Source organism: Eucyclogobius newberryi, unplaced genomic scaffold, assembly GCF_026437365.1.
Source record: "Eucyclogobius newberryi isolate DKJ021-1_F unplaced genomic scaffold, fEucNew1.0.hap1 SCAF_8, whole genome shotgun sequence".
Taxonomy (NCBI): Eukaryota; Metazoa; Chordata; class Actinopteri; order Gobiiformes; family Gobiidae; genus Eucyclogobius; species Eucyclogobius newberryi.
Window position 1 is genome coordinate 34,756,495 of NW_027316500.1, and position 144,179 is coordinate 34,900,673.

A 144,179-nucleotide genomic window follows, 5' to 3' on the forward strand; every position below is an offset into this window, starting at 1 on the left:
GCCTGAATAAAACTGATGTTAATTCTACTGCGTCGGGGCCCGGCCAGGCACAGCCCGAAGGAGCGACGTGGGGCCGCCCTCCCGTGGGCCCACCACCCGCAGGAGGATCCATAAGGGGCCGGTGCAGAGAGATCTGGGCGGCAGTCGACGGCAGGGGCCTCGGCGACCAGATCTCCAGACACAGAGACTAACTCTGGGGACATGGAATGTCACCTCACTGGGGGGCCTGAGCTTGTGCGGGAGGTTGAGCGATACCGACTAGATATAGTCGGTCTCACCTCCACGCACAGTTTCTCCTCGAGAGGGGCTGGACGCTCCACTTCTCTGGTATTGCCCGCGGAGAGAGGCGGCGGGCTGGTGTGGGCTTGCTTATAGCCCCTCAGCTCAGCCGCCAGGTGTTGGAGTTCACCCCAGTGAACGAGAGGGTCGCGTCCCTCCGTCTTCGGGTGGGGGACAGGTCTCTCACTGTTGTGGCGGCCTACGGGCCGAACAGCAGTGCAGAGGACCCGGCCTTCTTGGAGTCCTTGGGAGGAGTACTGGACAGTGCACCGACCGGGGACTCCGTTGTTCTACTGGGGGACTTCAACGCCCACGTGGGCAATGACAGTGACACCTGGAGAGGGGTGATCGGGAAGAACGGCTTCCCCGATCTGAACCCGAGCGGTGTTCAGTTATTGGACTTCTGTGCTAGCCACGGATTGTCCATAACGAACACCATGTTCAAGCACAAGGGTGTCCATCAGTGCACGTGGCACCGGAGGTCAATGATCGACTTTGTTGTCGTGTCATCTGACCACCGGCCGCGTGTCTTGGACACTCGGGTGAAGAGAGGGGCAGAGTTGTCAACCAATCACCACCTGGTGGTGAGTTGGATCCGCTGGCGGAGGAGGAAGCCGGACAGACTTGGCAGACCCAAGTGCATTGTGAGGGTCTGTTGGGAACGTCTTGAGGAGCCTCTGTCAGTAGGGTATTCAATTTGTATGTGAGAAGTAAGGGATGCCGTCAAACTGAAGAAGGAGGCCTATCAGGCCACTCTGGCTTGTAGGTCTCCAGAGGTCATCGACGGGTATCGGCAGGCCAAGCGAGCCGCGGCTCATGCTGTCGCAGAGGCAAAAACCCGGGCCTGGGAGGAGTTCGGGGAGGCCATGGAGGAGGACTATCGGTCGGCACCAAAGAAATTCTGGCAAACCGTCCGGCGCCTCAGGAGAGGGGAGCAGTGCCTCACCAACACCGTTTACGGTGCGGGTGGAGGCCTGCTGACCTCGACTGGGGATGTCGTCGGACGGTGGAAGGAATACTTTGAGGATCTCCTTAATCCCTCAGTCACGTCTTCCGAAGAGGAAGTAAAGACCGGGGACTCGGAGGCTGGCTCATCCATCACCCAAGCTGAAGTCACTGAGGTTGTTCGCAAACTCCTCGGTGGCAGGGCTCCGGGGTTGGATGAGATCCGCCTTGAGTACCTAAAGTATCTGGATGTTGTAGGACTGTCTTGGTTGACACGTCTCTGCAACATCGCGTGACGTTCGGGGACCGTGCCTCTGGACTGGCAGACCGGGGTGGTGGTCCCTCTGTTCAAGAAAGGGGACCGGAGGGTGTGTTCCAACTACAGAGGGATCACACTCCTCAGCCTCCCATAAGGTCTATTCCAAGGTACTGGAGAGGAGAATCCGACCGATAGTCGAACCTCGGCTTCAGGAGGAGCAGAGTGTTTTTTGTCCCGGTCGTGGAACACTGGACCAGCTCTATACCCTCCATCGGGTGCTCGAGGGTTCATGGGAGTTTGCCCAACCAGTCCACATGTGCTTTGTGGATCTGGAGAAGGCTTTCGACCGTGTCCCTCGGGGTGTCCTTTGGGGGGTGCTCCGGGGGCACGGGGTCCGGGGCCTTTTGCTCAGGGCTGTCCGGTCCCTGTATGACCGGAGCAGGAGCTGCGTTCGCATTGCCGGCAGTAAGTCAGACCTGTTCCCAGTGCATGTTGGACTCCGCCAGGGCTGCACTTTGTCACCGGTTCTGTTCATAATTTTTATGGACAGAATTTCTAGGCGCAGTCAGGGGTCGGAGGGTGTGGTCAGGGGTCGGAGGTCGTCCGGTTTGGGGACCACAGGATTCCATCTCTGCTGTTTGCAGACGATGTTGTCCTGATGGCTCCATCAAACCCGGACCTGCAGCTGCACTGGGACGGTATGAGCCGAGTGTGAAGCGGCTGGGATGAGAATCAGCTCCAAATCCCAGGTCATGGTTCTCGACCGGAAAAAGGTGGCTTGCCCTCTCCAGGTGGGTGGGGTGTCCTTGCCCCAAGTGGAGGAGTTCAAGTATCTCGGGGTCTTGTTCACGAGTGAGGGAAGGATGGAGCTTGAGATCGACAGTTGGATCGGTGCAGCAGCTGCAGTGATGCAGTCGCTGCATCGACTGTTGTGGTAAAGAAGGAGCTGAGTCCAAAGACAAAGCTCTCGATTTACAGGTCCCTCTACGTTCTGACCTCACCTATGGTCATGAGCTTTGGGTAGTGACCGAAAGAACAAGATCGCGGATACACGCGGTCGAAATGAGTTTCCTCCGCCGTGTGGCTGGGCGCTCCCTTAGAGATAAGGTGAGGAGCTCGGCCACACGGGGGGAGCTCGGAGTAGAGCCGCTGCTCCTCCACGTCGAGAGGAGCCAGCTGAGGTGGCTCGGGCATCTGTTCCAGATGCCTCCTGGGCGCCTCCCTCGGGAGGTGTTTCAGGCATGTCCCACCGGGAAGAGGCCCCGGGGAAGACCCAGGACACGCTGGAGAGACTATGTCTCTCGGCTGGCCTGGGAACGCCCCGGAGGAGTTAGAGGAAGTGTCTGGGGAGGAGGAAGTCTGGGAGTCCCTGCTCAGACTGCTGACCCCGCGACCCGGCCCTGGATAAAGCGGCAGAAAATGAATGGATGGATGTAATTCTACAGCGTGCGCGGAACACGATAGACTTGATGTATCCGGAGATCCAGCGCAGGCAGTGGTGGCGAGGCTGCACGCCCTGGGTTTACTCACTTGCACGCCCGGGGTTCACTCACTTGCACGGCCAGGGTTCGCTCACCTGCACGCCCAGGGTTAGCTCACCTGCACGCCCAGGGTTCGCTCACCTGCACGCCCGGGGTTCAGTCACCTGCACGCCAGGGGTTCACTCACTTGCACGCCCGGGGTTCGCTCACTTGCACGCCCGGGGTTCGCTCACCTGCACGCCCGGGGTTCGCTCACCTGCACGCCCAGGGTTCGCTCACCTGCACGCCCGGGGTTCGCTCACCTGCACGCCCGGGGTTCAGTCACCTGCACGCCCAGGGTTCGCTCACCTGCACGCCCGGGGTTCGCTCACCTGCACGCCCAGGGTTCGCTCACCTGCACGCCCGGGGTTCGCTCACCTGCACGCCCGGGGTTCGCTCACCTGCACGCCCGGGGTTCAGTCACCTGCACGCCCAGGGTTCGCTCACCTGCACGCCCAGGGTTCAGTCACCTGCACGCCCGGGGTTCAGTCACCTGCACGCCAGGGGTTCACTCACTTGCACGCCCGGGGTTCGCTCACCTGCACGCCCGGGGTTCGCTCACCTGCACGCCCGGGGTTCGCTCACCTGCACGCCCGGGGTTCGCTCACCTGCACGCCCGGGGTTCACTCACCTGCACGCCCGGGGTTCGCTCACCTGCACGCCCAGGGTTCGCTCACCTGCACGCCCGGGGTTCAGTCACCTGCACGCCAGGGGTTCACTCACTTGCACGCCCGGGGTTCGCTCACTTGCACGCCCGGGGTTCGCTCACCTGCACGCCCGGGGTTCGCTCACCTGCACGCCCAGGGTTCGCTCACCTGCACGCCCGGGGTTCACTCACTTGCACGCCCGGGGTTCGCTCACCTGCACGCCCGGGGTTCGCTCACCTGCACGCCCGGGGTTCAGTCACCTGCACGCCCAGGGTTCGCTCACCTGCACGCCCGGGGTTCAGTCACCTGCACGCCAGGGGTTCACTCACTTGCACGCCCGGGGTTCGCTCACCTGCACGCCCAGGGTTCACTCACCTGCACGCCCGGGGTTCACTCACCTGCACGCCCGGGGTTCAGTCACCTGCACGCCCGGGGTTCCAATAGAACTTCAGATCTCTCCGTTTATCTTCCCGGTGCTGCACCAACTCCCGCGCCATTGATTATAGTTAGAGTGCGATATCATTGATGAGGTTTTGGGCCTCATCGAACCGTGTTTGGTTGTAAATGGAAGAAGCAGACTGAGCTTCCAGTGGTAAACACCATCAGCAAACGGACAATATGGCGAAACAGGCCTGTGGGCGCACTGGGGGCGCTCTGTGGGCGCTCTGGGGGCGCTCTGTGGGCGCTCTGGAGGCGCTCTGTGGGCGCTCTGGAGGCGCTCTGTGGGCGCTCTGGGGGCGCTCTGTGGGCGCTCTGTGGGCGCTCTGGAGGCGCTCTGGGGGCGCTCTGGAGGCGCTCTGGAGGCGCTCTGGAGGCGCTCTGTGGGCGATCTGTGGGCGCTCTGGAGGCGCTCTGGAGGCGCTCTGGAGGCGCTCTGGAGGCGCTCTGGAGGCGCTCTGGGGGCGATCTGGAGGCGCTCTGTGGGCGCTCTGGGGGCGCTCTGTGGGCGCTCTGTGGGCGCTCTGGAGGCGCTCTGGAGGCGCTCTGGAGGCGCTCTGGGGGCGCTCTGGAGGCGCTCTGGGGGCGATCTGGAGGCGCTCTGGAGGCGCTCTGGAGGCGCTCTGGAGGCGCTCTGGAGGCGCTCTGGGGGCGATCTGGAGGCGCTCTGGAGGCGCTCTGGAGGCGCTCTGGAGGCGCTCTGGGGGTGCTCTCCCTCCATCGCTCGTGTTGATTCAGTTGATCTGGCTGGCGAGGCGGGTGTCCCCTTCCTCCTCCACCGGTCCATGTGTGTCCCTCCACCCGGCGCCGCACCACCTCCACCCGGCGCCGCACCACCTCCACCCGGCGCCGCACCACCTCCACCCGGCGCCGCACCACCTCCACCCGGCGCCGCACCACCTCCACCCGGCGCCGCACCACCTCCACCATGTAAAAGTCCAGTAAGTGGCCATGACCCCAAAGCCACATCGTTCTGTTAAGATCACGTTCTTGGATTTTACACAAAGAAAGCTCAGGAAAAAGTTCTCCATGGAAATCCTTGTCAATTTTGAGATGAAAGCGTTTCTTTGCGGTGTTATATATATGATTTGTTATTATTTATCTTTCACACGTGCACATGGGCCACGGGGTCAACGTCACGTGATGCCATTTGTACCAATCAGGTGCTCGCCGGTGGTCGCTCAGTATTACTACGCCATGTAAACAACCTCATGAAATTTCCCCATGTGGGACAATAAAGGAATATCTGCTCTTATCTTAGTGTGCGGCATGTCAATGGCGGATGGGGACAGCTCTGAAGACATAAGGCGATGTCCCGGTATAAAGTGTCTCCTCCGGTGTCGATACAGGAATTCCTTGTGAATCATTCACGGAAGAAGAACGGTGGGAAACCTCCCACAAATGTGCGGAAACATTGGTCCGAGCGCGGCATTCCTTGTGAACTTGGATTCCACTTGCTACAGACGGTTTATTGAGAAGAAAAGGATTCCCAGATCTGATTTGGGGAAGAACAGACTGAAAGTGAAAGAAAGAGGATGGATTGCTGCATTGATCTTTGTAAAAACGCTACGATCAAAATCTGCCAGACTTTCATCCTCATCAGAGCCGCACTCTTCAAAGTGCTGCTATGTGTTTATTACATTATTACAATTATTACAAGCAATTCATTAGAACATAAAAATGAATCATTTTTTGCACATGTCTGTCTCTTTTTTTCAAGTTCTGCTCTGCAAAGAGAAGAAATCTGATGAGAATATTCTCTGTAATATTAGAGACCATAAGCATTAGCATAAGTCATGCTACAGAGAATACACGAGATCAAGACCAAACATCACGGCTCTCAAAGACGAAGGTGCGTTTGACATCACCACGAAGCAACCGTTGTCCTGGAAAAGTATAAAAGTAAGTAAGTAAATAAGTAAATTTTATTTCTATAGCACCTTTCACAGACAGAGGTCACAAAGTGCTTCACAAAACACAGAATAAAACAATAAAAACACAAGAAACTTACAGTGAACAAAACATATACAACAATATACAGTCAAATCAGTCCCTAAAACAAGTGCATTTAAAAGGCTTGACTAAATAAAAAGGTTTTAAGCTGAGCCTTAAAAGCAGTAACTGAGTCCAGTGACCGTAGGGAGAACGGAAGATGGTTCCAGAGTCTAGAACAGTCTGGAAGGATCTGTCTCCTCTGGTCTGAAAACGAGTGCGAGGAACCAACAGCAGTTTGTGATCCAAGGACCTTAGTGAGCGAGAGGGAGCGTACGGTTTAATCAGATCGATAATGTACAAAGAGACCTGACAATGCAAAGCTCTAAAAGTTAAAACAAGAATTTTAAACTGTATCCATGGAGACCGGCAGCGGTGGTAAAAGGTGGTTTTATATTGAATGTGAGAAACTGTAGAATTCTGTGTATGATTTAAATGGCAATGCATCAACAAACTGGTGCTGTAATGGCAACAAAATGAAAAAGGCAAAGGGCCAGATTATATTTTTCCACCAAAGTTCCAACTAATAATATACGATTGTGAAAAAAATATATAGATTTTTTTTCTTCTCATAGAAATATTGTTGTACAGATTTGAAGAGTCAGGGACAGATTGACACATGTGGTGTTGTCTGAAGTGTTTCTGTGCAGCAGGACATCAAGTGTCATCACAGAGTTTGTGCGTTTGAAGAATTCTGCAAGACGGTTATTGATGAACGAATAATTGTTGGTCAAAAATTTGGGTGACAAAGTTGGTTCAGCTCTTCATCAAACTTTTTAAACGGAAAGAAAGACAAGACATCAGTGAATTCAGGTGCATTAATTAATAAGATGAGATAAGATGAGGCTTTATTAGTCCACACAACATGTGTGTCAGACACAGCTCTCACAAACTGATGAATTGTAGAGGTTAAGATTGATCAAATAAAAGTCCCACAATGAAGGATAAAGTCCAAAAGGAGAAGTGAAGATACTTCTTCCCTCACTGTGGGATTTCTGAAGCTCGGAGCTGCTGATATCACCGTTGGTATGTCTCTGTTTCCCATGTCTGTAAACTGACCCCGTCTTTTTAGTTGTATTTCAGGACTGACAACCTCAAGTATCATCTACAAAACGATTACCCACAGCTGCATTTCCATAGCCCATGACCCATGACCCATAACCCATGACCCATAACCCATGATCCATGACCCATAACCCATGACCCATAACCCATAACCCATAACCCATGACCCATGACCCATAGCCCATGACCCATAACCCATGACCCATAACCCATAACCCATGACCCATGACCCATAGCCCATGACCCATAGCCCATGACCCATGACCCATAACCCATGATCCATGACCCATAACCCATGACCCATAACCCATAACCCATGACCCATGACCCATAGCCCATGACCCATAACCCATGACCCATGATCCATAACCCATGACCCATAACCCATAACCCATGACCCATAACCCATAACCCATGACCCATGACCCATGACCCATAACCCATAACCCATGACCCATGACCCATAGCCCATGACCCATAGCCCATGACCCATGACCCATAACCCATGATCCATGACCCATAACCCATGACCCATAACCCATAACCCATGACCCATAACCCATAACCCATGACCCATGACCCATAGCCCATGACCCATAACCCATGACCCATAACCCATGATCCATAACCCATGACCCATAACCCATAACCCATGACCCATGACCCATGACCCATAGCCCATGACCCATAACCCATGACCCATAACCCATGATCCATAACCCATGACCCATAACCCATAACCCATGACCCATAACCCATAACCCATGACCCATGACCCATGACCCATAGCCCATGACCCATAACCCATGACCCATGACCCATAGCCCATGACCCATAACCCATGACCCATGACCCATAACCCATGATCCATAACCCATGACCCATGACCCATAACCCATGACCCATGACCCATAGCCCATGACCCATAACCCATGACCCATGACCCATAGCCCATGACCCATAGCCCATGACCCATAACCCATGACCCATAACCCATGACCCATAACCCATGACCCATGACCCATAACCCATGATCCATGACCCATGACCCATAGCCCATGACCCATAACCCATGACCCATGACCCATAACCCATAACCCATGACCCATAGCCCATGACCCATAGCCCATGACCCATAACCCATGACCCATGACCCATGACCCATGACCCATAACCCATAGCCCATGACCCATAACCCATGACCCATGACACATAACCCATGACCCATGACCCATAACCCATGACCCATGACCCATGACCCATAGCCCATGATCCATAACCCATGATCCATAACCCATGACCCATAACCCATAACCCATGACCCATAACCCATAACCCATGACCCATGACCCATGACCCATAGCCCATGACCCATAACCCATGACCCATGACCCATAGCCCATGACCCATAACCCATGACCCATAACCCATGATCCATAACCCATGACCCATGACCCATAACCCATGATCCATGACCCATGACCCATAGCCCATGACCCATGACCCATAACCCATGACCCATGACCCATAGCCCATGACCCATAGCCCATGACCCATAACCCATGACCCATAACCCATGACCCATAGCCCATGACCCATAACCCATGACCCATAACCCATGACCCATAACCCATGACCCATGACCCATAACCCATGACCCATAACCCATGACCCATAACCCACAGCCCATGACCCATAGCCCATGACCCATAGCCCATGACCCATAGCCTATGACCCATAACCCATGACCCATAACCCATGACCCATGACCCATGACCCATAACCCATAGCCCATGACCCATAACCCATGACCCATGACACATAACCCATGACCCATGACCCATGACCCATAACCCATGACCCATGACCCATAGCCCATGACCCATGACCCATGACCCATGACCCATGACCCATAACCCATGACCCATGACCCATGACCCATAGCCCATGACCCATAACCCATGACCCATGACCCATAACCCATGACCCATGACCCATGACCCATGACCCATAGCCCATGACCCATGACCCATAACCCATGACCCATAACCCATAACCCATGACCCATGACCCATAGCCCATGACCCATAACCCATGACCTATGACCCATAGCCCATGACCCATAACCCATGACCCATGACCCATAACCCATGATCCATAACCCATGACCCATGACCCATAACCCATAACCCATGACCCATAGCCCATGACCCATAGCCCATGACCCATGACCCATAGCCCATGACCCATAACCCATGACCCATAACCCATGACCCATAACCCATGACCCATGACCCATGACCCATAACCCATGACCCATAACCCATGACCCATAACCCATAGCCCATGACCCATAGCCCATGACCCATAGCCCATGACCCATAACCCATGACCCATAACCCATGACCCATGACCCATAACCCATAGCCCATGACCCATAACCCATGACCCATGACACATAACCCATGACCCATGACCCATAACCCATGACCCATGACCCATAGCCCATGATCCATAACCCATGATCCATAACCCATGACCCATAACCCATAACCCATGACCCATAACCCATAACCCATGACCCATGACCCATGACCCATAGCCCATGACCCATAACCCATGACCCATGACCCATAGCCCATGACCCATAACCCATGACCCATGACCCATAACCCATGATCCATAACCCATGACCCATGACCCATAACCCATGATCCATGACCCATGACCCATAGCCCATGACCCATAACCCATGACCCATAACCCATAACCCATGACCCATAGCCCATGACCCATAGCCCATGACCCATAACCCATGACCCATAACCCATGACCCATAGCCCATGACCCTTAACCCATGACCCATAACCCATGACCCATAACCCATGACCCATGACCCATAACCCATGACCCATAACCCATGACCCATAACCCACAGCCCATGACCCATAGCCCATGACCCATAGCCCATGACCCATAGCCCATGACCCATAACCCATAACCCATGACCCATAACCCATGACCCATGACCCATAACCCATAGCCCATGACCCATAACCCATGACCCATGACACATAACCCATGACCCATGACCCATGACCCATAACCCATGACCCAGGACCCATAGCCCATGACCCATGACCCATGACCCATGACCCATGACCCATAACCCATGACCCATGACCCATAGCCCATGACCCATAACCCATGACCCATGACCCATAACCCATGACCCATGACCCATGACCCATAGCCCATGACCCATGACCCATAACCCATGACCCATAACCCATAACCCATGACCCATGACCCATAGCCCATGACCCATAACCCATGACCTATGACCCATAGCCCATGACCCATAACCCATGACCCATGACCCATAACCCATGATCCATAACCCATGACCCATGACCCATAACCCATAACCCATGACCCATAGCCCATGACCCATAGCCCATGACCCATGACCCATAGCCCATGACCCATAACCCATGACCCATAACCCATAACCCATGACCCATAACCCATGACCCATGACCCATGACCCATAACCCATGACCCATAACCCATGACCCATAACCCATAGCCCATGACCCATAGCCCATGACCCATAACCCATGACCCATAACCCATGACCCATGACCCATAACCCATAGCCCATGACCCATAACCCATGACCCATGACACATAACCCATGACCCATGACCCATAACCCATGACCCATGACCCATAGCCCATGATCCATAACCCATGATCCATAACCCATAACCCATAACCCATAACCCATGACCCATAACCCATAACCCATGACCCATGACCCATGACCCATAGCCCATGACCCATAACCCATGACCCATGACCCATAGCCCATGACCCATAACCCATGACCCATGACCCATAACCCATGATCCATAACCCATGACCCATGACCCATAACCCATGATCCATGACCCATGACCCATAGCCCATGACCCATAACCCATGACCCATAACCCATAACCCATGACCCATAGCCCATGACCCATAGCCCATGACCCATAACCCATGACCCATAACCCATGACCCATAACCCATGACCCATAACCCATGACCCATAACCCACAGCCCATGACCCATAGCCCATGACCCATAGCCCATGACCCATAACCCATGACCCATAACCCATGACCCATAACCCATAGCCCATGACCCATAACCCATGACCCATAACACATAACCCATGACCCATGACCCATAACCCATGACCCATGACCCATAGCCCATGACCCATGACCCATGACCCATGACCCATGACCCATAACCCATGACCCATGACCCATAGCCCATGACCCATAACCCATGACCCATGACCCATAACCCATGACCCATGACCCATGACCCATGACCCATAGCCCATGACCCATGACCCATAACCCATGACCCATAACCCATAACCCATGACCCATGACCCATGACCCATAGCCCATGACCCATAACCCATGACCTATGACCCATAGCCCATGACCCATAACCCATGACCCATGACCCATAACCCATGATCCATAACCCATGACCCATGACCCATAACCCATAACCCATGACCCATAGCCCATGACCCATAGCCCATGACCCATAACCCATGACCCATAACCCATGACCCATAGCCCATGACCCATAACCCATGACCCATAACCCATGACCCATAACCCATAACCCATGACCCATGACCCATAACCCATGACCCATAACCCATGACCCATAACCCATAGCCCATGACCCATATCCCATGACCCATAGCCCATGACCCATAGCCCATGACCCATAACCCATGACCCATAACCCATGACCCATTACCCATAACCCATAGCCCATGACCCATAACCCATGACCCATGACACATAACCCATGAACCATGACCCATAACCCATGACCCATGACCCATGACCCATAGCCCATGACCCATAACCCATGACCCATGACCCATAGCCCATGACCCATAACCCATGACCCATAACCCATGACCCATGACCCATAACCCATAACCCATAGCCCATGACCCATAACCCATGATCCATGACCCATGACCCATAACCCATGACCCATAACCCATGACCCATAACCCATGACCCATGACCCATGACCCATGACCCATGACCCATAACCCATAGCCCATGACCCATAACCCATAACCCATGACCCATAACCCATAGCCCATGACCCATAGCCCATGACCCATGACCCATAACCCATAGCCCATGACCCATAGCCCATAACCCATGACCCATAACCCATAGCCCATGACCCATAACCCATAGCCCATGACCCATAGCCCATGACCCATAGCCCATGACCCATAACCCATGACCCATGACCCATAACCCATGATCCATAACCCATGACCCATGACCCATAACCCATGACCCATAACCCATAACCCATGACCCATAGCCCATGACCCATAACCCATGACCCATAACCCATGACCCATAGCCCATGACCCATAACCCATGACCCATAACCCATGACCCATAGCCCATGACCCATAGCCCATGACCCATAGCCCATGACCCATAGCCCATGACCCATAACCCATGACCCATAACCCATGACCCATGACCCATAACCCATAGCCCATGACCCATAACCCATGACCCATAACCCATGACCCATAGCCCATGACCCATAACCCATGACCCATGACCCATAACCCATAACCCATGACCCATAACCCATGACCCATGACCCATAACCCATGACCCATAACCCATGACCCATAACCCATAGCCCATGACCCATAGCCCATGACCCATAGCCCATGACCCATAACCCATGACCCATGACCCATAACCCATGATCCATAACCCATGACCCATGACCCATAACCCATGACCCATAACCCATAACCCATGACCCATAGCCCATGACCCATAACCCATGACCCATAGCCCATGACCCATAACCCATGACCCATAACCCATGACCCATAGCCCATGACCCATAACCCATGACCCATAACCCATGACCCACAGCCCATAACCCATAACCCATGACCCATGACCCATGACCCATAGCCCATGACCCATAACCCATGACCCATGACCCATAGCCCATGACCCATAACCCATGACCCATGACCCATAACCCATGATCCATAACCCATGACCCATGACCCATAACCCATGATCCATGACCCATGACCCATAGCCCATGACCCATAACCCATGACCCATAACCCATAACCCATGACCCATAGCCCATGACCCATAGCCCATGACCCATAACCCATGACCCATAACCCATGACCCATAGCCCATGACCCATAACCCATGACCCATAACCCATGACCCATAACCCATGACCCATGACCCATAACCCATGACCCATAACCCATGACCCATAACCCACAGCCCATGACCCATAGCCCATGACCCATAGCCCATGACCCATAGCCCATGACCCATAACCCATAACCCATGACCCATAACCCATGACCCATGACCCATAACCCATAGCCCATGACCCATAACCCATGACCCATGACACATAACCCATGACCCATGACCCATGACCCATAACCCATGACCCATGACCCATAGCCCATGACCCATGACCCATGACCCATGACCCATGACCCATAACCCATGACCCATGACCCATAGCCCATGACCCATAACCCATGACCCATGACCCATAACCCATGACCCATGACCCATGACCCATAGCCCATGACCCATGACCCATAACCCATGACCCATAACCCATAACCCATGACCCATGACCCATAGCCCATGACCCATAACCCATGACCTATGACCCATAGCCCATGACCCATAACCCATGACCCATGACCCATAACCCATGATCCATAACCCATGACCCATGACCCATAACCCATAACCCATGACCCATAGCCCATGACCCATAGCCCATGACCCATGACCCATAGCCCATGACCCATAACCCATGACCCATAACCCATAACCCATGACCCATAACCCATGACCCATGACCCATGACCCATGACCCATAACCCATGACCCATAACCCATGACCCATAACCCATAGCCCATGACCCATAGCCCATGACCCATAACCCATGACCCATAACCCATGACCCATGACCCATAACCCATAGCCCATGACCCATAACCCATGACCCATGACACATAACCCATGACCCATGACCCATAACCCATGACCCATGACCCATAGCCCATGATCCATAACCCATGATCCATAACCCATAACCCATAACCCATAACCCATGACCCATAACCCATAACCCATGACCCATGACCCATGACCCATAGCCCATGACCCATAACCCATGACCCATGACCCATAGCCCATGACCCATAACCCATGACCCATGACCCATAACCCATGATCCATAACCCATGACCCATGACCCATAACCCATGATCCATGACCCATGACCCATAGCCCATGACCCATAACCCATGACCCATAACCCATAACCCATGACCCATAGCCCATGACCCATAGCCCATGACCCATAACCCATGACCCATAACCCATGACCCATAGCCCATGACCCATAACCCATGACCCATAACCCATGACCCATAACCCATGACCCATGACCCATAACCCATGACCCATAACCCATGACCCATAACCCACAGCCCATGACCCATAGCCCATGACCCATAGCCCATGACCCATAACCCATGACCCATAACCCATGACCCATAACCCATAGCCCATGACCCATAACCCATGACCCATGACACATAACCCATGACCCATGACCCATAACCCATGACCCATGACCCATAGCCCATGACCCATGACCCATGACCCATGACCCATGACCCATAACCCATGACCCATGACCCATAGCCCATGACCCATAACCCATGACCCATGACCCATAACCCATGACCCATGACCCATGACCCATGACCCATAGCCCATGACCCATGACCCATAACCCATGACCCATAACCCATAACCCATGACCCATGACCCATGACCCATAGCCCATGACCCATAACCCATGACCTATGACCCATAGCCCATGACCCATAACCCATGACCCATGACCCATAACCCATGATCCATAACCCATGACCCATGACCCATAACCCATAACCCATGACCCATAGCCCATGACCCATAGCCCATGACCCATAACCCATGACCCATAACCCATGACCCATAGCCCATGACCCATAACCCATGACCCATAACCCATGACCCATAACCCATAACCCATGACCCATGACCCATAACCCATGACCCATAACCCATGACCCATAACCCATAGCCCATGACCCATATCCCATGACCCATAGCCCATGACCCATAGCCCATGACCCATAACCCATGACCCATAACCCATGACCCATTACCCATAACCCATAGCCCATGACCCATAACCCATGACCCATGACACATAACCCATGAACCATGACCCATAACCCATGACCCATGACCCATGACCCATAGCCCATGACCCATAACCCATGACCCATGACCCATAGCCCATGACCCATAACCCATGACCCATAACCCATGACCCATGACCCATAACCCATAACCCATAGCCCATGACCCATAACCCATGATCCATGACCCATGACCCATAACCCATGACCCATAACCCATGACCCATAACCCATGACCCATGACCCATAACCCATAGCCCATGACCCATAACCCATAACCCATGACCCATAACCCATAGCCCATGACCCATAGCCCATGACCCATGACCCATAACCCATAGCCCATGACCCATAGCCCATAACCCATGACCCATAACCCATAGCCCATGACCCATAACCCATAGCCCATGACCCATAGCCCATGACCCATAACCCATGACCCATGACCCATAACCCATGATCCATAACCCATGACCCATGACCCATAACCCATGACCCATAACCCATAACCCATGACCCATAGCCCATGACCCATAACCCATGACCCATAACCCATGACCCATAGCCCATGACCCATAACCCATGACCCATAACCCATGACCCATAGCCCATGACCCATAGCCCATGACCCATAGCCCATGACCCATAGCCCATGACCCATAACCCATGACCCATAACCCATGACCCATGACCCATAACCCATAGCCCATGACCCATAACCCATGACCCATGACCCATAACCCATGACCCATAGCCCATGACCCATAACCCATGACCCATGACCCATAACCCATAACCCATGACCCATAACCCATGACCCATGACCCATAACCCATGACCCATAACCCATGACCCATAACCCATAGCCCATGACCCATAGCCCATGACCCATAGCCCATGACCCATAACCCATGACCCATGACCCATAACCCATGATCCATAACCCATGACCCATGACCCATAACCCATGACCCATAACCCATAACCCATGACCCATAGCCCATGACCCATAACCCATGACCCATAACCCATGACCCATAGCCCATGACCCATAACCCATGACCCATAACCCATGACCCACAGCCCATGACCCATAGCCCATGACCCATAGCCCATGACCCATAGCCCATGACCCATAACCCATGACCCATAACCCATGACCCATGACCCATAACCCATAGCCCATGACCCATAACCCATGACCCATAACCCATGACCCATAGCCCATGACCCATAACCCATGACCCATAACCCATAACCCATGACCCATAACCCATGACCCATGACCCATAACCCATGACCCATAACCCATAGCCCATGACCCATAGCCCATGACCCATAACCCATGACCCATAACCCATAACCCATGACCCATGACCCATAACCCATAGCCCATGACCCATAACCCATGACCCATGACACATAACCCATGACCCATGACCCATAACCCATGACCCATGACCCATAGCCCATGACCCATAACCCATGACCCATGACCCATAGCCCATGACCCATAACCCATGACCCATAACCCATGACCCATAACCCATAGCCCATGACCCATAACCCATGATCCATGACCCATGACCCATAACCCATGACCCATGACCCATAACCCATAGCCCATGACCCATAACCCATGACCCATAACCCATGATCCATAACCCATGACCCATAACCCATGACCCATGACCCATGACCCATAACCCATAGCCCATGACCCATAACCCATAACCCATAACCCATGACCCATAACCCATAACCCATGACCCATAACCCATAGCCCATAGCCCATGACCCATGACCCATGACCCATAGCCCATGACCCATAACCCATGATCCATAACCCATGACCCATAACCCATGACCCATGACCCATGACCCATAACCCATAGCCCATGACCCATAGCCCATAACCCATGACCCATAACCTTCACCGCCGGGACAACAGTGAGCTGTTTGTGGACACTTTGGCATCTGGCCCTGGCCCTGGCCCTGGTCCTGGTCCTGGTCCTGGTCCTGGTCCTGGTCCTGGTCCTGGTCCTGGTCCTGGTCCTGGTCCTGGTCCTGGTCCTGGTCCTGGTCCTGGTCCTGGTCCTGGTCCACCTCAGGGATTGCTTATTTTTGTGTGTGATATAAATAAATCTTACATTTTTACCACACTTTCCTCTTATAAGTATCAAAGTGTAAGTGCTGAAAAAGTTTAAGCTGTTTATCTTTGATATTAATACAAGTATAATCATATGATCCGGTGACGTCATTTCCGGTGAGTGTGTCGCGTTTTCAGAGCTGTTCGTTCTTAGAGCCTTTTACCGATTAATCCACGAATTATACACACTATTTACGCATCATATACACAAAAGTGAGCGTTTGATTTCTCCGCAAACAATCCGGAGCCTCAAGCCGCTCGCTTTTCAGTATTTCGTGGATTAAAAGCCCTCCTCACTCTCTAGCTCCAGCCTGAACTAGCCTAGCGTAGCCTAGCCGCTAGCGTCATGGCTGGATCTACCTTTACCTGTTTGAGCTGTCATATGTCGAGTCAGAACCCTGGCTCCTTCTCTGATGACAGGTGTGTGAAGTGCAGTGTAGTGGTAGTTTTGGTTGCCAGGGTTACGGAGTTAGAAGCGCGGATCCGCTGTTTAGAGGAGCTAAAGTCCAGTTATAGTTCGGTTTTAGCGCGAGGGCTACCGGACCGCGCTGCAGGGCGTAGCATTAGCATTAGCAGTAGCAGTAAGGCCGAGCTCAGCCCCTCAGCGTCTCCCGTGCAGCCGGGACTAGACCAGGAACAGAATAGGGACCATTTTGTGACAGTTCGGAGGGGACAAGGCGCTAAACGCCGAACTTTAGAGCGCCGTGAGCTTCACGTCTATAATAGGTTTTCTCCCCTCAGCGATCACACGCCCGCTGAACACACGAGAGAAACTCTTGTAATCGGGAGTTCTATTGTTAGAGACGTGAAGCTGCCAGCTGCTAGCGTTAGGTGTTACCCGGGGGCCAGAATGGGTGACATCGAAGGAAACCTTAGGATCTTAAAGCGGAGTAGGACCCGTTTCCGGCGAGTCGTGATTTACGCAGGCGGTAACGACGCCCGGCGGAGACAATCAGAGGTGCTCAAAGTTCAAGTAGCCGCGGTGTGTGACCTAGCGAAGTCGATGTCAGACATTGTAATATTTTCTGGTCCCCTGCCCAATCGGATCAATGCTGAATTGTACAGCCGTCTCTCAGCATTCAACAGCTGGTTATCCAGATGGTGCCCTCAAAACAACGTAGTCTTTATTGATAACTGGAGTGCGTTTTGGGGAAAGCCCGGGCTCATACGCAGGGATGGCATCCATCCGACTTCGGAGGGTTCATCCCTATTAGTTCGGAATTTGACCGATAGTCTTAGTCGTGTTAAGTGACCATCTAGGGATGAGCCCCGGGCGCAGAGCAGCAGTTCAAGACGCTCCTCTGTCGCTGAACTCTCGCCCGTTCTGTTACATGTGAAGTGTTCAGATTCAAGACAGATAGAGACTGTGTGTGTCCCTCGTGTCCCTCGTGTCCCTCGTGTCCCTCGTGTCCCTCGTGTCCCTCGTGTCCCTCGTACAAATAATGCCAAAAAGTCACATCTCAGAAAAAATATTTCAGGCGTCAGACCAAATAACTTAAGGAAAATAACAATCACAAATGACACAAATATACAAATGAATAAACACGTAAAATGTGGACTGCTAAACATTAGAGCAATTTCCTCCAAATCGCTCTTAGTTAATGAATTAATTAGTGACTATAACATAGATCTTCAGCTCTAACTGAAACGTGGCTTCAACAAGACGACTACGTCAGACTAAATGAGTCCACCCCACCCAGCCATGTTAACCCCACCCACCCATGTTAACCCCACCCACCATGTTAACCCCACCCACCCATGTTAACCCCACCCACCCATGTTAACCCCACCCACCCATGTTAACCCCACCCACCCATGTTAACCCCACCCACCCATGTTAACTCCACCCACCCATGTTAACCCCACCCACCCATGTTAACTCCACCCACCCATGTTAACCCCACCCACCCATGTTAACTCCACCCACCCATGTTAACCCCACCCCACCCACCCATGTTAACCCCACCCACCCATGTTAACCCCACCCACCCATGTAACCCCACCCACCCATGTTAACCCCACCCACCCATGTTAACCCCACCCATGTTAACCCCACCCACCCATGTTAACCCCACCCACCCATGTTAACCCCACCCACCCATGTTAACCCCACCCACCCATGTTAACTTTCAGACCTCCAGGAGCACAGGCCGAGGTGGTGGTGTGGCAGTGATCTCACACTCAAGCGACTCATGAGCCCTAAAACTAACAATGCATTTCACTCATTTGAAAGCCTTATGCTGTCGATCACATGTCCAAATATGAAAAACCAAAAAGGAGTTTTGTTCATAGTTATCTACCGACCTCCTGGTCCCTACTCAGAGTTTTTAACTGAGTTTTCTGACTTTATATCAAACTTAGTGTTAGCCTGGGATAAAATAGTTATAGTTGGAGACTTTAATATCCACGTGAACATGAGTGATGACTCTCTCAGTAATGCCTTCAGCGCCTTGTTAGACAGCATTGGTTTCACTCAGAATGTAAATAAAGCGACTCACACTCACAAGAACACTCTGGATCTTGTCCTAACGTATGGAACAGAGATTAGTGACCTCATTGTCCTCCCTCAAAACCCTATATTGTCAGATCATTTCCTAATTACCTTTCAGTTTATTCTTAAAGATCATCCAGTCCCACAAAATAAAGTTATAATGAAAAGGACAATATCTGAAAAATCTATCTCAAAATTCAAAGAAATAATAGAGCCAATATTCAGTGACATGTCATGTGATCACGTCATGTGATCACGTCATGTGATCACGTCATGTGATCATGTCATGTGATCACGTCATGTGATCACGTCATGTGATCACGTCATATGATCATGTCATGTGATCATGTCATGTGATCACGTCATGTGATCATGTCATGTGATCACGTCATGTGATCATGTCATGTGATCATGTCATATGATCATGTCATGTGATCATGTCATGTGATCACGTCATGTGATCATGTCATGTGATCACGTCATGTGATCATGTCATATGATCATGTCATATGATCATGTCATGTGATCATGTCATGTGATCACGTCATGTGATCATGTCATGTGATCACGTCATGTGATCATGTCATGTGATCATGTCATGTGATCATGTCATGTGATCATGTCATGTGATCACGTCATGTGATCATGTCATGTGATCACGTCATGTGATCACGTCATGTGATCATGTCATGTGATCATGTCATATGATCATGTCATGTGATCATGTCATGTGATCACGTCATGTGATCATGTCATGTGATCACGTCATGTGATCATGTCATATGATCATGTCATATGATCATGTCATGTGATCATGTCATGTGATCACGTCATGTGATCATGTCATGTGATCACGTCATGTGATCATGTCATGTGATCATGTCATATGATCATGTCATGTGATCATGTCATGTGATCACGTCATGTGATCATGTCATGTGATCACGTCATGTGATCACGTCATGTGATCATGTCATGTGATCATGTCATGTGATCATGTCATGTGATCATGTCATGTGATCCTGCTGAGAACAGTTTTAGTCCCAGTTTAAGTGATCAATGTGTCGACTTGACCATGAATTCTCTGAAGTCTGCTCTTGACGTTGCAGCTCCGTTAAAACAGAAGGTCATTAGGCCAAAGCGCCTCCTCCTGGTACAACCAAGAACTGCGTTCACATAAACAAAGAGTTATAAAGTTAGAGGGATTATTCCGTCGCTCTCACACAGAAGAATCCCTAAAAGCAGGAAAAGTTGCTCCAGTCCTGTCAGAAGCTCTGTGTGAGGCCCAAACCAGATATTATTCAAATCTAATAGAAGTCAACAAAAGTAACACTAAATTCCTTTTCAGCGCTGTAGCCATGGTAACACACTGTCACAGCAGTAGAGCCCTCAATCCCAGCTACACTCAGCTCTGATGATTTCCTCCTATTTTTTAATAATAAAATAAAAACAATCAGAGATAAATTAGATGAAATTACCCCCGCTATTAGCCCTGAACTAGTCCAAGCTGTAAATCTAACGTCCCATATAAATCCACCTGTAAACTTAGAAAGGTTCACAGCTGTTGATCAAGCAGAGATAACTTCAACCATCATGTCCTCTAAAAGCTCCACTTGTGTCCTAGACCCCATTCCAAGCAGACTCCTCAAAGACATTCTCCCCCTAATTATAGACCCTATTCTTAATATAATAAATACTTCAGTAGAAAGTGTTTATGTTCCACAGTCCTTCAAACATGACGTCATTAAACCTCTTCTGAAAAAGCCTAATCTAGATCCCGACCTATTGGTAAACTACAGACCTATTTCAAATCTTCCCTTCGTCTCTAAAATCCTTGAAAAAGTTGTAGTAAAACAGCTTTGTCGCCACCTGCAGGACAATAACTTATTTGAAGTTTTCCAGTCAGGGTTCAGAGCCCACCACAGCACTGAAACTGCACTAGTTAAAGTCACAAATGATTTGTTATTAGCCGCTGACGATGGACTGGTCTCAATCCTGGTTCTGTTGGACCTCAGCGCAGCGTTTGACACCATCGACCACAACATTCTACTGCAGAGGTTAGAATGTGATGTAGGTGTTGGAGGCCCCGCCCTCAGCTGGTTTAAATCCTATCTATCTGATAGGTTCCAATTTGTTAATGTAAACCAGAGCTCCTCACCATGCTCTAAAGTAATTTACGGTGTGCCACAGGGTTCGGTACTCGGTCCAATTCTGTTTACTCTTTATATGCTACCATTAGGCAACATTATCAGAAAGCATGGCATTAACTTCCACTGCTATGCAGACGACACTCAGCTGTATTTATCCATGAAACCTGATCAGAGCGATCAAGTAGACAGACTTAGTACTTGTGTGAAGGAGATAAAAACCTGGATGACACTAAACTACCTGCTTCTTAACCCTGAAAAAACCGAGGTCATTGTGCTGGAGGTCATTGTGCTGGTCCTAAGCATCTACGAGACGCTCTATCTGAGCAGATAGTTACACTGGACAATGTCAGTGTAGCCTCCAGTTCTACTGTAAGAAACCTTGGAGTCTTATTTGACCAGGAGCTCTCATTTAAAGCTCATATAAATCAAGCTTGTAAAACAGCCTATTTCCATTTGCACAACAAGAGCCAAAATCAGAAGAATTCTGCCTAAAAGTGATGCCGAAAAACTTATCCATGCATTTGTAACGACTAGATTAGACTACTGTAACTCCTGCTTGCAGCGTGTCCTAAAAGCTCCATAAAAAGCTTTCAACTGGTTCAAAATGCAGCAGCAAGATTACAAACAGGAACAAAAAGAAGAGAGCACATTACGCCAGTGCTGAAGTCTCTTCACTGGCTCCCCGTCGAGTCTAGAATCAAATTTAAACTCCTCCTCCTGACCTACAAAGCCATAAATGACATGGCCCCATCCTACCTCAAAGATGCTATAGAACCATATCATCCAAACAGAGCTCTTCGCTCTCAGAATGCCGGCCTTCTGGTGGTGCCAAGAGTCTCTAAAAGTACTGTAGGAGGTAGAGCCTTCTGGTGGTGCCAAGAGTCTCTAAAAGTACTGTAGGAGGTAGAGCCTTCTGGTGGTGCCAAGAGTCTCTAAAAGTACTGTAGGAGGTAGAGCGTTTAGCTCCCAAGCTCCTGTGTTATGGAATCAGCTCCGACCCATGTTAAATATGCTGACACAGTCTCTTCATTTAAGTCCAGGCTTAAAACGTTCCTCTTCGAAATCGCTTATGGTCAGACTAGTTAGGAACAGAAACATAAACCCACAGCTTCAGCTACGCTGCCCTAGGAGTAACTGTGCTGGGGGAAGTATGACAGCTTGAGCTCTATCCTCTTCTTCTTCTGACTACTTATGCTATCAAACAATATTTATTTTTTGATTCCACTTGCAAACTGTTCACCGCCTTCTTTTCTTTCTCTCACTCCTGAGGACCTGTGGACCCAGATGCCCCTCCCCTGGTGAAGTGGTCCCTGCCCTGTGTGGACGGTCCCTCATCTGCCTGAAGAGTGGGTCCAGCTCGCCTCAGTCGGTCCCTCATCTGCCTGAAGAGTGGGTCCAGCTCCAGTCTCCCTCGTGTCCGTCTGTGAGAGTCGGATCTCTCCTTCACTGGAACTCCTCCAGGTTTCTACGCTTTTTTCCCAAAGAGGTTTTTTTTGTAGTTTTTCCTGGTCGAGAAGGAGAGTCTAAGGACAGAGGACCCTGGGACATCGTCCCTCGCCACCACAGACATTGTCTGACTCCATCGCCACCACAGACATTGTTGATTCATTTCTCCCTGTGGCCCTCAGAGGCAACTGTTGTTGTGATTTTGGGCCTTACAAAAATAAATTGATTTGATTTGATAATGTACTGAAAATGGCAAAATGCTAAAATTATCATTTCTGACCCAACTTTCAGCAGTTTCTACACTGATGTTGAAAAAGATAAATATTTTGAGAAAGTTCAGTGTGAGATGTGGCAAAAAACTGTTCAAAAGTTTTTAATAGCTGTTTTTGAAAATTGGATTTTGTGGCACTTTTCAGTTTGATTCATGTCTAAAATAATAAAGTTACATTAATGATTCTTTGGAATCCTTTTATTTGTAACAATGTGTAAGTTCTGACCCAGTTTGAGATATACATCTATTTTAGTTTATCTAGTAATAGTACCTTGAAAATGGCAAACGTGCCAAAAAGTCACAAATCTGAGCATTTACCCGACTTCAGGCTCTTGTATCTCGACTTTGTGCAACTTTCAGGTGGAGAACGTTTTCCCAGAAAAGAACAGAATCTGAGACGACAAACATGAAACGATTCGTTAGTGCCCGATTTTTCAGTATGAAACTCTATTTCTGAACTTTTGAGCTTTGGATCACGATCTAAATGTGGCGGTAATGTAACACCTGGATACCGACCTCTGTACAGGAAGTGTACTACCTCTGTACAGGAAGTGTACTACCTCTGTACAGGAAGTGTACTACCTCTGTACAGGAAGTGTACTACCTCTGTACAGGAAGTGTACTACCTCTGTACAGGAAGTGTACAACCTCTGTACAGGAAGTGTACTACCTCTGTACAGGAAGTGTACTACCTCTGTACAGGAAGTGTACTACCTCTGTACAGGAAGTGTACTACCTCTGTACAGGAAGTGTACAACCTCTGTACAGGAAGTGTACAACCTCTGTACAGGAAGTGTACTACCTCTGTACAGGAAGTGTCTGACCTCTGTACAGGAAGTGTACTACCTCTTTACAGGAAGTGCACTACCTCTGTACAGGAAGTGTACAACCTCTGTACAGGAAGTGTACAACCTCTGTACAGGAAGTGTACTACCTCTGTACAGGAAGTGTCTGACCTCTGTACAGGAAGTGTACTACCTCTGTACAGGAAGTGTACAACCTCTGTACAGGAAGTGTACTACCTCTGTACAGGAAGTGTCTGACCTCAGTAGAGGAAGTGTCTGACCTCTGTACAGGAAGTGTCTGACCTCTGTACAGGAAGTGTACTACCTCTGTACAGGAAGTGTACTACCTCTGTACAGGAAGTGTCTGACCTCTGTACAGGAAGTGTAGTACCTCTGTACAGGAAGTGTACTACCTCTACAGGAAGTGTCTGACCTCTGTACAGGAAGTGTCTGACCTCTGTACAGGAAGTGTACTACCTCTGTACAGGAAGTGTCTGACCTCTGTACAGGAAGTGTAGTACCTCTGTACAGGAAGTGTACTACCTCTACAGGAAGTGTCTGACCTCTGTACAGGAAGTGTCTGACCTCTGTACAGGAAGTGTACTACCTCTGTACAGGAAGTGTACTACCTCTACAGGAAGTGTCTGACCTCTGTACAGGAAGTGTCTGACCTCTGTACAGGAAGTGTACTACCTCTGTACAGGAAGTGTACTACCTCTGTAGAGGAAGTGTCTGACCTCTGTACAGGAAGTGTACTACCTCTGTACAGGAAGTGTCTGACCTCTGTACAGGAAGTGTCTGACCTCTGTACAGGAAGTGTACTACCTCTGTACAGGAAGTGTCTGACCTCTGTACAGGAAGTGTCTGACCTCTGTACAGGAAGTGTCTGACCTCTGTACAGGAAGTATCTGACCTCTGTACAGGAAGTGTACTACCTCTGTACAGGAAGTGTACTACCTCTACAGGAAGTGTCTGACCTCTGTACAGGAAGTGTACTACCTCTACAGGAAGTGTCTGACCTCTGTACAGGAAGTGTCTGACCTCTGTACAGGAAGTGTGCTACCTCTGTACAGGAAGTGTACTACTTCTGTACAGGAAGTGTCTGACCTCTGTACAGGAAGTGTACTACCTCTGTACAGGAAGTGTCTGACCTCTGTACAGGAAGTGTACTACCTCTGTACAGGAAGTGTCTGACCTCTGTACAGGAAGTGTACTACCTCTACAGGAAGTGTCTGACCTCTGTACAGGAAGTGTCTGACCTCTGTACAGGAAGTGTACTACCTCTGTACAGGAAGTGTACTACCTCTGTACAGGAAGTGTCTGACCTCTGTACAGGAAGTGTACTACCTCTGTACAGGAAGTGTCCTACCTCTGTACAGGAAGTGTCTGACCTCTGTACAGGAAGTGTCCTACCTCTACAGGAAGTGTCTGACCTCTGTACAGGAAGTGTACTACCTCTACAGGAAGTGTACTACCTCTACAGGAAGTGTCTGACCTCTGTACAGGAAGTGTCTGACCTCTGTACAGGAAGTGTCTGACCTCTGTACAGGAAGTGTACTACCTCTGTACAGGAAGTTTACTACCTATGTACAGGAAGTGTCTGACCTCTGTACAGGAAGTGTACTACCTCTGTACAGGAAGTGTCTGACCTCTGTACAGGAAGTGTACTACCTCTGTACAGGAAGTGTCTGCCCTCTGTACAGGAAGTGTACTACCTCTGTACAGGAAGTGTCTGACCTCTGTACAGGAAGTGTACTACCTCTGTACAGGAAGTGTCTGACCTCTGTACAGGAAGTGTACTACCTCTACAGGAAGTGTCTGACCTCTGTACAGGAAGTGTCTGACCTCTGTACAGGAAGTGTACTACCTCTGTACAGGAAGTGTACTACCTCTGTACAGGAAGTGTCTGACCTCTGTACAGGAAGTGTACTACCTCTGTACAGGAAGTGTCTGACCTCTGTACAGGAAGTGTAGTACCTCTGTACAGGAAGTGTACTACCTCTACAGGAAGTGTCTGACCTCTGTACAGGAAGTGTCTGACCTCTGTACAGGAAGTGTACTACCTCTGTACAGGAAGTGTACTACCTCTACAGGAAGTGTCTGACCTCTGTACAGGAAGTGTACTACCTCTGTACAGGAAGTGTCTGACCTCTGTACAGGAAGTGTCTGACCTCTGTACAGGAAGTGTACTACCTCTGTACAGGAAGTGTACTACCTCTGTACAGGAAGTGTCTGACCTCTGTACAGGAAGTGTACTACCTCTGTACAGGAAGTGTCTGACCTCTGTACAGGAAGTGTCTGACCTCTGTACAGGAAGTGTACTACCTCTGTACAGGAAGTGTCTGACCTCTGTACAGGAAGTGTCTGACCTCTGTACAGGAAGTGTCTGACCTCTGTACAGGAAGTATCTGACCTCTGTACAGGAAGTGTACTACCTCTGTACAGGAAGTGTACTACCTCTACAGGAAGTGTCTGACCTCTGTACAGGAAGTGTACTACCTCTACAGGAAGTGTCTGACCTCTGTACAGGAAGTGTCTGACCTCTGTACAGGAAGTGTGCTACCTCTGTACAGGAAGTGTACTACTTCTGTACAGGAAGTGTCTGACCTCTGTACAGGAAGTGTACTACCTCTGTACAGGAAGTGTCTGACCTCTGTACAGGAAGTGTACTACCTCTGTACAGGAAGTGTCTGACCTCTGTACAGGAAGTGTACTACCTCTACAGGAAGTGTCTGACCTCTGTACAGGAAGTGTCTGACCTCTGTACAGGAAGTGTACTACCTCTGTACAGGAAGTGTACTACCTCTGTACAGGAAGTGTCTGACCTCTGTACAGGAAGTGTACTACCTCTGTACAGGAAGTGTCCTACCTCTGTACAGGAAGTGTCTGACCTCTGTACAGGAAGTGTCCTACCTCTACAGGAAGTGTCTGACCTCTGTACAGGAAGTGTACTACCTCTACAGGAAGTGTACTACCTCTACAGGAAGTGTCTGACCTCTGTACAGGAAGTGTCTGACCTCTGTACAGGAAGTGTCTGACCTCTGTACAGGAAGTGTACTACCTCTGTACAGGAAGTTTACTACCTATGTACAGGAAGTGTCTGACCTCTGTACAGGAAGTGTACTACCTCTGTACAGGAAGTGTCTGACCTCTGTACAGGAAGTGTACTACCTCTGTACAGGAAGTGTCTGCCCTCTGTACAGGAAGTGTACTACCTCTGTACAGGAAGTGTCTGACCTCTGTACAGGAAGTGTACTACCTCTGTACAGGAAGTGTCTGACCTCTGTACAGGAAGTGTACTACCTCTACAGGAAGTGTCTGACCTCTGTACAGGAAGTGTCTGACCTCTGTACAGGAAGTGTACTACCTCTGTACAGGAAGTGTACTACCTCTGTACAGGAAGTGTCTGACCTCTGTACAGGAAGTGTACTACCTCTGTACAGGAAGTGTCCTACCTCTGTACAGGAAGTGTCTGACCTCTGTACAGGAAGTGTCCTACCTCTACAGGAAGTGTCTGACCTCTGTACAGGAAGTGTACTACCTCTACAGGAAGTGTACTACCTCTACAGGAAGTGTCTGACCTCTGTACAGGAAGTGTCTGACCTCTGTACAGGAAGTGTCTGACCTCTGTACAGGAAGTGTACTACCTCTGTACAGGAAGTTTACTACCTATGTACAGGAAGTGTCTGACCTCTGTACAGGAAGTGTACTACCTCTGTACAGGAAGTGTCTGACCTCTGTACAGGAAGTGTACTACCTCTGTACAGGAAGTGTCTGCCCTCTGTACAGGAAGTGTACTAGCTCTACAGGAAGTGTCTGACCTCTGTACAGGAAGTGTCTGACCTCTGTACAGGAAGTGTCTGACCTCTGTACAGGAAGTGAACTACCTTTGTACAGGAAGTGTACTACCTCTGTACAGGAAGTGTACTACCTCTGTACAGGAAGTGTCTGACCTCTGTACAGGAAGTGTCTGACCTCTGTACAGGAAGTGTACTACCTCTACAGGAAGTGTCTGACCTCTGTACAGGAAGTGTACTACCTCTGTACAGGAAGTGTACTTCCTCTGTACAGGAAGTGTACTACCTCTACAGGAAGTGTACTACCTCTGTACAGGAAGTGTACTACCTCTGTACAGGAAGTGTACTACCTCTGTACAGGAAGTGTATGACCTCTGTACAGGAAGTGTACTACCTCTGTACAGGAAGTGTCTGACCTCCGTACAGGAAGTGTACTACCTCTGTACAGGAAGTGTACTACCTCTCTACAGGAAGTGTCTGACCTCTGTACAGGAAGTGTCTGACCTCTGTACAGGAAGTGTACGACCTCTGTACAGGAAGTGTCTGACCTCTGTACAAGAAGTGTCTGACCTCCGTACAGGAAGTGTACTACCTCTGTACAGGAAGTGTAGTACCTCTGTACAGGAAGTGTCTGACCTCTGTACAGGAATTGTCTGACCTCTGTACAGGAAGTGTACTACCTCTGTACAGGAAGTGTCTGACCTCTGTACAGGAAGTGTCTGACCTCTTTACAGGAAGTCTACTACCTCTGTACAGGAAGTGTACTATCTCTGTAACTGTATACAACATATTAAAACAAAATAATTTTATACAATGAGATTCCCAGATTTCTTCTTTTAGATTCTGTTTCTTAGATCTAATCTGATACATTTAAACATGATTGAAAAAAGCCATAGAATTCATAAGGACTTTAATAAGATAAGATAAGATAATCCTTTACTATCCCACAGGGACATTGGGTTGTTCCATTGCAGTAGAAACAGGAGGAAAGGACAGATTATAGGACGTTTCAAAACACACTCTTAACAGAACTCTTATGAACAAAAACAAAAAAACTCTTATTAACAAAACTCCTCTCCTTTCTTAATAGGGAATAGAGGGGGGAAATAAAATAAAATAGATATTAAAAATAATGACAACAAGTGAGTTCTTATTGATGCTTGTCTATGTCATTTTATTTAAAAGATTCAAAGCAACATAAATACTGTATTTTCCTCTTATAATCCCGAGACACACACATGGCGAGCACAAGAGGGCTCTAAAGCCCTCTTGTGGTACTTCCTCTACTTAAGATAAGATCATCCTTTATTGTCCACACATGGGGAAATTTCGCTGTTGCAACGCAGTAGATCCAGAGGAAAAGGACAGATCACTTACAGGAAGTTTAAAAAACACTCTTAATAGAAGAACTCTTATAAACAAAACTCTTATAAACAAAAACTCCTATAGACAAAACCTCTTATTTCTTAATAAGGAATGAAGGGGAAAAATAAAGATAAAATAAAAAATAGATAGCATACAAGACAAAATAATACTAATAATAATAATAATGGTAAAGTAGATTATTTACAGCAGTTATATGGACATGAATGTGACGTTATTGCACATGGGTATGTCATTACCCATGTGCAATACTGACCTCTGTACAGGAAGTGTCTGACCTCTGTACAGGAAGTGTACTACCTATGTACAGGAAGTGTACTACCTCTGTACAGGAAGTGTACTACCTCTGTACAGGAAGTGTCTGACCTCTGTACAGGAAGTGTCTGACCTCTGTACAGGAAGTGTACTACCTCTACAGGAAGTGTCTGACCTCTGTACAGGAAGTGTACTACCTCTGTACAGGAAGTGTACTACCTCTGTACAGGAAGTGTCTGACCTCTGTACAGGAAGTGTCTGACCTCTGTACAGGAAGTGTCTGACCTCTGTACAGGAAGTGTACTACCTCTGTACAGGAAGTGTCTGACCTCTGTACAGGAAGTGTAGTACCTCTGTACAGGAAGTGTACTACCTCTACAGGAAGTGTCTGACCTCTGTACAGGAAGTGTCTGACCTCTGTACAGGAAGTGAACTACCTCTGTACAGGAAGTGTACTACCTCTACAGGAAGTGTCTGACCTCTGTACAGGAAGTGTACTACCTCTGTACAGGAAGTGTCTGACCTCTGTACAGGAAGTGTCTGACCTCTGTACAGGAAGTGTACTACCTCTGTACAGGAAGTGTACTACCTCTGTACAGGAAGTGTCTGACCTCTGTACAGGAAGTGTACTACCTCTGTACAGGAAGTGTCTGACCTCTGTACAGGAAGTGTCTGACCTCTGTACAGGAAGTGTACTACCTCTGTACAGGAAGTGTCTGACCTCTGTACAGGAAGTGTCTGACCTCTGTACAGGAAGTGTCTGACCTCTGTACAGGAAGTATCTGACCTCTGTACAGGAAGTGTACTACCTCTGTACAGGAAGTGTACTACCTCTACAGGAAGTGTCTGACCTCTGTACAGGAAGTGTACTACCTCTACAGGAAGTGTCTGACCTCTGTACAGGAAGTGTCTGACCTCTGTACAGGAAGTGTGCTACCTCTGTACAGGAAGTGTACTACTTCTGTACAGGAAGTGTCTGACCTCTGTACAGGAAGTGTACTACCTCTGTACAGGAAGTGTCTGACCTCTGTACAGGAAGTGTACTACCTCTGTACAGGAAGTGTCTGACCTCTGTACAGGAAGTGTACTACCTCTACAGGAAGTGTCTGACCTCTGTACAGGAAGTGTCTGACCTCTGTACAGGAAGTGTACTACCTCTGTACAGGAAGTGTACTACCTCTGTACAGGAAGTGTCTGACCTCTGTACAGGAAGTGTACTACCTCTGTACAGGAAGTGTCCTACCTCTGTACAGGAAGTGTCTGACCTCTGTACAGGAAGTGTCCTACCTCTACAGGAAGTGTCTGACCTCTGTACAGGAAGTGTACTACCTCTACAGGAAGTGTACTACCTCTACAGGAAGTGTCTGACCTCTGTACAGGAAGTGTCTGACCTCTGTACAGGAAGTGTCTGACCTCTGTACAGGAAGTGTACTACCTCTGTACAGGAAGTTTACTACCTATGTACAGGAAGTGTCTGACCTCTGTACAGGAAGTGTACTACCTCTGTACAGGAAGTGTCTGACCTCTGTACAGGAAGTGTACTACCTCTGTACAGGAAGTGTCTGCCCTCTGTACAGGAAGTGTACTACCTCTGTACAGGAAGTGTCTGACCTCTGTACAGGAAGTGTACTACCTCTGTACAGGAAGTGTCTGACCTCTGTACAGGAAGTGTACTACCTCTACAGGAAGTGTCTGACCTCTGTACAGGAAGTGTCTGACCTCTGTACAGGAAGTGTACTACCTCTGTACAGGAAGTGTACTACCTCTGTACAGGAAGTGTCTGACCTCTGTACAGGAAGTGTACTACCTCTGTACAGGAAGTGTCCTACCTCTGTACAGGAAGTGTCTGACCTCTGTACAGGAAGTGTCCTACCTCTTCAGGAAGTGTCTGACCTCTGTACAGGAAGTGTACTACCTCTACAGGAAGTGTACTACCTCTACAGGAAGTGTCTGACCTCTGTACAGGAAGTGTCTGACCTCTGTACAGGAAGTGTCTGACCTCTGTACAGGAAGTGTACTACCTCTGTACAGGAAGTTTACTACCTATGTACAGGAAGTGTCTGACCTCTGTACAGGAAGTGTACTACCTCTGTACAGGAAGTGTCTGACCTCTGTACAGGAAGTGTACTACCTCTGTACAGGAAGTGTCTGCCCTCTGTACAGGAAGTGTACTAGCTCTACAGGAAGTGTCTGACCTCTGTACAGGAAGTGTCTGACCTCTGTACAGGAAGTGTCTGACCTCTGTACAGGAAGTGAACTACCTTTGTACAGGAAGTGTACTACCTCTGTACAGGAAGTGTACTACCTCTGTACAGGAAGTGTCTGACCTCTGTACAGGAAGTGTCTGACCTCTGTACAGGAAGTGTACTACCTCTACAGGAAGTGTCTGACCTCTGTACAGGAAGTGTACTACCTCTGTACAGGAAGTGTACTTCCTCTGTACAGGAAGTGTACTACCTCTACAGGAAGTGTACTACCTCTGTACAGGAAGTGTACTACCTCTGTACAGGAAGTGTACTACCTCTGTACAGGAAGTGTATGACCTCTGTACAGGAAGTGTACTACCTCTGTACAGGAAGTGTCTGACCTCCGTACAGGAAGTGTACTACCTCTGTACAGGAAGTGTACTACCTCTCTACAGGAAGTGTCTGACCTCTGTACAGGAAGTGTCTGACCTCTGTACAGGAAGTGTACGACCTCTGTACAGGAAGTGTCTGACCTCTGTACAAGAAGTGTCTGACCTCCGTACAGGAAGTGTACTACCTCTGTACAGGAAGTGTAGTACCTCTGTACAGGAAGTGTCTGACCTCTGTACAGGAATTGTCTGACCTCTGTACAGGAAGTGTACTACCTCTGTACAGGAAGTGTCTGACCTCTGTACAGGAAGTGTCTGACCTCTTTACAGGAAGTCTACTACCTCTGTACAGGAAGTGTACTATCTCTGTAACTGTATACAACATATTAAAACAAAATAATTTTATACAATGAGATTCCCAGATTTCTTCTTTTAGATTCTGTTTCTTAGATCTAATCTGATACATTTAAACATGATTGAAAAAAGCCATAGAATTCATAAGGACTTTAATAAGATAAGATAAGATAATCCTTTACTATCCCACAGGGACATTGGGTTGTTCCATTGCAGTAGAAACAGGAGGAAAGGACAGATTATAGGACGTTTCAAAACACACTCTTAACAGAACTCTTATGAACAAAAACAAAAAAACTCTTATTAACAAAACTCCTCTCCTTTCTTAATAGGGAATAGAGGGGGGAAATAAAATAAAATAGATATTAAAAATAATGACAACAAGTGAGTTCTTATTGATGCTTGTCTATGTCATTTTATTTAAAAGATTCAAAGCAACATAAATACTGTATTTTCCTCTTATAATCCCGAGACACACACATGGCGAGCACAAGAGGGCTCTAAAGCCCTCTTGTGGTACTTCCTCTACTTAAGATAAGATCATCCTTTATTGTCCACACATGGGGAAATTTCGCTGTTGCAACGCAGTAGATCCAGAGGAAAAGGACAGATCACTTACAGGAAGTTTAAAAAACACTCTTAATAGAAGAACTCTTATAAACAAAACTCTTATAAACAAAAACTCCTATAGACAAAACCTCTTATTTCTTAATAAGGAATGAAGGGGAAAAATAAAGATAAAATAAAAAATAGATAGCATACAAGACAAAATAATACTAATAATAATAATGGTAAAGTAGATTATTTACAGCAGTTATATGCACATGAATGTGACGTTATTGCACATGGGTATGTCATTACCCATGTGCAATACTGACCTCTGTACAGGAAGTGTCTGACCTCTGTACAGGAAGTGTACTACCTATGTACAGGAAGTGTACTACCTCTGTACAGGAAGTGTACTACCTCTGTACAGGAAGTGTCTGACCTCTGTACAGGAAGTGTCTGACCTCTGTACAGGAAGTGTACTACCTCTACAGGAAGTGTCTGACCTCTGTACAGGAAGTGTACTACCTCTGTACAGGAAGTGTACTACCTCTGTACAGGAAGTGTACTACCTCTACAGGAAGTGTACTACCTCTGTACAGGAAGTGTACTACCTTTGTACAGGAAGTGTATTGCACATGGGTATGTCAGTATTGCACATGGGTATGACAGTATTGCACATGGGTATGTCAGTATTGCACATGGGTATGACAGTATTGCACATGGATCTGACAGTATTGCACATGGGTATGTCAGGATTGCACATGGGTATGTCAGTATTGCACATGGGTATGACAGTATTGCACATGGGTATGTCAGTATTGCACATGGGTATGACAGTATTGCACATGGATCTGACAGTATTGCACATGGGTATGTCAGTATTGCACATGGGTATGACAGTATTGCACATGGGTATGTCAGTATTGCACATGGGTATGTCAGTATTGCACATGGGTATGCCAGTATTGCACATGGATCTGACAGTATTGCACATGGGTATGTCAGTATTGCACATGGGTATGTCAGTATTGCACATGGGTATGACAGTATTGCACATGGGTATGTCAGTATTGCACATGGGTATGTCAGGATTGCACATGGGTATGACAGTATTGCACATGGGTATGTCAGTCTTGCACATGGATCTCACAGTATTGCACATGGGTATGTCAGTATTGCACATGGGTATGTCATTATTGCACATGGGTATGTCAGTATTGCACATGGGTATGACAATATTGCACATGGATCTGACAGTATTGCACATGGGTATGTCAGTATTGCACATGGGTATGACAGTATTGCACATGGGTATGTCAGTATTGCACATGGGTATGTCAGTATTGCACATGGGTATGACAGTATTGCACATGGATCTGACAGTATTGCACATGGGTATGTCAGTATTGCACATGGGTATGTCAGTATTGCACATGGGTATGACAGTATTGCACATGGGTATGTCAGTATTGCACATGGGTATGTCAGGATTGCACATGGGTATGACAGTATTGCACATGGGTATGTCAGTCTTGCACATGGATCTGACAGTATTGCACATGGGTATGTCAGTATTGCACATGGGTATGTCATTATTGCACATGGGTATGTCAGTATTGCACATGGGTATGACAGTATTGCACATGGGTATGTCAGTCTTGCACATGGATCTGACAGTATTGCACATGGGTATGTCAGTATTGCACATGGGTATGTCATTATTGCACATGGGTATGTCAGTATTGCACATGGGTATGACAATATTGCACATGGATCTGACAGTATTGCACATGGGTATGTCAGTATTGCACATGGGTATGTCAGTATTGCACATGGGTATGACAGTATTGCACATGGATCTGACAGTATTGCACATGATTATGTCAGTATTGCACATGGGTATGACAGTATTGCACATGGGTATGACAGTATTGCACATGGGTATGTCAGTATTGCACATGGTATGACAGTATTGCACATGGATCTGACAGTATTGCACATGGGTATGTCAGGATTGCACATGGGTATGTCAGTATTGCACATGGGTATGTCAGTATTGCACATGGGTATGACAGTATTGCACATGGGTATGTCAGTATTGCACATGGATCTGACAGTATTGCACATGGGTATGTCAGTATTGCACATGGGTATGACAGTATTGCACATGGGTATGTCAGTATTGCACATGGGTATGTCAGTATTGCACATGGGTATGACAGTATTGCACATGGATCTGACAGTATTGCACATGGGTATGTCAGTATTGCACATGGGTATGACAGTATTGCACATGGGTATGTCAGTATTGCACATGGATCTGACAGTATTGCACATGGGTATGTCAGTATTGCACATGGGTATGACAGTATTGCACATGGGTATGTCAGTATTGCACATGGGTATGTCAGTATTGCACATGGGTATGACAGTATTGCACATGGGTATGACAGTATTGCACATGGGTATGTCAGTCTTGCACATGGGTATGACAGTATTGCTGACAGAGTGGACAGAGTGTCCTGCAGGGGACAGAGTGTCCTGCAGGGGGCGACACTCATGGTCCAGCATAGATGTGCGTTTAGCCAGGACCCTTCTGTCCCCCACCTCCTGAGTCCAGAGGACAGCCCAGGACGGAGCTTTGTCCAGCCTCTTCCTCTCCCTCTGTGATGACCACACCTACAGGAGCTGATGCACCACAGAGTCAGAGAACCAAACCAGGACTAGAACAGGACTAAACCAGGAGTGTCGGTCTGTGCCGGTCTGTGCGTCATGTAGCTGAAGGTGTTAGCGTTAGCATACATCATGTAGCTGAAGGTGTTAGCATTAGCATACATCATGTAGCTGAAGGTGTTAGCATGTTAGCATACATCATGTAGCTGACGGTGTTAGCGTTAGCATACATCATGTAGCTGAAGGTGTTAGCGTTAGCATACATCATGTAGCTGAAGGTGTTAGCATGTTAGCATACATCATGTAGCTGAAGGTGTTAGCGTTAGCATACATCATGTAGCTGAAGGTGTTAGCATTAGCATACATCATGTAGCTGAAGGTGTTAGCATGTTAGCATACATCATGTAGCTGACGGTGTTAGCGTTAGCATACATCATGTAGCTGAAGGTGTTAGCGTTAGCATACATCATGTAGCTGAAGGTGTTAGCGTTAGCATGAATCATGTAGCTGAAGGTGTTAGCATGTTAGCATACATCATGTAGCTGAAGGTGTTAGCATGTTAGCATACATCATGTAGCTGAAGGTGTTAGCATGTTAGCATACATCATGTAGCTGAAGGTGTTAGCATGTTAGCATACATCATGTAGCTGAAGGTGTTAGCGTTAGCATACATCATGTAGCTGAAGGTGTTAGCGTTAGCATACATCATGTAGCTGAAGGTGTTAGCGTTAGCATACATCATGTGGCTGAAGGTGTTAGCGTTAGCATACATCATGTAGCTGAAGGTGTTAGCGTTAGCATACATCATGTAGCTGAAGGTGTTAGCGTTAGCATACATCATGTAGCTGAAGGTGTTAGCATGTTAGCATACATCATGTAGCTGAAGGTGTTAGCATGTTAGCATACATCATGTAGCTGAAGGTGTTAGCGTTAGCATACATCATGTAGCTGAAGGTGATAGCGTTAGCATGAATCATGTAGCTGAAGGTGTTAGCATGTTAGCATACATCATGTAGCTGAAGGTGTTAGCATGTTAGCATACATCATGTAGCTGAAGGTGTTAGCATGTTAGCATACATCATGTAGCTGAAGGTGCACCACGTTGTTCGGTCTCTAATCCGTTATTATTTTTTATTTTCTCCAAATAAAAACATTTTTCATGTTTTTACTGTTGTTAATTCAACGTTCAGAAGAAACAAATCGGAACCAAAGGTGTGAATGTATCTGTTTATTATGTCATCTCTGAGGGTGTGACAGGTGTGACAGGTGTGACAGGTTCTACAGTGGACACGGCATCACCTCCTGGACCTGGTTCTCCTGGACGTTCCCTGTGCCACAGAAATGCATCCTGGGAAACACAAAACAGTCAAGGAATCATCATCATCAGAAGAAGAAGAAGAAGAAGAAGAAGAAGCAGAAAAAGAAGAAGAAGAAGAAGAAGAAGAAAAAGCTGAAAAAGAAGAAGAAGAAAAAGCTGAAAAAGAAGAAGAAGCAGAAGAAGAAGAAGAAGAAGAAGAAAAAGAAGAAGAAGCAGAAGCAGAAGTCGTCAAAGTGTACTTCATTCCAGATGTTAGAACCTTCAAGAGCCAAACGTCTCGTGTCTGAAGAAAAGCTCGTTGTACTTGAAGTCCAACACTCACACGGTGCTGCCCCCTGCTGGACACTCACACGGTGCTGCCCCCTGCTGGACACTCACACGGTGCTGCCCCCTGCTGGACACCCACACGGTGCTGCCCCCTGCTGGACACTCACACGGTGCTGCCCCCTGCTGGACACTCACACAGTGCTGCCCCCTGCTGGACACTCACACGGTGCTGCCCCCTGCTGGACACTCACACAGTGCTGCCCCCTGCTGGACACCCACACAGTGCTGCCCCTTGCTGGACACTCACACGGTGCTGCCCCCTGCTGGACACCCACACGGTGCTGCCCCCTGCTGGACACTCACACGGTGCTGCCCCCTGCTGGACACTCACACGGTGCTGCCCCCTGCTGGACACCCACACAGTGCTGCCCCCTGCTGGACACCCACACAGTGCTGCCCCCTGCTGGACACTCACACAGACAAACCGGGGCTGGACTGATTATACTGGACAATAAAGAGTGTCAATCATGTAAAGGACATTCATGACGAGTTTCCTCCTGAGCGGATTCTGTCGCTGCAGAATCAGAATCAGTGGTCCTGGTCCTGGTCTGGTCCTGGTCCTGGTCCTGGTCCTGGTCTGGTCCTGGTCCTGGTCCTGGTCCTGGTCTGGTCCTGGTCCTGGTCCTGGTCCTGGTCCTGGTCTGGTCCTGGTCCTGGTCTGGTCCTGGTCCTGGTCCTGGTCCTGGTCCTGGTCCTGGTCCTGGTCCTGGTCCTGGTCTCGGTCCTGGTCTCGGTCCCGGTCCCGGTCTCGGTCCCGGTCTTCAGCTCATACTCACTTCTTCCCGTCCTTGCCTCTGAGCAGCTCCACGGTGGACGCTCCGTACTTCTCGTTCAGGAGGTTTGGGATGTGGTTGTTCCACCTGAAGCTGACCTCGCTCACTTCACCCACGTCCACCTCAGAGTGAAGGAACATCTCATAGCTCCAGCCAGACACCAGCGACCCACTGGGACAGAAGAGCCACAGAGTCCAGGTGTGTGTGTGTGTGTGTGTCTGTGTGTGTGTGTGTGTGTGTGTGTGTGTGTGTGTGTGTCTGTGTGTGTGTGTGTGTGTGTGTGTGTGTGTGTGTCTGTGTGTGTGTGAGTGTCTGTGTGTGTGTGTGTGTCTGTGTGTGTGTGAGTGTCTGTGTGTGTGTGTGTGTCTGTGTGTGTGTGTGTGTCTGTGTGTGTGTGTGTGTGTGTGTGTGTCTGTGTGTGTGTGTGTGTGTGTGTGTGTGTGTGAGTGTGTGTCTTACACATGCAGCTTGTGTTCTTCAGTTGTGTCTCTGTCCCCGGTCAGAGACACATACATGATTCCGGGGTTTGGCCACATTGGACCGTCCAGAGTCAGACGCAGGTGGAAACTGTAGCCTAAAACACAGAGGAACCTTTAGAACTCCCTGAAACACAGAGGGACCTTTAGAACTCCCTGAAACACAGAGGAACCTTTAGAACTCCCTGAAACACAGAGGAACCTTTAGTACTCCCTGAAACACAGAGGGACCTTTAGAACTCCCTAAAACACAGAGGGACCTTTAGAACTCCCTGAAACACAGAGGGACCTTTAGAACTCCCTGAAACACAGAGGAACCTTTAGTACTCCCTAAAACACAAAGGAACCTTTAGAACTCCCTGAAACACAGAGGGACCTTTAGAACTCCCTGAAACACAGAGGAACCTTTAGAACTCCCTGAAACACAGAGGAACCTTTAGAACTCCCTGAAACACAGAGGAACCTTTAGAACTCCCTGAAACACAGAGGAACCTTTAGAACTCCCTGAAACACAGAGGAACCTTTAGAACTCCCTAAAACACAGAGGAACCTTTAGAACTCCCTGAAACACAGAGGGACCTTTAGAACTCCCTGAAACACAGAGGAACCTTTAGAACTCCCTGAAACACAGAGGGACCTTTAGAACTCCCTGAAACACAGAGGAACCTTTAGAACTCCCTGAAACACAGAGGGACCTTTAGAACTCCCTGAAACACAGAGGAACCTTTAGAACTCCCTGAAACACAGAGGGACCTTTAGAACTCCCTGAAACACAGAGGGACCTTTAGAACTCCCTGAAACACAGAGGAACCTTTAGAACTCCCTGAAACACAGAGGAACCTTTAGAACTCCCTGAAACACAGAGGAACCTTTAGTACTCCCTGAAACACAGAGGAACCTTTAGAACTCCCTGAAACACAGAGGAACCTTTAGAACTCCCTGAAACACAGAGGAACCTTTAGAACTCCCTGAAACACAGAGGAACCTTTAGAACTCCCTGAAACACAGAGGAACCTTTAGAACTCCCTGAAACACAGAGGAACCTTTAGTACTCCCTGAAACACAGAGGAACCTTTAGAACTCCCTGAAACACAGAGGAACCTTTAGAACTCCCTGAAACACAGAGGAACCTTTAGAACTCCCTGAAACACAGAGGGACCTTTAGAACTCCCTGAAACACAGAGGAACCTTTAGAACTCCCTGAAACACAGAGGAACCTTTAGTACTCCCTGAAACACAGAGGAACCTTTAGAACTCCCTGAAACACAGAGGAACCTTTAGAACTCCCTGAAACACAGAGGAACCTTTAGAACTCCCTGAAACACAGAGGGACCTTTAGAACTCCCTGAAACACAGAGGGACCTTTAGAACTCCCTGAAACACAGAGGGACCTTTAGAACTCCCTGAAACACAGAGGAACCTTTAGTACTCCCTAAAACACAAAGGAACCTTTAGAACTCCCTGAAACACAGAGGGACCTTTAGAACTCCCTGAAACACAGAGGAACCTTTAGAACTCCCTGAAACACAGAGGAACCTTTAGAACTCCCTGAAACACAGAGGAACCTTTAGAACTCCCTGAAACACAGAGGAACCTTTAGAACTCCCTAAAACACAGAGGAACCTTTAGAACTCCCTGAAACACAGAGGGACCTTTAGAACTCCCTGAAACACAGAGGAACCTTTAGAACTCCCTGAAACACAGAGGGACCTTTAGAACTCCCTGAAACACAGAGGAACCTTTAGAACTCCCTGAAACACAGAGGAACCTTTAGAACTCCCTGAAACACAGAGGAACCTTTAGAACTCCCTGAAACACAGAGGGACCTTTAGAACTCCCTGAAACACAGAGGGACCTTTAGAACTCCCTGAAACACAGAGGAACCTTTAGAACTCCCTGAAACACAGAGGAACCTTTAGAACTCCCTGAAACACAGAGGAACCTTTAGTACTCCCTGAAACACAGAGGAACCTTTAGAACTCCCTGAAACACAGAGGAACCTTTAGAACTCCCTGAAACACAGAGGAACCTTTAGAACTCCCTGAAACACAGAGGAACCTTTAGAACTCCCTGAAACACAGAGGAACCTTTAGAACTCCCTGAAACACAGAGGAACCTTTAGTACTCCCTGAAACACAGAGGAACCTTTAGAACTCCCTGAAACACAGAGGAACCTTTAGAACTCCCTGAAACACAGAGGAACCTTTAGAACTCCCTGAAACACAGAGGGACCTTTAGAACTCCCTGAAACACAGAGGAACCTTTAGAACTCCCTAAAACACAGAGGGACCTTTAGAACTCCCTGAAACACAGAGGAACCTTTAGAACTCCCTGAAACACAGAGGAACCTTTAGAACTCCCTGAAACACAGAGGAACCTTTAGAACTCCCTGAAACACAGAGGAACCTTTAGAACTCCCTGAAACACAGAGGAACCTTTAGAACTCCCTGAAACACAGAGGAACCTTTAGTACTCCCTGAAACACAGAGGAACCTTTAGAACTCCCTGAAACACAGAGGAACCTTTAGAACTCCCTGAAACACAGAGGAACCTTTAGAACTCCCTGAAACACAGAGGGACCTTTAGAACTCCCTGAAACACAGAGGAACCTTTAGAACTCCCTAAAACACAGAGGGACCTTTAGAACTCCCTGAAACACAGAGGGACCTTTAGAACTCCCTGAAACACAGAGGAACCTTTAGTACTCCCTGAAACACAGAGGAACCTTTAGAACTCCCTGAAACACAGAGGAACCTTTAGAACTCCCTGAAACACAGAGGGGCCTTTAGAACTCCCTGAAACACAGAGGAACCATTAGAACTCCCTGAAACACAGAGGAACCTTTAGAACTCCCTGAAACACAGAGGAACCTTTAGAACTCCCTGAAACACAGAGGAACCTTTAGAACTCCCTGAAACACAGAGGAACCTTTAGAACTCCCTGAAACACAGAGGAACCTTTAGAACTCCCTGAAACACAGAGGAACCTTTAGAACTCCCTGAAACACAGAGGAACCTTTAGTACTCCCTGAAACACAGAGGAACCTTTAGAACTCCCTGAAACACAGAGGAACCTTTAGTACTCCCTGAAACACAGAGGAACCTTTAGAACTCCCTGAAACACAGAGGAACCTTTAGAACTCCCTGAAACACAGAGGAACCTTTAGAACTCCCTGAAACACAGAGGAACCTTTAGAACTCCCTGAAACACAGAGGAACCTTTAGTACCATGACGACACCACCCTCATCACCATGACGACACCACCCTCATCACCATGACGACACCACCCTCATCACCATGACGACACCACCCTCATCACCATGACGACACCACCCTCATCACCATGACGACACCACCCTCATCAAGAAGCTCCAGCAGAGGATGTACTTCCTGCAGCAGCTGAAGAAAGACATTCTGACAGTGGAGATGATGGAGCAGTTCTACACGGCCATCATTGAGTCCATCCTCTCCTCCTCCATCACTTCCTCCATCACCTCCTCCATCACCTCCTCCATCACCTCCTCCATCACTTCCTCCATCACCTCCTCCATCACCTCCTCCATCACCTCCTCCATCACCTCCTCCATCACCTCCTCCATCACCTCCTCCATCACCTCCTCCATCACCTCCTCCATCACCTCCTCCATCACCTCCTCCATCACCTCCTCCATCACCTCCTCCATCACCGTGTGGTACTCTGGAGCCACAGCCAGGGACAAATAGAGACTAGAGCGCTCTCTGCTGAGAAGTTGATCAGCTGCAGACTTCCATCTCTGCAGGAGGCCACTCCCCTCAGGCAGGAGGCCACTCCCCTCAGGCAGGAGGCCACTCCCCTCGGGCAGGAGGCCACTCCCCTCGGGCAGGAGGCCACTCCCCTCGGGCAGGAGGCCACTCCCCTCGGGCAGGAGGCTCCGGTCCACCTGGACCAGAACCTCCTGTCACAAGAACAGTTTGGACCTCTGCATCTTGCACACGCTGCACTGTCACTTCCTATTGCACAACTTAACTTTATGCCCTTTTCTTCATTATGTACATTTTAGGCCATTTTTGTTTTCAGTGTTCAATGTTTTGTTGTTTGTGTTGCATGAATCACCAGGACAAGTTCCTGTGTCTGTCAATTTTCTTTATCGACAAATGGCAATAAACCTTATTCTGATTCTGATTTACTCACGTCCATAAGGCGTGGCGTCCCCGGTCTTCAGGTAGTATTTCCCTCTGTCCGCCGGACTCTTGTACGAGTGGTGTCCCATCTGAGGACAGTGGTCTTCTTTGCAGGGGAAGCACTGGTCCTGAGACACAGACGATCGTTAGGATTCAGGACCATTTCAACAGAAGCTTCATGATCTTAGAGAAGGTTCTTCACGTCTTCAAAAGTCTCTTTGTCGGCGCAGGAGAAACCGATGAAGCCCTGAGGTCTGACCACGCTCTCTGTGTAGAACTCATGAGCCCGAGCGTGGTTACAGAAGTCGAACTTCACCAGTCCTGAAACACAAGAAGACCCACTCATGTCCCGCTTTAGTCCTGCTTCAGTCCTGGTTTAGTCCTGCTTTAGTCCTGCTTTAGTCCTGCTTCAGTCCTGCTTCAGTCCTGGTTTAGTCCTGCTTTAGTCCTGGTTTAGTCCTGGTTTAGTCCTGGTTTAGTCCTGGTTTAGTCCTGGCTTAGTCCTGCTTTAGTCCTGGTTTAGTCCTGGTTTAGTCCTGCTTTAGACCTGCTTTAGTCCTGGTTTAGTCCTGGTTTAGTCCTGCTTTAGACCTGTTTTAGTCCTGCTTTAGTCCTGGTTTAGTCCTGCTTTAGTCCTGGTTTAGTTGTGGTTTAGTACTGGTTTAGTCCTGGTTTAGTCCTGGTTTAGTCCTGCTTTAGACCTGCTTTAGTCGTGGTTTAGTCCTGGTTTAGTCCTGGTTTAGTCCTGGTTTTGTCCTGGTTTAGTCGTGGTTTAGTCCTGCTTTAGTCCTGGTTTAGTCTTGGTTTAGTCCTGGTTTAGTCCTGGTTTAGACCTGCTTTAGTCCTGGTTTAGTCCTGCTTTAGTCCTGCTTTAGTCCTGCTTTAGTCCTGGTTTAGTCGTTGTTTAGTCCTGGTTTAGTCTTGGTTTAGTCGTGGTTTAGTCCTGCTTTAGTCCTGGTTTAGTCCTGCTTTAGTCCTGCTTTAGTCCTGGTTTAGTCCTGGCTTAGTCCTGCTTTAGTCCTGGTTTAGTCCTGGTTTAGTCCTGCTTTAGACCTGCTTTAGTCCTGGTTTAGTCCTGGTTTAGTCCTGGCTTAGTCCTGCTTTAGTCCTGCTTTAGTCCTGCTTTAGTCCTGCTTTAGTCCTGGTTTAGTCCTGCTTTAGTCCTGGTTTAGTCGTGGTTTAGTACTGGTTTAGTCCTGGTTTAGTCCTGGTTTAGTCCTGCTTTAGACCTGCTTTAGTCCTGGTTTAGTCCTGCTTTAGTCCTGGTTTAGTCCTGCTTTAGTCCTGGTTTAGTCGTGGTTTAGTACTGGTTTAGTCCTGGTTTAGTCCTGGTTTAGTCGTGGTTTAGTCTTGGTTTAGTCGTGGTTTAGTCCTGGTTTAGTCCTGCTTTAGTCCTGGTTTAGTCCTGCTTTAGTCCTGGTTTAGTCGTGGTTTAGTCCTGGTTTAGTCCTGCTTTAGTCCTGGTTTAGTCCTGGTTTAGTCCTGGTTTGGTCCTGCTTTAGTCCTGCTTTAGACCTGCTTTAGTCCTGGTTTAGTCCTGGTTTAGTCCTGCTTTAGACCTGCTTTAGTCCTGGTTTAGTCCTGGTTTAGTCCTGCTTTTTGTCCTGGTTTAGTCCTGCTTTAGACCTGCTTTAGTTTTGTCCCGGTTTAGACCTGGTTCAGACCTGGTTTAGTCCTGGTTTAGTCCTGCTTTAGTCCTGCTTTAGTCCTGCTTTAGTTCTGGTTCAGACCTGGTTTAGTCCTGCTTTAGTCCTGCTTTAATCCTGGTTTAGTCCTGGTTTAGTCCTGCTTTAGTCCTGCTTTAGTCCTGCTTTAGTCCTGGTTTAGTCCTGGTTTAGACCTGGTTTAGTCCTGGTTTAGTCCTGGTTTAGTCCTGGTTTAGTCCTGCTTTAGTCCTGGTTTAGACCTGGTTTAGACCTGGTTTAGTCCTGGTTTAGTCCTGCTTTAGTCCTGGTTTAGTCCTGGTTTAGTCCTGGTTTAGTCCTGCTTTAGACCTGCTTTAGTTTAGTCCCGGTTTAGACCTGGTTCAGACCTGGTTTAGTCCTGGTTTAGTCCTGCTTTAGTCCTGCTTTAGTCCTGCTTTAATCCTGGTTTAGTCCTGCTTTAGTCCTGCTTTAGACCTGCTTTAGTCCTGCTTTAGTCCTGCTTTAGTCCTGCTTTAGTCCTGCTTTAGACCTGCTTTAGTCCTGCTTTAGTCCTGGTTTAGTCGTGGTTTAGTACTGGTTTAGACCTGGTTTAGTCGTGGTTTAGTACTGGTTTAGTCCTGCTTTAGTCCTGCTTTAGTCCTGGTTTAGTCCTGGTTTAGTCGTGGTTTAGTCCTGGTTTAGTCCTGGTTTAGTCCTGGTTTGGTCCTGCTTTAGTCCTGCTTTAGTCCTGGTTTAGTCCTGGTTTAGTCCTGCTTTAGTCCTGCTTTAGACCTGCTTTAGTCCTGGTTTAGTCCTGGTTTAGTCCTGGTTTAGTCCTGCTTTAGTCCTGGTTTAGTCCTGCTTTAGACCTGCTTTAGTTTTGTCCCGGTTTAGACCTGGTTCAGACCTGGTTTAGTCCTGGTTTAGTCCTGCTTTAGTCCTGGTTTAGTCCTGGTTTAGTCCTGGTTTAGTCCTGCTTTAGTCCTGCTTTAGACCTTCTTTAGTCCTGCTTTAGTCCCGCTTTAGTCCCGCTTTAGTCCCGCTTTAGTCCCGCTTTAGTCCCGCTTTAGTCCCGGTTTAGTCGTGGTTTAGTCGTGGTTTAGTCCTGCTTTAGTCCTGCTTTAGTCCCGCTTTAGTCCCGCTTTAGTCCCGCTTTAGTCCCGCTTTAGTCCCGCTTTAGACCTGCTTTAGTCCTGGTTTAGTCCTTCTTTAGTCCCGCTTTAGTCCCGCTTTAGTCCCGCTTTAGTCCCGGTTTAGTCCCGTTTTAGTCGTGGTTTAGTCCTGCTTTAGTCCTGCTTTAGACCTTCTTTAGTCCTGCTTTAGTCCCGGTTTAGTCCTGGTTTAGACCTGGTTTAGTCCCGCTTTAGTCCTGGTTTAGTCGTGGTTTAGTCGTGGTTTAGTCGTGGTTTAGTCCTGGTTTAGTCCTGCTTTAGTTCTGCTTTAGTCCTGCTTTAGTCCTGGTTTAGTCCTGGTTTAGTCCTGGTTTAGTCCTGCTTTAGTCCTGGTTTAGTCCTGCTTTAGACCTGCTTTAGTCCTGGTTTAGTCCTGCTTTAGTCCTGCTTTAGTCGTGGTTTAGTCCTTCTTTAGTCCTGCTTTAGTCCTGCTTTAGTCCTGCTTTAGTCCTGGTTTAGTCCTGCTTTAGACCTGCTTTAGTCCTGGTTTAGTCCTGCTTTAGTCCTGGTTTAGTCCTGGTTTAGACCTGGTTCAGACCTGGTTTAGTCCTGCTTTAGTCCTGCTTTAGTCCCGCTTTAGTCCCGGTTTAGTCCCGTTTTAGTCTTGGTTTAGTCCTGCTTTAGACCTGCTTTAGTTCTGCTTTAGTCCTGCTTTAGTCCTGGTTTAGTCCTGGTTTAGTCCTGGTTTAGTCCTGCTTTAGTCCTGGTTTAGTCCTGCTTTAGACCTGCTTTAGTCGTGGTTTAGTCCTGGTTTAGACCTGCTTTAGTCCTGCTTTAGTCCTGCTTTAGTCCTGGTTTAGTCCTGCTTTAGTCCTGGTTTAGTCGTGGTTTAGTACTGGTTTAGTCCTGGTTTAGTCCTGGTTTAGTCCTGCTTTAGACCTGCTTTAGTCCTGGTTTAGTCCCGCTTTAGTCCCGCTTTAGTCCCGGTTTAGTCGTGGTTTAGTCCTGGTTTAGTCCTGCTTTAGTCCTGCTTTAGACCTTCTTTAGTCCTGCTTTAGTCCCGGTTTAGTCCTGGTTTAGACCTGGTTTAGTCCCGCTTTAGTCCTGGTTTAGTCGTGGTTTAGTCCTGGTTTAGTCGTGGTTTAGTCCTGGTTTAGTCCTGCTTTAGTTCTGCTTTAGTCCTGCTTTAGTCCTGGTTTAGTCCTGGTTTAGTCCTGGTTTAGTCCTGCTTTAGTCCTGGTTTAGTCCTGCTTTAGACCTGCTTTAGTCCTGGTTTAGTCCTGCTTTAGTCCTGCTTTAGTCGTGGTTTAGTCCTTCTTTAGTCCTGCTTTAGTCCTGGTTTAGTCCTGCTTTAGTCCTGCTTTAGTCCTGGTTTAGTCCTGCTTTAGACCTGCTTTAGTCCTGGTTTAGTCCTGCTTTAGTCCTGGTTTAGTCCTGGTTTAGACCTGGTTCAGACCTGGTTTAGTCCTGCTTTAGTTCTGCTTTAGTCCTGCTTTAGTCCTGGTTTAGTCCTGGTTTAGTCCTGGTTTAGTCCTGCTTTAGTCCTGGTTTAGTCCTGCTTTAGACCTGCTTTAGTCCTGGTTTAGTCCTGCTTTAGTCCTGCTTTAGTCGTGGTTTAGTCCTTCTTTAGTCCTGCTTTAGTCCTGGTTTAGTCCTGCTTTAGTCCCGTTTTAGTCTTGGTTTAGTCCTGCTTTAGACCTGCTTTAGTTCTGCTTTAGTCCTGCTTTAGTCCTGGTTTAGTCCTGGTTTAGTCCTGGTTTAGTCCTGCTTTAGTCCTGGTTTAGTCCTGCTTTAGACCTGCTTTAGTCGTGGTTTAGTCCTGGTTTAGACCTGCTTTAGTCCTGCTTTAGTCCTGCTTTAGTCCTGGTTTAGTCCTGCTTTAGTCCTGGTTTAGTCGTGGTTTAGTACTGGTTTAGTCCTGGTTTAGTCCTGGTTTAGTCCTGCTTTAGACCTGCTTTAGTCCTGGTTTAGTCCTGCTTTAGTCCTGGTTTAGTCCTGCTTTAGTCCTGGTTTAGTCGTGGTTTAGTCCTGGTTTAGTCCTGGTTTAGACCTGCTTTAGTCCTGGTTTAGTCCTGGTTTAGTCTTGGTTTAGTCGTGGTTTAGTCCTGGTTTAGTCCTGGTTTAGTCCTGCTTTAGACCTGCTTTAGTCCTGGTTTAGTCCTGGTTTAGTCCTGGTTTAGACCTGCTTTAGTCCTGGTTTAGTCCTGGTTTAGTCTTGGTTTAGTCGTGGTTTAGTCCTGGTTTAGTCCTGGTTTAGTCCTGCTTTAGTCCTGCTTTAGACCTGCTTTAGTCCTGCTTTAGTCCTGGTTTAGTCCTGGTTTAGTCCTGCTTTAGACCTGCTTTAGTCCTGGTTTAGTCCTGGTTTAGTCCTGGTTTAGTCTTGGTTTAGTCGTGGTTTAGTCCTGCTTTAGTCCTGGTTTAGTCCTGGTTTAGTCCTGGTTTAGTCCTGCTTTAGACCTGCTTTAGTCCTGGTTTAGTCCTGCTTTAGTCCTGCTTTAGTCCTGCTTTAGTCCTGGTTTAGTCCTGGTTTAGTCCTGCTTTAGTCCTGGTTTAGTCCTGGTTTAGTCCTGGTTTAGTCCTGCTTTAGTCCTGCTTTAGACCTTCTTTAGTCCTGCTTTAGTCCTGCTTTAGTCCTGCTTTAGTCCTGGTTTAGTCCTGGTTTAGTCCTGCTTTAGACCTGCTTTAGTCCTGGTTTAGTCCTGCTTTAGTCCTGGTTTAGTCCTGGTTTAGTCCTGGTTTAGTCTTGCTTTAGTCCTGCTTTAGACCTGCTTTAGTCCTGCTTTAGTCCTGCTTTAGTCCTGCTTTAGTCCTGCTTTAGTCCTGCTTTAGTCCCGCTTTAGTCCCGGTTTAGTCCTGCTTTAGTCCTGGTTTAGTCCTGGTTTAGTCCTGGTTTAGTCCTGGTTTAGTCCTGGTTTAGTCCTGGTTTAGTCCTGCTTTAGTCCTGCTTTAGTCCTGCTTTAGTCCTGGTTTAGTCCTGGTTTAGTCCTGGTTTAGTCCTGCTTTAGTCCTGCTTTAGTCCTGCTTTAGACCTGGTTTAGTCCTGCTTTAGTCCTGCTTTAGACCTGCTTTAGACCTGCTTTAGTCCTGGTTTAGTCCTGCTTTAGTCCTGCTTTAGTCCTGCTTTAGTCCTGCTTTAGTCCTGGTTTAGTCCTGGTTTAGACCTGGTTTAGTCCTGGTTTAGTCCTGGTTTAGTCCTGGTTTAGTCCTGCTTTAGTCCTGGTTTAGACCTGGTTTAGACCTGGTTTAGTCCTGGTTTAGTCCTGCTTTAGTCCTGGTTTAGTCCTGGTTTAGTCCTGGTTTAGTCCTGCTTTAGACCTGCTTTAGTTTAGTCCCGGTTTAGACCTGGTTCAGACCTGGTTTAGTCCTGGTTTAGTCCTGCTTTAGTCCTGCTTTAGTCCTGCTTTAATCCTGGTTTAGTCCTGCTTTAGTCCTGCTTTAGACCTGCTTTAGTCCTGCTTTAGTCCTGCTTTAGTCCTGCTTTAGTCCTGCTTTAGACCTGCTTTAGTCCTGCTTTAGTCCTGGTTTAGTCGTGGTTTAGTACTGGTTTAGACCTGGTTTAGTCGTGGTTTAGTACTGGTTTAGTCCTGCTTTAGTCCTGCTTTAGTCCTGGTTTAGTCCTGGTTTAGTCGTGGTTTAGTCCTGGTTTAGTCCTGGTTTAGTCCTGGTTTGGTCCTGCTTTAGTCCTGCTTTAGTCCTGGTTTAGTCCTGGTTTAGTCCTGCTTTAGTCCTGCTTTAGACCTGCTTTAGTCCTGGTTTAGTCCTGGTTTAGTCCTGGTTTAGTCCTGCTTTAGTCCTGGTTTAGTCCTGCTTTAGACCTGCTTTAGTTTTGTCCCGGTTTAGACCTGGTTCAGACCTGGTTTAGTCCTGGTTTAGTCCTGCTTTAGTCCTGGTTTAGTCCTGGTTTAGTCCTGGTTTAGTCCTGCTTTAGTCCTGCTTTAGACCTTCTTTAGTCCTGCTTTAGTCCCGCTTTAGTCCCGCTTTAGTCCCGCTTTAGTCCCGCTTTAGTCCCGCTTTAGTCCCGGTTTAGTCGTGGTTTAGTCGTGGTTTAGTCCTGCTTTAGTCCTGCTTTAGTCCCGCTTTAGTCCCGCTTTAGTCCCGCTTTAGTCCCGCTTTAGTCCCGCTTTAGACCTGCTTTAGTCCTGGTTTAGTCCTTCTTTAGTCCCGCTTTAGTCCCGCTTTAGTCCCGCTTTAGTCCCGGTTTAGTCCCGTTTTAGTCGTGGTTTAGTCCTGCTTTAGTCCTGCTTTAGACCTTCTTTAGTCCTGCTTTAGTCCCGGTTTAGTCCTGGTTTAGACCTGGTTTAGTCCCGCTTTAGTCCTGGTTTAGTCGTGGTTTAGTCGTGGTTTAGTCGTGGTTTAGTCCTGGTTTAGTCCTGCTTTAGTTCTGCTTTAGTCCTGCTTTAGTCCTGGTTTAGTCCTGGTTTAGTCCTGGTTTAGTCCTGCTTTAGTCCTGGTTTAGTCCTGCTTTAGACCTGCTTTAGTCCTGGTTTAGTCCTGCTTTAGTCCTGCTTTAGTCGTGGTTTAGTCCTTCTTTAGTCCTGCTTTAGTCCTGCTTTAGTCCTGCTTTAGTCCTGGTTTAGTCCTGCTTTAGACCTGCTTTAGTCCTGGTTTAGTCCTGCTTTAGTCCTGGTTTAGTCCTGGTTTAGACCTGGTTCAGACCTGGTTTAGTCCTGCTTTAGTCCTGCTTTAGTCCCGCTTTAGTCCCGGTTTAGTCCCGTTTTAGTCTTGGTTTAGTCCTGCTTTAGACCTGCTTTAGTTCTGCTTTAGTCCTGCTTTAGTCCTGGTTTAGTCCTGGTTTAGTCCTGGTTTAGTCCTGCTTTAGTCCTGGTTTAGTCCTGCTTTAGACCTGCTTTAGTCGTGGTTTAGTCCTGGTTTAGACCTGCTTTAGTCCTGCTTTAGTCCTGCTTTAGTCCTGGTTTAGTCCTGCTTTAGTCCTGGTTTAGTCGTGGTTTAGTACTGGTTTAGTCCTGGTTTAGTCCTGGTTTAGTCCTGCTTTAGACCTGCTTTAGTCCTGGTTTAGTCCCGCTTTAGTCCCGCTTTAGTCCCGGTTTAGTCGTGGTTTAGTCCTGGTTTAGTCCTGCTTTAGTCCTGCTTTAGACCTTCTTTAGTCCTGCTTTAGTCCCGGTTTAGTCCTGGTTTAGACCTGGTTTAGTCCCGCTTTAGTCCTGGTTTAGTCGTGGTTTAGTCCTGGTTTAGTCGTGGTTTAGTCCTGGTTTAGTCCTGCTTTAGTTCTGCTTTAGTCCTGCTTTAGTCCTGGTTTAGTCCTGGTTTAGTCCTGGTTTAGTCCTGCTTTAGTCCTGGTTTAGTCCTGCTTTAGACCTGCTTTAGTCCTGGTTTAGTCCTGCTTTAGTCCTGCTTTAGTCGTGGTTTAGTCCTTCTTTAGTCCTGCTTTAGTCCTGGTTTAGTCCTGCTTTAGTCCTGCTTTAGTCCTGGTTTAGTCCTGCTTTAGACCTGCTTTAGTCCTGGTTTAGTCCTGCTTTAGTCCTGGTTTAGTCCTGGTTTAGACCTGGTTCAGACCTGGTTTAGTCCTGCTTTAGTTCTGCTTTAGTCCTGCTTTAGTCCTGGTTTAGTCCTGGTTTAGTCCTGGTTTAGTCCTGCTTTAGTCCTGGTTTAGTCCTGCTTTAGACCTGCTTTAGTCCTGGTTTAGTCCTGCTTTAGTCCTGCTTTAGTCGTGGTTTAGTCCTTCTTTAGTCCTGCTTTAGTCCTGGTTTAGTCCTGCTTTAGTCCCGTTTTAGTCTTGGTTTAGTCCTGCTTTAGACCTGCTTTAGTTCTGCTTTAGTCCTGCTTTAGTCCTGGTTTAGTCCTGGTTTAGTCCTGGTTTAGTCCTGCTTTAGTCCTGGTTTAGTCCTGCTTTAGACCTGCTTTAGTCGTGGTTTAGTCCTGGTTTAGACCTGCTTTAGTCCCGTTTTAGTCTTGGTTTAGTCCTGCTTTAGACCTGCTTTAGTTCTGCTTTAGTCCTGCTTTAGTCCTGGTTTAGTCCTGGTTTAGTCCTGGTTTAGTCCTGCTTTAGTCCTGGTTTAGTCCTGCTTTAGTCCTGCTTTAGTCCTGGTTTAGTCCTGGTTTAGTCCTGGTTTAGTCGTGGTTTAGTACTGGTTTAGTCCTGGTTTAGTCCTGGTTTAGTCCTGCTTTAGACCTGCTTTAGTCCTGGTTTAGTCCTGCTTTAGTCCTGGTTTAGTCCTGCTTTAGTCCTGGTTTAGTCGTGGTTTAGTACTGGTTTAGTCCTGGTTTAGACCTGCTTTAGTCCTGGTTTAGTCCTGGTTTAGTCTTGGTTTAGTCGTGGTTTAGTCCTGGTTTAGTCCTGGTTTAGTCCTGCTTTAGTCCTGCTTTAGACCTGCTTTAGTCCTGCTTTAGTCCTGGTTTAGTCCTGGTTTAGTCCTGCTTTAGACCTGCTTTAGTCCTGGTTTAGTCCTGGTTTAGTCCTGGTTTAGTCTTGGTTTAGTCGTGGTTTAGTCCTGCTTTAGTCCTGGTTTAGTCCTGGTTTAGTCCTGGTTTAGTCCTGCTTTAGACCTGCTTTAGTCCTGGTTTAGTCCTGCTTTAGTCCTGCTTTAGTCCTGCTTTAGTCCTGGTTTAGTCCTGGTTTAGTCCTGCTTTAGTCCTGGTTTAGTCCTGGTTTAGTCCTGGTTTAGTCCTGCTTTAGTCCTGCTTTAGACCTTCTTTAGTCCTGCTTTAGTCCTGCTTTAGTCCTGCTTTAGTCCTGGTTTAGTCCTGGTTTAGTCCTGCTTTAGACCTGCTTTAGTCCTGGTTTAGTCCTGCTTTAGTCCTGGTTTAGTCCTGGTTTAGTCCTGGTTTAGTCTTGCTTTAGTCCTGCTTTAGACCTGCTTTAGTCCTGCTTTAGTCCTGCTTTAGTCCTGCTTTAGTCCTGCTTTAGTCCTGCTTTAGTCCCGCTTTAGTCCCGGTTTAGTCCTGCTTTAGTCCTGGTTTAGTCCTGGTTTAGTCCTGGTTTAGTCCTGGTTTAGTCCTGGTTTAGTCCTGGTTTAGTCCTGGTTTAGTCCTGCTTTAGTCCTGCTTTAGTCCTGCTTTAGTCCTGGTTTAGTCCTGGTTTAGTCCTGGTTTAGTCCTGCTTTAGTCCTGCTTTAGTCCTGCTTTAGACCTGGTTTAGTCCTGCTTTAGTCCTGCTTTAGACCTGCTTTAGACCTGCTTTAGTCCTGGTTTAGTCCTGCTTTAGTCCTGCTTTAGTCGTGGTTTAGTCCTTCTTTAGTCCTGCTTTAGTCCTGCTTTAGTCCTGCTTTAGACCTGCTTTAGTCCTGCTTTAGTCCCGCTTTAGTCCCGCTTTAGTCCCGCTTTAGTCCTGCTTTAGTCCTGCTTTAGACCTGCTTTAGTCCTGCTTTAGTCCTGGTTTAGTCCTGGTTTAGACCTGCTTTAGTCCTGCTTTAGTCCTGCTTTAGTCCCGCTTTAGTCCCGCTTTAGTCCCGCTTTAGTCCCGCTTTAGTCCTGCTTTAGACCTGCTTTAGTCCTGGTTTAGTCCTGGTTTAGTCCTGGTTTAGTCTTGGTTTAGTCCTGGTTTAGTCCTGGTTTAGTCCTGGTTTAGTCCTGCTTTAGACCTGCTTTAGTCCTGGTTTAGTCCTGCTTTAGACCTGGTTTAGTCCTGCTTTAGACCTGCTTTAGTCCTGGTTTAGTCCTGGTTTAGTCCTGGTTTAGTCTTGGTTTAGTCCTGGTTTAGTCCTGGTTTAGTCCTGGTTTAGTCCTGCTTTAGACCTGCTTTAGTCCTGGTTTAGTCCTGCTTTAGTCCTGCTTTAGTCCTGGTTTAGTCCTGCTTTAGTCCTGGTTTAGTCCTGGTTTAGTCCTGGTTTAGTCCTGCTTTAGTCCTGCTTTAGACCTGCTTTAGTCCTGGTTTAGTCCTGCTTTAGTCCTGCTTTAGTCCTGCTTTAGTCCTGCTTTAGTCCTGGTTTAGTCCTGGTTTAGTCCTGCTTTAGTCCTGGTTTAGTCCTGGTTTAGTCCTGGTTTAGTCCTGCTTTAGTCCTGCTTTAGACCTTCTTTAGTCCTGCTTTAGTCCTGCTTTAGTCCTGCTTTAGTCCTGGTTTAGTCCTGGTTTAGTCCTGCTTTAGACCTGCTTTAGTCCTGGTTTAGTCCTGCTTTAGTCCTGGTTTAGTCCTGCTTTAGTCCTGCTTTAGACCTGCTTTAGTCCTGCTTTAGTCCTGCTTTAGTCCTGCTTTAGTCCCGCTTTAGTCCTGCTTTAGTCCTGGTTTAGTCCTGGTTTAGTCCTGGTTTAGTCCTGGTTTAGTCCTGCTTTAGTTCTGCTTTAGTCCTGCTTTAGTCCTGGTTTAGTCATGGTTTAGTCCTGGTTTAGTCCTGCTTTAGTCCTGCTTTAGTCCTGCTTTAGACCTGGTTTAGTCCTGCTTTAGTCCTGGTTTAGTCCTGCTTTAGTCCTGCTTTAGTCGTGGTTTAGTCCTTCTTTAGTCCTGCTTTAGTCCTGCTTTAGTCCTGGTTTAGTCCTGCTTTAGACCTGCTTTAGTCCTGCTTTAGTCCTGCTTTAGTCCCGCTTTAGTCCCGGTTTAGTCCCGTTTTAGTCGTGGTTTAGTCCTGGTTTAGTCGTGGTTTAGTCCTGGTTTAGTCCTGGTTTAGTCCTGGTTTAGTCCTGCTTTAGTCCTGCTTTAGACCTTCTTTAGTCCTGCTTTAGTCCTGCTTTAGTCCTGCTTTAGTCCTGCTTTAGTCCCGGTTTAGTCCTGGTTTAGTCCTGGTTTAGTCCTGGTTCAGACCTGGTTTAGTCCCGCTTTAGTCCTGGTTTAGTCGTGGTTTAGTCCTGCTTTAGTTCTGCTTTAGTCCTGCTTTAGTCCTGGTTTAGTCGTGGTTTAGTCCTGCTTTAGTTCTGCTTTAGTCCTGCTTTAGTCCTGGTTTAGTCCTGGTTTAGTCCTGGTTTAGTCCTGGTTTAGTCCTGCTTTAGACCTGCTTTAGTCCTGGTTTAGTCCTGCTTTAGTCCTGCTTTAGTCCTGGTTTAGTCCTGCTTTAGTCCTGGTTTAGTCCTGCTTTAGTCCTGCTTTAGTCCTGCTTTAGTCCTGGTTTAGTCCTGCTTTAGACCTGCTTTAGACCTGCTTTAGTCCTGGTTTAGTCCTGCTTTAGACCTGCTTTAGTCCTGCTTTAGTCGTGGTTTAGTCCTTCTTTAGTCCTGGTTTAGACCTGGTTCAGACCTGGTTTAGTCCTGGTTTAGTCGTGGTTTAGTCCTGCTTTAGTCCCGCTTTAGTCCCGCTTTAGTCCCGCTTTAGTCCCGCTTTAGTCCCGCTTTAGTCGTGGTTTAGTCCTGGTTTAGTCCTGGTTTAGTCCTGCTTTAGTCCCGGTTTAGTCCCGTTTTAGTCGTGGTTTAGTCGTGGTTTAGTCCTGGTTTAGTCCTGCTTTAGTCCTGGTTTAGTCGTGGTTTAGTCCTGCTTTAGTCCTGCTTTAGTCCCGCTTTAGTCCCGCTTTAGTCCCGGTTTAGTCCCGTTTTAGTCGTGGTTTAGTCCTGGTTTAGTCGTGGTTTAGTCCTGGTTTAGTCCTGGTTTAGACCTTCTTTAGTCCTGCTTTAGTCCTGCTTTAGTCCTGCTTTAGTCCTGCTTTAGTCCTGCTTTAGTCCTGCTTTAGTCCTGCTTTAGTCCCGGTTTAGTCCTGGTTTAGACCTGGTTCAAACCTGGTTTAGTCCCGCTTTAGTCCTGGTTTAGTCCCGCTTTAGTCCTGGTTTAGTCGTGGTTTAGTCCTGGTTTAGTCCTGCTTTAGTTCTGCTTTAGTCCTGCTTTAGTCCTGGTTTAGTCCTGGTTTAGTCCTGGTTTAGTCCTGCTATAGTCCTGGTTTAGTCCTGCTTTAGACCTGCTTTAGTCCTGGTTTAGTCCTGCTTTAGTCCTGCTTTAGTCGTGGTTTAGTCCTTCTTTAGTCCTGCTTTAGTCCTGGTTTAGTCCTGCTTTAGACCTGCTTTAGTCCTGGTTTAGTCCTGCTTTAGACCTGCTTTAGTCCTGCTTTAGTCCCGCTTTAGTCCCGCTTTAGTCCCGCTTTAGTCCCGCTTTAGTCCCGCTTTAGTCCCGGTTTAGTCCCGTTTTAGTCTTGGTTTAGTCCTGGTTTAGTCCTGGTTTAGTCCTGCTTTAGTCCCGCTTTAGTCCCGCTTTAGTCCCGCTTTAGTCCCGTTTTAGTCTTGGTTTAGTCCTGGTTTAGTCCTGGTTTAGTCCTGCTTTAGTCCCGCTTTAGTCCCGCTTTAGTCCCGCTTTAGTCCCGCTTTAGTCCCGGTTTAGTCCTGGTTTAGTCCTGGTTTAGTCCTGGTTTAGGCCTGGTTCAGACCTGGTTTAGTCCTGCTTTAGTCCTGCTTTAGTCCTGCTTTAGTCCCGCTTTAGTCCTGGTTTAGTCCTGGTTTAGTCCTGCTTTAGTCCCGCTTTAGTCCCGCTTTAGTCCCGCTTTAGTCCCGTTTTAGTCTTGGTTTAGTCCCGCTTTAGTCCCGCTTTAGTCCCGCTTTAGTCCCGCTTTAGTCCTGCTTTAGTCCTGCTTTAGTCCCGCTTTAGTCCCGCTTTAGTCCTGCTTTAGTCCCGCTTTAGTCCCGCTTTAGTCCCGCTTTAGTCCCGCTTTAGTCCCGCTTTAGTCCCGCTTTAGTCCTGCTTTAGTCCTGCTTTAGTCCTGCTTTAGTCCCGCTTTAGTCCTGCTTTAGTCCTGCTTTAGTCCCGCTTTAGTCCCGCTTTAGTCCTGCTTTAGTCCTGCTTTAGTCCCGCTTTAGTCCCGCTTTAGTCCTGCTTTAGTCCCGCTTTAGTCCCGCTTTAGTCCCGCTTTAGTCCTGCTTTAGTCCTGCTTTAGTCCTGCTTTAGTCCCGCTTTAGTCCCGCTTTAGTCCCGCTTTAGTCCTGCTTTAGTCCTGCTTTAGTCCCGCTTTAGTCCCGCTTTAGTCCTGCTTTAGTCCTGCTTTAGTCCCGCTTTAGTCCCGCTTTAGTCCTGCTTTAGTCCTGCTTTAGTCCTGCTTTAGTCCCGCTTTAGTCCTGTTTTAGTCCTGCTTTAGTCCCGCTTTAGTCCCGCTTTAGTCCCGCTTTAGTCCTGCTTTAGTCCCGCTTTAGTCCCGCTTTAGTCCCGCTTTAGTCCTGCTTTAGTCCCGCTTTAGTCCCGCTTTAGTCCCGCTTTAGTCCTGCTTTAGTCCTGCTTTAGTCCCGCTTTAGTCCCGCTTTAGTCCCGCTTTAGTCCTGCTTTAGTCCTGCTTTAGTCCCGCTTTAGTCCCGCTTTAGTCCCGCTTTAGTCCTGCTTTAGTCCTGCTTTAGTCCCGCTTTAGTCCCGCTTTAGTCCCGCTTTAGTCCTGCTTTAGTCCTGCTTTAGTCCTGCTTTAGTCCTGCTTTAGTCCTGCTTTAGTCCCGGTTTAGTCCCGCTTTAGTCCTGGTTTAGTCCTGGTTTAGTCCTGCTTTAGTCCTGGTTTAGTCCTGCTTTAGACCTGCTTTAGTCCTGGTTTAGTCCTGGTTTAGTCCTGGTTTAGTCCTGGTTTAGTCGTGGTTTAGTCCTGGTTTAGTCCTGCTTTAGTCCTGCTTTAGTCCTGGTTTAGTCCTGCTTTAGACCTGCTTTAGTCCTGGTTTAGTCCTGGTTTAGTCCTGGTTTAGTCCTGCTTTAGTCCTGGTTTAGTCCTGCTTTAGACCTGCTTTAGTCCTGGTTTAGTCCTGCTTTAGTCCCGTTTTAGTCTTGGTTTAGTCCTGGTTTAGTCCTGGTTTAGTCCTGGTTTAGTCCCGCTTTAGTCCCGCTTTAGTCCCGCTTTAGTCCCGCTTTAGTCCCGGTTTAGTCCCGTTTTAGTCCTGGTTTAGTCCTGGTTTAGTCCCGCTTTAGTCCCGCTTTAGTCCCGCTTTAGTCCCGCTTTAGTCCTGCTTTAGTCCCGCTTTAGTCCCGCTTTAGTCCTGCTTTAGTCCTGCTTTAGTCCCGCTTTAGTCCCGCTTTAGTCCCGCTTTAGTCCTGGTTTAGTCCTGGTTTAGTCCTGGTTTAGACCTGGTTCAGACCTGGTTTAGTCGTGGTTTAGTCGTGGTTTAGTCCTGCTTTAGTCCTGCTTTAGTCCCGCTTTAGTCCCGCTTTAGTCCCGCTTTAGTCCCGCTTTAGTCCCGGTTTAGTCCCGTTTTAGTCCTGGTTTAGTCCTGGTTTAGTCCTGGTTTAGTCCTGGTTTAGTCCTGGTTTAGTCCTGCTTTAGTCCTGCTTTAGACCTTCTTTAGTCCTGCTTTAGTCCTGCTTTAGTCCTGCTTTAGTCCCGGTTTAGTCCTGGTTTAGACCTGCTTTAGTTCTGCTTTAGTCCTGCTTTAGTCCTGGTTTAGTCCTGGTTTAGTCCTGGTTTAGTCCTGCTTTAGTCCTGGTTTAGTCCTGCTTTAGACCTGCTTTAGTCCTGGTTTAGTCCTGCTTTAGTCCTGCTTTAGTCCTGCTTTAGTCCTGGTTTAGTCCTGCTTTAGTCCTGCTTTAGTCCTGGTTTAGTCCTGCTTTAGACCTGCTTTAGTCCTGGTTTAGTCCTGCTTTAGTCCTGGTTTAGTCCAGCTTTAGTCCTGCTTTAGTCCAGCTTTAGTCCCGCTTTAGTCCCGCTTTAGTCCCGGTTTAGTCCCGTTTTAGTCTTGGTTTAGTCCTGCTTTAGACCTGCTTTAGTCCTGGTTTAGTCCTGCTTTAGTCGTGGTTTAGTCCTTCTTTAGTCCTGCTTTAGTCCTGGTTTAGTCCTGCTTTAGACCTGCTTTAGTCCTGGTTTAGTCCTGCTTTAGACCTGCTTTAGTCCTGCTTTAGTCCTGGTTTAGTCCTGGTTTAGACCTGGTTCAGACCTGGTTTAGTCCTGGTTTAGTCCCGCTTTAGTCCCGCTTTAGTCCCGCTTTAGTCCCGCTTTAGTCCCGCTTTAGTCCCGCTTTAGTCCTGCTTTAGTCCCGTTTTAGTCCTGGTTTAGTCCTGGTTTAGTCCTGGTTTAGTCCTGGTTTAGTCCTGCTTTAGTCCTGCTTTAGACCTTCTTTAGTCCTGCTTTAGTCCTGCTTTAGTCCTGCTTTAGTCCTGCTTTAGTCCTGGTTTAGTCCTGCTTTAGTTCTGCTTTAGTCCTGCTTTAGTCATGGTTTAGTCCTGGTTTAGTCCCGCTTTAGTCCTGGTTTAGTCGTGGTTTAGTCCTGGTTTAGTCCTGCTTTAGTTCTGCTTTAGTCCTGCTTTAGTCATGGTTTAGTCCTGGTTTAGTCCTGGTTTAGTCCTGCTTTAGTCCTGGTTTAGTCCTGCTTTAGACCTGCTTTAGTCCTGGTTTAGTCCTGCTTTAGTCCTGATTTAGTCCTGGTTTAGTCCTGCTTTAGACCTGCTTTAGTCCTGGTTTAGTCCTGGTTTAGTCCTGCTTTAGTCCTTCTTTAGTCCTGCTTTAGTCCTGGTTTAGTCCTGCTTTAGTCCTGCTTTAGTCCTGGTTTAGTCCTGCTTTAGACCTGCTTTAGTCCTGGTTTAGTCCTGGTTTAGTCCTGGTTTAGACCTGGTTCAGACCTGGTTTAGTCGTGGTTTAGTCGTGGTTTAGTCCTGTTTTAGTCTTGGTTTAGTCCTGCTTTAGTCCCGGTTTAGTCCTGTTTTAGTCTTGGTTTAGTCCTGGTTTAGTCCCGCTTTAGTCCCGCTTTAGTCCCGGTTTAGTCCCGGTTTAGTCCTGCTTTAGACCTGCTTTAGTTCTGCTTTAGTCCTGCTTTAGTCCTGGTTTAGTCCCGCTTTAGTCCCGCTTTAGTCCCGCTTTAGTCCCGGTTTAGTCCTGCTTTAGACCTGCTTTAGTTCTGCTTTAGTCCTGCTTTAGTCCTGGTTTAGTCCTGGTTTAGTCCTGGTTTAGTCCTGCTTTAGTCCTGGTTTAGTCCTGCTTTAGACCTGCTTTAGTCCTGGTTTAGTCCTGGTTTAGACCTGGTTTAGTCCTGCTTTAGTCCTGGTTTAGTCCTGGTTTAGTCCTGCTTTAGTCCTGGTTTAGTCCTGGTTTAGTCCTGGTTTAGTCCTGCTTTAGTCCTGGTTTAGTCCTGGTTTAGTCCTGCTTTAGTCCTGGTTTAGTCCTGCTTTAGACCTGGTTTAGTCCTGGTTTAGTCCTGGTTTAGTCCTGCTTTAGTCCTGGTTTAGTCCCGCTTTAGTCCCGCTTTAGTCCTGCTTTAGTCCTGGTTTAGTCCTGGTTTAGTCCTGCTTTAGTCCTGCTTTAGTCCTGGTTTAGTCCTGCTTTAGTCCTGGTTTAGTCCTGGTTTAGTCCTGGTTTAGTCCTGCTTTAGTCCTGCTTTAGTCCTGCTTTAGACCTGCTTTAGTCCTGGTTTAGTCCTGGTTTAGACCTGGTTCAGACCTGGTTTAGTCCTGGTTTAGTCGTGGTTTAGTCCTGGTTTAGACCTGCTTTAGTCCTGCTTTAGTCCTGCTTTAGACCTGCTTTAGTCCTGCTTTAGACCTGCTTTAGTCCTGCTTTAGTCCTGGTTTAGTCCTGCTTTAGACCTGCTTTAGTCGTGGTTTAGTCCTTCTTTAGTCCTGCTTTAGTCCTGGTTTAGTCCTGCTTTAGACCTGCTTTAGTCCTGGTTTAGTCCTGCTTTAGACCTGCTTTAGTCCTGCTTTAGTCCTGGTTTAGTCCTGGTTTAGACCTGGTTCAGACCTGGTTTAGTCCTGGTTTAGTCCCGCTTTAGTCCCGCTTTAGTCCCGCTTTAGTCCCGCTTTAGTCCCGCTTTAGTCCCGCTTTAGTCCTGCTTTAGTCCCGTTTTAGTCCTGGTTTAGTCCTGGTTTAGTCCTGGTTTAGTCCTGGTTTAGTCCTGGTTTAGTCCTGCTTTAGTCCTGCTTTAGACCTTCTTTAGTCCTGCTTTAGTCCTGCTTTAGTCCTGCTTTAGTCCTGCTTTAGTCCCGGTTTAGTCCCGCTTTAGTCCTGGTTTAGTCGTGGTTTAGTCCTGGTTTAGTCCTGCTTTAGTTCTGCTTTAGTCCTGCTTTAGTCATGGTTTAGTCCTGGTTTAGTCCTGGTTTAGTCCTGCTTTAGTCCTGGTTTAGTCCTGCTTTAGACCTGCTTTAGTCCTGGTTTAGTCCTGCTTTAGACCTGCTTTAGTCCTGGTTTAGTCCTGGTTTAGTCCTGCTTTAGTCCTTCTTTAGTCCTGCTTTAGTCCTGGTTTAGTCCTGCTTTAGTCCTGCTTTAGTCCTGGTTTAGTCCTGCTTTAGACCTGCTTTAGTCCTGGTTTAGTCCTGGTTTAGTCCTGGTTTAGACCTGGTTCAGACCTGGTTTAGTCGTGGTTTAGTCGTGGTTTAGTCCTGCTTTAGTCCCGGTTTAGTCCTGTTTTAGTCTTGGTTTAGTCCTGGTTTAGTCCCGCTTTAGTCCCGCTTTAGTCCCGGTTTAGTCCCGGTTTAGTCCTGCTTTAGACCTGCTTTAGTTCTGCTTTAGTCCTGCTTTAGTCCTGGTTTAGTCCCGCTTTAGTCCCGCTTTAGTCCCGCTTTAGTCCCGGTTTAGTCCTGCTTTAGACCTGCTTTAGTTCTGCTTTAGTCCTGCTTTAGTCCTGGTTTAGTCCTGGTTTAGTCCTGGTTTAGTCCTGCTTTAGTCCTGGTTTAGTCCTGCTTTAGACCTGCTTTAGTCCTGGTTTAGTCCTGGTTTAGACCTGGTTTAGTCCTGCTTTAGTCCTGGTTTAGTCCTGGTTTAGTCCTGCTTTAGTCCTGGTTTAGTCCTGCTTTAGACCTGCTTTAGTTCTGCTTTAGTCCTGCTTTAGTCCTGGTTTAGTCCTGGTTTAGTCCTGGTTTAGTCCTGCTTTAGTCCTGGTTTAGTCCTGCTTTAGTCCTGGTTTAGTCCTGGTTTAGTCCTGCTTTAGTCCTGCTTTAGTCCTGGTTTAGTCCTGCTTTAGTCCTGGTTTAGTCCTGGTTTAGTCCTGGTTTAGTCCTGCTTTAGTCCTGCTTTAGTCCTGCTTTAGACCTGCTTTAGTCCTGGTTTAGTCCTGGTTTAGACCTGGTTCAGACCTGGTTTAGTCCTGGTTTAGTCGTGGTTTAGTCCTGGTTTAGACCTGCTTTAGTCCTGCTTTAGTCCTGCTTTAGACCTGCTTTAGTCCTGCTTTAGACCTGCTTTAGTCCTGCTTTAGTCCTGGTTTAGTCCTGCTTTAGACCTGCTTTAGTCGTGGTTTAGTCCTTCTTTAGTCCTGCTTTAGTCCTGGTTTAGTCCTGCTTTAGACCTGCTTTAGTCCTGGTTTAGTCCTGCTTTAGACCTGCTTTAGTCCTGCTTTAGTCCTGGTTTAGTCCTGGTTTAGACCTGGTTCAGACCTGGTTTAGTCCTGGTTTAGTCCCGCTTTAGTCCCGCTTTAGTCCCGCTTTAGTCCCGCTTTAGTCCCGCTTTAGTCCCGCTTTAGTCCTGCTTTAGTCCTGGTTTAGTCCTGGTTTAGTCCTGGTTTAGTCCTGGTTTAGTCCTGCTTTAGTCCTGCTTTAGACCTTCTTTAGTCCTGCTTTAGTCCTGCTTTAGTCCTGCTTTAGTCCTGCTTTAGTCCCGGTTTAGTCCCGCTTTAGTCCTGGTTTAGTCGTGGTTTAGTCCTGGTTTAGTCCTGCTTTAGTTCTGCTTTAGTCCTGCTTTAGTCATGGTTTAGTCCTGGTTTAGTCCTGGTTTAGTCCTGCTTTAGTCCTGGTTTAGTCCTGCTTTAGACCTGCTTTAGTCCTGGTTTAGTCCTGCTTTAGTCCTGATTTAGTCCTGGTTTAGTCCTGCTTTAGACCTGCTTTAGTCCTGGTTTAGTCCTGGTTTAGTCCTGCTTTAGTCCTTCTTTAGTCCTGCTTTAGTCCTGGTTTAGTCCTGCTTTAGTCCTGCTTTAGTCCTGGTTTAGTCCTGCTTTAGACCTGCTTTAGTCCTGGTTTAGTCCTGGTTTAGTCGTGGTTTAGTCCTGCTTTAGTCCCGGTTTAGTCCTGTTTTAGTCTTGGTTTAGTCCTGGTTTAGTCCCGCTTTAGTCCCGCTTTAGTCCCGGTTTAGTCCCGGTTTAGTCCTGCTTTAGACCTGCTTTAGTTCTGCTTTAGTCCTGCTTTAGTCCTGGTTTAGTCCCGCTTTAGTCCCGCTTTAGTCCCGCTTTAGTCCCGGTTTAGTCCTGCTTTAGACCTGCTTTAGTTCTGCTTTAGTCCTGCTTTAGTCCTGGTTTAGTCCTGGTTTAGTCCTGGTTTAGTCCTGCTTTAGTCCTGGTTTAGTCCTGCTTTAGACCTGCTTTAGTCCTGGTTTAGTCCTGGTTTAGACCTGGTTTAGTCCTGCTTTAGTCCTGGTTTAGTCCTGGTTTAGTCCTGCTTTAGTCCTGGTTTAGTCCTGCTTTAGACCTGCTTTAGTTCTGCTTTAGTCCTGCTTTAGTCCTGGTTTAGTCCTGGTTTAGTCCTGGTTTAGTCCTGCTTTAGTCCTGGTTTAGTCCTGGTTTAGTCCTGCTTTAGTCCTGGTTTAGTCCTGCTTTAGACCTGGTTTAGTCCTGGTTTAGTCCTGGTTTAGTCCTGCTTTAGTCCTGGTTTAGTCCCGCTTTAGTCCCGCTTTAGTCCTGCTTTAGTCCTGGTTTAGTCCTGGTTTAGTCCTGCTTTAGTCCTGCTTTAGTCCTGGTTTAGTCCTGCTTTAGTCCTGGTTTAGTCCTGGTTTAGTCCTGGTTTAGTCCTGCTTTAGTCCTGCTTTAGTCCTGCTTTAGACCTGCTTTAGTCCTGGTTTAGTCCTGGTTTAGACCTGGTTCAGACCTGGTTTAGTCCTGGTTTAGTCGTGGTTTAGTCCTGGTTTAGACCTGCTTTAGTCCTGCTTTAGTCCTGCTTTAGACCTGCTTTAGTCCTGCTTTAGACCTGCTTTAGTCCTGCTTTAGTCCTGGTTTAGTCCTGCTTTAGACCTGCTTTAGTCCTGCTTTAGACCTGCTTTAGTCCTGCTTTAGACCTGCTTTAGTCCTGCTTTAGTCCTGGTTTAGTCCTGGTTTAGACCTGGTTCAGACCTGGTTTAGTCCTGGTTTAGTCGTGGTTTAGTCCTGCTTTAGTCCCGCTTTGGTCCTGCTTTAGTCCTGCTTTAGACCTGGTTTAGTCCTGCTTTAGTCCTGCTTTAGTCCCGCTTTGGTCCTGCTTTAGTCCTGCTTTAGACCTGGTTTAGTCCTGCTTTAGTCCTGCTTTAGTCCTGGTTTAGTCCTGCTTTAGTCCTGGTTTAGTCCTGGTTTAGTCCTGGTTTAGTCCTGCTTTAGTCCTGCTTTAGACCTTCTTTAGTCCTGCTTTAGTCCTGCTTTAGTCCTGCTTTAGTCCTGCTTTAGTCCTGGTTTAGTCCTGGTTTAGACCTGGTTCAGACCTGGTTTAGTCCTGGTTTAGTCGTGGTTTAGTCCTGCTTTAGTCCTGCTTTAGTCCTGCTTTAGTCCCGCTTTGGTCCTGCTTTAGTCCTGCTTTAGACCTGGTTTAGTCCTGCTTTAGTCCTGCTTTAGTCCCGCTTTGGTCCTGCTTTAGTCCTGCTTTAGACCTGGTTTAGTCCTGCTTTAGTCCTGCTTTAGTCCTGGTTTAGTCCTGGTTTAGTCCTGCTTTAGTCCTGCTTTAGACCTTCTTTAGTCCTGCTTTAGTCCTGCTTTAGTCCTGCTTTAGTCCTGCTTTAGTCCCGCTTTAGTCCCGGTTTAGTCCTGGTTTAGACCTGGTTCAGACCTGCTTTAGTCCTGGTTTAGTCCTGGTTTAGTCCTGGTTTAGTCGTGGTTTAGTCCTGGTTTAGTCCTGCTTTAGTTCTGCTTTAGTCCTGCTTTAGTCCTGGTTTAGTCCTGGTTTAGTCCTGGTTTAGTCCTGGTTTAGTCCTGCTTTAGACCTGCTTTAGTCCTGGTTTAGTCCTGCTTTAGTCGTGGTTTAGTCCTTCTTTAGTCCTGCTTTAGTCCTGGTTTAGTCCTGCTTTAGTCCTGCTTTAGTCCCGCTTTAGTCCCGCTTTAGTCCCGCTTTAGTCCCGCTTTAGTCCCGCTTTAGTCCTGCTTTGGTCCTGCTTTAGTCCTGCTTTAGTCCCGCTTTAGTCCCGCTTTAGTCCCGCTTTAGTCCCGCTTTAGTCCCGCTTTTGTCCTGCTTTGGTCCTGCTTTGGTCCTGCTTTAGTCCTGCTTTAGTCCTGCTTTGGTCCTGCTTTAGTCCTGCTTTAGTCCTGCTTTAGTCCTGCTTTAGTCCTGCTTTAGTCCTGCTTTGGTCCTGCTTTAGTCCTGCTTTAGTCCTGCTTTAGTCCCGCTTTAGTCCCGCTTTAGTCCCGCTTTAGTCCCGCTTTAGTCCCGCTTTTGTCCTGCTTTGGTCCTGCTTTGGTCCTGCTTTAGTCCTGCTTTAGTCCTGCTTTGGTCCTGCTTTAGTCCTGCTTTAGTCCTGCTTTAGTCCTGCTTTAGTCCTGCTTTAGTCCTGCTTTGGTCCTGCTTTAGTCCTGCTTTAGTCCTGCTTTGGTCCTGCTTTAGTCCTGCTTTAGTCCTGCTTTAGTCCTGCTTTGGTCCTGCTTTAGTCCTGCTTTAGTCCTGCTTTAGTACTGCTTTAGTCCTGCTTTAGTACCTTGCCACATTGCGTCCAGATCGCTGGGTTTCCCTCGGTTGGTGCTGCAGCCCGGCATAATTTCTCCTCCGTTTGGATAAAAGTCTGCGTGTCCCACAGGCTCTGAGATTCCCAGACCTGAGACACAGAGGGTCAGAGGTCAGAGGTCAGACCTGAGACACAGAGGGTCAGAGGTCAGAGGTCAGACCTGAGACACAGAGGGTCAGAGGTCAGAGGCTCAGAGGTCAGACCTGAGACACAGAGGTTCAGAGGTCAGAGGTCAGACCTGAGACACAGAGGGTCAGAGGTCAGAGGTCAGACCTGAGACACAGAGGGTCAGAGGTCAGGGGTCAGACCTGAGACACAGAGGGTCAGAGGTCAGAGGCTCAGAGGTCAGACCTGAGACACAGAGGGTCAGAGGTCAGACCTGAGACACAGAGGGTCAGAGGTCAGGGGTCAGACCTGAGACACAGAGGGTCAGAGGTCAGGGGTCAGACCTGAGACACAGAGGGTCAGAGGTCAGGGGTCAGACCTGAGACACAGAATGATTCAGACTAACTTATCTTAAATGTGCCATAACGTGCGTTTGTTCACGTCTCGTAGTCTAAGTGTCATTGATGATAATAAGTGTGTAACATCCATAACATAAGAGTTATAAATATCACCCTGACCTTTGACCCCTCACCAATCCGCCCCCACCCTTGTGAAGAGCCATCTGGCCCCACCCACCCGTGACGTAGTCTCCGTGAGCTCTGCTCCGCACGACTGAGTGAGAAACAATAGAACTTCAGATCAACACCACTTTGAGCCTAAATAAATCTGGTGTTTATTCTACAGGGTGCGCAGAACTATATATATATATATATATATATCTATATATATATATATATATATATATATATATATATATATATATATATATATATATATCTATATCTATATCTATATATCTATATATATATATATATATATATATATATAGATATATAGATATATCTATATCTATATCTATATATCTATATATCTATATATATATATATATATATATCTATATCTATATCTATATCTATATCTATATCTATATATATATATATATATATATATATCTATATCTATATATCTGGAATTAATGAAATGAAGCACAAATAGTGACGTAAGAAGATTAAACGCTCTGAAAAATCAATTTTGCATCATTATTAGGCCCGCCGTGCGAAGCACGGCTGCGAAAGTGCACGTAGTGCGCACGAAATCGAGCGTGAAGCGCTCGCCCACTTCCAAACACTCACTAACGCACTCCTTCACTCACGCACGCCCCGTGCAGACTAATTAGTAGTAGGTCGTCATCCCCATATAAAGCACTCATTTGCGCTAAGTAGCTCAGGAATACGTTCCCCATCTCTTGCATGTTCCGTGCATATAATCATGTAATGCAAAAATTGAACATTATTATTGTATAGAGGGCCAAAAGCACAAAGTGGGCGGAGCCCACTCAAAATTAAGGAAAGTACCCGTCAGTGACCAGGGACCCACACCATGAGGTAGGAAAGAAAATGTATAGTTTATGATATTTGAAAAATGGGAAACATTGTTTTCGTATCGGAATATTATTCTTTCTTTCTTCTCGGGACACGCCCCCTATTTTTCAACCAGTGACATTGACGAAAAGTCACAAAAATGTTTACACCTCTAAAAATCGTGCCTCTCTACATTCTGGCTATTTCCCTTTTCTAAAATAAAAAAAAAATTGGCGCGTCAGCGCCCCCAAATGTACCAAAAATGCATTGAGAGATGGGAAATGACCCAAAAAAAATCTGATCGTAGAATCATGAAATTTGGCGCAGAGGTAGATGGTGACAAGAGAAGTAAAAAATATTATTACGGCAACGCCGTCCGCCCAACCAAATGTCGGCCATATTGCTTCAAAAATGGCTAAACATGACTTCGAAGTTTTTCTTTTATGAACAGAGACCTGGTTAACAGCAGAAATGCCAGACTCTATTGTAGGTTTGGACAATTTTCATCTGCTGCGGGCGACAGAACGAGAGAATGTGGGAAGAAAAGAGGGGGAGGTCTGGCTGTGTATGTGAACACGAGCTGGTCCAAACCCGAACACTGCACAGTGAAGCAGCAGCTATGTAACAAGGATATTGAACTATTGGCTATTGGCATGAGGCCATATTATCTGCCCCGGGAGTTCTCACATGTGATTTTGATCGCGGTCTATGTGGCCCGGTCTGCCAATGCTGAAAATGCTTGTGAAGCACTGCTCTCCTGCACTTGTAGGCTGCAAACACAGCATCCACAGGCTCTCTTCCTCATCTCTGGTGACTTTAACCACGCTTCTCCCTCTTCTGTTCTACCAACATACACCCAGTATGTTACCTGCCCCACCAGAGACAATAGAACATTGGACTTGTTTTTTGCCAACACCAAAGAGGCTTATTCCTCTTCCCCCCTCCCTCCCCTGGGCAGCTCGGACCACAACCTTGTACATCTGAGGCCTGTGTATGAACCCATCGTGCGCAGGCAGCCTGTGGTGTCCCGTGAGGTGAGGATGTGGTCTGCTGAGAGCGAGGAGGCTCTGAGGGACTGCTTCAGCACCACTGTCTGGACTGAGCTTCATGACCCACATGGGGAGGACATCAACACCATCACAGAGTGCATCACGGACTACATCAACTTCTGTTTTGAGAACATTGTTCCCTCCCAGACGGTGCGGTGTTTTCCAAACAACAAGCCATGGATTAACCGTGAACTGAAGGCTCTGCTGAAGGAGAAGAAGAGAGCCTTCAGGTCAGGGAACAAGGAGGAGCTGAGGACTGTGCAGAAGGAGCTGAGGAGGAAGATCAGGCAGGCTGAGGCCGGCTACAAGAGGAGGATGGAGGAGCAGCTGCAGCAGAAGAACATTCAGGGAGTGTGGAGGAGCCTGAAAACCATCTCGGGCTTCAAAATCCCCCCTGCCCAGACAGAGGGGGATCTACAGTGGGTGAATGATTTAAATGCTCACTTCTTGAGGTTTGATCGGTCACCCGCCCCTCCCCCTGCACAGCTGCATGCTCCCTCTTCCACAGCTGGACAATGCCCTGCATCTGTTCCTCTTCGCTTATCTGCCCCGGACCATCAGCTCCCCACTTCGCCTGGACTCACCCATCCCCCCAGCACACGGTCCCCCTGCCAACCACTGACTGTCACAGCAGTACAGGTGAGGAGTGAGCTGAAGAGGATTAAAGTGAGGAAGGCAGCAGGACCTGATGGCATCAGCCCCAGGCTCCTTAAGTCCTGCGCAGATGAACTGTGTGGAGTTATGGAGCATGTCTTCAACATGAGCCTGAAGCTGAGGGTGGTACCACAGGTCTGAAGACCTCCTGTCTGGTACCTGTGCCTAAGACACCGCGCCCCAAAGACCTCAACAGCTTCAGGCCAGTGGCTCTCACGTCCCACCTGATGAAGACACTGGAGCTGGTCCTGGACCACCTCCGCTCCACCGTGAGCTCAGCCATGGACCCGCTGCAGTTTGCATATCGGTCTGGCATCGGAGTGGAGGACGCCGTCATCCACCATCCACCCATCTAGGGATGAGCCCCAGGTGCAGAGCAGCAGTTCAAGACGCTCCTCTGTCGCTGAACTCTCGCCCGTTCTGTTACATGTGAAGTGTTCAGATTCAAGACAGATAGAGACTGTGTGTGTCCCTCGTGTCCCTCGTGTCCCTCGTGTCCCTCGTGTTCCTCGTACAAATAATGCCAAAAAGTCACTTCTCAGAAAAACTATCTCAGGCGTCAGACCAAATAACTTAAGGAAAATAACAATCACAAATGACACAAATACACAAATGAATAAACACGTAAAATGTGGACTGCTAAACATTAGAGCAATTTCCTCCAAATCGCTCTTAGTTCATGAATTAATTAGTGACTATAACATAGATCTTCAGCTCTAACTGAAACGTGGCTTCAACAAGACGACTACGTCAGACTAAATGAGTCCACCCCACCCACCCATGTTAACCCCACCCACCCATGTTAACCCCACCCACCCATGTTAACCCCACCCACCCATGTTAACTCCACCCACCCATGTTAACCCCACCCACCCATGTTAACCCCACCCACCCATGTTAACCCCACCCACCCATGTTAACCCCACCCACCCATGTTAACTTTCAGACCTCCAGGAGCACAGGCCGAGGTGGTGGTGTGGCAGTGATCTCACACTCAAGCGACTCATGAGCCCTAAAACTAACAATGCATTTCACTCATTTGAAAGCCTTATGCTGTCGATCACATGTCCAAATATGAAAAACCAAAAAGGAGTTTTGTTCATAGTTATCTACCGACCTCCTGGTCCCTACTCAGAGTTTTTAACAGAGTTTTCTGACTTTATATCAAACTTAGTGTTAGCCTGGGATAAAATAGTTATAGTTGGAGACTTTAATATCCACGTGAACATGAGTGATGACTCTCTCAGTAATGCCTTCAGCGCCTTGTTAGACAGCATTGGTTTCACTCAGAATGTAAATAAAGCGACTCACACTCACAAGAACACTCTGGATCTTGTCCTAACGTATGGAACAGAGATTAGTGACCTCATTGTCCTCCCTCAAAACCCTATATTGTCAGATCATTTCCTAATTACCTTTCAGTTTATTCTTAAAGATCATCCAGTCCCACAAAATAAAGTTATAATGAAAAGGACAATATCTGAAAAATCTAAAGAAATAATAGAGCCAATATTCAGTGACATGTCATGTGATCACGTCATGTGATCATGTCATGTGATCATGTCATGTGATCACGTCATGTGATCATGTCATGTGATCACGTCATGTGATCACGTCATGTGATCATGTCATGTGATCATGTCATGTGATCATGTCATGTGATCATGTCATGTGATCATGTCATGTGATCATGTCATGTGATCACGTCATGTGATCATGTCATGTGATCATGTCATGTGATCACGTCATGTGATCACGTCATGTGATCACGTCATGTGATCACGTCATGTGATCACGTCATGTGATCACGTCATGTGATCATGTCATGTGATCACGTCATGTGATCACGTCATGTGATCATGTCATGTGATCACGTCATGTGATCATGTCATGTGATCCTGCTGAGAACAGTTTTAGTCCCAGTTTAAGTGATCAATGTGTCGACTTGACCATGAATTCTCTGAAGTCTGCTCTTGACGTTGCAGCTCCGTTAAAACAGAAGGTCATTAGGCCAAAGCGCCTCCTCCTGGTACAACCAAGAACTGCGTTCACATAAACAAAGAGTTATAAAGCTAGAGGGATTATTCCGTCGCTCTCACACAGAAGAATCCCTAAAAGCAGGAAAAGTTGCTCCAGTCCTGTCAGAAGCTCTGTGTGAGGCCCAAACCAGATATTATTCAAATCTAATAGAAGTCAACAAAAGTAACACTAAATTCCTTTTCAGCGCTGTAACCATGGTAACAACTGTCACAGCAGTAGAGCCCTCAATCCCAGCTACACTCAGCTCTGATGATTTCCTCCTATTTTTTAATAATAAAATAAAAACAATCAGAGATAAATTAGATGAAATTACCCCCGCTATTAGCCCTGAACTAGTCCAAGCTGTAAATCTAACGTCCCATATAAATCCACCTGTAAACTTAGAAAGGTTCACAGCTGTTGATCAAGCAGAGATAACTTCAGCCATTATGTCCTCTAAAAGCTCCACTTGTGTCCTAGACCCCATTCCAAGCTCCTCAAAGACATTCTTCCCCTAATTATAGACCCTATTCTTAATATAATAAATACTTCACTCCAAAGTGGCTATGTTCCACAGTCCTTCAAACATGCAGTCATTAAACCTCTTCTGAAAAAGCCTAATCTAGACCCCGACCTATTGGTAAACTACAGACCTATTTCAAATCTTCCCTTCGTCTCTAAAATCCTTGAAAAAGTTGTAGTAAAACAGCTTTGTCGCCACCTGCAGGACAATAACTTATTTGAAGTTTTCCAGTCAGGGTTCAGAGCCCACCACAGCACTGAAACTGCACTAGTTAAAGTCACAAATGATTTGTTATTAGCCGCTGACGATGGACTGGTCTCAATCCTGGTTCTGTTGGACCTCAGCGCAGCGTTTGACACCATCGACCACAACATTCTACTGCAGAGGTTAGAATGTGATGTAGGTGTTGGAGGAACAGCCCTCAGCTGGTTTAAATCCTATCTATCTGATAGGTTCCAATTTGTTAATGTAAACCAGAGCTCCTCACCTTGCTCTAAAGTAATTTACGGTGTGCCACAGGGTTCGGTACTCGGTCCAATTCTGTTTACTCTTTATATGCTGCCATTAGGCAACATTATCAGGTCACATGACATTAACTTCCACTGCTATGCAGACGACACTCAGCTGTATTTATCAATGAAACCTGATCAGAGCGATCAAGTAGACAGACTTAGTACTTGTGTGAAGGAGATAAAAACCTGGATGACACTAAACTACCTGCTTCTTAACCCTGAAAAAACCGAGGTCATTGTGCTTGGCCCTAAGCATCTACGAGACGCTCTATCTGAGCAGATAGTCACACTGGACAATGTCAGTGTAGCCTCCAGTTCTACTGTAAGAAACCTTGGAGTCTTATTTGACCAGGAGCTCTCATTTAAAGCTCATATAAATCAAGCTTGTAAAACAGCCTATTTCCATTTGCGCAACATCGCCAAAATCAGAAGAATCCTGCCTAAAAGTGATGCCGAAAAACTTATCCATGCATTTGTAACGACTAGATTAGACTACTGTAACTCCCTGCTTGCAGCGTGTCCTAAAAGCTCCATAAAAAGCTTTCAACTGGTTCAAAATGCAGCAGCAAGATTACTAACAGGAACAAAAAGAAGAGAGCACATTACGCCGGTGCTGGAGTCTCTTCACTGGCTCCCGTCGAGTCTAGAATCAAATTTAAAATTCTACTCTTGACCTACAAAGCCATAAATGACATGGCCCCATCCTACCTCAAAGATGCTATAGAACCATATCATCCAAACAGAGCTCTTCGCTCTCAGAATGCCGGCCTTCTGGTGGTGCCAAGAGTCTCTAAAAGTACTGTAGGAGGTAGAGCCTTCTGGTGGTGCCAAGAGTCTCTAAAAGTACTGCAGGAGGTAGAGCGTTTAGCTACCAAGCTCCTGTGTTATGGAATCAGCTCCCGACCCATGTTAAATATGCTGACACAGTCTCTTCATTTAAGTCCAGGCTTAAAACGTTCCTCTTCGAAATCGCTTATGGTCAGACTAGTTAGGAACAGAAACATAAACCCACAGCTTCAGCTACGCTGCCCTAGGAGTAACTATGCTGGGGGAAGTATGACAGCTTGAGCACTATCCTCTTCTTCTTCTGACTACTTATGCTATCAAACAATATTTATTTTTTGATTCCACTTGCAAACTGTTCACCGCCTTCTTTTCTTTCTCTCACTCCTGAGGACCTGTGGACCCAGATGCCCCTCCCCTGGTGAAGTGGTCCCTGCCCTGTGTGGACGGTCCCTCATCTGCCTGAAGAGTGGGTCCAGCTCGCCTCAGTCGGTCCCTCATCTGCCTGAAGAGTGGGTCCAGTTCGCCTCAGTCGGTCCCTCATCTGCCTGAAGAGTGGGTCCAGCTCGCCTCAGACGGTCCCTCATCTGCCTGAAGAGTGGGTCCAGCTCGCCTCAGTCGGTCCCTCATCTGCCTGAAGAGTGGGTCCAGCTCCAGTCTCCCTCGTGTCCGTCTGTCCGTCTGTGAGAGTCGGATCTCTCCTTCACTGGAACTCCTCCAGGTTTCTACGCTTTTTTCCCAAAGAGGTTTTTTTTGTAGTTTTTCCTGGTCGAGAAGGAGAGTCTAAGGACAGAGGACCCTGGGACATCGTCCCTCGCCACCACAGACATTGTCTGACTCCATCACCACCACAGACATTGTTGATTCATTTCTCCCTGTGGCCCTCAGAGGCAACTGTTGTTGTGATTTTGGGCCTTACAAAAATAAAAAAAATAAAAAAATCTCCCTGCTGCACCGCTCTCTCTCTCACCTGGAAAAGCCTGGCAGCTCTGTGAGGATCCTGTTCTTCGATCTTTCCAGCGACTTCAACACCATCCAGCCGCTGCTCCTGAGGGACAAGCTGGAGACGGCTGGTGTGGAGTATGACCTGGCAGAGTGGATCCTGGACTACCTCACAGACCGACCCCAGTTTGTGAGAGCCCGGAACTGTGTGTCTGACACTCGGACCTGCAGTGTGGGGGCGCCCCAGGGCACTGTCCTCGCGCCCTTTCTCTTCACCCTTTACACTGCAGACTTCAGACATGACACGGACAGCTGTGTCCTGCAGAAGTTCTCTGACGACTCTGCCATCATCGGACTCATCACGGACGACGATGACGCGGAGGACAGAGGACTGGCGCAGGACTTTGTGGACTGGTGTCAGCGGAACCACCTCCTCATCAACGCGGAGAAGACCAAGGAGATGGTGGTGGATTTCCGCAGACGCCACCCCACTGCCCCCTCACCAGTGAACATCCAGGGACGGGACATTGAGAGAGTGACTCATACAAGGACCTGGTGTTCATCTGAACCACAACTGGACTGGACTCATAACACAGACTGTACAGGAAGAGCCAGTCGGCTCTACCTCCTGAGGAGACTCAGGTCTTTTGGAGTGACAGGGCCACTCCTGGAGACCTTCTACGACTCTGTGGTGGTATCGGCCCTCCTGTACGGTGTGGCCTGCTGGAGCAGCAGCATCACAGAGAGGAAGAGGAAGAGGCTGGACAGAGTCATCAAGAAGTTCAGCTCCGTCCTGGGCTGTGCTCTGGACTCGGTGCAGGAGGTGGGGGACAGGAGGGTCCTGGCTAGATTCACATCTATGCTGGACCATGAGTTGTTGTTGTTGTTGTTGTTGTTTTATGGCGGTTGGCATCCGAGTGTTGCATTACCGCCAGACTTTATTCCTCAGACTTTTTGTAGTCTCACCCCCTGCAGGACACTCTGTCCCCTGCAGGACACTCTGTCCCCTGCAGGACACTCTGTCCCCTGCAGGACACTCTGTCCGCTCTGGAGAGCAGCTTCAGTGAGAGACTGATCCACCCTCGATGTGTGAAGGAAAGGTTCCGTAGGTCTTTCCTTCTGCTGCTGTCAGACTTTATAACAAACACTGTTAGTACTGAACACTCACAATACTGACCTAACCTAATACTGATGTGCAATTCTGTCATATGTGCAATTGCTGTGAAATTCATGTGCAATCTATGTGCTGTCGTGACACATATTCATGTGCAATTACTGTCGGGATCACATGACATGGTATTTATGTATTTATTTATTTATTTGTCTATGGGAGTTTTTATTTATTTATAGGAGATCTTCTACTGAAAGTGTTTTTCAGACTTCCTATAAGTGATCTGTTCTTCTGGATCTACCTCTGGATCTACCTGCGTTGCAACAATGAAATTTCCCCATGTGGGACAATAAAGGAATATCTTATCTTAAGACACTCACACGTTAAAGACACTCACACATTAAAGACACTCACACATTAAAGACACTCACACATTAAAGACACTCACAAATTAAAGACACTCACACGTTAAAGACACTCACACGTTAAAGACACTCACACGTTAAAGACACTCACACATTAGACACTCACACATTAAAGACACTCACACATTAAAGACACTCACACATTAAAGACACTCACAAATTAAAGACACTCACACGTTAAAGACACTCACACGTTAAAGACACTCACACATTAGACACTCACACGTTAAAGACACTCACACATTAGACACTCACACGTTAAAGACACTCACACGTTAAAGACACTCACACGTTAAAGACACTCACACATTAGACACTCACACGTTAAAGACACTCACACGTTAAAGACACTCACGTTAAAGACACTCACACGTTAAAGACACTCACACATTAAAGACACTCACACATTAAAGACACTCACACGTTAAAGACACTCACGTTAAAGACACTCACACATTAAAGACACTCACACGTTAAAGACACTCACACATTAAAGACACTCACACATTAAAGACACTCACACGTTAAAGACACTCACACATTAAAGACACTCACACATTAAAGACACTCACACATTAAAGACACTCACACGTTAAAGACACTCACACATTAAAGACACTCACACGTTAAAGACACTCACACATTAAAGACACTCACACATTAAAGACACTCACACATTAAAGACACTCACACATTAAAGACACTCACACGTTAAAGACACTCACACATTAGACACTCACACGTTAAAGACACTCACACATTAAAGACACTCACACGTTAAAGACACTCACACATTAAAGACACTCACACGTTAAAGACACTCACACATTAGACACACACATTAAAGACACTCACACATTAAAGACACTCACACGTTAAAGACACTCACACATTAAAGACACTCACACATTAAAGACACTCACACGTTAAAGACACTCACACATTAGACACACACATTAAAGACACTCACACATTAAAGACACTCACACGTTAAAGACACTCACACATTAAAGACACTCACACATTAAAGACACTCATTCGTTAAAGACACTCACACATTAAAGACACTCACACATTAAAGACACTCATTCGTTAAAGACACTCACATATTAAAGACACTCACACATTAAAGACACTCACACATTAAAGACACTCATTCGTTAAAGACACTCACATATTAAAGACACTCACACATTAAAGACACTCATTCGTTAAAGACACTCACACATTAAAGACACTCATTCGTTAAAGACACTCACACATTAAAGACACTCACACATTAAAGACACTCATTCGTTAAAGACACTCACATATTAAAGACACTCACACATTAAAGACACTCATTCGTTAAAGACACTCACACATTAAAGACACTCACAAATTAAAGACACTCACACATTAAAGACACTTACACAGTTTACAGCAGTGTCCTTTGGGCCTTTGGTCTGAGTTTGTGCAGTACCTAGTTTGGAGCTGAAGGGGGCGCTGTCCGTGTGGATGACGTCAACAAAGACGGCATCAGTGATGTCCAGGCGCTGGTCGTCTTCTGTCCCCTGGAAGTACGGCCCAGTCGGGTCCAGACCTGTGATTCTGAGCAGACCTTTGACCCGACTGCCCACGTCTCCTGCTGCGTGAGCCCCCAAACTGTGACCAATCACGTGGAAGCGGTCAGCCTTCTGCCAGAACTTACTCTGAGGAGGAAACAGAAGGTGAGGAGGAAACAGAAGGTGAGGAGGAAACAGAAGGTGAGGAGGAAACAGAAGGTGAGGAGGAAACAGAAGGTGAGGAGGAAACAGAAGGTGAGGAGGAAACAGAAGGTGAGGAGGAAACAGAAGGTGAGGAGGAAACAGAAGGTGAGGAGGAAACAGAAGGTGAGGAGGAAACAGAAGATGAGGAGGAAACAGAAGGTGAGGAGGAAACAGAAGGTGAGGAGGAAACAGAAGGTGAGGAGGAAACAGAAGGTGAGGAGGAAACAGAAGATGAGGAGGAAACAGAAGGTGAGGAGGAAACAGAAGGTGAGGAGGAAACAGAAGGTGAGGAGGAAACAGAAGGTGAGGAGGAAACAGAAGGTGAGGAGGAAACAGAAGGTGAGGAGGAAACAGAAGGTGAGGAGGAAACAGAAGGTGAGGAGGAAACAGAAGATGAGGAGGAAACAGAAGATGAGGAGGAAACAGAAGATGAGGAGGAAACAGAAGGTGAGGAGGAAACAGACATTTTAAACCGGAGAAAAGTTCGTCTGTTTAAATATTATCTATGGGGAAGCGTCCCACAACCGAGATGCTCAGGGGCCCATGGCTCTGAGAGAGGACCACCGCACCGGCCCCTGACATGATACATGCACCGGGCCCTGACATGATACATGCACCCGGCCCCGACATGATACATGCACCGGGCCCTGACATGATACATGCACCGGGCCCCTGACATGATACATGCACCGGCCCCTGACATGATACATGCACCGGCCCCTGACATGATACATGCACCGGGCCCCTGACATGATACATGCACCGGGGCCCGACATGATACATGCACCGGGCCCCTGACATGATACATGCACCGGGCCCTGACATGATACACACCCCGGGCCCTGACATGATACATGCACCGGCCCCTGACATGATACATGCACCCGGCCCCGACATGATACATGCACCGGGCCCTGACATGATACATGCACAGGCCCCTGACATGATACATGCACCGGGCCCCGACATGATACATGCACCGGGCCCCGACATGACACATGCACCGGCCCCTGACATGATACATGCATCGGCCCCTGACATGATACATGCACCGGGCCCCTGACATGATACATGCACCGGGCCCCGACATGATACATGCACCGGGCCCTGACATGATACATGCACCGGCCCCTGACATGATACATGCACCCGGCCCCGACATGATACATGCACCGGCCCCTGACATGATACATGCACCGGGCCCCTGACATGATACATGCACCGGGCCCCTGACATGATACATGCACCCGGCCCCGACATGATACATGCACCGGCCCCTGACATGATACATGCACCGGGCCCCTGACATGATACATGCACCCGGCCCCGACATGATACATGCACCGGCCCCTGACATGATACATGAATCGGGCCCCGACATGATACATGCACCGGGCCCCGACATGATACATGCACCGGCCCCTGACATGATTCATGAATCGGGCCCCGACATGATACATGCACCGGCCCCTGACATGATACATGCACCGGCCCCTGACATGATACATGCACCGGGCCCCGACATGATACATGCACCGGCCCCTGACATGATACATGCACCGGCCCCTGACATGATACATGCACCGGGCCCCGACATGATACATGCACCGGCCCCTGACATGATACATGCACCGGCCCCTGACATGATACATGCACCGGGCCCCGACATGATACACACCCCGGGCCCTGACATGATAAATGAATCGGGCCCCGACATGATACATGCACCCGGCCCCTGACATGATACATGCACCGGCCCCTGACATGATACATGCACCGGGCCCCGACATCATACATGCACCGGGCCCTGACATGATACATGCACCGGCCCCTGACATGATACATGCATCGGCCCCGACATGATACATGCACCGGGCCCTGACATGATACATGCACCGGCCCCTGACATGATACATACACCGGCCCCTGACATGATACATGCACCGGCCCCTGACATGATACATGCACCGGGCCCCGACATGATACATGCATCGGCCCCTGACATGATACATGCACCGGGCCCCTGACATGATACATGAATCGGGCCCCGACATGATACATGCACCGGGCCCCGACATGATACATGCACCGGCCCCTGACATGATTCATGAATCGGGCCCCGACATGATACATGCACCGGCCCCTGACATGATACATGCACCGGCCCCTGACATGATACATGCACCGGCCCCTGACATGATACATGCACCGGCCCCTGACATGATACATGCACCGGCCCCTGACATGATACATGCACCGGCCCCTGACATGATACATGCACCGGGGCCCGACATGATACATGCACCGGGCCCCTGACATGATACATGCACCGGGCCCCGACATGATACATGCACCGGGCCCCGACATGATACATGCACCGGCCCCTGACATGATACATGCACCGGGGCCCGACATGATACATGCACCGGCCCCTGACATGATACATGCACCGGGCCCCGACATGATACATGCATCGGCCCCTGACATGATACATGCACCGGGCCCCTGACATGATACATGAATCGGGCCCCGACATGATACATGCACCGGGCCCCGACATGATACATGCACCGGCCCCTGACATGATTCATGAATCGGGCCCCGACATGATACATGCACCGGGCCCCGACATGATACATGCACCGGCCCCTGACATGATACATGCACCGGGCCCCTGACATGATACATGCACCGGCCCCTGACATGATACATGCACCGGGCCCCTGACATGATACATGCACCGGCCCCTGACATGATACATGCACCGGGGCCCGACATGATACATGCACCGGGCCCCTGACATGATATATGCATTGGCCCCTGACATGATACATGTACCGGGGCCCGACATGATACATGTGAGCGACCTGAGCTGGCCCCGCCCCTTCGTACCATGAGGAACGTGACCATGTGAGCGACCTGAGCGCCCAGAACGCGCACGTTGTTGGCGGCCTGAGCGTACGACGTCCGAACGCCCTTTTTCCACTCGACCACGACACAGTTGACGCTCTCCCACGACAAGATCGTCTGGAACGCACAAAAGACACGACAAGTGAGCAACACACTCCACAACCCTGCAGCTCTCCCTCTCCCCAGACGCCTCCTCCTGCAGCTCTCCCTCTCCCCAGACGCCTCCTCCTGCAGCTCTCCCTCTCCCCAGACGCCTCCTCCTGCAGCTCTCCCTCTCCCCAGACGCCTCCTCCTGCAGCTCTCCCTCTCCCCAGACGCCTCCTCCTGCAGCTCTCCCCAGACGCCTCACCCTGCAGCTCTCCCTCTCCCCAGACGCCTCACCCTGCAGCTCTCCCTCTCCCCAGACGCCTCCCCCTGCAGCTCTCCCCAGACGCCTCACCCTGCAGCTCTCCCTCTCCCCAGACGCCTCACCCTGCAGCTCTCCCACTCCCCAGACGCCTCCCCCTGCAGCTCTCCCCAGACGCCTCACCCTGCAGCTCTCCCTCTCCCCAGACGCCTCACCCTGCAGCTCTCCCTCTCCCCAGACGCCTCACCCTGCAGCTCTCCCTCTCCCCAGACGCCTCACCCTGCAGCTCTCCCTCTCCCCAGACGCCTCACCCTGCAGCTCTCCCCAGACGCCTCCCCCTGCAGCTCTCCCTCTCCCCAGACGCCTCCTCCTGCAGCTCTCCCTCTCCCCAGACGCCTCCCCCTGCAGCTCTCCCTCTCCCCAGACGCCTCACCCTGCAGCTCTCCCCAGACGCCTCACCCTGCAGCTCTCCCTCTCCCCAGACGCCTCACCCTGCAGCTCTCCCTCTCCCCAGACGCCTCCCCCTGCAGCTCTCCCCAGACGCCTCACCCTGCAGCTCTCCCTCTCCCCAGACGCCTCACCCTGCAGCTCTCCCTCTCCCCAGACGCCTCCCCCTGCAGCTCTCCCCAGACGCCTCACCCTGCAGCTCTCCCTCTCCCCAGACGCCTCACCCTGCAGCTCTCCCTCTCCCCAGACGCCTCCCCCTGCAGCTCTCCCTCTCCCCAGACGCCTCACCCTGCAGCTCTCCCTCTCCCCAGACGCCTCCCCCTGCAGCTCTCCCTCTCCCCAGACGCCTCATCCTGCAGCTCTCCCTCTCCCCAGACGCCTCCCCCTGCAGCTCTCCCCAGACGCCTCACCCTGCAGCTCTCCCTCTCCCCAGACGCCTCACCCTGCAGCTCTCCCCAGACGCCTCACCCTGCAGCTCTCCCTCTCCCCAGACGCCTCCCCCTGCAGCTCTCCCTCTCCCCAGACGCCTCACCCTGCAGCTCTCCCTCTCCCCAGACGCCTCACCCTGCAGCTCTCCCTCTCCCCAGACGCCTCACCCTGCAGCTCTCCCTCTCCCCAGACGCCTCACCCTGCAGCTCTCCCTCTCCCCAGACGCCTCCCCCTGCAGCTCTCCCTCTCCCCAGACGCCTCACCCTGCAGCTCTCCCTCTCCCCAGACGCCTCCCCCTGCAGCTCTCCTCAGATGCCTCACCCTGCAGCTCTCCCTCTCCCCAGACGCCTCACCCTGCAGCTCTCCCTCTCCCCAGACGCCTCCCCCTGCAGCTCTCCCTCTCCCCAGACGCCTCACCCTGCAGCTCTCCCTCTCCCCAGACGCCTCACCCTGCAGCTCTCCCTCTCCCCAGACGCCTCCCCCTGCAGCTCTCCTCAGATGCCTCACCCTGCAGCTCTCCCTCTCCCCAGACGCCTCCCCCTGCAGCTCTCCCCAGACGCCTCACCCTGCAGCTCTCCCTCTCCCCAGACGCCTCCCCCTGCAGCTCTCCCTCTCCCCAGACGCCTCCCCCTGCAGCTCTCCCCAGACGCCTCCCCCTGCAGCTCTCCCTCTCCCCAGATGCCTCCCCCTGCAGCTCTCCCCAGACGCCTCACCCTGCAGCTCTCCCTCTCCCCAGACGCCTCACCCTGCAGCTCTCCCTCTCCCCAGACGCCTCCCCCTGCAGCTCTCCCTCTCCCCAGACGCCTCACCCTGCAGCTCTCCCTCTCCCCAGACGCCTCCCCCTGCAGCTCTCCCCAGACGCCTCACCCTGCAGCTCTCCCTCTCCCCAGACGCCTCACCCTGCAGCTCTCCCTCTCCCCAGACGCCTCCCCCTGCAGCTCTCCCCAGACGCCTCACCCTGCAGCTCTCCCTCTCCCCAGACGCCTCCCCCTGCAGCTCTCCCTCTCCCCAGACGCCTCACCCTGCAGCTCTCCCTCTCCCCAGACGCCTCCCCCTGCAGCTCTCCCTCTCCCCAGACGCCTCACCCTGCAGCTCTCCCTCTCCCCAGACGCCTCCCCCTGCAGCTCTCCCCAGACGCCCCCCCCTGCAGCTCTCCATCTCCCCAGACGCCTCACCCTGCAGCTCTCCCTCTCCCCAGACGCCTCACCCTGCAGCTCTCCCTCTCCCCAGACGCCTCACCCTGCAGCTCTCCCTCTCCCCAGACGCCTCCCCCTGCAGCTCTCCCTCTCCCCAGACGCCTCCCCCTGCAGCTCTCCTCAGATGCCTCACCCTGCAGCTCTCCCCCTCCCCAGACGCCTCACCCTGCAGCTCTCCCTCTCCCCAGACGCCTCCCCCTGCAGCTCTCCCTCTCCCCAGACGCCTCACCCTGCAGCTCTCCCTCTCCCCAGACGCCTCCCCCTGCAGCTCTCCCCAGACGCCTCACCCTGCAGCTCTCCCTCTCCCCAGACGCCTCACCCTGCAGCTCTCCCTCTCCCCAGACGCCTCACCCTGCAGCTCTCCTGGGCCCAGTCCTCGTCTTCTTCCCGCAGAGCTCCTGGGATGATGAAGCGCGTCATCTTTTTGCCGTTGTAGTTTGAGGCTGAGATGGAGCCGTCGGGTTTGATCTCCTGGAAACACAAACACAAACACAAACACAGTTTCTATTCAAATCCTCGACACGTCCGATATTTTTCTGTTTTTGTCATTTAAGAATGTAAAAAAACCCAGAGTGAAATAAAACAAGGCCAGAGAGAGTTTTAGTCCGGGTTGTCACTGGTGTAATGACACACAGGAGCCACAGGGGGCGCTCAGCACGGACTCAGGAGCTCCTCTTTTACCTGGTAGTACTTGTTCCTCTGAGTAAAGAGCAGGAACCTGATCCCCATCTGGTCCGGGCTCCAGGGCAGGACCGAGGCCGGTCTCTGCTCGGTCCCGCCCCAGGGAGGGAGGTCCGAGAAGCAGCCTAGGTCCCCGAAGCACACGGAGCCTCCTAAAGACCCCAAACACACACAATGTCCTCACAGCCATTCAGACTGTGACGTGTTCAGGCTGTGACGTGTTCAGACTGTGACGTGTTCAGACTGTGACGTGTTCAGGCTGTGACGTGTTCAGGCTGTGACGTGTTCAGGCTGTGACGTGTTCAGGCTGTGACGTGTTCAGACTGTGACGTGTTCAGACTGAGACGTGTTCAGACTGTGACGTGTTCAGACTGTGACGTGTTCAGACTGACGTGTTCAGACTGACGTGTTCAGACTGTGACGTGTTCAGACTGTGACGTGTTCAGACTGACGTGTTCAGACTGTGACGTGTTCAGACTGTGACGTGTTCAGACTGTGACGTGTTCAGACTGACGTGTTCAGACTGTGACGTGTTCAGACTGTGACGTGTTCAGACTGTGACGTGTTCAGACTGACGTGTTCAGGCTGTGACGTGTTCAGACTGTGACGTGTTCAGGCTGTGACGTGTTCAGACTGTGACGTGTTCAGACTGTGACGTGTTCAGGCTGTGACGGGTTCAGACTGTGACGTGTTCAGACTGTGACGTGTTCAGGCTGTGACGTGTTCAGACTGTGACGTGTTCAGGCTGTGACGTGTTCAGACTGTGACGTGTTCAGACTGTGACGTGTTCAGACTGACGTGTTCAGACTGTGACGTGTTCAGACTGACGTGTTCAGACTGTGACGTGTTCAGGCTGTGACGTGTTCGGACTGTGACGTGTTCAGACTGTGACGTGTTCAGGCTGTGACATGTTCAGACTGTGACGTGTTCAGACTGTGACGTGTTCAGGCTGTGACATGTTCAGACTGTGACGTGTTCAGACTGTGACGTGTTCAGACTGTGACGTGTTCAGACTGTGACGTGTTCAGACTGTGACGTGTTCAGACTGACGTGTTCAGACTGTGACGTGTTCAGGCTGTGACATGTTCAGACTGTGACGTGTTCAGACTGAGACGTGTTCAGACTGTGACGTGTTCAGACTGTGACGTGTTCAGACTGTGACGTGTTCAGACTGTGACGTGTTCAGACTGTGACGTGTTCAGGCTGTGACGGGTTCAGACTGTGACGTGTTCAGACTGTGACGTGTTCAGACTGTGACGTGTTCAGACTGTGACGTGTTCAGACTGTGACGTGTTCAGACTGACGTGTTCAGACTGTGACGTGTTCAGACTGTGACGTGTTCAGACTGTGACGTGTTCAGACTGACGTGTTCAGACTGTGACGTGTTCAGGCTGTGACGTGTTCAGACTGAGACGTGTTCAGACTGTGGTTCAGACTGTGACGTGTTCAGACTGTGACGTGTTCAGACTGTGACGTGTTCAGACTGACGTGTTCAGACTGTGACGTGTTCAGACTGTGACGTGTTCAGACTGTGACGTGTTCAGACTGTGACGTGTTCAGACTGTGACGTGTTCAGACTGTGACGTGTTCAGACTGTGACGTGTTCAGACTGTGACGTGTTCAGACTGTGACGTGTTCAGACTGTGACGTGTTCAGACTGTGACGTGTTCAGACTGTGACGTGTTCAGAGACTGTGACGTGTTCAGGCTGTGACGTGTTCAGACTGTGACGTGTTCAGACTGTGACGTGTTCAGACTGACGTGTCAGACTGTGACGTGTTCAGACTGTGACGTGTTCAGACTGTGACGTGTTCAGACTGTGACGTGTTCAGGCTGTGACGTGTTCAGACTGTGACGTGTTCAGACTGTGACGTGTTCAGACTGTGACGTGTTCAGGCTGTGACGTGTTCAGACTGTGACGTGTTCAGACTGTGACGTGTTCAGACTGACGTGTTCAGACTGTGACGTGTTCAGACTGTGACGTGTTCAGACTGTGACGTGTTCAGACTGTGACGTGTTCAGACTGTGACGTGTTCAGGCTGTGACGTGTTCAGAGCTGTGACGTGTTCAGACTGTGACGTGTTCAGACTGTGACGTGTTCAGACTGAGACGTGTTCAGACTGAGACGTGTTCAGGCTGTGACGGGTTCAGACTGAGACGTGTTCAGACTGTGACGTGTTCAGACTGTGACGTGTTCAGACTGTGACGTGTTCAGACTGTGACGTGTTCAGACTGAGACGTGTTCAGACTGACGTGTTCAGACTGTGACGTGTTCAGACTGTGACGTGTTCAGGCTGTGACGTGTTCAGACTGTGACGTGTTCAGACTGTGACGTGTTCAGACTGTGACGTGTTCAGACTGTGACGTGTTCAGACTGAGACATGTTCAGACTGACGTGTTCAGACTGTGACGTGTTCAGACTGTGACGTGTTCAGACTGTGACGTGTTCAGACTGTGACGTGTTCAGACTGTGACGTGTTCAGACTGTGACGTGTTCAGACTGAGACGTGTTCAGACTGACGTGGTCAGACTGTGACGTGTTCAGACTGTGACGTGTTCAGGCTGTGACGTGTTCAGACTGTGACGTGTTCAGACTGTGACGTGTTCAGACTGACGTGTTCAGACTGTGACGTGTTCAGACTGTGACGTGTTCAGACTGTGACGTGTTCAGACTGTGACGTGTTCAGGCTGTGACGTGTTCAGACTGTGACGTGTTCAGACTGTGACGTGTTCAGACTGTGACGTGTTCAGGCTGTGACGTGTTCAGACTGTGACGTGTTCAGACTGTGACGTGTTCAGACTGTGACGTGTTCAGACTGTGACGTGTTCAGACTGAGACGTGTTCAGACTGTGACGTGTTCAGACTGTGACGTGTTCAGACTGACGTGTTCAGACTGTGACGTGTTCAGACTGTGACGTGTTCAGACTGTGTCGTGTTCAGACTGTGACGTGTTCAGGCTGTGACGTGTTCAGACTGTGACGTGTTCAGACTGACGTGTTCAGACTGTGACGTGTTCAGACTGACGTGTTCAGACTGTGACGTGTTCAGACTGTGACGTGTTCAGACTGTGACGTGTTCAGACTGTGACGTGTTCAGGCTGTGACGTGTTCAGCTGTGACGTGTTCAGACTGTGACGTGTTCAGACTGACGTGTTCAGACTGTGACGTGTTCAGACTGTGACGTGTTCAGACTGTGACGTGTTCAGACTGTGACGTGTTCAGACTGTGACGTGTTCAGGCTGTGACGTGTTCAGGATGTGACGTGTTCAGACTGTGACGTGTTCAGACTGTGACGTGTTCAGACTGAGACGTGTTCAGACTGAGACGTGTTCAGACTGTGACGTGTTCAGACTGTGACGTGTTCAGACTGTGACGTGTTCAGACTGAGACGTGTTCAGACTGACGTGTTCAGACTGTGACGTGTTCAGACTGTGACGTGTTCAGACTGCGACGTGTTCAGACTGCGACGTGTTCAGACTGCGACGTGTTCAGACTGTGACGTGTTCAGACTGTGACGTGTTCAGACTGAGCGTGTTCAGACTGAGACGTGTTCAGACTGTGACGTGTTCAGACTGTGACGTGTTCAGACTGTGACGTGTTCAGACTGAGACGTGTTCAGGCTGTGACGTGTTCAGGCTGTGACGTCTTCAGACTGTGACGTGTTCAGACTGTGACGTGTTCAGACTGTGACGTGTTCAGACTGTGACGTGTTCAGACTGAGACGTGTTCAGACTGTGACGTGTTCAGGACTGTGACGTGTTCAGACTGTGACGTGTTCAGACTGTGACTTGTTCAGACTGTGACGTGTTCAGACTGTGACGTGTTCAGACTGAGACGTGTTCAGACTGTGACGTGTTCAGACTGTGACGTGTTCAGACTGAGACGTGTTCAGACTGTGACGTGTTCAGACTGTGACGTGTTCAGACTGACGTGTTCAGACTGTGACGTGTTCAGACTGTGACGTGTTCAGACTGTGACGTGTTCAGACTGTGACGTGTTCAGACTGTGACGTGTTCAGACTGTGACGTGTTCAGACTGACGTGTTCAGGCTGTGACGTGTTCAGACTGTGACGTGTTCAGACTGTGACGTGTTCAGACTGTGACGTGTTCAGACTGTGACGTGTTCGGACTGTGACGTGTTCGGACTGTGACGTGTTCAGACTGTGACGTGTTCAGACTGTGACGTGTTCAGACTGACGTGTTCAGACTGTGACGTGTTCAGACTGTGACGTGTTCAGACTGTGACGTGTTCAGACTGTGACGTGTTCAGACTGTGACGTGTTCAGACTGACGTGTTCAGGCTGTGACGTGTTCAGACTGTGACGTGTTCAGACTGTGACGTGTTCAGACTGTGACGTGTTCAGACTGTGACGTGTTCAGACTGTGACGTGTTCAGACTGTGACGTGTTCAGACTGTGACGTGTTTAGACTGACGTGTTCAGGCTGTGACGTGTTCAGACTGTGACGTGTTCAGACTGTGACGTGTTCAGACTGTGACGTGTTCAGACTGTGACGTGTTCAGACTGTGACGTGTTCAGACTGAGACGTGTTCAGGCTGTGACGTCTTCAGACTGTGACGTGTTCAGACTGTGACTTGTTCAGACTGTGACGTGTTCAGGCTGTGACGTGTTCAGACTGTGACGTGTTCAGACTGTGACGTGTTCAGACTGTGACGTGTTCAGACTGTGACGTGTTCAGACTGTGACGTGTTCAGACTGAGACGTGTTCAGACTGTGACGTGTTCAGACTGTGACGTGTTCAGACTGAGACGTGTTCAGACTGTGACGTGTTCAGACTGTGACGTGTTCAGACTGACATGTTCAGACTGTGACGTGTTCAGACTGTGACGTGTTCAGACTGTGACGTGTTCAGACTGTGACGTGTTCAGACTGACGTGTTCAGGCTGTGACGTGTTCAGACTGTGACGTGTTCAGACTGTGACGTGTTCAGACTGTGACGTGTTCAGACTGTGACGTGTTCAGACTGTGACGTGTTCAGACTGACGTGTTCAGGCTGTGACGTGTTCAGACTGTGACGTGTTCAGACTGTGACGTGTTCAGACTGTGACGTGTTCAGACTGTGACGTGTTCAGACTGTGACGTGTTCAGACTGACGTGTTCAGACTGTGACGTGTTCAGACTGTGACGTGTTCAGACTGTGACGTGTTCAGACTGTGATGTGTTCAGACTGACGTGTTCAGGCTGTGACGTGTTCAGACTGTGACGTGTTCAGACTGTGACGTGTTCAGACTGACGTGTTCAGACTGTGACGTGTTCAGGCTGTGACGTGTTCAGACTGTGACGTGTTCAGACTGAGACGTGTTCAGACTGTGACGTGTTCAGACTGTGACGTGTTCAGACTGTGACGTGTTCAGACTGTGACGTGTTCAGACTGTGACGTGTTCAGACTGACGTGTTCAGGCTGTGACGTGTTCAGACTGTGACGTGTTCAGACTGTGACGTGTTCAGACTGTGACGTGTTCAGACTGAGACGTGTTCAGACTGTGACGTGTTCAGACTGTGACGTGTTCAGACTGAGACGTGTTCAGACTGTGACGTGTTCAGACTGTGACGTGTTCAGACTGTGACGTGTTCAGACTGTGACGTGTTCAGACTGTGACGTGTTCAGACTGAGACGTGTTCAGACTGTGACGTGTTCAGACTGTGACGTGTTCAGACTGTGACGTGTTCAGACTGTGACGTGTTCAGACTGTGACGTGTTCAGACTGTGACGTGTTCAGACTGAGACGTGTTCAGACTGTGACGTGTTCAGACTGTGACGTGTTCAGACTGTGACGTGTTCAGACTGTGACGTGTTCAGGCTGTGACGTGTTCAGACTGTGACGTGTTCAGACTGAGACGTGTTCAGACTGTGACGTGTTCAGACTGTGACGTGTTCAGACTGTGACGTGTTCAGACTGACGTGTTCAGGCTGTGACGTGTTCAGACTGTGACGTGTTCAGACTGTGACGTGTTCAGACTGAGACGTGTTCAGACTGTGACGTGTTCAGACTGTGACGTGTTCAGACTGTGACGTGTTCAGACTGAGACGTGTTCAGGCTGTGACGTGTTCAGACTGTGACGTGTTCAGACTGACGTGTTCAGACTGAGACGTGTTCAGACTGTGACGTGTTCAGACTGTGACGTGTTCAGACTGACATGTTCAGACTGAGACGTGTTCAGAACAAACCAAAGAAGGAAACATCTGGATCTGACTCACCGCAGGAGGATCCCAACACGGCACAAAGGAGCAAGCACAGACGCAACATCTGCAGGAGAACGTCAGAGCGAGGAGAACGTCAGAGCGAGGAGAACGTCAGAGCGAGGAGAACGTCAGAGCGAGGAGAACGTCACGGTGAGGAGAACGTCAGAGCGAGGAGAACGTCACGGTGAGGAGAACGCCAGAGTGAGGAGAACGTCAGAGCGAGGAGAACGTCAGAGCGAGGAGAACGTCAGAGCGAGGAGAACGTCAGAGTGAGGAGAACGTCAGAGCGAGGAGAACGTCAGAGTGAGGAGAACGTCAGAGTGAGGAGAACGTCAGAGTGAGGAGAACGTCAGAGTGAGGAGAACGTCAGAGCGAGGAGAACGTCAGAGTGAGGAGAACGTCAGAGCGAGGAGAACGTCAGAGTGAGGAGAACGTCAGAGCGAGGAGAACGTCAGAGCGAGGAGAACGTCAGAGCGAGGAGAACGTCAGAGTGAGGAGAACGTCAGAGCGAGGAGAACGTCAGAGTGAGGAGAACGTCAGAGTGAGGAGAACGTCAGAGTGAGGAGAACGTCAGAGTGAGGAGAACGTCAGAGCGAGGAGAACGTCAGAGTGAGGAGAACGTCAGAGCGAGGAGAACGTCAGAGTGAGGAGAACGTCAGAGTGAGGAGAACGTCAGAGTGAGGAGAACGTCAGAGTGAGGAGAACGTCAGAGCGAGGAGAACGTCAGAGTGAGGAGAACGTCAGAGCGAGGAGAACGTCAGAGCGAGGAGAACGTCAGAGTGAGGAGAACGTCAGAGCGAGGAGAACGTCAGAGTGAGGAGAACGTCAGAGTGAGGAGAACGTCAGAGTGAGGAGAACGTCAGAGTGAGGAGAACGTCAGAGCGAGGAGAACGTCAGAGTGAGGAGAACGTCAGAGTGAGGAGAACGTCAGAGCGAGGAGAACGTCAGAGTGAGGAGAACGTCAGAGCGAGGAGAACGTCAGAGTGAGGAGAACGTCAGATCGAGGAGAACGTCAGAGTGAGGAGAACGTCAGAGCGAGGAGAACGTCAGAGTGAGGAGAACGTCAGAGTGAGGAGAACGTCAGAGCGAGGAGAACGTCAGAGCGAGGAGAACGTCAGAGCGAGGAGAACGTCAGAGTGAGGAGAACGTCAGAGTGAGGAGAACGTCAGAGCGAGGAGAACGTCAGAGTGAGGAGAACGTCAGAGCGAGGAGAACGTCAGAGTGAGGAGAACGTCAGAGCGAGGAGAACGTCAGAGTGAGGAGAACGTCAGAGCGAGGAGAACGTCAGAGTGAGGAGAACGTCAGAGCGAGGAGAACGTCAGAGTGAGGAGAACGTCAGAGCGAGGAGAACGTCAGAGTGAGGAGAACGTCAGAGCGAGGAGAACGTCAGAGTGAGGAGAACGTCAGAGTGAGGAGAACGTCAGAGCGAGGAGAACGTCAGAGCGAGGAGAACGTCAGAGCGAGGAGAACGTCAGAGTGAGGAGAACGTCAGAGTGAGGAGAACGTCAGAGCGAGGAGAACGTCAGAGTGAGGAGAACGTCAGAGCGAGGAGAACGTCAGAGTGAGGAGAACGTCAGAGCGAGGAGAACGTCAGAGTGAGGAGAACGTCAGAGCGAGGAGAACGTCAGAGTGAGGAGAACGTCAGAGTGAGGAGAACGTCAGAGCGAGGAGAACGTCAGAGCGAGGAGAACGTCAGAGCGAGGAGAACGTCAGAGTGAGGAGAACGTCAGAGTGAGGAGAACGTCAGAGTGAGGAGAACGTCAGAGCGAGGATCAGAACATGTGTGTGAGGAGCTCTTACCTCGAGGAGTCGTGTCGCACTCGAGCCGGAGCCGCTTAAATACTTGTCCCATGAGAAAGAGCCACATGACACTTTGTCCAAGGACTCACGTTAATGTTTGACCGTAACATACGTGTGAGGACCAGGGGCCCCACACATGAAGCACGTGAGCAGGAGAACACGCTGCTGTTCTTCATACGTGTGAGGACCAGGGGCCCCACACATTCTGTCTCTTATTGAAGACAATAGGACCGAGTGACATGTGGAGGGAGATCAACACCAGGGGGCGCCAGTGTCACATGTTTATAACCCACATACAATCTATTTCTGAAAAGAGGACTTCTTTTTTTTAATACCCATCCATCCATTTTCTACCGCTTGTTCCCTTTCGGGGTCACGGGTGACTGGAGCCGGTCCCAGTGACTTCGGGCCTTAGGCGGGGCACACATATATTTATATATATTTTATTTTTTTGAACGTTGTAATTGAATAGATAAAACCAAAAGAAAAGAAAAACACGTGATCTTCATCAGAACATAAATACAAACATAAATACAAACATAAATACAAACATAAATACAAGCATAAATACAAACATAAATACAAACATAAATACAAGCATAAATACAAACATAAATACAAACATAAATACAAGCATAAATACAAACATAAATACAAACATGAATACAAACATAAATACAAACATGAATACAAGCATAAATACAAACATAAATACAAACATAAATACAAACATAAATACAAGCATAAATACAAACATAAATACAAGCATAAATACAAACATAAATACAAACATAAATACAAACATAAATACAAACATAAATACAAGCATAAATACAAACATAAATACAAACATAAATACAAACATAAATACAAACATAAATACAAACATAAATACAAGCATAAATACAAGCATAAATACAAACATAAATACAAACATAAATACAAACATAAATACAAACATAAATACAAGCATAAATACAAACATAAATACAAACATAAATACAAACATAAATACAAAATACAAACATAAATACAAACATAAATACAAACATAAATACAAACATGAATACAAGCATAAATACAAACATAAATACAAACATAAATACAAACATAAATACAAACATAAATACAAGCATAAATACAAGCATAAATACAAACATAAATACAAGCATAAATACAAAATACAAACATAAATACAAGCATAAATACAAGCGTAAATACAAACATAAATACAAGCATAAATACAAACATAAATACAAACATAAATACAAGCATAAATACAAGCATAAATACAAACATAAATACAAACATAAATACAAGCATAAATACAAGCATAAATACAAACATAAATACAAACATAAATACAAACATAAATACAAACATAAATACAAAATACAAACATAAATACAAGCATAAATACAAACATAAATACAAACATAAATACAAGCATAAATACAAACATAAATACAAACATAAATACAAGCATAAATACAAGCATAAATACAAACATAAATACAAACATAAATACAAACATAAATACAAACATAAATACAAGCATAAATACAAACATAAATACAAACATAAATACAAACATAAATACAAACATAAATACAAACATAAATACAAACATAAATACAAACATAAATACAAGCATAAATACAAACATAAATACAAAATACAAACATAAATACAAACATAAATACAAGCATAAATACAAACATAAATACAAAATACAAACATAAATACAAACATAAATACAAACATAAATACAAACATGAATACAAGCATAAATACAAACATAAATACAAACATAAATACAAACATAAATACAAACATAAATACAAACATGAATACAAACATAAATACAAACATAAATACAAGCATAAATACAAGCATAAATACAAACATAAATACAAGCATAAATACAAACATAAATACAAACATAAATACAAACATAAATACAAACATAAATACAAACATAAATACAAGCATAAATACAAGCATAAATACAAACATAAATACAAACATAAATACAAACATAAATACAAACATAAATACAAGCATAAATACAAACATAAATACAAACATAAATACAAACATAAATACAAACATAAATACAAACATAAATACAAACATAAATACAAACATAAATACAAACATGAATACAAGCATAAATACAAACATAAATACAAACATAAATACAAACATAAATACAAACATAAATACAAAATACAAACATAAATACAAGTATAAATACAAGCATAAATACAAACACAAATACAAACATGAATACAAACATAAATACAAACATAAATACAAACATAAATACAAACATAAATACAAACATAAATACAAACATAAATACAAACATGAATACAAGCATAAATACAAGCATAAATACAAACATAAATACAAACATAAATATAAACATAAATACAAACATAAATACAAGCATAAATACAAACATAAATACAAACATAAATATAAACATAAATACAAACATAAATACAAGCATAAATACAAACATAAATACAAACATAAATACAAACATAAATACAAGCATAAATACAAACATAAATACAAACATAAATACAAACATAAATACAAACATAAATACAAGCATAAATACAAACATAAATACAAACATGAATACAAGCATAAATACAAACATGAATACAAACATAAATACAAACATAAATACAAACATAAATACAAACATAAATACAAACATGAATACAAACATAAATACAAACATAAATACAAACATGAATACAAGCATAAATACAAGCATAAATACAAACATAAATACAAACATAAATACAAACATAAATACAAACATAAATACAAACATAAATACAAACATGAATACAAACATAAATACAAACATAAATACAAACATAAATACAAACATAAATACAAACATAAATACAAACATAAATACAAACATAAATACAAACATAAATACAAACATGAATACAAACATAAATACAAACATAAATACAAACATAAATACAAGCATAAATACAAAATACAAACATAAATACAAGCATAAATACAAGCATAAATACAAACATAAATACAAACATAAATACAAAATACAAACATAAATATAAGCATAAATACAAGCATAAATACAAACATAAATACAAACATAAATACAAGCATAAATACAAACATGAATACAAACATGAATACAAACATAAATACAAACATAAATACAAACATAAATACAAACATAAATACAAGCATAAATACAAGCATAAATACAAACATGAATACAAACATGAATACAAACATAAATACAAACATAAATACAAACATAAATACAAACATAAATACAAAATACAAACATAAATACAAGCATAAATACAAGCATAAATACAAACATAAATACAAACATAAATACAAAATACAAACATAAATACAAGCATAAATACAAGCATAAATACAAACATAAATACAAACATAAATACAAACATAAATACAAACATGAATACAAACATAAATACAAACATAAATACAAACATAAATACAAACATAAATACAAGCATAAATACAAACATAAATACAAACATGAATACAAACATAAATACAAACATAAATACAAACATGAATACAAGCATAAATACAAACATAAATACAAACATAAATACAAACATAAATACAAACATAAATACAAACATAAATACAAAATACAAACATAAATACAAGCATAAATACAAGCATAAATACAAACATAAATACAAACATGAATACAAACATAAATACAAACATAAATACAAACATAAATACAAACATAAATACAAACATAAATACAAGCATAAATACAAACATAAATACAAACATAAATACAAGCATAAATACAAACATAAATACAAGCATAAATACAAACATAAATACAAACATGAATACAAACATAAATACAAACATAAATACAAACATGAATACAAGCATAAATACAAACATAAATACAAACATAAATACAAACATAAATACAAACATAAATACAAACATAAATACAAGCATAAATACAAACATAAATACAAACATAAATACAAACATAAATACAAACATAAATACAAACATAAATACAAACATAAATACAAACATAAATACAAACATGAATACAAACATAAATACAAACATAAATACAAGCATAAATACAAGCATAAATACAAACATAAATACAAGCATAAATACAAACATAAATACAAACATAAATACAAACATAAATACAAGCATAAATACAAGCATAAATACAAACATAAATACAAACATAAATACAAACATAAATACAAACATAAATACAAGCATAAATACAAACATAAATACAAACATAAATACAAACATAAATACAAACATAAATACAAACATAAATACAAAATACAAACATAAATACAAACATAAATACAAACATGAATACAAGCATAAATACAAACATAAATACAAACATAAATACAAACATAAATACAAACATAAATACAAACATAAATACAAAATACAAACATAAATACAAGTATAAATACAAGCGTAAATACAAGCATAAATACAAACATAAATACAAACATAAATACAAGCATAAATACAAACACAAATACAAACATGAATACAAACATAAATACAAACATAAATACAAACATAAATACAAACATAAATACAAACATAAATACAAACATGAATACAAGCATAAATACAAGCATAAATACAAACATAAATACAAACATAAATATAAACATAAATACAAACATAAATACAAGCATAAATACAAACATAAATACAAACATAAATATAAACATAAATACAAACATAAATACAAGCATAAATACAAACATAAATACAAACATAAATACAAACATAAATACAAGCATAAATACAAACATAAATACAAACATAAATACAAACATAAATACAAACATAAATACAAGCATAAATACAAACATAAATACAAACATGAATACAAGCATAAATACAAACATGAATACAAACATAAATACAAACATAAATACAAACATAAATACAAACATAAATACAAACATGTATACAAACATAAATACAAACATAAATACAAACATGAATACAAGCATAAATACAAGCATAAATACAAACATAAATACAAACATAAATACAAACATAAATACAAACATAAATACAAACATAAATACAAACATGAATACAAACATAAATACAAACATAAATACAAACATAAATACAAACATAAATACAAACATAAATACAAACATAAATACAAACATAAATACAAACATAAATACAAGCATAAATACAAACATAAATACAAACATGAATACAAACATAAATACAAACATAAATACAAACATAAATACAAGCATAAATACAAAATACAAACATAAATACAAGCATAAATACAAGCATAAATACAAACATAAATACAAACATAAATACAAAATACAAACATAAATATAAGCATAAATACAAGCATAAATACAAACATAAATACAAACATAAATACAAGCATAAATACAAACATGAATACAAACATGAATACAAACATAAATACAAACATAAATACAAACATAAATACAAACATAAATACAAGCATAAATACAAGCATAAATACAAACATGAATACAAACATGAATACAAACATAAATACAAACATAAATACAAACATAAATACAAACATAAATACAAAATACAAACATAAATACAAGCATAAATACAAGCATAAATACAAACATAAATACAAACATAAATACAAAATACAAACATAAATACAAGCATAAATACAAACATAAATACAAACATAAATACAAACATAAATACAAACATAAATACAAGCATAAATACAAACATAAATACAAACATAAATACAAACATAAATACAAACATAAATACAAGCATAAATACAAACATAAATACAAACATGAATACAAACATAAATACAAACATAAATACAAGCATAAATACAAACATAAATACAAACATAAATACAAACATAAATACAAACATAAATACAAACATAAATACAAACATAGATACAAACATAAATACAAACATAAATACAAACATAAATACAAACATAAATACAAGCATAAATACAAACATAAATACAAACATAAATACAAGCATAAATACAAACATAAATACAAACATAAATACAAACATAAATACAAACATAAATACAAACATAAATACAAGCATAAATACAAACATAAATACAAACATAAATACAAGCATAAATACAAACATAAATACAAACATAAATACAAGCATAAATACAAACATAAATACAAACATAAATACAAACATAAATACAAGCATAAATACAAACATAAATACAAACATGAATACAAACATAAATACAAACATAAATACAAACATGAATACAAACATAAATACAAGCATAAATACAAACATAAATACAAACATAAATACAAACATAAATACAAACATAAATACAAACATAAATATAAACATAAATACAAACATAAATACAAACATAAATACAAACATAAATACAAGCATAAATACAAGCATAAATACAAACATAAATACAAACATAAATACAAACATAAATACAAACATAAATACAAACATAAATACAAACATAGATACAAACATAAATACAAACATAAATACAAACATAAATACAAACATAAATACAAGCATAAATACAAACATAAATACAAACATAAATACAAGCATAAATACAAACATAAATACAAACATAAATACAAACATAAATACAAACATAAATACAAACATAAATACAAGCATAAATACAAACATAAATACAAACATAAATACAAGCATAAATACAAACATAAATACAAACATAAATACAAGCATAAATACAAACATAAATACAAACATAAATACAAACATAAATACAAGCATAAATACAAACATAAATACAAACATGAATACAAACATAAATACAAACATAAATACAAACATGAATACAAACATAAATACAAGCATAAATACAAACATAAATACAAACATAAATACAAACATAAATACAAACATAAATACAAACATAAATATAAACATAAATACAAACATAAATACAAACATAAATACAAACATAAATACAAGCATAAATACAAACATAAATACAAACATAAATACAAACATAAATACAAACATAAATACAAACATAAATACAAACATAAATATAAACATAAATACAAACATAAATACAAACATAAATACAAACATAAATACAAACATAAATACAAACATAAATACAAGCATAAATACAAACATGAATACAAGCATAAATACAAACATGAATACAAACATAAATACAAACATAAATACAAACATAAATACAAACATAAATACAAACATAAATATAAACATAAATACAAACATAAATACAAACATAAATACAAACATAAATACAAACATAAATACAAACATAAATACAAACATAAATACAAACATAAATACAAACATAAATACAAACATAAATTCAAGCATAAATACAAACATGAATACAAACATAAATACAAACATAAATACAAATATAAATACAAACATAAATACAAACATAAATACAAACATAAATACAAGCATAAATACAAACATAAATACAAACATAAATACAAAATACAAACATAAATACAAACATAAATACAAACATAAATACAAACATAAATACAAACATAAATACAAACATAAATACAAACATAAATACAAACATAAATACAAACATAAATACAAGCATAAATACAAACATAAATACAAACATAAATACAAGCATAAATACAAACATAAATACAAACATAAATATAAACATAAATACAAACATAAATACAAACATAAATACAAACATAAATACAAACATAAATACAAACATAAATACAAGCATAAATACAAACATAAATACAAACATAAATACAAACATAAATACAAACATAAATACAAACATAAATACAAGCATAAATACAAATATAAATACAAACATAAATACAAACATAAATATAAACATAAATACAAACATAAATACAAACATAAATACAAACATAAATACAAGCATAAATACAAACATAAATACAAACATAAATACAAAAATAAATACAAACATAAATACAAACATAAATACAAACATAAATACAAGCATAAATACAAACATAAATACAAACATAAATACAAACATAAATATAAACATAAATACAAACATAAATACAAACATAAATACAAGCATAAATACAAACATAAATACAAACATAAATACAAACATAAATATAAACATAAATACAAACATAAATACAAACACAAATACAAACATCAATACAAACATAAATACAAACATAAATACAAACATAAATACAAACATAAACACAAATCACGGTTTGAATTGGAACAGGTCACAAAAGGTCACATTTAGTCCAAAGTCTGTAATTTTGTCCCAATCATTTTTTCCATTTGTCTAATGTCTTTAATCATTGGTTTGTCATCCATTTCTTTGTTTTGGCCCCGCCTCCTTTTCCTTTTGATCCAGATTCTGCCTTACGTTGTGTAAGAACATGTCTCGTTTGGTCAAATACAATAGAACGTCATCTGCAGCTTTATGTTCCGTCCCATCGACTGTAACAGACACAGCCCTGTCTGAACCCTCTGTCCAGAGCGAACATGAGGAGAGACCAGGCACAGCCCTGTCTGACCCCTCTGTCCAGAGCAAACATGAGGAGAGACCAGACACAGCCCTGTCTGACCCCTCTGTCCAGAGCGAACATGAGGAGAGACCAGGCACAGCCCTGTCTGAACCCTCTGTCCAGAGCGAACATGAGGAGAGACCAGGCACAGCCCTGTCTGAACCCTCTGTCCAGAGCGAACATGAGGAGAGACCAGACACAGCCCTGTCTGACCCCTCTGTCCAGAGCAAACATGAGGAGAGACCAGACACAGCCCTGTCTGACCCCTCTGTCCAGAGCGAACTTGAGGAGAGACCAGACACAGCCCTGTCTGACCCCTCTGTCCAGAGCGAACATGAGGAGAGACCAGACACAGCCCTGTCTGAACCCTCTGTCCAGAGCGAACATGAGGAGAGACCAGGCACAGCCCTGTCTGACCCCTCTGTCCAGAGCAAACATGAGGAGAGACCAGACACAGCCCTGTCTGACCCCTCTGTCCAGAGCAAACATGAGGAGAGACCAGACACAGCCCTGTCTGACCCCTCTGTCCAGAGCGAACATGAGGAGAGACCAGACACAGCCCTGTCTGACCCCTCTGTCCAGAGCGAACATGAGGAGAGACCAGACACAGCCCTGTCTGACCCCTCTGTCCAGAGCGAACATGAGGAGAGACCAGACACAGCCCTGTCTGACCCCTCTGTCCAGAGCGAACATGAGGAGAGACCAGACACAGCCCTGTCTGACCCCTCTGTCCAGAGTCAGTGGATCATGTGACCATTGATTTTACCTCTTGATGTTGGACCATTGCAAAAAGCCCCAATATTTTTATAATTAAGTTCACTTTAAATAAATAAGTCCAGACGTATTATCACGTCTTTGTTTAGTTGTGTGTGTCTCATTGTGTGTAAAGATGGTCTTATGTCGTCTTGTGTGTGTCTCATTGTGTGTAAAGATGGTCTTATGTCCTCTTGTGTGTCTCATTGTGTGTAAAGATGGTCTTATGTCCTCTTGTGTGTGTCTCATTGTGTGTAAAGATGGTCTTATGTCGTCTTGTGAGCGTCTCATTGTGTGTAAAGATGGTCTTATGTCCTCTTGTGTGTCTCATTGTGTGTAAAGATGGTCTTATGTCGTCTTGTGTGTCTCATTGTGTGTAAAGATGGTCTTATGTCCTCTTGTGTGTCTCATTGTGTGTAAAGATGGTCTTATGTCCTCTTGTGTGTGTCTCATTGTGTGTAAAGATGGTCTTATGTCCTCTTGTGTGTCTCATTGTGTGTAAAGATGGTCTTATGTCGTCTTGTGTGTCTCATTGTGTGTAAAGATGGTCTTATGTCGTCTTGTGTGTCTCATTGTGTGTAAAGATGGTCTTATGTCGTCTTGTGTGTGTCTCATTGTGTGTAAAGATGGTCTTATGTCCTCTTGTGTGTCTCATTGTGTGTAAAGATGGTCTTATGTCCTCTTGTGTGTGTCATTGTGTGTAAAGATGGTCTTATGTCGTCTTGTGTGTGTCTCATTGTGTGTAAAGATGGTCTTATGTCCTCTTGTGTGTGTCATTGTGTGTAAAGATGGTCTTATGTCCTCTTGTGTGTGTCTCATTGTGTGTAAAGATGGTCTTATGTCCTCTTGTGTGTGTCTCATTGTGTGTAAAGATGGTCTTATGTCGTCTTGTGTGTGTCTCATTGTGTGTAAAGATGGTCTTATGTCGTCTTGTGTGTGTGTCATTGTGTGTAAAGATGGTCTTATGTCGTCTTGTGTGTGTCTCATTGTGTGTAAAGATGGTCTTATATCGTCTTGTGTGTGTCTCATTGTGTGTAAAGATGGTCTTATGTCGTCTTGTGTGTCTCATTGTGTGTAAAGATGGTCTTATGTCCTCTTGTGTGTGTCTCATTGTGTGTAAAGATGGTCTTATGTCGTCTTGTGTGTGTGTCATTGTGTGTAAAGATGGTCTTATGTCGTCTTGTGTGTGTCTCATTGTGTGTAAAGATGGTCTTATGTCCTCTTGTGTGTGTGTCATTGTGTGTAAAGATGGTCTTATGTCGTCTTGTGTGTCTCATTGTGTGTAAAGATGGTCTTATGTCGTCTTGTGTGTGTCTCATTGTGTGTAAAGATGGTCTTATGTCGTCTTGTGTGTGTCTCATTGTGTGTAAAGATGGTCTTATGTCGTCTTGTGTGTGTCTCATTGTGTGTAAAGATGGTCTTATGTCGTCTTGTGTGTCTCATTGTGTGTAAAGATGGTCTTATGTCGTCTTGTGTGTGTCTCATTGTGTGTAAAGATGGTCTTATGTCCTCTTGTGTGTGTCTCATTGTGAGTAAAGATGGTCTTATGTCGTCTTGTGTGTGTCTCATTGTGTGTAAAGATGGTCTTATGTCGTCTTGTGTGTGTCATTGTGTGTAAAGATGGTCTTATGTCCTCTTGTGTGTGACTCATTTTGTGTAAAGATGGTCTTATGTCGTCTTGTGTGTGTCTCATTGTGTGTAAAGATGGTCTTATGTCCTCTTGTGTGTGTCTCATTGTGTGTAAAGATGGTCTTATGTCGTCTTGTGTGTGTCTCATTGTGTGTAAAGATGGTCTTATGTCGTCTTGTGTGTGTCTCATTGTGTGTAAAGATGGTCTTATGTCCTCTTGTGTGTGTCTCATTGTGTGTAAAGATGGTCTTATGTCGTCTTGTGTGTGTCTCATTGTGTGTAAAGATGGTCTTATGTCGTCTTGTGTGTGTCTCATTGTGTGTAAAGATGGTCTTATGTCGTCTTGTGTGTGTCTCATTGTGTGTAAAGATGGTCTTATGTCCTCTTGTGTGTCTCATTGTGTGTAAAGATGGTCTTATGTCCTCTTGTGTGTGTCTCATTGTGTGTAAAGATGGTCTTATGTCGTCTTGTGTGTGTCTCATTGTGTGTAAAGATGGTCTTATGTCCTCTTGTGTGTGTCTCATTGTGTGTAAAGATGGTCTTATGTCGTCTTGTGTGTGTCTCATTGTGTGTAAAGATGGTCTTATGTCGTCTTGTGTGTGTCTCATTGTGTGTAAAGATGGTCTTATGTCCTCTTGTGTGTGTCTCATTGTGTGTAAAGATGGTCTTATGTCGTCTTGTGTGTGTCTCATTGTGTGTAAAGATGGTCTTATGTCCTCTTGTGTGTGTGTCATTGTGTGTAAAGATGGTCTTATGTCGTCTTGTGTGTCTCATTGTGTGTAAAGATGGTCTTATGTCCTCTTGTGTGTGTCTCATTGTGTGTAAAGATGGTCTTATGTCCTCTTGTGTGTGTCTCATTGTGTGTAAAGATGGTCTTATGTCCTCTTGTGTGTCTCATTGTGTGTAAAGATGGTCTTATGTCCTCTTGTGTGTGTGTCATTGTGTGTAAAGATGGTCTTATGTCGTCTTGTGTGTGTCTCATTGTGTGTAAAGATGGTCTTATATCGTCTTGTGTGTGTCTCATTGTGTGTAAAGATGGTCTTATGTCGTCTTGTGTGTCTCATTGTGTGTAAAGATGGTCTTATGTCCTCTTGTGTGTGTCTCATTGTGTGTAAAGATGGTCTTATGTCGTCTTGTGTGTGTCTCATTGTGTGTAAAGATGGTCTTATGTCGTCTTGTGTGTGTCTCATTGTGTGTAAAGATGGTCTTATGTCCTCTTGTGTGTCTCATTGTGTGTAAAGATGGTCTTATGTCCTCTTGTGTGTGTCTCATTGTGTGTAAAGATGGTCTTATGTCGTCTTGTGTGTGTCTCATTGTGTGTAAAGATGGTCTTATGTCCTCTTGTGTGTGTCTCATTGTGTGTAAAGATGGTCTTATGTCGTCTTGTGTGTGTCTCATTGTGTGTAAAGATGGTCTTATGTCGTCTTGTGTGTGTCTCATTGTGTGTAAAGATGGTCTTATGTCCTCTTGTGTGTGTCTCATTGTGTGTAAAGATGGTCTTATGTCGTCTTGTGTGTGTCTCATTGTGTGTAAAGATGGTCTTATGTCCTCTTGTGTGTGTGTCATTGTGTGTAAAGATGGTCTTATGTCGTCTTGTGTGTCTCATTGTGTGTAAAGATGGTCTTATGTCGTCTTGTGTGTGTCTCATTGTGTGTAAAGATGGTCTTATGTCGTCTTGTGTGTGTGTCATTGTGTGTAAAGATGGTCTTATGTCGTCTTGTGTGTGTCTCATTGTGTGTAAAGATGGTCTTATGTCCTCTTGTGTGTGTGTCATTGTGTGTAAAGATGGTCTTATGTCGTCTTGTGTGTCTCATTGTGTGTAAAGATGGTCTTATGTCGTCTTGTGTGTGTCTCATTGTGTGTAAAGATGGTCTTATGTCGTCTTGTGTGTGTCTCATTGTGTGTAAAGATGGTCTTATGTCGTCTTGTGTGTGTCTCATTGTGTGTAAAGATGGTCTTATGTCGTCTTGTGTGTCTCATTGTGTGTAAAGATGGTCTTATGTCGTCTTGTGTGTGTCTCATTGTGTGTAAAGATGGTCTTATGTCCTCTTGTGTGTGTCTCATTGTGAGTAAAGATGGTCTTATGTCGTCTTGTGTGTGTCTCATTGTGTGTAAAGATGGTCTTATGTCGTCTTGTGTGTGTCATTGTGTGTAAAGATGGTCTTATGTCCTCTTGTGTGTGACTCATTTTGTGTAAAGATGGTCTTATGTCGTCTTGTGTGTGTCTCATTGTGTGTAAAGATGGTCTTATGTCCTCTTGTGTGTGTCTCATTGTGTGTAAAGATGGTCTTATGTCGTCTTGTGTGTGTCTCATTGTGTGTAAAGATGGTCTTATGTCGTCTTGTGTGTGTCTCATTGTGTGTAAAGATGGTCTTATGTCCTCTTGTGTGTGTCTCATTGTGTGTAAAGATGGTCTTATGTCGTCTTGTGTGTGTCTCATTGTGTGTAAAGATGGTCTTATGTCGTCTTGTGTGTGTCTCATTGTGTGTAAAGATGGTCTTATGTCGTCTTGTGTGTGTCTCATTGTGTGTAAAGATGGTCTTATGTCCTCTTGTGTGTCTCATTGTGTGTAAAGATGGTCTTATGTCCTCTTGTGTGTGTCTCATTGTGTGTAAAGATGGTCTTATGTCGTCTTGTGTGTGTCTCATTGTGTGTAAAGATGGTCTTATGTCCTCTTGTGTGTGTCTCATTGTGTGTAAAGATGGTCTTATGTCGTCTTGTGTGTGTCTCATTGTGTGTAAAGATGGTCTTATGTCGTCTTGTGTGTGTCTCATTGTGTGTAAAGATGGTCTTATGTCCTCTTGTGTGTGTCTCATTGTGTGTAAAGATGGTCTTATGTCGTCTTGTGTGTGTCTCATTGTGTGTAAAGATGGTCTTATGTCCTCTTGTGTGTGTGTCATTGTGTGTAAAGATGGTCTTATGTCGTCTTGTGTGTCTCATTGTGTGTAAAGATGGTCTTATGTCCTCTTGTGTGTGTCTCATTGTGTGTAAAGATGGTCTTATGTCCTCTTGTGTGTGTCTCATTGTGTGTAAAGATGGTCTTATGTCCTCTTGTGTGTCTCATTGTGTGTAAAGATGGTCTTATGTCCTCTTGTGTGTGTCTCATTGTGTGTAAAGATGGTCTTATGTCCTTTTGTGTGTCTCATTGTGTGTAAAGATGGTCTTATGTCGTCTTGTGTGTGTCTCATTGTGTGTAAAGATGGTCTTATGTCGTCTTGTGTGTGTCTCATTGTGTGTAAAGATGGTCTTATGTCCTCTTGTGTGTCTCATTGTGTGTAAAGATGGTCGTATGTCGTCTTGTGTGTGTCTCATTGTGTGTAAAGATGGTCTTATGTCGTCTTGTGTGTGTCTCATTGTGTGTAAAGATGGTCTTATGTCCTCTTGTGTGTCTCATTGTGTGTAAAGATGGTCTTATGTCCTCTTGTGTGTGTCTCATTGTGTGTAAAGATGGTCTTATGTCCTCTTGTGTGTGTCTCATTGTGTGTAAAGATGGTCTTATGTCGTCTTGTGTGTGTGTCATTGTGTGTAAAGATGGTCTTATGTCGTCTTGTGTGTGTCTCATTGTGTGTAAAGATGGTCTTATGTCCTCTTGTGTGTGTGTCATTGTGTGTAAAGATGGTCTTATGTCGTCTTGTGTGTCTCATTGTGTGTAAAGATGGTCTTATGTCGTCTTGTGTGTGTCTCATTGTGTGTAAAGATGGTCTTATGTCGTCTTGTGTGTGTCTCATTGTGTGTAAAGATGGTCTTATGTCGTCTTGTGTGTGTCTCATTGTGTGTAAAGATGGTCTTATGTCGTCTTGTGTGTCTCATTGTGTGTAAAGATGGTCTTATGTCGTCTTGTGTGTGTCTCATTGTGTGTAAAGATGGTCTTATGTCCTCTTGTGTGTGTCTCATTGTGAGTAAAGATGGTCTTATGTCGTCTTGTGTGTGTCTCATTGTGTGTAAAGATGGTCTTATGTCGTCTTGTGTGTGTCATTGTGTGTAAAGATGGTCTTATGTCCTCTTGTGTGTGACTCATTTTGTGTAAAGATGGTCTTATGTCGTCTTGTGTGTGTCTCATTGTGTGTAAAGATGGTCTTATGTCCTCTTGTGTGTGTCTCATTGTGTGTAAAGATGGTCTTATGTCGTCTTGTGTGTGTCTCATTGTGTGTAAAGATGGTCTTATGTCGTCTTGTGTGTGTCTCATTGTGTGTAAAGATGGTCTTATGTCCTCTTGTGTGTGTCTCATTGTGTGTAAAGATGGTCTTATGTCGTCTTGTGTGTGTCTCATTGTGTGTAAAGATGGTCTTATGTCGTCTTGTGTGTGTCTCATTGTGTGTAAAGATGGTCTTATGTCGTCTTGTGTGTGTCTCATTGTGTGTAAAGATGGTCTTATGTCCTCTTGTGTGTCTCATTGTGTGTAAAGATGGTCTTATGTCCTCTTGTGTGTGTCTCATTGTGTGTAAAGATGGTCTTATGTCGTCTTGTGTGTGTCTCATTGTGTGTAAAGATGGTCTTATGTCCTCTTGTGTGTGTCTCATTGTGTGTAAAGATGGTCTTATGTCGTCTTGTGTGTGTCTCATTGTGTGTAAAGATGGTCTTATGTCGTCTTGTGTGTGTCTCATTGTGTGTAAAGATGGTCTTATGTCCTCTTGTGTGTGTCTCATTGTGTGTAAAGATGGTCTTATGTCGTCTTGTGTGTGTCTCATTGTGTGTAAAGATGGTCTTATGTCCTCTTGTGTGTGTGTCATTGTGTGTAAAGATGGTCTTATGTCGTCTTGTGTGTCTCATTGTGTGTAAAGATGGTCTTATGTCCTCTTGTGTGTGTCTCATTGTGTGTAAAGATGGTCTTATGTCCTCTTGTGTGTGTCTCATTGTGTGTAAAGATGGTCTTATGTCCTCTTGTGTGTCTCATTGTGTGTAAAGATGGTCTTATGTCCTCTTGTGTGTGTCTCATTGTGTGTAAAGATGGTCTTATGTCCTTTTGTGTGTCTCATTGTGTGTAAAGATGGTCTTATGTCGTCTTGTGTGTGTCTCATTGTGTGTAAAGATGGTCTTATGTCGTCTTGTGTGTGTCTCATTGTGTGTAAAGATGGTCTTATGTCCTCTTGTGTGTCTCATTGTGTGTAAAGATGGTCGTATGTCGTCTTGTGTGTGTCTCATTGTGTGTAAAGATGGTCTTATGTCGTCTTGTGTGTGTCTCATTGTGTGTAAAGATGGTCTTATGTCCTCTTGTGTGTCTCATTGTGTGTAAAGATGGTCTTATGTCCTCTTGTGTGTGTCTCATTGTGTGTAAAGATGGTCTTATGTCGTCTTGTGTGTGTCTCATTGTGTGTAAAGATGGTCTTATGTCGTCTTGTGTGTGTCTCATTGTGTGTAAAGATGGTCTTATGTCCTCTTGTGTGTGTCTCATTGTGTGTAAAGATGGTCTTATGTCGTCTTGTGTGTGTCTCATTGTGGATTTGTTGGACATAATTGAGGTAAATAAACGTCACGTTCAGAACAGAAATAGTCTCTATGAGGCACAGTCCAGTCGCTCCTTCAGGGACACGACGGTCTCTTTCACACGAGGAGGGGAGGAGTTTCACACGAGGAGGGGAGGAGTTTCACACGAGGAGGGGAGGAGTTTCACACGAGGAGGGGAGGAGTTTCACACGAGGAGGGGAGGAGTTTCACACGAGGAGGGGAGGAGTTTTATTAAGTGACAGAGAATCATATTTCTCGGATCATTCATTTTTCCTTTTCTCTTTTTCATTTCTTGTTGCATTTTAGGACGTTTCTTTTTGACATGATTTCCTCCAACAATTTTAATATTTCTTGCAGATCTTTTGTTTTTTTCTCCCTTTGTGTCTTTTCCTGAGGCGATGTCAATAACGTGTCCTCTCAAGACGGCTTTGGAAGCGTCCCAAAGGAGGCGGAGTCTCATGTCCCTCCAGATAAGTCTTAATGTTTAAGGACAGATGTTTTTTGGGTCATTTCCCATCTCTCAATGCATTTTAAGAAAGAAAGAATAATATTCCGATACGAAAACAATGTTTCCCATTTTTCAAATATCATAAACTATACATTTTCTTTCCTACCTCATGGTGTGGGTCCCTGGTCACTGACGGGTACTTTCCTTAATTTTGAGTGGGCTCCGCCCACTTTGTGTTTTTGGCCCTCTATACAGTAATAATGTTACATTTTTGCATTACATGATTATATGCACGGAACATGCAAGAGATGGGGAACGTATTCCTGAGCTACTTAGCGCAAATGAGCACTTTACATTGGGATGACGACCGCAAAGCGGTCGTCATCCCAATGTAAAGTGCTCGTTTAGTGCGCACTTTTGCACGGGCTTCGCCCGTTTACAACGGTAATGTTCCATTTTCCTACAACTAATTAGTATGCACGGGGCGTGCGTGAGTGGAGGAGTGCGTTAGTGAGTGTTTGGAAGTGGGCGAGCGCTTCGCGCACTTACGAGATTAATAGGCCTCTCGCCAGCTTGTGGCGCTCGGGCCTAATAATAATATTCTTCATATTCATATCATGACTTGTCTGCACATGATGTAGATTCGGTTCTCTCCACCAGGGGGCGACACACCACCTCCTCACTTCAGTCATGTGATCGAAGACAACTGGACCTGGTTTAGACCTGGTTTAGACCTGGTTTAGTCCTGGTTTAGTCCCGGTTTAGTCCTGGTTTAGACCTGGTTTAGACATGGTTTAGTCCTGGTTTAGTCCTGGTTTAGTCCCGGTTTAGTCCTGGTTTAGACCTGGTTTAGACCTGGTTTAGACCTGGTTTAGTCCCAGTTTAGTCCTGGTTTAGACCTGGTTTAGTCCCGGTTTAGTCCTGGTTTAGACCTGGTTTAGACCTGGTTTAGACCTGGTTTAGTCCTGGTTTAGTCCCGGTTTAGTCCTGGTTTAGACCTGGTTTAGACCTGGTTTAGTCCTAGTTTAGTCCTGGTTTAGACCTGGTTTAGACCTGGTTTAGACCTGGTTTAGACCTGGTTTAGACCTGGTTTAGACCTGGTTTAGTCCTAGTTTAGTCCTGGTTTAGACCTGGTTTAGACCTGGTTTAGTCCTGGTTTAGTCCTGGTTTAGACCTGGTTTAGACCTGGTTTAGTCCCGGTTTAGTCCTGGTTTAGACCTGGTTTAGTCCCGGTTTAGTCCTGGTTTAGTCCTGGTTTAGACCTGGTTTAGACCTGGTTTAGACCTGGTTTAGTCCTGGTTTAGTCCCGGTTTAGTAATGGTTTAGACCTGGTTTAGACCTGGTTTAGACCTGGTTTAGTCCTGGTTTAGTCCTGGTTTAGACCTGGTTTAGTCCCGGTTTAGTCCTGGTTTAGACCTGGTTTAGACCTGGTTTAGACCTGGTTTAGTCCTGGTTTAGTCCCGGTTTAGTCCTGGTTTAGACCTGGTTTAGACCTGGTTTAGTCCTAGTTTAGTCCTGGTTTAGACCTGGTTTAGACCTGGTTTAGACCTGGTTTAGTCATGGTTTAGTCCTGGTTTAGACCTGGTTTGGACCTGGTTTGGTCCTGGTTTAGTCCTGGTTTGGACCTGGTTTAGACCTGGTTTAGACCTGGTTTAGTCCTGGTTTAGACCTGGTTTAGACCTGGTTTAGTCCCGGTTTAGTCCTGGTTTAGACCTGGTTTAGACCTGGTTTAGACCTGGTTTAGTCCTGGTTTAGTCCCGGTTTAGTCCTGGTTTAGACCTGGTTTAGACCTGGTTTAGACCTGGTTTAGTCCTGGTTTAGTCCTGGTTTAGTCCTGGTTTAGTCCTGGTTTAGTCCTGGTTTAGACCTGGTTTAATCCTGGTTTAGTCCTGGTTTACACCTGGTTTAGTCCTGGTTTAGACCTGGTTTAGTCCTGGTTTAGTCCTGGTTTAGTCCTGGTCTCAGAGGTGGTCATTAAAACCAGACCCGGCTCCTTTTGGGACCAGGTCTAAAGCCTCAGGATCAGACCAGTCACTGAGATGGAACCAAACACAGACCAGGACCAGGACCAGGACCAGCACCAGGGCCAGGACCTGGACCAGGACCAGGACCAGGACCAGGACCTGGACCAGGACCAGGACCGGGACCAGGACCAGGACCAGGACCAGGACCAGGACCAGGACCAGGACCAGGACCAGGACCAGGACCAGGACCTGGACCAGGACCAGGACCGGGACCAGGACCAGGACCAGGACCAGGACCTGCACCGGGACCGGGACCGGGACCAGGACCAGGACCAGGACCAGGACCTGCACCGGGACCGGGACCAGGGCCAGGACCTGGACCGGGACCGGGACCAGGGCCAGGACCTGGACCTTGACCGGGACCAAGGCCAGGACCTGGACCTTGACCGGGACCAGGACCTGGACCAGGTCACATGGTCTTTATTCACAAAATAAAAGCGTTTGTTAAACTCAAAGCAACAGTTTTAATCATTGAAATAGTTTGAATTGTTCATAAATATAAATGTTTGTGTGACTAAAGGTTCATGAAGTTGACCCTCAGGGCCTCACACTCACCACAAGGAGGCACTCTAGAGCTCCGCCCACTCCAGAGCTCCGCCCACTCGAGAGCTCCGCCCACTCTGGCTGAAGGTCAAGGTCCTGCTGGACACAACTTTAGCTTTGAACCTGATGATCACGAGGATGTTGTTTATGATGGAATTATGAATCTCTGGAGAGGTCGACGCCCACAGCATTGTGATGTCATCAGGTCCTCAGTGAGGAGACAGGGACAGGGACAATAGGAGGCCGATGTCCCCTTAAAGGACTGATGTAAACAAGAGGCTCGTCAGAAACAAGGAGGTGGAAGGCCCGGTGGGCGGGGCTTAACACAGAATACAAGAAATGTCTGAGTTTTCCACAACGGACCCTCCTGGACCAATGAGGTACTACACACACCCTCCTGGACCAATGAGGTACTACACACACCCTCCTGGACCAATGAGGTACTACACACACCCTCCTGGACCAATGAGGTACTACACACACCCTCCTGGACCAATGAGGTACTACACACACCCTCCTGGACCAATGAGGTACTACACACACCCTCCTGGACCAATGAGGTACTACACACACCCTCCTGGACCAATGAGGTACTACACACACCCTCCTGGACCAATGAGGTACTACACACACCCTCCTGGACCAATGAGGTACTACACACACCCTCCTGGACCAATGAGGTACTACACACACCCTCCTGGACCAATGAGGTACTACACACACCCTCCTGGACCAATGAGGTACTACACACACCCTCCTGGACCAATGAGACACACAAACCTTTGTAAACACAATAATCAGAGTTTCAGGTGAATTTGATAAAAACGTTTCTTTAATCTTTTCTGTCTGAGACAAAAGCAAAACTACAGCAGAAAATGTAGCACTCGGACAAACGGCGGGACGCCCGGGGGGACATCCGGCAGGACGTCCGGGGGGACATCCGGGGGGACGTCCGGCGGGACGCCCGGGGGGACGCCCGGGGGGACGTCCGGGGGGACGCCCGGGGGGACGCCCAGGGGATACCAGGCGGGACGTCCGGGGGGACGTCCGGTGGGACGCCCGGGGGGACGTCCGGGGGGACATCCAGCGAGCATGGCTTCTTCAGGACGAGTTTGAGCCGCCAAAGAGTTTCACAACAAAAGCTCCTCCTGTCAAAGCTCTAGAGTCACATACAAAATAAGAGTCTCGTATTTACACTTCCTCCAACTCCTGTGTCTGAGGTTCAGTCCAGAACATGACGACCAATGACAGACCTGGTTCAGACCTGGTTCAGACCTGGTTCAGACCTGGTTCAGACCTGGTTTACATTGGGTATTATCAAAAGCCACGTTTCCTCTGGTTCTGTTTGCTTCAGTCCTAAAGTGTCTCAGTCTGAGTCTCTGGTCCTGAGAGGTTCTGGCTCAGGGGGAGGAGCCTCCACAGCACAGCCAGATGATTGGACGAGAGAGAACACAGACTCAGGCCAAAACAAGAGGCAAAAAGAAATACAAAAGAATCATTTGTCTCCAAACTCTGACTTGATCTCGAGCTAAAGCGCCGCGTTTCCACTGATGCTAACGACTGTGTGGAGACTTAGCAACACAAAGCTAGTAAAGCACGTTAGCAACACAAAGCTAGCAAAGCACGTTAGCAACACAAAGCTAGCAAAGCTCGTTAGCAAAACAAAGCTAGCATAGCGCGTTAGCAACACAAAGCTAGCAAAGCACGTTAGCAGCACAAAGCTAGCAAAGCTCGTTAGCAAAACAAAGCTAGCGTAGCGCGTTAGCAACACAAAGCTAGCAAAGCACGTTAGCAACACAAAGCTAGCAAAGCACGTTAGCAAAACAAAGCTAGTGTAGCGCGTTAGCAACACAAAGCTAGCAAAGCACGTTAGCAACACAAAGCTAGCAAAGCACGTTAGCAACACAAAGCTAGCGTAGCGCGTTAGCAACACAAAGCTAGAAAAGCACGTTAGCAACAGCTGTTTCCTGTTTATGGCACTCGTTTTGTCAAGAGCCACAATCTGATGTCTCCAGGTCATAAAGCGTCTGACATTAGCATTAGCATTAGCATGACATAAAGTGAGGTTCAAACGCCACGCCCCTCACACACACTAGCTTTAGCCACGCCCCTCACACACACTAGCTTTAGCCACGCCCCTCACACACACTAGCTTTAGCCACGCCCCTCACACACACTAGCTTTAGCCACGCCCCTCACACACACTAGCTTTAGCCACGCCCCTCACACAAACTAGCTTTAGCCACGCCCCTCACACACACTAGCTTTAGCCACGCCCCTCACACACACTAGCTTTAGCCACGCCCCTCACTCACACTAGCTTTAGCCACGCCCCTCACACACACTAGCTTTAGCCACGCCCCTCACACACACTAGCTTTAGCCACGCCCCTCACACACACTAGCTTTAGCCACGCCCCTCACTCACACAAGCTTTAGCCACGCCCCTCACTCACACTAGCTTTAGCCACGCCCCTGACTCACACTAGCTTTAGCCGCGCCCCTCACACACACTAGCTTTAGCCACGCCCCTCACTCACACTAGCTTTAGCCACGCCCCTCACTCACACTAGCTTTAGCCACGCCCCTCACACACACTAGCTTTAGCCGCGCCCCTCACTCACACTAGCTTTAGCCACGCCCCTCACTCACACTAGCTTTAGCCACGCCCCTCACTCACACTAGCTTTAGCCGCGCCCCTCACTCACACTAGCTTTAGCCACGCCCCTCACTCACACTAGCTTTAGCTACGCCCCTCACTCACACTAGCTTTAGTCACGCCGCTCACACACACTAGCTTTAGCCACGCCCCTCACACACACTAGCTTTAGCCACGCCCCTCACACACACTAGCTTTAGCCACGCTCCTCACACACACTAGCTTTAGCCCCGCCCCTCACACACACTAGCTTTAGCCACGCCCCTCACACACACTAGCTTTAGCCACGCCCCTCACACACACTAGCTTTAGCCGCGCCCCTCACTCACACTAGCTTTAGCCACGCCCCTCACTCACACTAGCTTTAGCCACGCCCCTCACTCACACTAGCTTTAGCCGCGCCCCTCACTCACACTAGCTTTAGCCACGCCCCTCACTCACACTAGCTTTAGCCGCGCCCCTCACACACACTAGCTTTAGCCACGCCTCTCACACACACTAGCTTTAGCCACGCCCCTCACTCACACTAGCTTTAGCCACGCCCCTCACTCACACTAGCTTTAGCCACGCCCCTCACTCACACTAGCTTTAGCCACGCCCCTCACTCACACTAGCTTTAGCCGCGCCCCTCACTCACACTAGCTTTAGCCACGCCCCTCACTCACACTAGCTTTAGCCACGCCCCTCACACACACTAGCTTTAGCCACGCCCCTCACTCACACTAGCTTTAGCCACGCCCCTCACTCACACTAGCTTTAGCCACGCCCCTCACTCACACTAGCTTTAGCCACGCCCCTCACTCACACTAGCTTTAGCCACGCCCCTCACACACACTAGCTTTAGCCACGCCCCTCACACACACTAGCTTTAGCCACGCCCCTCACTCACACTAGCTTTAGCCACGCCCCTCACTCACACTAGCTTTAGCCACGCCCCTCACTCACACTAGCTTTAGCCACGCCCCTCACTCACACTAGCTTTAGCCGCGCCCCTCACACACACTAGCTTTAGCCACGCCCCTCACTCACACTAGCTTTAGCCACGCCCCTCACTCACACTAGCTTTAGCCACGCCCCTCACACACACTAGCTTTAGCCGCGCCCCTCACTCACACTAGCTTTAGCCGCGCCCCTCACACACACTAGCTTTAGCCGCGCCCCTCACTCACACTAGCTTTAGCCGCGCCCCTCACACACACTAGCTTTAGCCGCGCCCCTCACACACACTAGCTTTAGCCACGCCCCTCACTCACACTAGCTTTAGCCGCGCCCCTCACTCACACTAGCTTTAGCCACGCCCCTCACTCACACTAGCTTTAGCCACGCCCCTCACTCACACTAGCTTTAGCCACGCCCCTCACTCACACTAGCTTTAGCCACGCCCCTCACTCACACTAGCTTTAGCCGCGCCCCTCACACACACTAGCTTTAGCCACGCCTCTCACACACACTAGCTTTAGCCACGCCCCTCACTCACACTAGCTTTAGCCACGCCCCTCACTCACACTAGCTTTAGCCACGCCCCTCACTCACACTAGCTTTAGCCACGCCCCTCACTCACACTAGCTTTAGCCGCGCCCCTCACTCACACTAGCTTTAGCCACGCCCCTCACTCACACTAGCTTTAGCCACGCCCCTCACTCACACTAGCTTTAGCCGCGCCCCTCACACACACTAGCTTTAGCCACGCCCCTCACTCACACTAGCTTTAGCCGCGCCCCTCACACACACTAGCTTTAGCCGCGCCCCTCACTCACACTAGCTTTAGCCACGCCCCTCACTCACACTAGCTTTAGCCACGCCCCTCACTCACACACACTGGAATGACTAAACGTCTTTTTGTGACTGGCTCAGATCGATTTCAGGGTTGCAAAGTATCCGTATATTTCAGGAGGATTTAGTGATGTTTGGGTGAAGAAGAACTGAACTAAATAAACTTTTAATAAAAGTCTGAACCAGGTCTAAACCAGGTCTGAACCAGGTCTGCGTTCACTGATGGTCATTATCTATTAGTTGAAAAGTTTCAGTCTCACAAGAATCCAGCGTTTGTGTTTTTTTTGGGGAATTCAAAAGCGTCGTGGTCCTTCTGCTCGTCCAGCCCTTCAAAATAAAATGAAATCAAATCCAGATGTCTCCAAACCTTCAGCACAAGACGTAACATCAACAGTTTGGACTTTGTTTGTGTCACATTTTTTAGAAACTGAATAAAAAAAGAATAAATAAAACTGAAAATCATTTTAAATTCAGATTTGTCCCAAATGTTGATCTTTGACGTTTGAGTTTAAAACGTTTCTCATGTTCCTGCAGAAGACGAGCCTCACGTCCTCACGTCCTCTCCATCGAGGGACGAGCCTCACGTCCTCACGTCCTCTCCATCGAGGGACGAGCCTCACGTCCTCACGTCCTCTCCATCGAGGGACGAGCCTCACGTCCTCACGAGGGACGAGCCCCACGTCCTCACGAGGGACGAGCCCCAAGTCCTCACGAGGGACGAGCCCCACGTCCTCACGTCCTCACGAGGGACGAGCCCCAAGTCCTCACGAGGGACGAGCCCCAAGTCCTCACGTCCTCACGAGGGACAAGCCCCACGTCCTCACGTCCTCACGAGGGACGAGCCCCACGTCCTCACGTCCTCACGAGGGACGAGCCCCACGTCCTCCCAGGTGAAGCTGGATGAGACGATGGAACATTGAGTTCAACATCAGAGCCACAAATGAAAACTAGATTAATAAAGACTCCAACAGATCATGTGACCAGTGCCACTGGCGGCCATTTTGGTTCTAAAGGGCTCAGATCAGAACATGATCTTTACTGTGGTTCTGACTTTTAAACAACTGCAAATGACATGGTACAAAAGTGTAACTGTAATTTAAAACACAAACGTGACTTTGTTGTTGTGAGTTATGCAGGAAATGCTAATGATGATTAGCACATGTGATTAGCACGTGTGATTAGCACGTGTGATTAGCACATGTGATTAGCACATGTGATTAGCACATGTGATTAGCACATGTGATTAGCACGTGTGATTAGCACATGTGATCAGCACATGTGATTAGCACAGGTGATTAGCACAGGTGATTAGCACATGTGATTAGCACATGTGATTAGCACGTGTGATTAGCACATGTGATTAGCACCGGTCGAACACAATGGACCTGATGAACGAACAGAAACACTGTGTGTATCAGTCACTTAAGTCATTAATATGAACTTGTGGGATTTGAGTTTCAGTGTTTGATGAGTTCTTCACTGTTGAAAGTATTTAAAGCCTGAACTCTGCTCTGACTGAGACGTTTGGCAAAAACACACGTCCAACATTTATCAGCCGTTTTTGCGTTTGAGAAAAGGCAAAGTACCAACAGTAAATACTCGTCGCTTGGAACGAGACGTCTCTGACCAGCCGCGAGTGACGTCCGCTCCATATGTGGGCCGATGTGGGCCGATGTGACGCGATGTGGGCCGATGTGACGCGATGTGGGCCGATATGGGCCGATGTGACGCGATGTGGGCCGATGTGACGCGATGTGGGCCGATGTGGGCCGATGTGACGCGATGTGGGCCGATGTGACGCGATGTGGGCCGATGTGGGCCGATGTGACGCGATGTGGGCCGATGTGACGCGATGTGGGCCGATGTGACGCGATGTGGGCCGATGTGACGCGATGTGGGCCGATGTGGGCCGATGTGACGCGATGTGGGCCGATGTGACGCGATGTGGGCCGATGTGACGCGATGTGGGCCGATGTGACGCGATGTGGGCCGATGTGACGCGATGTGGGCCGATGTGACGCAATGTGGGCCGATGTGGGCCGATGTGACGCGATGTGGGCCGATGTGTCGTGTCGTGCTGCTCGGATCACGGCCCAAAAAGTGTCGAGAGAAAAAGAAAACGTGCAAGAATCTGGACGACAAAGATCAGAGAAGAGTCCGTTCTTGGGTTGAACGGTGGTTTGGAGCTTCACTGGGCGTCGCCGTTTGGCTGATTTTTGGTTCCATTTCAGACTTTCTTCATCGGGTCCTTTGGGGATCAAGGGGTTCAAACCGTCTCTGGGTGTTGGAACCTGCGGCGCGGCGGTGGCGGGGCGCTCTGGTGTTGCCTGGCGTTTGAAGCGGGCGGCGCGGCTGTGGCGGGGCGCTCATACCGGCCGGTCCACGGCGTACTGGCACGGGCTGAGGTTGGCGTTGGGCGTCTGGACCGGCGGGTACGCGGTGAAGTTGTGCTGCTTGGCCTTGAGCCGCAGCGACGCCAGGCTGGAGCTGCACGACTCGCGGTACATGTACGGCGCCGGCGAGCTAGCGTACGGGCACGCCGAGTTCAGCGCCGATGGGGGCGGGGCCAGGCCGTTCAGGTTCTGCATGCCCGGCCCGGCGCTGGGGAACATGGGCTGTGACTGCAGGGGCGCGCTGAGGGCCGTGGACAGCGGGGTGCTCAGCGGGGCGCTCAGCGGGGCGCTCAGGGGGGCGCTCAGCGGGGACATGCCGTTGAAGAAGGGGAAGCTCTTGGAGGTCAGGGGCGCGCTCAGGCTCTTGGTGGCCCAGTTGTTGTAGGAGTAGCCGGCGGCGTACATGTCGTCGTACTGGACCAGGCCGTTAAACTGGGAGCCAAAGCCGCTCTTGCACATCTCGGCCTGCTGGTGGCGCTCACGCTTCCGCCACTTCGCCCGGCGGTTTTTGAACCAGACCTGGAAGTGAGAAAGGGATGAGTTAAAATCTGAGACAGAACCAAACCAGACCAGACCAGACCAGACAGAACCAGACCAGACCAGACCAGACCAGACCAGACCAGACCAGACAGAACCAGACAGAACCAGACCAGACCAGACCAGACAGAACCAGACCAGACCAGACCAGACCAGACCAGACAGAACCAGACCAGACCAGACCAGACAGAACCAGACAGAACCAGACCAGACCAGACAGAACCAGACCAGACCAGACCAGACAGAACCAGACCAGACCAGACCAGACCAGACAGAACCAGACCAGACCAGACAGAACCAGACCAGACCAGACCAGACCAGACCAGACCAGACAGAACCAGACCAGACCAGACCAGACCAGACCAGACAGAACCAGACCAGACCAGACCAGACAGAACCAGACCAGACCAGACCAGACCAGACAGAACCAGACCAGACCAGACCAGACCAGACAGAACCAGACAGAACCAGACCAGACCAGACAGAACCAGACCAGACCAGACCAGACAGAACCAGACCAGACCAGACCAGACAGAACCAGACCAGACCAGACAGAACCAGACCAGACCAGACCAGACCAGACAGAACCAGACCAGACCAGACCAGACCAGACCAGACCAGACAGAACCAGACCAGACCAGACCAGACCAGACAGAACCAGACAGAACCAGACCAGACCAGACAGAACCAGACCAGACCAGACCAGACAGAACCAGACCAGACCAGACAGAACCAGACCAGACCAGACCAGACAGAACCAGACCAGCCCAGACAGAACCAGACCAGACCAGACAGAACCAGACCAGACCAGACAGAACCAGACCAGACCAGACCAGACCAGACAGAACCAGACCAGACCAAACTAGACCAGACCAGACCAAACCAGACCAGACCAGACCAGACAGAACCAGACAGAACCAGACAGAACCAGACCAGACCAGACAGAACCAGACAGAACCAGACCAGACCAGACAGAACCAGACCAGACCAGACAGAACCAGACCAGACCAGACCAGACCAGACAGAACCAGACCAGACCAGACCAGACCAGACCAGACAGAACCAGACCAGACCAGACCAGACAGAACCAGACCAGACCAGACAGAACCAGACCAGACCAGACCAGACCAGACCAGACAGAACCAGACCAGACCAGACCAGACCAGACAGAACCAGACCAGACCAGGCGTTTAAGGAAGACAAAGGTCAAAGTTCCCTCTAAACCCATGAATCATGGACTAAACGTTCTGGTTGAAGGTTCTTGATCTCGTTCAGGGTTTGTGACCTTTGACCTGCTGCTGTTTTGTGTTGTTTTGTTTAGTTTTCTAGTTTAGCATCTTTTGTGCTCTGTTTAGTTACTTTTGCTTGAGTAGTTGATTTACATTACACTTTCTTTTGGTGGTTTATTATTTCATAACTGAGTCAGTGCAATGACCGTTTTCTCTTTGTTTCAGACGCTGGCGCCTCCTGGACACGCCCCTGGACACGCCTCCTGGACACGCCCCAGGACTGGCCTCCTGGACATGCCCCTGGACACGCCCCTGGACACGCCTCCTGGACACGCCCCAGGACTGGCCTCCTGGACACGCCCCAGGACACGCCCCTGGACACGCCTCCTGGACACGCCCCAGGACACGCCCCTGGACACGCCCCAGGACTGGCCTCCTGGACATGCCCCTGGACACGCCCCTGGACACGCCTCCTGGACACGCCCCAGGACTGGCCTCCTGGACACGCCCCTGGACACGCCTCCTGGACACGCCCCAGGACACGCCCCTGAACACGCCTCCTGGACACGCCCCAGGACACGCCCCTGGACACGCCCCAGGACTGGCCTCCTGGACATGCCCCTGGACACGCCCCTGGACACGCCCCAGGACTGGCCTCCTGGACACGCCCCTGGACACGCCTCCTGGACACGCCCCAGGACACGCCCCTGGACACGCCTCCTGGACACGCCCCAGGACACGCCCCTGGACACGCCTCCTGGACACGCCCCAGGACTGGCCTCCTGGACATGCCCCTGGACACGCCTCCTGGACACGCCCCAGGACTGGCCTCCTGGACATGCCCCTGGACACGCCCCTGGACACGCCCCAGGACTGGCCTCCTGGACACGCCCCTGGACACGCCTCCTGGACACGCCCCAGGACACGCCCCTGGACACGCCTCCTGGACACGCCCCAGGACACGCCCCTGGACACGCCCCAGGACTGGCCTCCTGGACATGCCCCTGGACACGCCCCTGGACACGCCCCTGGACACGCCCCAGGACTGGCCTCCTGGACATGCCCCTGGACACGCCCCTGGACATGCCCCAGGACACGCCCCTGGACACGCCCCTGGACACGCCCCTGGACACGCCTCCTGGACACACCCCTGGACACGCCCCTGGACACGCCCCTGGACATGCCCCAGGACACGCCCCTGGACACGCCCCTGGACACGCCTCCTGGACACACCCCTGGACACGCCCCTGGACACGCCCCAGGACACGCCCCTGGACACGCCCCTGGACACGCCCCTGGACACGCCCCTGGACACGCCTCCTGGACACACCCCTGGACACGCCCCTGGACACGCCCCTGGACATGCCCCAGGACACGCCCCTGGACACGCCCCTGGACACGCCTCCTGGACACACCCCTGGACACGCCCCTGGACACGCCCCAGGACACGCCCCTGGACACGCCCCTGGACACGCCCCAGGACACAGCCCTGGACACGCCTCCTGGACACGCCCCTGGACACGCCCCTGGACATGCCCCTGGACACAGCCCTGGACACGCCTCCTGGACACGCCCCTGGACACGCCCCTGGACATGCCCCTGGACACGCCCCTGGACATGCCCCTGGACACGGACCAGGACACGCCCCTGGACACGCCCCAGGACACAGCCCTGGACACGCCTCCTGGACACGCCCCTGGACACGCCCCTGGACATGCCCCTGGACACAGCCCTGGACACGCCTCCTGGACACGCCCCTGGACACGCCCCTGGACATGCCCCTGGACACGCCCCTGGACATGCCCCTGGACACGGACCAGGACACGCCCCTGGACACGCCCCTGGAGCTCAGGCCTGATTTCACATGTAATTACATTATTAGATATTAAATTCATATTTCAACATTAATGTAGTAATATATTTGTCCTAAATTTAGTTGTTTAATGATTATTTATTTCTTTTCTTTCACTTTTACCTTCTACATGTAACACATAGTTATTACGTGTCATTATTGTTCATATCTCTGTCATTACTGGACCCGGGTTCATAAAGTGGAGCCATAATTCTCCACAGACGTGATTTGTCACTTTGATGTCGTTAGATTAATATTGAAACTAAACTTCAGCTGTCAATCAAACAGAACAAGAAGCTTTTCCAATTAAAGTGATTAAAAGAGTGAAAACGTCTCTGTCTCAGCCACAAATGAAAGAGGATTTGATATGAGCCCAAAGTGTGTCAACACAACTTAATCCTGTTAAAATATCTGAACGATAAATGTGTGCGGGACGTTCTGATCCTTTCAAAGTAAAAGTCTGGGATATGAACAGTTATTAGAGCTGATATTTGACACTTTCACCAAAGGATTAGTGTTTAATAGGGCAAGTTAAATATGAATATAAAAATGTACTTTATTAAAAGTGAGACGTGCTCGCCGGTGGTGCAGTGGTTATGGGCGTGGCACATGTGTCGTGGCTGCTCTTCTTCTCTCCTTTTAACGGCTGATGTTCTAATAAAGACTTGTTTTAAAGTTATTTTTGTTGTTGTTGTTGTTTTATGGCGGTTGGCATCCGAGTGTTGCATTACCGCCAGACTTTATTCCTCAGTGTTACAAAGCCCATGAGTTGTTGTTGTTGTTGTTGTTGTTGTTTTATGGCGGTTGGCATCCGAGTGTTGCATTACCGCCAGACTTTATTCCTCAGACGTTTCGTAGTCCTCAGACTCTGTCGTAGTCCGTAAAAGTACTCCTCCCATTGCTTTGGCGTTACAAAGCCCATGAGGTCATGATGTGTTTTTGTGACTAGAATAGTTGTTGTGTCAGAGACCAACCGGCTTTATTCCAGGGAGACTCTTCTTCACCTTCCTCGCCCTCTTTGACGGTCGGTGCTTTGGGAAGTACAAAGCCCATGAGCTCCACACTTGGAACCCATTCATATGACATATATACTTGTACCACTGTGTTTATGTGTCATTGTTTTCAAAGCCCATGGGATCAAAGCGGAAAGAATGAACTCGGCTCCACTCCAGGGAGACTCCTCCCCACCCTCCTCGCCCTCCTTGACGTTCGGCGCCCCGGAAGCACAAAGCCCATGAGATCATGGGACGTCTTTGTTGTTTTACAAAGCCCATGAGGTCATGGGACGTCTTTGTCGTTTTATCCCTTAGAAGTCCTTCTTCCATCACTTTGGCGTTTCTAGGCCCATGAAGTCCAAGCGCGTTAGAACATCCTCTTGCTCCTCATCCTCGGCTCAGTCTCCAACACCCCCCACCTCTATAAACGTTTACCCAGCCCTGTGCTACATAAGTAAGCAACCACAGCCTGACACAAACCCTGTGACTGGATCGCCAGAACGTTCCGCAGATTGAACTCCCGCCCATTATTCCGAAACCACAAGGCCAACCCGGCCCTTTCCCTATCATAAGCCTCACAGCAAATCAGCACATGCTCGACAGTCTCTGGCACCCGACAGTGACCACACAGACCGGTCGGATGTTTGCCTATCCTACTTAGTGACCAATTGAGTCCAGTATGGCCAATCCTCATGCGGGCGAAGGCCCTTTCCTCCCACGCGTTCCTGCCCATAGACCCGCAAGGACCCACACTACCCTGTATGTGATAGAGATGCCGTCCAGTAACACAGTGGCTCCAAAATTCCTGCCAAAGGCCGACCACATGACTCTTGATAACAGGCTTGATTTCAGATTTGCTTAACTCAACCGCCACATCAATTGATGGCCGCCGAAGGGAACGTTTAGCCAGTGCATCAGCCATTTCGTTACCATCCACCCCCACATGCGCAGGGACCCAAATGAAGGAAACCCTCACATCCTTCCTGGACAGGGAGAGCATCAGACAGAAGATGCCATTCAACACATCCTGTCTGCAATCCGATTTCCCAGATTTAATGCTTTGCAATGCAGAAAGGCTGTCAGAGGCCACCACAATGCCGCAACACTGCAAAGCAGATTCCGCCCATTCCAACGCCAACCGTATCGCTATAAGTTCCGACGTGAAAACAGAAAGGCGATCTGTCAACCTCTTCTTGACCGCCAGCCCCAGGTCAGGCACAAAATAAGCGGCGCCAGTACGCCCACTCTCAGGATCCCTAGACCCGTCGGTATAAATAAACACATCACCTGAGTGCTTATCGATGAGCGCTTGAACGGCAAACTGCGGTGCCCTCCCAGCGACTCCTCTAAGCTTGCCATGCAAGCTAACATCAACAGGAGCCGGGACAAACTTCCACGGAGCTATAGCAGACAAAGCCACCGACGGGCTCACACGCAGATCACCAACCCCCGCAAGCCGCGCCTTCGCATTTCCTACCTGGCCGAAAATCATACCGCCAGCCTCACTCTGCCCCCCATCAACCCTGAGAAAGTCCCTCACCGGGTGAGAGCTCGTATGACCTTGCACATTCACCCAGTAAGCCAACAGAAGTTCTAGCCTCCGGAGCCGTAACGGCAATTCCCCCAACTCAACCTGCAGCGCCGAGACAGGGGAGGTCCTAAAAGCCCTACAGCAGATGCGCAAGGCCTGGGCTTGCTCCACATCAAGCTTCTTTAAGTTAGTCTCAGCCGCAGACATGTAGGCTATAGTCATGATACGTCTTTAAAGAGGATCGTGTCACATGTTCTAATGGTCAGGCTTTTATGACACATCCACACGTTCTCCTGACCAGAGGAGCCTCCAGGGTTTTAAAACAGGAGTGACCAAAATAAGGGGGTCTGAGGGTCCTCCCCCGGAAAATCAAAACCACACGTCCAGACCTGGTTTGGACCTGGTTTAGACCTAGTTTAGACATGGTTTAGTCTTGGTTTAGTTTCTGTTAAGTCCTGGTTTAGTCCTGGTTTAGTTTCTGTTAAGTCCTGGTTTAGTCCTGGTTTAGTTTCTGTTTAGTCCTGGTTTGGACCTGGTTTAGACCTAGTTTAGACATGGTTTAGTCTTGGTTTAGTTTCTGTTAAGTCCTGGTTTAGTCCTGGTTTAGTTTCTGTTAAGTCCTGCTTTAGACCTGGTTTAGTCCTTGTTTAGTCCTAGTTTAGATCTGGTTTAGTCCTGGTTTAGTCCTGGTTTAGTCTTGGTTTAGTCCTGGTCCAGTCCTGGTTTAGTCCTGGTTTGGAGCTGGTTTAGTCCTGGTTTAGTCCTGGTTTAGTTTCTGTTAAGTCCTGGTTTAGACCTGGTTTAGTTTCTATTAAGTCCTGGTTTAGTCCTGGTTTAGTCCTGGTTTAGTTTCTGTTAAGTCCTGGTTTAGTCCTGGTTTAGTCCTGGTTTAGTCCTGGTCCAGTCCTGGTTTAGTCCTGGTTTAGTCCTGGTTTAGTCCTGGTTTAGTCCTGGTTTAGACCTGGTTTAGTCCGGGTTTAGTCCTGGTTTAGTCCTGAGTTAGTCCTGGTTTAGTCCTGGTCCAGTCCTGGTTTAGTCCTGGTTTAGATCTGGTTTAGTCCTGGTTTAGTCCTGGTTTAGTCCTGGTCCAGTCCTGGTTCAGTCCTGGTCCAGTCCTGGTTTAGTCCTGGTTTAGTCTTGGTTTAGTCCTGGTCCAGTCCTGGTTTAGTCCTGGTTTAGTCCTGGTTTAGATCTGGTTTAGTCCTGGTTTAGTCCTGGTTTAGTCCTGGTTTAGTCCTGGTTTAGTCCTGGTTTAGTCCTGGTTTAGTCTTGGTCCAGTCCTGGTTTAGTCCTGGTTTAGTCCTGGTTTAGTCCTGGTTTAGTCTTGGTCCAGTCCTGGTTTAGTCCTGGTTTAGTCCTGGTTTAGTCTTGGTCCAGTCCTGGTTTAGTCCTGGTTTAGTCCTGGTTTAGTCCTGGTTTAGTCTTGGTCCAGTCCTGGTTTAGTCCTGGTTTAGTCCTGGTTTAGTCCTGGTTTAGTCTTGGTCCAGTCCTGGTTTAGTCCTGGTTTAGTCCTGGTTTAGTCTTGGTCCAGTCCTGGTTTAGTCCTGGTTTAGTCCTGGTTTAGTCCTGGTTTAGTCTTGGTCCAGTCCTGGTTTAGTCCTGGTTTAGTCTTGGTCCAGTCCTGGTTTAGTCCTGGTTTAGTCCTGGTTTAGTCCAGCTTTAGTCCAGCTTTAGTCCAGGGACTCACCCGCACTCTGGCCTCGGTCAGGTTGGTCCACACAGCGATCTCTTCTCTGGTGGACATGTCTGGATAACGGTTTCGTTGGAACGTGGACTCGAGCTCCTGAAGCTGCTGAGACGTGAAGTGTGTCCTCTGTCGTCTTTGCTTCTTCTTCAGAGACGCGTCCTCCACAGAGTCCTCCACAGAGTCCTCCAGAGTCCCCAGTCCAGACTTATCTGTGTCTGAAACACAGAGACCAGGAGTATACACCTGACATCCACTCTAAGAAGGACGTACAGAGGACAAGTGTCAGGAAGGACAGGAGGGACAGGAGTAGTAGTAAGAGTCGTACCAGTAGTAAGAGTAGTAACAGTAGTAACAGTAGTAACCATAGTAAGAGTAATACTGACAGTAGTAACATTAGTAACAGTAGTAACAGTAGTAAGAGTAGTAGTAACAGAAGTAGTGACAGTAATAGTAACAGTAGTAACAGTAGTAACAGTAGTAACAGTAGTAACAGTAATAACAGTAGTAGTAACAGTAGTAGTAACAGTAGTAGTGACACTAGTAACAGTAGTAACAGTAGTAACAGTAGTAACAGTAGTAACAGTAGTAACAGTAGTAACAGTAGTAGTAACAGTAGTAGTGACACTAGTAACAGTAGTAACAGTAGTAAGAGTAGTAACAGTAGTAACAGTAGTAACAGTAGTAACAGTAGTAAAAGTAGTAACAGTAGTAGTAACAGTAGTAGTAACAGTAGCAACAGGAGTAACAGGAGTAACCGTAGTAACAGTAGTAACAGTAGTAAGAGTAGTAGTAACAGTAGTAGTAACAGTAGTAGTAACAGTAGTAGTGACACTAGTAACAGTAGTAACAGTAGTAGTAACAGTAGTAACAGTAGTAACAGTAGTAAGAGTAGTAACAGTAGTAGTAACAGTAGTAGTGACAGTAGTAGTAACAGTAGTAGTGACAGTAGTAGTAACAGTAGTAACAGTAGTAACAGTAGTAGTAACAGTAGTAGTAACAGTAGTAACAGTAGTAACAGTAGTAAGAGTAGTAACAATAGTAGTAGTAACAGTAGTAACAGTAGTAAGAGTAGTAACAATAGTAGTAGTAACAGTAGTAACAGTAGTAAGAGTAGTAACATTAGTAGTAGTAACAGGAGTAAGAGTAGTAACAGTAGTAAGAGTAGTAACAGTAGTAACAGTCGTAAGAGTTGTAAGAGTAGTAACAGTAGTAAGAGTAGTACTGACAGTAGTAACATTAGTAACAGTAGTAACAGTAGTAACAGTAGTAACAGTAGTAGTAACAGTAGTAACAGTAGTAAAAGTAGTAGTAACAGTAGTAGTAACAGTAGTAACAGTAGTAACAGTAGTAGTAACAGTAGTAACAGTAGTAACAGTAGTAAGAGTAGTAACAGTAGTAGTAACAGTAGTAACAGTAGTAACAGTAGTAGTAACAGTAGTAGTAACAGTAGTAACAGTAGTAACAGTAGTAGTAACAGTAGTAGCAGTAGTAACAATAGTAAGAGTAGTAACAATAGTAGTAACAGTAGTAACAGTAGTAACAGTAGTAAAAGTAGTAACAGTAGTAGTAACAGTAGTAACAGTAGTAAGAGTAGTAACAATAGTAGTAACAGTAGTAGTAACAGTAGTAACAGTAGTAACAGTAGTAAGAGTAGTAGTAACAGTAGTAACAGTAGTAACACTAGTAAGAGTAGTAACAGTAGTAGTAGTAACAGGAGTAACAGTAGTGGTAACAGTAGTAACAGTAGTAACAGTAGTAACAGTAGTAAGAGTAGTAGTAACAGTAGTAACAGTAGTAACACTAGTAAGAGTAGTAACAGTAGTAGTAGTAACAGGAGTAACAGTAGTGGTAACAGTAGTAACAGTAGTAAGAGTAGTAACAGTAGTAGTAACAGTAGTAACAGTAGTAAGAGTAGTAGTAACAGTAGTAAGAGTAGTAACAATAGTAGTAACAGTAGTAGTGACAGTAGTAGTAACAGTAGTAACAGTAGTAACAGTAGTAACAATAGTAAGAGTAGTAACAATATTAGTAACAGTAGTAACAGTAGTAACAGTAGTAACAGTAGTAAAAGTAGTAACAGTAGTAGTAACAGTAGTAACAGTAGTAAGAGTAGTAACAATAGTATTAACAGTAGTAACAGTAGTAACAGTAGTAAGAGTAGTAACAGTAAAAGTAGTAGTGACAGTAGTAACAGTAGTAACAGTAGTAACAGTAGTAACAGTAGTAGTAACAGTAGTAGTGACAGTAGTAGTAACAGTAGTAACAGTAGTAGTAACAGTAGTAGTGACACTAGTAACAGTAGTAACAGTAGTAACAGTAGTAACAGTAGTAACAGTAGTAACAGTAGTAACAGTAGTAACAGTAGTAACAGTAGTAGTAACAGTAGTAACAGTAGTAACACTAGTAAGAGTAGTAGTAACAGTAGTAACAGTAGTAACACTAGTAAGAGTAGTAACAGTAGTAGTAGTAACAGGAGTAACAGTAGTAACAGTAGTAGTAGTAGTAGTAGTAACAGTAGTAACAGTAGTAAGAGTAGTAACAGTAGTAGTAACAGTAGTAACAGTAGTAAGAGTAGTAGTAACAGTAGTAACAGTAGTAACACTAGTAAGAGTAGTAACAGTAGTAGTAGTAACAGGAGTAACAGTAGTGGTAACAGTAGTAACAGTAGTAAGAGTAGTAACAGTAGTAGTAACAGTAGTAAGAGTAGTAGTAACAGTAGTAACAGTAGTAACACTAGTAAGAGTAGTAACAGTAGTAGTAGTAACAGGAGTAACAGTAGTAACAGTAGTAGTAGTAGTAGTAACAGTAGTAACAGTAGTAAGAGTAGTAACAGTAGTAAGAGTAGTAACAGTAGTAACAGTAGTAGTAGTAGTAGTAACAGCAGGAAGAGTGGTAACAGTAGTAACAGTAGTAAGAGTAGTAGTAGTTGTAATAGTAGTAGTAGTAGTAGTAGTAGTAGTAGTAGTAGTAGTAGTAGTAGTAGTAGTAGTAGTAGTAGTAGTAGTAGTAGTAGTAGTAGTAGTAGTAGTAGTAGTATGTGTATTACTGACCGCTGTGCTCTTTGGGCTCATTCTGTGGCGTTCCAGAGTCCGACAGAGACAGAGTCGGGCTCCGGGCTTCAGAGTCCAGAAGACTGAACTCCATCACGCCCCCTGCAGGACACAAAGGACACTTTAGAGGAGACACATCACGCCCCCTGCAGGACACAAAGGACACTTTAGAGGAGACACATTCTGCTGTGACCATGATTATAATTATGGTCAGGAGCTTTAATGAGCCAAAGGCCAAGATGGCGGATACAAGCGGTCGAAATGAGTTTCCTCCACCGGGTGGGTGGGCGCTCCCTTGGAGATAGGGGGAGGAGCTCAGTCACACGGGAGGAGCTCGGGGTAGAGCTGCTGCTCCATACATCAGCAGTGTTACGAGTCACGTCCTTCAATGTGAACGCCACTGAACCACATCAAAGCAACATTTACAGATATTATATCTTTACAAGAGACGACTCTGAACATCAAGAAACCATGAAATTCATATTCTTCATCAAATAAAGACAAACACAGAAGAAGAAGAAGAAAAAGAAGAAGAAGAAGAAGAAGAAGAAAAAGAAGAAGAAGAAGAAGAAGAAGAAGAAGAAGAAGAAGAAGAAGAAGAAGAAGAAGAAGAAGAAGAAGAAGAAGAAGAAGAGCTGCAACTTAGAGTTCAAACTGGATTGTTTTTAAGAGTTTTGAACATGAGGATAAAGAGGCAGATATGAATATGTGTCTGCCACTCTGACCCCTGACCCCTGACCAACTCTGACACCTGACCCACTCTGACCCACTCTGACCCACTCTGACCCCTGACCCCTGACCAAATCTGACACCTGACCCACTCTGACCCCTGACCAACTCTGACACCTGACCCACTCTGACCCACTCTGACCCCTGACCCACTCTGACCCCTGACCAACTCTGACACCTGACCCACTCTGACCCACTCTGACCCCTGACCCACTCTGACCCCTGAACCACTCTGACCCCTGACCCTTGACCCACTCTGACCCCTGACCCTTTACCCACTCTGACCCCTGACCCCTGACCCTGCACCACTCTGAGGGAACCCTGATCCCTCTAAAGCTCTAAAGACACACCTCAGAGACCGTCATGTCCCTGAAGGAGCGACTGGACTGTGCCTCATAGAGACTATTTCTGTTCTGAACGTGACGTTTATTTACCTCAATTATGTCCAACAAATCCACAATGAGACACACACAAGAGGACATAAGACCATCTTTACACACAATGAGACACACCCAAGACGACATAAGACCATCTTTACACACAATGAGACACACAAGAGGACATAAGACCATCTTTACACACAATGAGACACACACAAGAGGACATAAGACCATCTTTACACACAATGAGACACACAAGACGACATAAGACCATCTTTACACACAATGAGACACACAAGACGACATAAGACCATCTTTACACACAATGAGACACACAAGAGGACATAAGACCATCTTTACACACAATGAGACACACACAAGACGACATAAGACCATCTTTACACACAATGAGACACACACAAGACGACATAAGACCATCTTTACACACAATGAGACACACACAAGAGGACATAAGACCATCTTTACACACAATGAGACACACACAAGACGACATAAGACCATCTTTACACACAATGAGACACACACAAGACGACATAAGACCATCTTTACACACAATGAGACACACAAGAGGACATAAGACCATCTTTACACACAATGAGACACACACAAGAGGACATAAGACCATCTTTACACACAATGAGACACACAAGACGACATAAGACCATCTTTACACACAATGAGACACACAAGACGACATAAGACCATCTTTACACACAATGAGACACACAAGAGGACATAAGACCATCTTTACACACAATGAGACACACACAAGACGACATAAGACCATCTTTACACACAATGAGACACACACAAGACGACATAAGACCATCTTTACACACAATGAGACACACACAAGAGGACATAAGACCATCTTTACACACAATGAGACACACACAAGACGACATAAGACCATCTTTACACACAATGAGACACACACAAGACGACATAAGACCATCTTTACACACAATGAGACACACACAAGAGGACATAAGACCATCTTTACACACAATGAGACACACACAAGACGACATAAGACCATCTTTACACACAATGAGACACACACAAGAGGACATAAGACCATCTTTACACACAATGAGACACACAAGAGGACATAAGACCATCTTTACACACAATGAGACACACACAAGACGACATAAGACCATCTTTACACACAATGAGACACACACAAGACGACATAAGACCATCTTTACACACAATGAGACACACACAAGACGACATAAGACCATCTTTACACACAATGAGACACACACAAGAGGACATAAGACCATCTTTACACACAATGAGACACACACAAGACGACATAAGACCATCTTTACACACAATGAGACACACACAAGACGACATAAGACCATCTTTACACACAATGAGACACACACAAGACGACATAAGACCATCTTTACACACAATGAGACACACACAAGAGGACATAAGACCATCTTTACACACAATGAGACACACACAAGACGACATAAGACCATCTTTACACACAATGAGACACACACAAGAGGACATAAGACCATCTTTACACACAATGACACACACAAGACGACATAAGACCATCTTTACACACAAATTTGATTGTGTGTCTGTTGTGGAGCTGAAGGGTCTGACCCACTGGAGAAGGAGACGATGTCATTGTGACTCTGATCAGGTTTGTCCCAAACAAACGAGACGCTGCAGAAGCATCAATAATGAACGAGGACGCACAAAACTCACGCACACACAAACACACACACAGACACACGCACGCACGCACACACACACAAACACACACAGACACACACAAACACACACACACACACAGACACACACACACACAGTCGCGCTCTCGTCGTGCTCTCGTCTCGCTCTCGTCGCGCTCTCGTCGCGCTCTCGTCTCACTCTCGCTAGCTCTCGTCTCGCTCGCTCTCGTCTCGCTCGCTCTCGTCTCGCTCTCGTCTCGCTCTCGTCTCGCTCTCGTCGCGCTCTCGTCTCGCTCTCGTCTCGCTCTCGTCTCGCTCGCTCTCGTCTCGCTCGCTCTCGTCTCGCTCTCGTCTCGCTCTCGTCTTGCTCTCGTCTCGCTCTCGTCTCGCTCGCTCTCGTCTCGCTCTCGTCTCGCTCTCGTCGCGCTCTCGTCTCGCTCTCGTCACGCTCTCGCTCGCTCTCGTCTCGCTCTCGTAGCGCTCTCGTCTCGCTCTCGTCTCGCTCTCGTCTCGCTCTCGTCTCGCTCTCTCTCGTCTCACTCGCTCTTGTCTCGCTCGCTCTCGTCTCGCTCTCGTTGCGCTCTCGTTGCTCTCGTCTCGCTCGCTCTCGTCTCGCTCTCGTCTCGCTCTCGTCGCTCTCGTCTCGCTCTCGTCTCGCTCTCGTCTCACTCTCGTCTCGCTCTCGTCTCGCTCTCGTCTCGGTCGCTCTCGTCGCGCTCTCGTCTCGCTCTCATCGTGCTCTCATCTCGCTCTCGTCTCGCTCGCTCTCGTCTCGCTCGCTCTCGTCTCACGCGCTCTCGTCGTGCTCTCGTCGCGCTCTCGGCGCGCTCTCGTCTCGCTCTCGTCTCGCTCTCGTCGCGCTCTCGTCGCGCTCTCGTCTCGCTCTCGTCTCGCTCTCGTCGCGCTCTCGTCTCGCTCTCGTCTCGCTCTCGTCTCGCTCTCGTCTCGCTCTCGTCTCGCTCGCTCTCGTCGCGCTCTCGTCTCGCTCTCGTCTCGCTCTCGTCGCGCTCTCGTCTCGCTCTCGTCTCGCTCTCGTCGCGCTCTCGTCTCGCTCTCGTCTCGCTCTCGTCTCGCTCTCGTCTCGCTCTCGTCTCGCTCGCTCTCGTCGCGCTCTCGTCTCGCTCTCGTCTCGCTCTCGCCTCGCTCTCGTCGCGCTCTCGTCGCGCTCTCGTCGCGCTCTCGTCTCGCTCTCGTCTCGCTCTCGTCGCGCTCTCGTCGCGCTCTCGTCTCGCTCTCGTCGCGCTCTCGCTCGCTCTCGTGTCGCTCTCGTCTCGCTCTCGTCTCGCTCTCGTCTCGCTCTCGCTCTCGTCTCGCTCGCTCCCGTCGTGCTCTCGTCTCGCTCTCGCTCGATCTCGCTCGCTCTCGCTTGCTCTCGCTCGCTCTCGCTCGCTCTCGCTCGCTCTCGTCTCGCTCGCTCTCGTCTCGCTCTCGTCTCGCTCTCGTCTCGCTCTCGTCTCGCTCTCGTCTCGCTCTCGTCTCGCTCTCGTCTCGCTCTCGTCTCGCTCTCGTCTCGCTCTCGCTCGCTCTCGTCGCGCTCTCGTCGCGCTCTCGTCGCGCTCGCTCTCGCTCTCGTCGCGCTCTCGTCGCGCTCTCGTCTCGCTCTCGTCGTGCTCTCGTCTCGCTCTCGTCTCGCTCTCGTCTCGCTCGCTCTCGTCTCGCTCTCGTCTCGCTCTCGTCTCGCTCTCGTCTCGCTCTCGTCTCGCTCTCGTCGCGCTCTCGTCTCGCTCTCGTCTCGCTCTCGTCGCGCTCTCGTCTCGCTCTCGTCTCGCTCTCGTCGCGCTCTCATCTCGCTCTCGTCTCGCTCTCGTTGCGCTCTCGTTGCTCTCGTCTCGCTCTCGCTCGCTCTCGTCTCGCTCTCGTCTCGCTCTCGTCGCTCCCGTCTCGCTCTCGTCTCACTCTCGTCTCGCTCTCGTCTCGCTCTCGTCTCGGTCGCTCTCGTCGCGCTCTCGTCTCGCTCTCATCGTGCTCTCGTCTCGCTCTCGTCTCGCTCGCTCTCGTCTCACGCGCTCTCGTCGTGCTCTCGTCGTGCTCTCGTCGTGCTCTCGTCGCGCTCTCGTCTCGCTCTCGTCTCGCTCTCGTCGCGCTCTCGTCGCGCTCTCGTCTCGCTCTCGTCTCGCTCTCGTCGCGCTCTCGTCTCGCTCTCGTCTCGCTCTCGTCTCGCTCTCGTCTCGCTCTCGTCTCGCTCGCTCTCGTCGCGCTCTCATCTCGCTCTCGTCTCGCTCTCGTCTCTCGTCTCGCTCTCGTCGCGCTCTCGTCGCGCTCTCGTCTCGCTCTCGTCTCGCTCTCGTCGCGCTCTCGTCTCGCTCTCGTCTCGCTCTCGTCGCGCTCTCGTCTCGCTCTCGTCTCGCTCTCGCTCGCTCTCGCTCGCTCTCGTCTCGCTCTCGTCTCGCTCTCGTCTCGCTCTCGTCTCGCTCTCGTCGCGCTCTCGCTCGCTCTCGTCGTGCTCTCGTCGTGCTCTCGCTCGCTCTCGCTCGCTCTCGTCTCGCTCGCTCTCGCTCGCTCTCGCTCGCTCTCGTCTCGCTCTCGTCTCGCTCTCGTCTCGCTCTCGTCGCGCTCTCGTCTCGCTCTCGTCTCGCTCTCGTCTCGCTCGCTCGCTCTCGTCTCGCTCTCGTCTCGCTCTCGTCTCGCTCTCGTCTCGCTCTCGTCTCGCTCTCGTCGCGCTCTCGTCTCGCTCTCGTCTCGCTCTCGTCGCGCTCTCGTCTCGCTCTCGTCTCGCTCTCGCTCGCTCTCGTCTCGCTCTCGTCTCGCTCTCGTCTCGCTCTCGTCTCGCTCTCGTCGCGCTCTCGCTCGCTCTCGTCGTGCTCTCGTCGTGCTCTCGCTCGCTCTCGCTCGCTCTCGTCTCGCTCGCTCTCGCTCGCTCTCGCTCGCTCTCGTCTCGCTCTCGTCTCGCTCTCGTCTCGCTCTCGTCGCGCTCTCGTCTCGCTCTCGTCTCGCTCTCGTCTCGCTCGCTCTCGTCTCGCTCTCGTCTCGCTCTCGTCTCGCTCTCGTCTCGCTCTCGTCGCGCTCTCGTCTCGCTCTCGTCACGCTCTCGCTCGCTCTCGTCTCGCTCTCGTAGCGCTCTCGTCTCGCTCTCGTCTCGCTCTCGTCTCGCTTTCGTCTCGCTCTCTCTCGTCTCACTCGCTCTCGTCTCGCTCGCTCTCGCCTCGCTCGCTCTCGCTCGCTCTCGTCGCGCTCTCATCTCGCTCTCGTCTCGCTCTCGTCTCTCGTCTCGCTCTCGTCGCGCTCTCGTCTCGCTCTCGTCGCGCTCTCGTCTCGCTCTCGTCTCGCTCTCGTCTCGCTCTCGTCTCGCTCTCGTCTCGTCTCGCTCTCGTCTCGCTCTCGTCTCGCTCTCGTCGTGCTCTCGTCTCGCTCTCGTCTCGCTCTCGTCTCGCTCGCTCTCGTCTCGCTCTCGTCTCGCTCTCGTCTCGCTCTCGTCTCGCTCTCGTCTCGCTCTCGTCGCGCTCTCGTCTCGCTCTCGTCTCGCTCTCGTCGCGCTCTCGTCTCGCTCTCGTCTCGCTCTCGTCGCGCTCTCATCTCGCTCTCGTCACGCTCTCGCTCGCTCTCGTCTCGCTCTCGTAGCGCTCTCGTCTCGCTCTCGTTCCGCTCTCGTCTCGCTCTCTCTCGTCTCACTCGCTCTTGTCTCGCTCGCTCTCGTCTCGCTCTCGTTGCGCTCTCGTTGCTCTCGTCTCGCTCTCGCTCGCTCTCGTCTCGCTCTCGTCTCGCTCTCGTCGCTCTCGTCTCGCTCTCGTCTCACTCTCGTCTCGCTCTCGTCTCGCTCTCGTCTCGGTCGCTCTCGTCGCGCTCTCGTCTCGCTCTCATCGTGCTCTCGTCTCGCTCTCGTCTCACGCGCTCTCGTCGTGCTCTCGTCGTGCTCTCGTCGTGCTCTCGTCGCGCTCTCGTCTCGCTCTCGTCTCGCTCTCGTCTCGCTCTCGTCTCGCTCTCGTCGCGCTCTCGTCTCGCTCTCGTCTCGCTCTCGTCTCGCTCTCGTCTCGCTCTCGTCTCGCTCGCTCTCGTCGCGCTCTCATCTCGCTCTCGTCTCGCTCTCGTCTCTCGTCTCGCTCTCGTCGCGCTCTCGTCGCGCTCTCGTCTCGCTCTCGTCTCGCTCTCGTCGCGCTCTCGTCTCGCTCTCGTCTCGCTCTCGTCGCGCTCTCGTCTCGCTCTCGTCTCGCTCTCGCTCGCTCTCGTCTTGCTCTCGTCTCGCTCTCGTCTCGCTCTCGTCTCGCTCTCGTCGCGCTCTCGCTCGCTCTCGTCGTGCTCTCGTCGTGCTCTCGCTCGCTCTCGCTCGCTCGCTCTCGCTCGCTCTCGCTCGCTCTCGTCTCGCTCTCGTCTCGCTCTCGTCTCGCTCTCGTCGCGCTCTCGTCTCGCTCTCGTCTCGCTCTCGTCTCGCTCGCTCTCGTCTCGCTCTCGTCTCGCTCTCGTCTCGCTCTCGTCTCGCTCTCGTCGCGCTCTCGTCTCGCTCTCGTCACGCTCTCGCTCGCTCTCGTCTCGCTCTCGTAGCGCTCTCGTCTCGCTCTCGTCTCGCTCTCGTCTCGCTTTCGTCTCGCTCTCTCTCGTCTCACTCGCTCTCGTCTCGCTCGCTCTCGTCTCGCTCTCGTTGCTCTCATCTCGCTCTTGCTCGCTCTCGTCTCGCTCTCGTCGCTCTCGTCTCGCTCTCGTCTCGCTCTCGTCTCGCTCTCGTCTCGCTCTCGTCTCGGTCGCTCTCGTCGCGCTCTCGTCTCGCTCGCTCTCGTCTCGCTCTCAACGTGCTCTTGTCTCGCTCTCGTCTCGCTCGCTCTCGTCTCGCTCGCTCTCGCTCGCTCTCGTCGCGCTCTCATCTCGCTCTCGTCTCGTCGCGCTCTCGTCTCGCTCTCGTCTCGCTCTCGTCGCGCTCTCGTCTCGCTCTCGTCTCGCTCTCGCTCGCTCTCGTCTCGCTCTCGTCTCGCTCTCGTCTCGCTCTCGTCTCGCTCTCGTCTCGCTCTCGTCGCGCTCTCGCTCGCTCTCGTCGTGCTCTCGCTCGCTCTCGCTCGCTCTCGCTCGCTCTCGTCTCGCTCGCTCTCGTCTCGCTCTCGTCTCGCTCTCGTCTCGCTCTCGTCGCGCTCTCGTCTCGCTCTCGTCTCGCTCTCGTCTCGCTCGCTCTCGTCTCGCTCTCGTCTCGCTCTCGTCTCGCTCTCGTCTCGCTCTCGTCGCGCTCTCGTCTCGCTCTCGTCTCGCTCTCGCTCGCTCTCGTCTCGCTCTCGTAGCGCTCTCGTCTCGCTCTCGTCTCGCTCTCGTCTCGCTTTCGTCTCGCTCTCTCTCGTCTCACTCGCTCTCGTCTCGCTCGCTCTCGTCTCGCTCTCGTTGCGCTCTCGTTGCTCTCGTCTCGCTCTTGCTCGCTCTCGTCTCGCTCTCGTCGCTCTCGTCTCGCTCTCGTCTCGCTCTCGTCTCGCTCTCGTCTCGCTCTCGTCTCGCTCTCGTCTCGCTCTCGTCTCGGTCGCTCTCGTCGCGCTCTCGTCGCGCTCTCGTCTCGCTCTCGTCTCGCTCTCGCTCGCTCTCGTCGCGCTCTCGTCGCGCTCTCGTCGTGCTCTCGTCTCGCTCTCGTCGCGCTCTCGTCGCGCTCTCGTCGCGCTCTCGTCGTGCTCTCGTCTCGCTCTCGTCGCGCTCTCGTCGCGCTCTCGTCTCGCTCTCGTCGCGCTCTCGTCTCGCTCTCGTCGCGCTCTCGTCTCGCTCTCGCTCGCTCTCGTCTCGCTCTCGTCTCGCTCGCTCTCGTCTCGCTCTCGTCTCGCTCTCGTCTCGGTCGCTCTCGTCGCGCTCTCGTCTCGCTCTCGTCGCGCTCTCGTCGCGCTCTCGTCGCGCTCTCGTCTCGCTCTCGTCGCGCTCTCGTCGCGCTCTCGTCTCGCTCTCGTCTCGCTCTCGTTGCGCTCTCGTTGCTCTCGTCTCGCTCGCTCTCGTCTCGCTCTCGTCTCGCTCTCGTCGCTCTCGTCTCGCTCTCGTCTCGCTCTCGTCTCACTCTCGTCTCGCTCTCGTCTCGCTCTCGTCTCGGTCGCTCTCGTCGCGCTCTCGTCTCGCTCTCATCGTGCTCTCATCTCGCTCTCGTCTCGCTCGCTCTCGTCTCACGCGCTCTCGTCGTGCTCTCGTCGTGCTCTCGTCGTGCTCTCGTCGCGCTCTCGTCTCGCTCTCGTCTCGCTCTCGTCGCGCTCTCGTCGCGCTCTCGTCTCGCTCTCGTCTCGCTCTCGTCGCGCTCTCGTCTCGCTCTCGTCTCGCTCTCGTCTCGCTCTCGTCTCGCTCTCGTCTCGCTCGCTCTCGTCGCGCTCTCATCTCGCTCTCGTCTCGCTCTCGTCTCTCGTCTCGCTCTCGTCGCGCTCTCGTCGCGCTCTCGTCTCGCTCTCGTCTCGCTCTCGTCGCGCTCTCGTCTCGCTCTCGTCGCGCTCTCGTCTCGCTCTCGTCTCGCTCTCGCTCGCTCTCGCTCGCTCTCGTCTCGCTCTCGTCTCGCTCTCGTCTCGCTCTCGTCTCGCTCTCGTCGCGCTCTCGCTCGCTTTCGTCGTGCTCTCGTCGTGCTCTCGCTCGCTCTCGCTCGCTCTCGTCTCGCTCGCTCTCGCTCGCTCTCGCTCGCTCTCGTCTCGCTCTCGTCTCGCTCTCGTCTCGCTCTCGTCTCGCTCTCGTCTCGCTCTCGTCTCGCTCGCTCTCGTCTCGCTCTCGTCTCGCTCTCGTCTCGCTCTCGTCTCGCTCTCGTCTCGCTCTCGTCGCGCTCTCGTCTCGCTCTCGTCTCGCTCTCGTCGCGCTCTCGTCTCGCTCTCGTCTCGCTCTCGCTCGCTCTCGTCTCGCTCTCGTCTCGCTCTCGTCTCGCTCTCGTCTCGCTCTCGTCGCGCTCTCGCTCGCTCTCGTCGTGCTCTCGTCGTGCTCTCGCTCGCTCTCGCTCGCTCTCGTCTCGCTCGCTCTCGGTCGCTCTCGCTCGCTCTCGTCTCGCTCTCGTCTCGCTCTCGTCTCGCTCTCGTCGCGCTCTCGTCTCGCTCTCGTCTCGCTCTCGTCTCGCTCGCTCTCGTCTCGCTCTCGTCTCGCTCTCGTCTCGCTCTCGTCTCGCTCTCGTCGCGCTCTCGTCTCGCTCTCGTCACGCTCTCGCTCGCTCTCGTCTCGCTCTCGTAGCGCTCTCGTCTCGCTCTCGTCTCGCTCTCGTCTCGCTTTCGTCTCGCTCTCTCTCGTCTCACTCGCTCTCGTCTCGCTCGCTCTCGCCTCGCTCGCTCTCGCTCGCTCTCGTCGCGCTCTCATCTCGCTCTCGTCTTGCTCTCGTCTCTCGTCTCGCTCTCGTCGCGCTCTCGTCTCGCTCTCGTCGCGCTCTCGTCTCGCTCTCGTCTCGCTCTCGTCTCGCTCTCGTCTCGCTCTCGTCTCGTCTCGCTCTCGTCTCGCTCTCGTCTCGCTCTCGTCGTGCTCTCGTCTCGCTCTCGTCTCGCTCTCGTCTCGCTCGCTCTCGTCTCGCTCTCGTCTCGCTCTCGTCTCGCTCTCGTCTCGCTCTCGTCTCGCTCTCGTCGCGCTCTCGTCTCGCTCTCGTCTCGCTCTCGTCGCGCTCTCGTCTCGCTCTCGTCTCGCTCTCGTCGCGCTCTCATCTCGCTCTCGTCACGCTCTCGCTCGCTCTCGTCTCGCTCTCGTAGCGCTCTCGTCTCGCTCTCGTTCCGCTCTCGTCTCGCTCTCTCTCGTCTCACTCGCTCTTGTCTCGCTCGCTCTCGTCTCGCTCTCGTTGCGCTCTCGTTGCTCTCGTCTCGCTCTCGCTCGCTCTCGTCTCGCTCTCGTCTCGCTCTCGTCGCTCTCGTCTCGCTCTCGTCTCACTCTCGTCTCGCTCTCGTCTCGCTCTCGTCTCGGTCGCTCTCGTCGCGCTCTCGTCTCGCTCTCATCGTGCTCTCGTCTCGCTCTCGTCTCGCTCGCTCTCGTCTCACGCGCTCTCGTCGTGCTCTCGTCGTGCTCTCGTCGTGCTCTCGTCGCGCTCTCGTCTCGCTCTCGTCTCGCTCTCGTCTCGCTCTCGTCTCGCTCTCGTCGCGCTCTCGTCTCGCTCTCGTCTCGCTCTCGTCTCGCTCTCGTCTCGCTCTCGTCTCGCTCGCTCTCGTCGCGCTCTCATCTCGCTCTCGTCTCGCTCTCGCTCTCGTCGCGCTCTCGTCGCGCTCTCGTCTCGCTCTCGTCTCGCTCTCGTCGCGCTCTCGTCTCGCTCTCGTCTCGCTCTCGTCGCGCTCTCGTCTCGCTCTCGTCTCGCTCTCGCTCGCTCTCGTCTTGCTCTCGTCTCGCTCTCGTCTCGCTCTCGTCTCGCTCTCGTCGCGCTCTCGCTCGCTCTCGTCGTGCTCTCGTCGTGCTCTCGCTCGCTCTCGCTCGCTCTCGCTCGCTCGCTCTCGCTCGCTCTCGTCTCGCTCTCGTCTCGCTCTCGTCTCGCTCTCGTCGCGCTCTCGTCTCGCTCTCGTCTCGCTCTCGTCTCGCTCGCTCTCGTCTCGCTCTCGTCTCGCTCTCGTCTCGCTCTCGTCGCGCTCTCGTCTCGCTCTCGTCACGCTCTCGCTCGCTCTCGTCTCGCTCTCGTAGCGCTCTCGTCTCGCTCTCGTCTCGCTCTCGTCTCGCTTTCGTCTCGCTCTCTCTCGTCTCACTCGCTCTCGTCTCGCTCGCTCTCGTCTCGCTCTCGTTGCTCTCATCTCGCTCTTGCTCGCTCTCGTCTCGCTCTCGTCGCTCTCGTCTCGCTCTCGTCTCGCTCTCGTCTCGCTCTCGTCTCGGTCGCTCTCGTCGCGCTCTCGTCTCGCTCGCTCTCGTCTCGCTCTCATCGTGCTCTTGTCTCGCTCTCGTCTCGCTCGCTCTCGTCTCGCTCGCTCTCGCTCGCTCTCGTCGCGCTCTCATCTCGCTCTCGTCTCGTCGCGCTCTCGTCTCGCTCTCGTCTCGCTCTCGTCGCGCTCTCGTCTCGCTCTCGTCTCGCTCTCGCTCGCTCTCGTCTCGCTCTCGTCTCGCTCTCGTCTCGCTCTCGTCTCGCTCTCGTCTCGCTCTCGTCGCGCTCTCGCTCGCTCTCGTCGTGCTCTCGCTCGCTCTCGCTCGCTCTCGCTCGCTCTCGCTCTCGTCTCGCTCTCGTCGTGCTCTCGTCTCGCTCTCGTCTCGCTCTCGTCTCGCTCGCTCTCGTCTCGCTCTCGTCTCGCTCTCGTCTCGCTCTCGTCTCGCTCTCGTCTCGCTCTCGTCTCGCTCTCGTCACGCTCTCGCTCGCTCTCGTCTCGCTCTCGTAGCGCTCTCGTCTCGCTCTCGTTCCGCTCTCGTCTCGCTCTCTCTCGTCTCACTCGCTCTTGTCTCGCTCGCTCTCGTCTCGCTCTCGTTGCGCTCTCGTTGCTCTCGTCTCGCTCTCGCTCGCTCTCGTCTCGCTCTCGTCTCGCTCTCGTCGCTCTCGTCTCGCTCTCGTCTCACTCTCGTCTCGCTCTCGTCTCGCTCTCGTCTCGGTCGCTCTCGTCGCGCTCTCGTCTCGCTCTCATCGTGCTCTCGTCTCGCTCTCGTCTCGCTCGCTCTCGTCTCACGCGCTCTCGTCGTGCTCTCGTCGTGCTCTCGTCGTGCTCTCGTCGCGCTCTCGTCTCGCTCTCGTCTCGCTCTCGTCTCGCTCTCGTCTCGCTCTCGTCTCGCTCTCGTCTCGCTCTCGTCTCGCTCTCGTCTCGCTCTCGTCTCGCTCGCTCTCGTCGCGCTCTCATCTCGCTCTCGTCTCGCTCTCGTCTCTCGTCTCGCTCTCGTCGCGCTCTCGTCGCGCTCTCGTCTCGCTCTCGTCTCGCTCTCGTCGCGCTCTCGTCTCGCTCTCGTCTCGCTCTCGTCGCGCTCTCGTCTCGCTCTCGTCTCGCTCTCGCTCGCTCTCGTCTTGCTCTCGTCTCGCTCTCGTCTCGCTCTCGTCTCGCTCTCGTCGCGCTCTCGCTCGCTCTCGTCGTGCTCTCGTCGTGCTCTCGCTCGCTCTCGCTCGCTCTCGCTCGCTCGCTCTCGCTCGCTCTCGCTCGCTCTCGTCTCGCTCTCGTCTCGCTCTCGTCTCGCTCTCGTCGCGCTCTCGTCTCGCTCTCGTCTCGCTCTCGTCTCGCTCGCTCTCGTCTCGCTCTCGTCTCGCTCTCGTCTCGCTCTCGTCGCGCTCTCGTCTCGCTCTCGTCACGCTCTCGCTCGCTCTCGTCTCGCTCTCGTAGCGCTCTCGTCTCGCTCTCGTCTCGCTCTCGTCTCGCTTTCGTCTCGCTCTCTCTCGTCTCACTCGCTCTCGTCTCGCTCGCTCTCGTCTCGCTCTCGTTGCTCTCATCTCGCTCTTGCTCGCTCTCGTCTCGCTCTCGTCGCTCTCGTCTCGCTCTCGTCTCGCTCTCGTCTCGCTCTCGTCTCGGTCGCTCTCGTCGCGCTCTCGTCTCGCTCGCTCTCGTCTCGCTCTCATCGTGCTCTTGTCTCGCTCTCGTCTCGCTCGCTCTCGTCTCGCTCGCTCTCGCTCGCTCTCGTCGCGCTCTCATCTCGCTCTCGTCTCGTCGCGCTCTCGTCTCGCTCTCGTCTCGCTCTCGTCGCGCTCTCGTCTCGCTCTCGTCTCGCTCTCGCTCGCTCTCGTCTCGCTCTCGTCTCGCTCTCGTCTCGCTCTCGTCTCGCTCTCGTCTCGCTCTCGTCGCGCTCTCGCTCGCTCTCGTCGTGCTCTCGCTCGCTCTCGCTCGCTCTCGCTCGCTCTCGTCTCGCTCGCTCTCGTCTCGCTCTCGTCTCGCTCTCGTCTCGCTCTCGTCGCGCTCTCGTCTCGCTCTCGTCTCGCTCTCGTCTCGCTCGCTCTCGTCTCGCTCTCGTCTCGCTCTCGTCTCGCTCTCGTCTCGCTCTCGTCGCGCTCTCGTCTCGCTCTCGTCTCGCTCTCGCTCGCTCTCGTCTCGCTCTCGTAGCGCTCTCGTCTCGCTCTCGTCTCGCTCTCGTCTCGCTTTCGTCTCGCTCTCTCTCGTCTCACTCACTCTCGTCTCGCTCGCTCTCGTCTCGCTCTCGTTGCGCTCTCGTTGCTCTCGTCTCGCTCTTGCTCGCTCTCGTCTCGCTCTCGTCGCTCTCGTCTCGCTCTCGTCTCGCTCTCGTCTCGCTCTCGTCTCGCTCTCGTCTCGCTCTCGTCTCGCTCTCGTCTCGGTCGCTCTCGTCGCGCTCTCGTCGCGCTCTCGTCTCGCTCTCGTCTCGCTCTCGCTCGCTCTCGTCGCGCTCTCGTCGCGCTCTCGTCGTGCTCTCGTCTCGCTCTCGTCGCGCTCTCGTCGCGCTCTCGTCGCGCTCTCGTCGTGCTCTCGTCTCGCTCTCGTCGCGCTCTCGTCGCGCTCTCGTCTCGCTCTCGTCGCGCTCTCGTCTCGCTCTCGTCGCGCTCTCGTCTCGCTCTCGCTCGCTCTCGTCTCGCTCTCGTCTCGCTCGCTCTCGTCTCGCTCTCGTCTCGCTCTCGTCTCGGTCGCTCTCGTCGCGCTCTCGTCTCGCTCTCGTCGCGCTCTCGTCGCGCTCTCGTCGCGCTCTCGTCTCGCTCTCGTCGCGCTCTCGTCGCGCTCTCGTCTCGCTCTCGTCTCGCTCTCGTTGCGCTCTCGTTGCTCTCGTCTCGCTCGCTCTCGTCTCGCTCTCGTCTCGCTCTCGTCGCTCTCGTCTCGCTCTCGTCTCGCTCTCGTCTCACTCTCGTCTCGCTCTCGTCTCGCTCTCGTCTCGGTCGCTCTCGTCGCGCTCTCGTCTCGCTCTCATCGTGCTCTCATCTCGCTCTCGTCTCGCTCGCTCTCGTCTCGCTCGCTCTCGTCTCACGCGCTCTCGTCGTGCTCTCGTCGCGCTCTCGTCGCGCTCTCGTCGCGCTCTCGTCTCGCTCTCGTCTCGCTCTCGTCTCGCTCTCGTCTCGCTCTCGTCTCGCTCTCGTCTCGCTCGCTCTCGTCGCGCTCTTGTCTCGCTCTTGTCTCGCTCTCGCCTCGCTCTCGTCTCGCTCTCTCTCGTCTCACTCGCTCTCGTCGCGCTCTCGTCTCGCTCTTGTCTCGCTCTCGTCTCGCTCGCTCTCGTCGCGCTCTCGTCTCGCTCTTGTCTCGCTCTCGCCTCGCTCTCGTCTCGCTCTCGTCTCGCTCTCGTCTCGCTCTCGTCTCGCTCGCTCTCGTCGCGCTCTCGTCTCGCTCTCTCTCGTCTCACTCGCTCTCGTCTCGCTCTCGTTGCGCTCTCGTTGCTCTCGTCTCGCTCTCGCTCGCTCTCGTCTCGCTCTCGTCTCGCTCTCGGCGCTCTCGTCGCGCTCTCGTCGCGCTCTCGTCTCGCTCTCGTCGCGCTCTCGTCGCGCTCTCGTCTCGCTCTCGTCTCGCTCTCGTCTCGCTCTCGTCTCGCTCTCGTCTCGCTCTCGTCTCGCTCTCGTCGCGCTCTCGTCTCGCTCTCGTCGCGCTCTCGTCGCGCTCTCGTCTCGCTCTCGTCTCGCTCTCGTCTCGCTCTCGTCTCGCTCTCGTCGCGCTCTCGTCTCGCTCTCGTCGCGCTCTCGTCGCGCTCTCGTCTCGCTCTCGTCGTGCTCTCGTCTCGCTCTCGTCGGGCTCTCGTCTTGCTCTGGTCGTGCTCTCGTCTCGCTCTCGTCTCGCTCTCGTCGCGCTCTCGTCTCGCTCTCGTCGCGCTCTCGTCTCGCTCTCGTCTCGCTCTCGTCTCGCTCTCGTCGCGCTCTCGTCCCGCTCTCGTCTCGCTCTCGTCTCGCTCTCGTCTCGCTCTCGTCTCGCTCTCGTCTCGCTCTCGTCGCGCTCTCGTCTCGCTCTCGTCGCGCTCTCGTCTCGCTCTCGTCGCGCTCTCGTCGCGCTCTCGTCGCGCTCTCGTCGCGCTCTCGTCTTGCTCGCTCTCGTCTTGCTCGCTCTCGTCTCGCTCTCGTCTCGCTCTCGTCTCGCTCTCGTCGCGCTCTCGTCTCGCTCTCGTCGCGCTCTCGTCGCGCTCTCGTCGCGCTCTCGTCTCGCTCTCGTCTCGCTCGCTCTCGTCTCGCTCGCTCTCGTCTCGCTCGCTCTCGTCGTGTTTTATGCCGTTTTATATGGAGCACATGACAGGGAAGCGTCTGGACGCTGTGGTCAGTTCTGTTCCGCTGCGTCTGCCTCGGGGCAGGTCGTGTTTCTGAAGCTCCACGACGCCTCAACTTTTCACAGCTTCTTTACATTTTATCAACTCAAAATATTAGACGTGGAACAATAAATCAGAACCAAAAAGAAACGTTATAATTATGAAATATGTGATTTTGAACAAATAAATCTAAAGTTTTATGTTTCTCCTCAAAATAAACACAAAATTCCCAAACAATAGAAATGTTTAATTAAAACTAAATGATACAATATTTTTGAATGAGTGTTTATGACTGGTTTAGTCCTGGTTTAGTCCTGAGTCCTGGTTTAGTCCTGGTTTAGTCCTGGTTTAGTCCTGGTTTAGTCCTGCTTTAGACCTGGTTTAGTCCTGGTTTAGTCCTGGTTTAGTCCTGCTTTAGTCCTGGTTTAGTCCTG

General features: G+C 48.4%; 2 protein-coding genes across 2 annotated transcripts in view; both read right to left on the reverse strand.

The window, feature by feature from the left end:
• Window positions 1–37,668: 37,668 nt before the first annotated feature.
• On the reverse strand, window positions 37,669–82,965 carry LOC140350910 (inactive pancreatic lipase-related protein 1-like). Its single transcript, XM_072436488.1, has 10 exons — window positions 82,797–82,965; window positions 82,467–82,586; window positions 79,680–79,814; window positions 76,502–76,730; window positions 65,526–65,645; window positions 43,674–43,789; window positions 43,482–43,599; window positions 39,294–39,408; window positions 38,838–39,005; window positions 37,669–37,764 (listed from the first exon to the last, which is right to left on the reverse strand). The coding sequence occupies exons 1-10, from the start codon at window positions 82,842–82,844 to the stop codon at window positions 37,695–37,697; spliced, it is 1,239 nt and encodes a 412-aa protein (XP_072292589.1). The 5' UTR covers window positions 82,845–82,965; the 3' UTR covers window positions 37,669–37,694.
• A 34,051-nt stretch (window positions 82,966–117,016) lies between these two features.
• Window positions 117,017–144,179, reverse strand: part of LOC140351555 (pituitary homeobox 3-like) — a 32,795-nt gene continuing 5,632 nt past the window's right edge. Inside the window, exons 2-4 of the mRNA XM_072437409.1 lie at window positions 127,989–128,090; window positions 124,939–125,153; window positions 117,017–117,626 (exon numbers count right to left, since the gene is read on the reverse strand). Coding sequence (XP_072293510.1) covers window positions 117,081–117,626; window positions 124,939–125,153; window positions 127,989–128,082 — 855 coding nt within the window. The 5' untranslated portion in view covers window positions 128,083–128,090 and the 3' untranslated portion in view covers window positions 117,017–117,080. The remainder of the gene's footprint in view (window positions 117,627–124,938; window positions 125,154–127,988; window positions 128,091–144,179) is intronic.

Coding starts and splice junctions, on each gene's coding strand:
- LOC140350910 (XM_072436488.1), bottom strand. CDS start 82,844: ATGGGGATCAGGTTCCTGCTCTTTACTCAGAGGAACAAGTACTACCAG. Junction 82,587..82,796: donor AGAGGAACAAGTACTACCAG/GTAAAAGAGGAG, acceptor TTGTGTTTCCAG/GAGATCAAACCCGACGGCTC. Junction 76,731..79,679: donor ACATGGTCACGTTCCTCATG/GTACGAAGGGGC, acceptor TTTCCTCCTCAG/AGTAAGTTCTGGCAGAAGGC.